Below are 144,179 nucleotides of genomic sequence, written 5' to 3'. Positions count from 1 at the left end.
GCGACTTAAATAAATCCATTTTTGTTGATTTTTAAGTCCGTGCTTTATTTTTCCTGACACGAATATCCTACAGATGATTCTAAATTCCACGTTTTGGATCTTTCATCTAAAAGAGTAAGACCAAAAATATACGGAAATATTAAATTACTTCCATTATATACCACCACTAGACCAGAAGAAGAAAACCATAAAGATATTATGTCCCTCCAGTTTTTCAGGAACATTTTAAGAATCTTAAAAACTCGAAATGATAAGAATGGATTACTTTTTAAAAATAATTAATAAATGTTCATGAATTATTTCATTAAAGTTATTGTTTCAAATAAAACTCATAGTTCTTTATTGCTTTAAGTCATTTATAAGACATTCAGTTAATTTTAAAAACAGTCTAAATCAGTTCAAATTTTAAAAACATTTTCGTATGAAATTCACACAAAATTTCATATTCATAATAAATTTCCATTAATTAAGGACTAATAAAATTATAAATTAAAATGTCGTATAATGTAAAAATATTTTTTAATTTATTCAAATGCAATTCATTAAATATCTCGAAACAAGAAATATATGACTTAGACCACTTTCATACTTATGGGCACAATTATGGTTAATCAGTAAGACAGTTGCTATAGCTCGTGCTGGTTACACGTGCATTCAATTACATAATCGCATTCAGTCAATGACTTTGTGTAGAATTAGCGAATTTCAGGAGAATCAGCAAAATGTGACGGCTCCGGTTCCCCGTTTTGCCTAATGAAAGGTCACTAATCGCTGAAATGACCGATGAATTCGGCGCACTTAGGCTTGGCTTGTCTTGCGATACAAATCACGACAGTACCAGAACTAAACAGTGCTTGAATACGAAGTAAGATAGTTCACGGTGAGTTCCAACTCTTTAACCTAGCCAGGAACCCTAACATCCTATCTCCCTCACACCTAACAGCGACTGGTGGTAGAACACGCTAGCTCTCGCAGACGAGAGAGTGGTAACACGGTGCTTCTGCCCATTTGTTCAACATGTGAGACGATTTTTGACGGAAATATATAAAAATCAGTGAATAATACGAGGATGTCCAATACCTTGGTCACCTCGATCTCTGGATCTTACGCCACTAAATTCTTTCTTATAGGGCTACGTTAAGCAGAAGGTACATGCTATCCAAATTGATAACGAATAAATGCTACGGCAGCGTATCGAATGCGTTCGATCAAATAAAAACTGAAGATGTACGCGATCGTGTGCGTAATTTCTTGTTAACGAGATTACAAAATCATGTAGAAGTGCAAGGAGAAGTGTTTGAACACTTTTTATATATGTAGTATATATGTAGTGGATTTAGGAACTATGAATGTGCGCAGGCAACCATGAACTGCATATGAGGGTACATTTACGCGGATCTTTTGTGTGACAATACGAACTATGAACGCATGTCGCTGCGCGAACAACCGTCTACCGTTTAAGCAGTACCCCCAGGAAGTCAAACTTCCAATTTTCAACTGTCAATATCTTAGAAACGAAGCCTCAAATTATAAAATGGTAAGGGACTTTCCAATTACTTTTTACATGAACAATCAGCATGTCTCGGATTGTCCCATTATTTTGGGACACCTTGTATATCTATATAGCAGAAATATTTGGTGAAGTATGAAGAAAGCTTCTCTTAACACGTTACCATCAGGCAGCACATTAATGTGTTCGTTCTGTACGTTCTCTATCGTTTGAGATCGTCGAGAACAGACGTGTTTACTTTCTTGTTCCTCAACGTATAGTAGTTCGGCTATTTTCAAATTTTTCATATTTCTTTACGTCCGCAAATGTGGATAACATCTGTGATGGCTGTAGTTTTCGTGTGGTTAAACTGATCATCTGCGCATCCTACAACATTGCTGCAGACAAATTATAGTAGGCGATTAACTGTACTCTTGGAATCGGTGGTTACTCTGATTGCCTGAGTTTGCTATTCGTCAGCGGAGCAACTATATAGACCACTGCTTGGTTGAGCCCTGAATAATCGGCAGTAACATAGAGAGGGCTGACATAAGTGAGGCACATCTGGGTTACCCGCGTCTGCCACCACGTCTAGCAGCAACCCATTTGTGACGAATAGATGCGCACGTGTGGTGAACGGCGCGTGGTAGAGCCTCTGGCTGTTATCAGCCACCAAGACTAGCCGTCGCTAGTTATAGTGCGTATCACACTCACGAATCTCAGTGAAAGCTGAGATTCGTACGAGGCAAACCTTATTGTAAGGTGTGTTAAAAAGAGAAAAAGAGAATCCCTCCTATCTGTACGTTCACCACACAGGTAATACAGTCCACTGCACTACCTTAGCGTTACGATAAAGTACTGCTCTCCCCTCCACATAGGCTCGTCGTCGAGGCCTGGAATCGGGAGCTCACGGTTCAACTCGAAATATTCGCTAGCCAGCTGGTGCGGTTTCGCCAATTTTTCCCTTTTCTAGACTCTAGCGTTGCTGACCGGCACAACCGAAAGAGGACGGCCAACTGCCCAGAGGAACAGGAACGGCCCAGAGTCACTACAGGACCGTGCCCCTTTCCCTCCTTTTGGGAACCCCCTCTTTTGGAGTTTCAATAAACCGTCTGTCCTTTTTAGGACAGACCGAAAGTTAAATTGAAAACGTAAATTTTCTTTAATACACCCGATTTTCGATAGTTCATCGGGACCTCGTTAGATTCCTGTATTCAGCGATTCTAACAAAATCTTTTTGGCATTTTATGAATTCTCCAAGGAAAACGAATTGTGGACTCCATGGTTTGCATTTTAACTACAAAATATTAAACGAATACGAATATGTAATCATAATATGAATCTGTCACAGCTGTCATAGTTTTGCGGAATTTTTTGAATGGGTTTATGTTAATGATGATAACTGTCCTCCTAACTTTAAGTACTCTCAAACATTGGATCTCTCTGACTTGTCCCTTATCATCGGGGAAGTTTTGGACATCATTAATAACCTTAAGATTAATTCTAGTTCTGGTTATGATGGTGTTCATCCAATGTTGTTTAAATCTTGTTCTTTTATTACGTCTAGGATACTTTGTATAATATTTAATAAATCATTGTCACCTGCACTTTTCCTGAATCATGGAAAATATGCACAGTTAAACTGATACCAAAGAGTGGAGATCTAACTTCAATTCTAAATTACGGATCAATTTGTATTCAAAATGCTATGCCAAAAACTCTGGAAGTCTTAATAATGCACAAATTATTTTTCTTTTTTAAAAACACTATTATAATTGTTTAAAAAGCGGTTATATAACGAGCACGTGGCTCGTTCGCGAGATTTGTGATTTGTTGGTATACGTGACCGACCGAAGGTCGCCTTCGGTGGATATTCCGTTGTCTTAGCAGAAAAACACGGTCTATTGTCGTATGACTCGTTTTTATCGTTAAAATTGAAGTTCAAACAAGGTGAGCATTGTCGAGCAACGGTTTTGAACTCCAGGCTCGATGTCGAGTGGGGACATCGGAGCCTGAAGGAGAGAGAGAGTACATCGTACTACATTAGCACGAAATAAAAGATAATTTGTGAGCGCCGCGTAGTGGTAAAATTTAGCACGTCTTCCGCTTCGCGGAGACACGCGCGGCTCTCGCCCCAGTCGTCTTACGACAACTAAGCTTGAAACAGTCAGTGCGACCGTTCGTCAAGCGTATCTCAGCTAGCCAGTCTTCAGATTTCAAGTAGTTTGGTTGCCAGACACTTGGAATCTCACTAGCTTTCAATAGCTGAAACACTGTCACCTACAACTAGGAATCTGCTCTGTTCGATTCATACGTATAATACGTACGACAGAGCAACTAGTTTGTTCCAGGGGGACAATTTAACGAGATTTGCGCTCTTGGAATCGGGGTCTGCCATGATTCTCTGAGTTTCGTCTTCGTCTCGGAGCAACAAAGGCCGCTGCCTGTTGGATCCCTGAGAGACTGGTTACAACAGAGAGAGATAACGTACGTGCCTATCACCTCTGCGTTACTCGCGCTCTGCCACCCCGTTTAGAAGCAACCCCCGTGTGACGAATAGAAGCACATGGTGACGTGACCGGAGTCGCGGAGCCTCTGGCCGTCCTCAGCCTCCAGGACTAGCAATTCGCTGGTTATAGCGTGTCCCTCTGCTCACGAATCCCCAAGTTATCGGGATTCGTACGAAACGAGCCTTTCTATAAGGTGCAAGGCGAAGAGAAGAGGTTCCCCCCTTCTCTCAAGCCACTCGCTCATCGACTTCTTCTTCGCACCAGAAGAAGAGTCGATAATACAGTCCACTGCATTACCTTCACGTTACAGGCGAGGTATTGCTATCCTCTCCACATAGGCTCGTGAGCGAAGCCTGGAGTCGGGAATCTTCGGTATAGCTGGATTTACACTCTCGCTTACCGCCGCGGTTCCGCCGCTATTTCTATTTTTCAGACGCCAACGTCGCTAAAGGAAGAAGTACCGGCGTCGCCCAATTCATCGGGCCCTCCGATCCACCGTCGAACCCAGGAGCCGCCGAGGACCGGAACAGCCCCCAGCCCCCGACACGAGATTTAAATAAACGTCGTTTAAAAGCCCTTTTAAGGGCCGACAAAGATTAAACTTGTGTATCCGCTTCTTTCATATACCCTCAATCTCACCTTATCCGGACCTCCGTTGGATCTCTTATTTTAAGCAATTCCAACAAAAAGGTCCTTCGAGCCGGATTGAAAGGTTGAGAAAGGGTGAAAGAAACGTTCACTTCAGGTTGACATTCGAGCAGAGTTTACCTCTCGAAGTATATCACCATGTCGAACCCCACAAAGGAGCAGTTGACTCTTCCTGCCCTGGAGGTTGAGATGGAGGATATTCAATCACGAGTTCGGGGAATGACCCGACTCGTGACCAATCTAAAGAAAAAGGGGCGAAATAATTTCACCATCTCTCTCCTGAAGCAGAAGTTGGAGTATGTGTCTGACGTTTGGAGGGATATCCAAGAGCGGGTTAAACAGCTCAAAAAGGAAGTTCCCGACAGCAAACGGAAGGCCATACCCTTCTTCAGCGAGAGTACGGTGGAAGATGCAGAAGATGCGTTCCATGAGGCTCAGAATTTCGTGATGACGGAACTGGACAGCCTCATACAGGAAAAGGAATCAGCTGGATTCGGTCACCCCGGAAATACCGCGGGTGCCGGAGCCAACAACCAGCCTGGTACGCTTGAGCTTCCCAAGCAGAACTTGCCGAAATTTAGCGGAGATCCTAGAAAGTGGTGTCACTTTGCCGATCTTTTTAACGCCGGCATAATAAAAGATCAACGGTTGTCAGATGCACAACGGTTGCAATATCTGAACGGCTGCTTGGAAGGACAGGCACTCGCATCGATTGCCACGCTTGAAATTGCGGATCGTAATTTCAATAAACTTGAACAATTCGGGAACCCACGACGTATGGTGCTTCAGCTGCTCGTAACCTTCACGAAGCTGAAGCCGATCAGGAAGGGCGATTTAGAAAGCCTGCAACAGGTCACCGTCGGCTGGAAACAAACGCTCGCCGCGCTCCAGAAACTGGGACGCAAGGTAGAGCACTACAGCGACGTGTTGGTCATCCTGATTGTTTAAAATACAGTTAAATTTCGAAGCTTTGTTTCGTCCACGAGAATCACAGTACGTTAACGTACTGTGACCGACCGAAGGTCGCCTTCGGTAGGGAATTCAGTTGCGTTGACAATAAACTCGGTACATTCGAATTGCGACTCGTTTTTCATCCGATGCGGTTGAAGTTCGAACAGGTGAGCGATTACGATCAGCTGTTTGAATCTCAGGCCCGATACCGAGTGGGGGTATCGGAGCCTGACAAAGAGAGAGAGCAAGATCGGTACATTAGACAAAGAGAGACAATGATAAGCGAGCGCCGCGTAGCGGATTTTCGGGGACTCCGCGATTTTCGCGGAGCGTCTCGCGCTCGCATGTCGAAGTCAGTCTTGCACCGATCGCTCGCACGGTAGCAAGCAACAGCATTTACAGAAGAGTCTGCTGAGTTGGGAAATTTGGGCACCAAGTTCCTTAGCTCGTGACGCCTTCTACGCTGTAATATCGCACTACAGCTCGCCATAGCTCCCTTCGAGAACCACGTATTACACGTGCGAAGGAAAAGCGATTGTTTAGTCGCGATAATTTAAAAGACGAGTAACTGCGCTCTTGGAATCGGTGGTTACCTCGATTCCCTGAGCTTGCTATTCGTCGGAGGAGCAATCAAGACCTCTTCTTGGTTGAGCCCCGATATTGGCTCCAACAGAGAGGGTAAACGTAAGTGTATCACCTCTGCGTTGCCCGTGTTGTATCACCCGTTTAGCAGCAGCCCGCGTACGACGAATAGATGCGTACGTTGCGGTGAACGGTGAGTGCTACAACCTCTGGCCTTTATCAGCCGCCAAGGCTAGCTAGAGCTAGTACCGAGGGTCGAACGCTCGCGAATCTCGGCTTACAACCGTGATTCGCACGAGGCAAGCCTTCTTGGAAGGCAGGTTGAGCAGAGAAAAGGAGGATCCCTCCTCTCTGCACACTCGTCTGCCGACGCTTTCTTCAGAGCGAAGAAACGTCGGTATTACAGTCCACTGCACTACCTTAACGATACGTCAAGGTACTGCTCCCCCCTCCACGTAGGCTCGTTTCGAAGCCTGGAGTCGGGAAGACACGGTTTAGCTTGAAAGCAATACGCTCGCTGACCAGTGCGGTTTTGCCGCTCTTTTCTTTTCCAGACGCCAGCGTCGCTAAGGGACACAGGCCGGCGTCACAACCAGGGACCCATCCCCAGAGTTCTTGTTAAAAACCACAAATTAAGTAAAAAATAAACGTCGTATATAAGCCCTTTTCAGGGCCGACTCAAATTTGATTACTAGTACAATTTTTTTTCTTGACACCCTCCTCTCAACCATCCAATCCGGACCCCGTTAGATCCCTGAATTTTCAGCGATTCTAACATAAGGTCCTTCGAGCCGGATTTGGTTGAGAAAGGGCAAGGAAAAGTTGTATTAGCTTCTCTTCAGGTCGAATTTCGAGTAGCGTTTACCTCTCGAACCATACCACCATGTCCACTCCCCAAAGAGAACAGGCGCTTTCGCCCAACCTCGAGAGTGACATGGAGGATATTGTCTCGCGAGTCAGAGGCTTGACCCGACTCGTGACGAATCTGAAGAAGAAAGAACGAAGTAGTTTTACTATTTTCCTCCTGAAAGAAAAACTAAACCATGCCACGGAAGTGTGGAGGGACGTGCTCGAGCGAGTTAGTCGTCTCAAACAGGGCATTCCCCTCCATCACCGTAAAGGTATACCCTTCTTCGATCAGGAGGTGCTTCAGGACGCCGAGGACACGTTCCACGAGGTCCAGGATTTCCTAATGACGGAAATCGCACAACTGGTCGAAGCGAAGGAGCGAGTTGAGTTGGGTATTAACCAAGGTAAAGCCGAGGGTGCCGGCTTTGACAACACGTAGATTCCGGTCGAGTTGCCTAAGCAAAGCCTTCCGCAGTTCAGCGGTGATTCCAGAAAGTGGAGACACTTTGAGGATCTATTCACCGCTGGCGTGAAGAATAACCAACGGTTGTCGGACGCACAACGGTTGCAATATTTGAACGCGTGCTTGGAAGGTGAGGCTCTCGTGACGATCGCCGAGTTTGAAATTGCGGATCGCAATTTCAGCGAGGCGTGGGACGCCCTGAAGAAACGATTCGGGAACCCACGCACAATTATCACTCAGCTTCTTGAGACCTTACGAAAGCTGAGAATGATAAAAAAAGGCGATCTACCCAGCTTCCAGCAAGTCACAGTGAGCTGGAGACAGACGCTCGCTGCGCTCAAGAGATTGGGGCGCCCTACTGAAGAGTGGAGTGACGTGCTGGTCATTCTCATAAAAGAGAAGCTGGAAGCAGCCCTGCAATGGGAGTGGGAAATGTCTATTCAATCGGACACGGACTTCCCGTCGTTTAACGACATGATGAAGTTCCTTGAAGGACAGGAGCGCGCGTTGGTGGCATTGGAACACTAACGATGTAACGCAAAGGCGGAAGTCACGCCGAAATCTCGCATACGGCAGCATAACGCCGTGGTCGAGAACACTCCCACTACTCCCGAAAATGCGTGTTTTGTGAACAGTCGCACGTAGTTGCTACGTGCAAAAAGTTCAAGACACTTTCGCCGGAACAGCGGTTTCAATACATGAAGAATAATCAGTATTGTATAAACTGCTTGGCGTCAACGCACACGGTGACACACTGTCGAACCAGCGTGTCATGTAAACAGTGTAACGGACGGCATCATACCATCTGGAGATTTTTTCTATTTCAATCTGCAACGGTTTCAACCGTCTGCAACACCGATAACAAAGCGCACTTTGTTTTCGGAGATTGCGAAACTGTACGATCCCCTCGGCTGGCTTTCGCCAGTCATGATCCGTGCGAAAATTTTGTTGCAAGCCCAGTGGCTGGAGAAAATCCAGTGGGACGAGCACGTTTCCGCGGAGACGCTCAAAATGTGGAACACATTTTGTGTCGATTGGAGCAGATTGAACGATTGGAAATTACCCAGATGGATCCGATATGGAGCCGATGCAATCTCTGTGGAGCTCCATGGATTTTGTGACGCATCACTCGCTGCCTATTCCGCCGTCACCTACTTGAAAGTGACCACGGTGAACAATGAAGTGTTTACATCACTTCTAATGGCAAAAATGCGAGTGGCTCCGATCAAAACGCAGTTGATCCCAGTTCTTGAATTGAACGGGGCCGTACTGCTCGCTGAGCTTATCGTGCATGTAAGAAAATCGCTCTCACTGCCGATCGATCGTGTTGTCTGTTGGACAGATTCTACGATCGCCCTCGCTTGGCTTAAAAAACATCCATCGACATGGACGGTTGTGGTAGCCAACCGCGTGTCAAAAATCCAAACGTCTCTTCCGAGCGCTGAATGGTGTTACGTTCCAACACGCTCAAATCCCGCGGATTTAAATTCGCGTGGGATAGAGGCTGCAGATTTTCTGCAGTCGAGACTGTGGATGTTTGGACCAGGGTGGCTGAGCGGACCGGAAGTGGAGTGGCCAGCGATGCCAGCTTCCGTGGAGACCACTGAAAGCAAGCGCATAGCGCATGCACATGTAACGACTCCGAAACCGGAATGGGAATTTCTGTTCCGATTTCAAACGTGGAGAAAACTGTTGCGTGTAACGGCGTATTGTCTTCGCTGGCCAAAACAAACGCGCGCCGATCAAGGGTCACCCGACAGTCGAGTAATCGAGGCGTCAGAATTGCGAATCGCAACTGAACGTATCGTGCGTCACATACAAGGCACGCATTTCTCAGAAGAGTACCGGTGCTTGAAAAAACGCCGAGGAGTACCTGAGAAATCTCCGCTAAAAAGCCTAAACCCTTTTCTCGATGAAAATGACGTCTTGAGGGTTGGCGGACGACTGGAGAATGCGACGCTTGCATGGGAAACCAAGCACCCGATAATACTGCCGAAACATTATGTGTCAACACTCATAATCCGGCAGTGCCACGTGGATACGTTGCACGGGGGCTTGCAGCTGACCTTGCATACTGTGAGGCAAAGCTACTGGATTCTCGGCTGCCGAAACGCAGCGAAGACCGTTATAAACAAATGCATGCGATGCGTGAGATGGCGAAGCAGCGCCTCCACGCAAATAATGCAGTATTTGATACCGGAACGCTGCAGGCCTGCAAAGGCCTTCGACAACTGCGGAGTGGACTACGCGGGGCCTTACCGTGTCCGCGACTCCGCTGGTCGAGGAAAGACGGCTCACAAAGCGTACATCGCGGTGTTCGTTTGTTACGCCACGCGCGCCGTCTACATCGAGCTCGTCCATGATTACACGACGAGCGCGTTTCTAGCTGCACTCGATCGGTTTGTAGCAAGACGTGGTATACTGTCTTGCATTTTCAGCGACAATGGCACCAATTTCGTTGGGGCCGATCGAGAGTTACGTAAGCAGTTCTGTGAGGCGTTTTCCTCCACAGCAATGCAAAACAAATGCGGCTCTATGGGGATAAGGTGGAGGTTTAACCCCCCCAGCATTCCTCATTTCGGTGGAATGCAGGAAGCCGGCGTAAAATCGGTGAAACACCATTTAAAGCGCACGCTGGGTAAATTCACGCCGACGGGAGAGGAAATGCAGACGCTTCTCTGCAAGATCGAAGCGAGTCTCAACTCGCGACCGATCGCCCCCCTGAGTGACCACCCAGACGATTATGCGCCTCTGACAGGAGGTCCACTAAATGCGATTCCGCTGCAGTCGGTGGAAACTGAAAAACTCTCGCGATTGTCGTGTTGGAGAGCGATTCAGAAATTTCACGTGCAACTGTGGAGGCACTGGGCACGCGATTATTTCACGCACCTCCAAAATCGCTACAAGTGGCGCGCCACCCAACTGCAACTGCAACCAGGGGATCTGGTGTTAGTGCAGAATGCTCTTCTTCCCCCCAATCAGTGGGAGATTGAGATACCCGGGGAAAGACGGAAATGTACGTGTGGTAAAAGTACGTACAGCGAAGTCAACATACACACGCCCAATTACAAGCATGTGTAGGTTACCCGTGGATGAGCCCGCTATGACGACCGACGCCGAGGTCGAGCGGCCAAAATAAATGCCAAAACAATTTTGGAAAAAACAGGGGAGACACCAAGGTGAGACCAATTGTTCTAGAAGAAAATCGAACGATGGGGACCCCCTCTTCCTTGACCCCCAAGCCCCCTGGGAGGGGAGACGAAGTATTTCCGTCTCTATCTCTCCAAAGGAAAAAGCGCACCCGCGATATCGCGGGCGCCACCGAAATCGGCTGGGAGCGTCGCGAAGGCCTAATCAGTTGTACGCCAATATGGAAAGCAACACCGTCGCGACGCAAAAGGAGATATCGGATACCTTCGACCGGTGCCTCAAGATCGGGGAGAAGGCACTACAGCCGGACCTCCACCCAGCCGACACTATGGAGCAGACGATTGAGACCCCGCGGGTGGCGACGCCGGAGTCGCCGTCCCAAGTGCCTAAGGAGGAGTGGGCGTTTAAAATGGGCCCTCTCCAGCTCCGTGTCCCGGAGCACATCCCAGAGACAACCAGGAGATATCGCTCCACAGTCCCTGGAGGGCGGTATGTATTCCGTTGGGACAAAGAGCAGCGATTAACATCGCTGCTCTGGAGACCAACACCGGAGGCCTCGACGCCGGAGCCCCGACCGGAGCATCCTTCGAGCACCCCCGCGAAGAAGGAAGCAAATCCAAGAGGCAGCAGGCCCCGCAACGGGCCAAGATCAAGGCCACGAGAGGAAAGGAGGCATCCCGCCTCCGCACCATCGACCTCGAGGGCCGTGGAACCCACCCGGTCCACGCATGCCACCGGACGCTCCTGGCGACCTCCCCAGCCACGCGGACCGACGCTACAGGAGTTGACGCGGACCGCAGTAGGAATCGCGGTGGAGACTTCCATGCGGCTGCTGCAACAGCAGCAGCTACAACAGCGAAGAAGCGTGACTCCACCAGCGCATAAGGAAGTTCAGTTGAATTTATATTTTGATTGAATTTACGACAACGCTGCGAGTGAGTTCACTTCAATTGAACTTCACTTGCAGCACCTCTCTCTCTCTCATTCGCGGAGAAAGTATTAGTCTTTCGAGTTTCGCGTTGCGAAGTGCATACGACAGAGCATTACCGATTCTCCGTTGCACTGACCGTGCAAGGGGGGCGGTATGTTTAAAAAGCGGTTATATAACGGGCATTTGGCTCGTCCGGGAGATTCGTGATTTGTTGGTATACGTGACCGACCGAAGGTTGCCTTCGGTTGGAGAATCCGTTGTCCTAGCAGCAAACACGGTCAGCTGTCGTATGACTTGTTTTTATCGTTAAAATTGAAGTTCAAACAAAGTAAGCGTTGTCGAGCAACGGTTTTGAACTCCAGGCTCGATGTCGAGTGGGGACATCGGAGCCTGAAGGAAAGAGAGAGTACATCGTACTACATTAGCACGAAATAAAAGATAATTTGTGAGCGCCGCGTAGTGGTAAAATTTAGCACGTCTTCCGCTTCGCGGAGACACGCGCGGCTCTCGCCCCAGTCGTCTTACGACAACTAAGCTTGAAACAGTCAGTGCGACCGTTCGTCAAGCGTACCTCAGCTAGCCAGTCTTCAGATTTGAAGTAGTTTGGTTACCAGACACTTGAAATCTCACTAGCTCTCAAAAGCTGAACTACTGTCGCCGACCAACTAGAATTCTGCTCTGCTCAATTCGTACGTATACTACGTACGAAAGAGCACCTGGTTTGTCTTAGGGGACAATTGATCGACATTTGCACTCTTGGAATCGAGGCCTGCCCTGATTCTCTGAGTCTCGTTTTCGTCTCGGAGCAACAAAGGCCGCTGCCTGTTGGATCCCTGAGAGACGGGTTACAACAGAGAGAGATAACGTACGTGCCTATCAATTCTGCGTTACTCGTGCTCTGCCACCCCGTTTAGAAGCAACCCCCGTGTGACGAATAGAAGCACACGGTGAGGTGAACGGAGTCGCGGAGCCTCTGGCCGTCCTCAGCCTCCAGGACCAGCAATTCGCTGGTTATAGCGTGTCCCTCCGCTCACGAATCCCCAAGTTATCGGGATTCGTACGAAACGAGCCTTTCTATAAGATGCAAGGCGAAGAGAAGAGGTCCCTCCTCCTCTCAAGCCACTCGCTCATCGACTTCTTCTTCGCACCAGAAGAAGAGTCGATAATACAGTCCACTGCATTACCTTCGCGTTACAGGTGAGGTATTGCTATCCCCTCCACATAGGCTCGTGACCGAAGCCTGGAGTTGGGAATCTTCGGTATAGCTGGATTTACACTCTCGCTTACCGCCGCGGTTCCGCCGCGTACGTACTTGTACGGATGCAACATGTGTTCCTTCAGAATTCGGTGCATCGTCCGTTACGATACGCTCCGACCGTTTCTGCCGGCGCTTGCACAGGGTTTTAGCCACTATGCTCGGACAAGATCAACCATCGTGAATGGGGTGAAAATTATTTTTCTGTTCCTCTTCTCTGCGGGCTCTTTCGACCCGATACACGTGCAGTCTCTGTTTTCTATCTCGAAGCAATGAATGGGTACGTTCGCAGTGAAATGACGGAGCACACGCTTTCGTGAAACGTCTGGATAGTCCGTTCTTGGCCCGTCTGCAACGCACATGTTTCCAAAAAATGCTGATTCCTTCCTACGTGAATCCTGTTGTCCTGGTGGGGATACCTCACAATGAAATCACGAGACACTATTTGGAGGGAGAGGAAACTCCTTCGAAAAAATCTTGTTAGTCAGTCAGAAAGCCTCTGTGAAGACATGTTCACTCCTCAAGAGTATTGCGGGATGTTTTGGGCGTATGTGGAAAACAATGGAGACGCCAATGCTTCCGTTGAATCGTATCGACGACGGTATCCGGAGCGGCGGGCACCTAGCGCAAATTCATTCCGCCGAATGGCATCGCGCTTTTATTCCACCGGGTCCGCGATGCCGCGCGGCAGCGAAGTGGGTCGCCCCAGATCGGCGAGGAGAATCGCGTCCACCGATGACGTCCTTCAAGCAATAGAGGAGGATGGCACAGTCAGTGTGCGCGATTTAAGCCTCCGCCTAAAGTAAGCTACAATACAAGATAACTGCAGCAATGATTAATTAAGAAAAGGGGTGTTATCTAATAGTAGATGTTTCTTTATTTTGTTCTAGTGTCAGCAGAACGTCGGTGCACCGAATTCTAAAGGAACACATGTTGCATCCGTACAAGTATGTACGGGTGCTACATTTACTCCCAGCAGATTACGATCGGCGGATTGAATATTCAAAGTGGTTGATGGGAGAAGTGGGAAGGAATCCGTCGTTCTGTAAGTACATATTGTGGACGGATGAAGCTCTTTTTACCAGAGAAGGTTGCTTTAACGCCCACAATATGCATGTGTGGAACGACGAAAATCCTTCCGCACTTCAGTCACGGGCAGCACAAGTTCGGTGGTCAGTTAATATATGGGCGGGCATTTGCTGCAAGTTTATCGTTGGACCATACATTTCACCGAATAGGTTAGACAGTCCAGCGTACAGAGTTTTTTTAGAACATGTTCTGCCGGAACTCCTGGACGACATTCCATACGAGATCCGGCAGAACATGTTCTACCAACACGACGGAGCTCCAGCTCATCACGCCGCGGATGTCCGCGCCTATTTAAATGACACTTTCCCGGGCAGGTGGATTGGCCACGGCGGTCCTGTTCCGTGGCCCCCGCGATCACCGGATATGAACCCGCTCGATTTTAGCTTCTGGGGGTTCCTGAAGGTAATTAGATTATTGCTGTTATTGCTTACTTATTTTTGTCATAGGTATTGTGTCTTTACTTACGTTTCAACAACAATCATTTTAGACTGAGGTGTACCGTCAACCGCTGGAGTCGCCAGAAGAGGCAGTAGCACGAATGCACGGTGCGCTGACAAAACTGACACCTGCTATGTTGGAGGGCATTCAGCGGAGCATTGTCAGGCGAGCAGAAACGTGCATACAAACTGGCGGCGGTTACGTCGAACATTTACTGAATTAGCAACAATCGGCCCCTTTCGGGGCCACCAATTCTTTTTACAACGTAGGAACAACAAGTTCCATTAAAAATAAATTCAGTGATTGTATCCCTTGATCAGTGTTGGTGGTCGTGCAGTGAAGTGAAAACATCTTCGATACAGCAATAACTCGGATACACTTGACGTCGCGACCCTTTATTTCGGATGGTGGCGTATACCTGCGATCAGCTGTGCATAGGGCGCTGACCTACCATACAAACATTTCGGCCGCATAGTTCCGGCTCGGACCAGTGACCTAGCGGCACAGGTTTCTAAAAAGGAAGGAAAGGAATTACCAAAAGGGTGAGGTTTATTCAATTTGTCGGTAATCAGTATTTTTCAAATTTAACGCAGGCTATGACTTCTTGTCGACGATATCTCTCCAACGGAGCGAGATATCGAAAAGTGCCACTCTTCCTTTTCGACTCCTTTACCCATAACAAGTAAAAAAGCAAGAGTAACGTTTTTCGATATCTCGCACCGTTTTCGAGATAATCGACTCCGAAGTTCGCGATTTCCTACCACTGATGCTGACTCGCTTGTTCGCGTACGAGCGCGGCCGCATAGCGCATAGCCTACTTTACCGCGGGTGCTCCACCGGCATACTCGCGCTCTGATTGGTCGGGGTTTTCTGTTAATGTGTTGTTAACGAAGCCTCGAAGAACATTTTCGCTAAGGAAAAAGTTGTTTCAAATCATCCCCCGAATCACCCCTTTTAAGGAACTCCAACATTTTTGGGACACCCTGTATATATACCCATAATTATGAAAGTGGTCTAAATCGTATACTTCTTATTTTGGAATATTGAAAAGATTACATTTGAATAAATTAGAAAATATTTCTGTATTACGTAACATTATAATTAGTCTTGATTAATGAACATTTATTATAAATGTGAAAATTTGTGTGAATCTCATACGAAAATGTTGTTTCTTAGACCACTTTCATAATTTAGGGCACATATGTATTGTTTCATTCGTGATACTCTTTCTTTCTCGCTCGCACCGCCTTTTTCTATATTCCGTATGAAGTAAAATATCGGGTCAAGGCGTTTTCAGTAGAGATTTACTGATGCATAAAATTGTAATTGATGTGGCAACAGCGTGACAAAACTTTCCTACGATGTGATTTGGCAGTTATACCTTCGCACTGCTCGTTTGTAATTCAACAGGATAACGCTAGATGCCACATTATCAAATATCTCATGTATAAATTATATGTTTTCACTAATTCCCGTTTCTTCGCAACAGCGCTTCGATCGATTCGGAGTAGGCCTCGAAGGAGTCTGCCCCCTTAAGGGGGTACGATCAGATATGTCAGAGCGGCGACATTACCGACCAAATTAGGCAAAAACAGGGGTTTACGGCCTGACACTTTTCGTCCTTATATGAGATGATTTTAAGCTGGGAATGGGTTCATTCGAAAGAAAAAAGTTCAATGCAGCGCAGTCAACTCGCGACTTAACGACATTCTGCTGATATTTAGTAATACGAATGTTATAAAGTAGAGCAAAAATCTACCATTGACAGCTATGGAAATTTAAGCATTTTTATGTAATTTAGAGAGTGTTTTGAACGAAATCGCGAGTTGACTGCACTGCGTTGTACTTTTTTCTATCGAATGAACCCTTTCCCAGTTCAAAATGTTCTCATATAAGGACGAAAAGTGTCAGGCCGTAAAACCATACAACAGTATTGCTTTTGGCTGGGTTATCGATAAAACAGAGCAAAAAATGTGACAAATTTAGTTGAGCATTTGCAAACCAGGCGACGCCTAATTTGAAAAGCTGCCAATGTGGAATCGGAATCTGTGATACCCAAATTAACGATGCGAGTTACTGAAAATTTCCCCCTCCACTACACACACCACCTTAGGAGTCGCGTGTACGTGAGCTCGGCGCTTCGGGCCACACCGGCCATATTCGAAAAGTCAAAAGAGAACGCAAGTGTAAAGTGAACCTTACTCACTCGCTCTTTAAATACTGTCCAAGTTGCCGACAAGCGACACAAACCGCGCGCGATATTTTCATTTGCCCAGACATATTTACGAAAGCCCGAGAAGACAAGAATACGAAGCCCGTCTTTTGCTATCATGCAGGTTCAAATCTGTGACTTTTTTATTTCATACATAATTTTTAGTAGCTTTGTAACTTTAGAATTCCTCGCTTCATATATTACTTCATTTATAAAATACTGTAGAAAATATAATTCATATTTTAGCCACCCAGATAGCCATAAAACACAGTTGCATCGTTCTCATTTTTTTACAACCAGTCTTTTATGGAATGAAATAATAATTTGAGTCATAATAATATAAAATCAAATTTATATAAAGATTGGAATTGTATATTAAAATTACTTGTAGAATAAAAAAAAAGTTGCAGGTTTGAACGGGATCCGAACTCGATCAATGGTAAAGACATAGATGACAGGTATAGGATCCGTGCATCTTGATGTTCATCATTTCATTACGGTTACGAGGTGAGATTGTGAGATCCTATACACGTCTGATGTCACAGTTACATTGTGTATAATGAAGAAATAAACGCAGTAGATTACATGTATGTATATTCAAAACAGTCGTGTGCGTTTGGATACATCACCAGACATGCATAGGGAATTGAAATATCTCAATACCGTCGATTAGCTGTTGCGATTTCGAGTAACACTCGGTCATGTTCTACTCGTGTCGCATATCGCATCGCTCGCTCCTAACCTAGCGCGTTACCACTTATGTATACATACAGGGTGTCCCGCGTAACACAAAAAAAAAACACAAAATTAAAAAAGTGTTTACATGTCATTTGCATGGTATAAGGGGGAAAATTTATTGGCTATAACAAATTATCTTTTAGATTATTATTTTCAAAGATATGATAATCAAGTTTAGTTTTTTAAATAGAACTATATACTTTTTTTCAAATCATTTTGTAGTGCGTTTCAAGATAAATTTAACAACATAGAAATTATGTATCTGTTTTCAAATGGTTTTCGAGATATTGGATACGAAAATTTAGTGTTTTTCAGCACAGGAAAATCTGCTCGAGTAGACAGCACCGCAGGAAATCTCGCCTACGCGTCAAGTGCCACATGCCATACATTGTTCCTTCAAACCAATACGGGAGGGTCTGCTGTATGAACAGTAGGCCCAAATTCTGGAAATGGTTTTCCTGTGAACCTGACTATCATATCTTTGAAAATAATAATTTGAAAGATAATTTCATCTAGCCAATAGATTTTTTCCTGTATATGTGTAGATACGGTAATGTTGCCGACGAGAGCTGTTTCGTCTACACGGACGAGAGCCGCGGTCTATCCCCACTACCTCGTATGATGTGTGCCTCCGTGTAACCAATTCTTGGAACCATCGCGTACGAGCTCGATACCCCAGAACAAGGCGGCCATAAAAAACAAAGATAGCATTATGGATTTAAATAGGAAAAATTGAAATTTCTTATTCGCAAACAGATTTTCACGCACGTAACACCAATAAATTCCTTGTGCTCTCCCGATGAAAATGATATTAAACACGACAGGATTCCCATTATTTATAACATACATAAAACTTGATTTATAGAAAGAAAGGTCACGCTCATTTACGTATACAGTAATGTTACAGACGAGAGCCGTGCTCGGGTCTCGTAACGGCTCTTGTTCGTGTGAACGAAACGGCCCTCGATCGTATTATTACTGTATTTAGAATCCAACGATCCTAATCCAGACTTAACTCAAAATATACATACACACATACATATATATATTAATATTTCTATTTAAAATTGGTTTGAGTTTCATTAGGATCTACTTATATATGTAAAATAATATATTCTTCTATATTCTATATTCTATGTATATATAAAAAGGATGAATAATATCTAGCGAAATAATAAATCGGAAAACGGACAAGTAAGCTCTTTCTACAAATTAAGTTATTAGGTATCTTTATTATAAATAATCGGAATCATGTCGTATGTGATATCATTTTCTTCGGAAGAGCACAAGGAATCGATTGGTGTTACTTACGTGAAAATCCGTTTGCAAATAAGAAACTTCAATTTTTCCTATTCTTAATCCCTAATGCTATACTTGTCTTTTGTAACATCATTGATTTCGGGCATCGAGCTTGAGCATAGACGGTCGAGCGAAACCCTTTTTTTTGCTTCTTCGGTCGTGCATCAATTATCTTGGCGACCGAGAGTGAAGGAAGCCAAATCGACTACCAGTCACGGACGAGAGCCGCGACCAGACCCAAGCGCGGTTCTCGTCCGTAACATTACTGTATATGTATACGTATACTTATGTACACGCACACATATGCGTGATCTTCATATTAATATAAAAACGATATTTGGAAAAAGTGTCTATCTCGAGAAAGGCATCGACGTGGGCAAACACTGAATAATATGAATGTAGTGGTATTTAGAATGTGACACTTGTAAAAGTTATACACATACAAATAACATGTGTCGTTTGATAAATACCACTACATTCACACGATTCAGTGCTATATTGAATCACAGGAAATATCTTAGCAATCGGAAACATCGCGCGTGGCTCGTGCCGCTTGCAGGGATTTGAACAGTTGAATATGGCGTTTCAAGAATGAGAGAGTAAGACTCATATTCGCACTCTCCCTACTTTCCGCAAATGTCCGAAGTCGGTCGCGAAGCGTCGAGTTCACGTACACATAGCTCGTATAGTAGTGTGTGCAGTAGAGGGGGAAAGCTTTCTAAGCTACCTCCCGAATTCGAAATCATAGAAAGGCTCCATCTTGCGTTCATCAAGCAGCCACGTGTCTGTGGATAATACTATTTTTGTAACGAAAACTGTAATAGCAGATACCGACCTGGCAATTTCGAAATGTCACGTGACTACCGTACCCCCTTAAGAGCAAAGGGGGACAACAGACCCCAATCCATGGAAATAAATGACACACATTTATCTCTTATGTCCTCTGAGACTTTCTATTCTCGTTCTGTTAAGAAACAGAACTGTAAATTACGATTATATGCTGCACATGACGGCCTCGCGGATACTCCCTTTTCGTCCTTTGACGCGACTTAGCGATGTCCAGAATATCATCACTTTTATTTTTATATTTATTTTCATTTATATTCATGTAATTTAATTTATTTTTTGGACATCGCTAACATGTAAATAGCTTTCTGACTTGCTTCACATAATTCTTCTTCTTTCCCTGCTTTAGATATATGCATGCATGCTGTAAATATAATACGCTTGTTCGCTGTAAATATGTTTTCTTGTTGTAAATACTATAGACAGAACTTCCAGATAATTGTACATATAAATTTATATATATTAGTTATATAATAAATTTACATGTAACAATTATCTCGAAATTCCGTCATATGTAATATAGTAAACTCTTCTGCTTGTGCTTTCTATCCTTTGGAAATGTAAAGAATTGTTTAACTTTTCCGTCTCACTTTCTCTTTCATTTTGATGTGCATTATATTACATGTTTTCGATCACATAAACAATTTTTTACATTTCCCTCCCGATGAAAGAAACCACCACCTTCACGCGGTTTTCATCGAGCGGTAGAGTGTACGTTATTTTATAATTGTTACGAGATCAACTTATACATAAAGTTGATTCCAATCATAAATTGATACTGTTATCAAAACATGTATTAAAAAATCTCATTAAAAAATATTTTATATTAAAGGCTGTGATAGCGTGCACGTTACTGGCTAATAGTGGATTCTTATTCTAATACATTTGGCGAATTTTCAGTATCAGAGTATTTATTTTGTAATTATCTTGAATTCTGAATCAGAAAGGGTTAATTTGATAAGAGCAGTGTTTTCCAGACTAAATTGCATTACGTTAACTTTACAAATCAAAATCTTAATCTTCCCACCTAATAGTAAAAAATATATGTGTAATATAAATATAAATATAAGAGGTAAGTATCATAATCCATGCATCGATTCTGCTCTAAATCTAATAAGATTTTGAGATATGAATATAAAATTTAGATATAAAGTTTGATTGAAATTCATTCAGTCGTTTGAATGCAATTGGGTTAATGAACATATGCGGTTTTTTTTAAAAAAACCTCTTTTCTTAATAGTTTCAACGTAATCAGGGGGTCTTAAAAGGAGTTTTTCTGCACACAAAAATTTTCGAAATTTTTTTTCATTAGAATACTTTTCTAAGGTGGAAACATAATATCTGGGCAATCGGAAAGCTCGCGCAAGATGCGTGCCGCTTGCTAGCGATTGGGATTTAAATATTTCATAGAATGAGACAGTGCACATCACGATCCACCTTCTCTCTCGACCTCTCGAAGATGCCCGAAGCGCCGAGCTCACGGATACGCGGCCCGTGCGTAGTATGCATGGTGGAGGGGGTAATTCTCAAGATTTGCGTCCTCAGCCTAGCAGTACAGGTTTCGAGCTTAACCAGCGGATGACTCGATCCTGAGTACGAGCGACGCGATAAATCTAGTCCGAAAGGCGAACCAGACATCAAAGTAAATGTGTTTATCACACAGAACAGGACAAATTGGATGAGATCCACAATTAACACTGTAAAATAGAAAACTTTGGCAAGCACACTAACGACGCGATACGAAACCGATTCTCCGATTCTCTAATTCCCTCCTTGTTTGACGTTTGTGTGGAGGCTTATATTGACGCGGTGTCGCGAATCTCCTTCGAGTTTCGCAGTGCCGCCTTGCGGCCGCGACGGGGACTAGCCGCTTCCCGTGCGTGGAGAGTTCGTGAGTGGGAAGTTCACGAGTGGGGAATTCGCGTCATCCTCACACGTTACACATTTACTTCGTTCTCTTTCGATTAATATTGTACAATCATTTATTCCTTCAGGTTCTATTAATTGTAATATTTAATAGGATGTGCAATGCAAGGTGAGCTACTTTTGAAATCAGTTTATTCATATAAGACGAATCACAGTGGCTTGGTTCTTGGTTATTTAGAATTAAGCACCTGCAAGTTCAATGACTCTTTCCCACCGCTCCGGAAAATGCTGTATAGCGGTGATAAAGCCCTTCTCAACGGCATCGTGAAGATGCGTTTCAAATTCTGCACAATTGCTGTGTTTGACTCCTCTCAACTTGCGCTTTAAAACGCCAAAACATCCATAGTCAAGTGGACTGATATTAGGTGTGTGGCGTACTCGACCAGGTAGTTGGGTCGAGCGAACGCGCACGGCTGTTAGCCATTTAGGGCCTACGAATTTGCTAAAGGAAAGGCCTTGGGTCTTGAAGTGCTTGCAGCCATGTGCAAGGATGGGTCAAGATGTTTGGGTGAAAATTGTTTCTCGGGTCTGGAAAGTCTCACTCTGGTTTACGACATGGTTTTTCCTTACGGAGACAAGGATTGCGGACCAGAGTGGGCATTCCGTGGTTGCCTTTCGAGAGTCAAACACCAAACGATTCGACTGCGCTGCCCTTAACGCAAGGGTCGGTTCATGAAAGTAAAACATTACTTTTCATAGATTCTATTTGAATCATCTTGTAAATAGTATAAATAAATATTAGTGATAGGTACATAGTGTTTAATTATTAATCTCCACGTCATTCACTTCAGGTGAATATGGAGGCTGATTCTATAACTTAATTTTCTTTTCAGTGATAAACTCTTTAACTACCGCTGCAGTGTGGCTGACTCCAGGCGTCTACCTTTGTTTCGCTTGCTTCCGGTACTACGCTAGTCAACTATACTAAAAATCATCAAAACTATTTCAAAATGAACTAGAAATTGCGTTCTTCTTTGTCTGATATTCTTAGAAAAAAGTAGTGCTTTTTCAAAAGGACCACATCTTGAAGTGTACAACCTATTAATTAAAATTTTTGTACTCTGCAATACCTCGTGCATTATAAGTTTTCATTGTATTTCAACATAGGCATAGCGTATTTCGTGCGTTTTTGATCTAAACCATTCACCATTGGTATAAGTGCACCATTAGTAATAAATCACTGACGCGCGAATTCCAACTAACGGGTATATTAGGAGCTGCGAAAGCAATAGGAGACACACTTATCTCTGGCATCGGGTTGCAAGAGCATGAAGATTTGAGAAGCAGCTGAGGTACTCATCCAATAAGATCAGGACCGTACCCCTAGGGGTAGCGTTCTAGAGTGAACTAGTAACTAATGCTTCTTTTATGATTATAGTTAATTCTCACCATAGACAGACAAACCGCCTATCAACAAGCGCTAGAATCTGTTCCAAGGCTGACAGATATTGAGACCGCTCCTGACAAGTATTTTTTCAAGGACAGCGACTGCTATAAACGAGGCAACGAAAGGCTTACGGATGCTTAGACAATTAAACAAGGATTATTTTTTCTAGAAGATTTGAGACCGTTTCGAAGTTATAGCCTACAGGTTTTGCAATGATTGAGGCATACGAGATAAGATCCATATACACTCACACTTCATCTCGTATCAACAATATAGAGAATCCTCTAAGACGAATTGTATAAATTAACATATTTATAATTAGAATTAGTATAGTCATGTAGCCACAATCTAACTCTCGTTCAATAAATATAAAGCGGAAACGTATAACGTCTATTATGCGTAATCTTGCCTTTCCAATCTTAGTTATTATTATAATCGATGGACATATATATGTATCACTCTTATACAACTATAATATAATCACGTATATTTTAACCTCATGACCTCAATAATATTCAGCTATATTAGAATAGGTAATAATATTGCTTTAATGGTAGGATTAGAATAACTTCTTTTATTGAATAAATTATTGTTACGAAAGATCTAAGCTTTGTATTTTATCTCCTTAACATGTTCGTCACTACGTCACCCATATCTGGGTGACGGGTATGCTTCCGTGGGGGCTCCGTCACCCAAATATGGGTGATGCTGTTCTTGTTGAAGTTAATAGTATTTTCAGTTGGGCCTAGCGAGAAACTCAACCGAATTGCGCTGGGCGACGAATGTATTAACAGCATGTTACACGAATCCACACCTTTTATCCATTGGAAAGATGTTCTTCCGCAGACAACGTAGCATCGTTTTAGAGACGTTACAGTAGTGTGGTTAGACAACTATAGGAGCAGATATTGAAGGTGCTATGCAACAGGAAAACCCCAAGGACAGAAAACTAACTTCCTGCCACCAGATTACACAGTACAGAAGGCTAACTTTACATCGCTGTTGTGTTAGAGAGGAGAGCGGGCCTAGAAGGCCAGCTTTGCGTCACTGTAGGAGAGGAGAGGCTACCGAGATGGCCAGCTTCGCGTCCAATATTCAATCTCGTACGATAATTCCGTGCTTACCTGAGATTCTGCTGGTATACCTTATAGCCGTAGTGGACAAATCACAAGAGAGAGCTCTTTGAACAGCGGTCTCGTATTTATAAGGGTTTGTCGTATGCGTGGTATACATGGTATGCAAGGAACGCGTGAAGGGCACAGTATGCATGGTATACGAGGGACATGTTGAATGTGCGCTATACCTGGTGTACGAGGAACGCGTGAAATGTGCGGTATGCGTGGTACGCGCTGGAGAGCCAGGAGCGTACGTACTAAGTATGCTCCCGATCCTGGGGGTATCAGGATATGAACATTTAGTGGGATGTCAGAGTATTTTTTTTTTGAATTTGAGGTCGGATTAAGTACAATAATAGCTCAAAATCGGTTGCCGATATGCAACAGAAATTATTGAACTGCAGTCCAGTTTGCAGGTCGTATAACATACTTGTGGCACTATACTGTTAGCTACTCTCGTAAATCTCTATCACCCAACATTTTTATGCACTTCTCTCAATCGTTCTTCTCAATCGTTGCTACTAATAACTTTTCTCCCATTTTCCACAGTACTTGCGCAACTGTACTGTACTAGACAACTAAAACTGACGATATATACCGAAATTCCTAAGTATATAAACTTCCTAGTAAGCACAAATATTTGCGGAAGTACATTTCTATTAGTTAAGGAAAAATCATTCACTGAGTTATTTTTCGAATTGTAACCTTGCAAGAATGACTCAGCGTATCCACGTTAACTGTGATTATATTAGTAATAAGTACATACTCCAGTCGTGACTCACAATGTAGTCATTGTACGGGAAATTCTGAAGACGTTCTCAGACATTGTTATGAAGCAGTTGAGGGAAGAAGGGAGGGAGAAGTATACGTATAAATAGTGTACGTTGTGACGTTGCGCATAGCGCCGTCCCCGTTTTGGTGAATTTCGTGATATCTGTAATAAAAAGGACCGTACGATTCCCTTGCGGAATACATGCCGAGAGACGGCTCCTGGAGGAAAATATCATGAATTCGAATCGCTGCTAATTTCGAGTGCCTCCGTACCGAGCTCGCACAACATTTCAGGGCCGTAGAAGAACCAGAGGGATCCCGAGGCCGTCCCCGTCCCTGACCCCGTCCTCCGGTCGTGCAATTTCCCGATTCAGGCGCCGTATCAACACTGGATGATACAGGGGCCCTCCACCCCCAGAGTTGAGGGACTTGCCGCCTCCGCGGATGACCAGAGGAGCTGAATGAAAATCTGCCAACTACGAGCTAAGGGATGGTCCCGCGGTGCTGTTCCTCTATAGTAGCTCAGGCGGCAGGAGTCACAGGAAGTCCTGGGGAAGTCTCCGCGATGCTGAGGAAATGCGGATCGCTGCCGGAGAGGAGCGGGGCCCTGAAGAATTCATTGCCAACGGATAAGCCACAAATATTAAGGTTCTGCCGATAGCTATTAAATAAATACATTCAAGATGAAGACATTCTAAAACATATCTTATGGACGGATGAAAGCATATTTACAAGAACCGGTATTTCCAATAAACGAAATGATCATACTTGGAACCACAAAAAGCCACACGAAACGAGAAGCCTGTCTTTTCAGCATCGCTGGACAATTAACGTGTGGGCCGGAATCGGGAATCATATTTTAGGGCTATTTTTTTTACCTACCCGATTAACGGCTGCAACTTATTTTGAACATGCTGGAGGATATGCCACTAGAATGGCATGAAATGATCCTTGAGCAGGATGGTGCTCCAGCCCATTTTGGACAAAATGATACGTATGAAGATCGATGGATAGGTCGATCAGGACCAATTTCGTAGCCACCTCGATCTCCCAACCTCACGCCACTTGATTTCTTCCTGTCGAGATTTATTAAACAGAAAGTTTATTAGACGCCAGCATTGGACCGCCGCGTCCAATCCAACGATTTCGAAATTTTTCATCGAGTTCCCTTCGCGGAATCAATGAATAGAGTGCTGGACATCGATCACGTTAATACCACATGGTTTGTAGTGCAAGTAAATGTAACGGTCTAATATCGTGGCCAGCTTGTTCGCCAGACTCAACATCTCTAAATTTCTTTTTATAGGGAACTCTGAAAGAGAAAGTCCACAAAGAAATACCAACTACATCTTATGATATGCAACAGCGAATTATTGCAGCCTGTATGTCTATAAGTTCTAACACTGTAAAACTTGCAATGGTACATTGACAGTGATGGTAATCATTTCGAACACCTACTATAAACGTCTGTTTCATTTACTATCAAAGCCGTAAGTATTATCGCCTTTCTCTACTTTCTATGGCCTTCAATGACCTTATGTAATAGGTCGCTGAACTCGTTTTAAGATCCTCTATCATGACACGGAAGCAAAAACATACCGATCCATTTAAAAAAATAGAGGTGATCTTCAAATGTCCGAAATACCTCCATCTGCAAAACAACTATTGTCGCCACCGGAGGGTCCTCTTCGTACTGTTCAATTTTATTTCAGTTTTCGAGATATCTGAAGTGCTAATATTGCCCCACCCTGTATATATGTATATCATTTTCTATATATCACGTATTTTCTTATTAATACTACCAGAATGCAGTATCATAAAGAAGAAATGTTGATACATACAAAAATGGCGGTGACTTTCAAAACTAAGAACAAATAACCTTGAGAGAAAAATATACGTAAATCATATTATTCCTACATTTGAACCAAACACATTTGTTCTGATACATTTTTTCGTATCAGCAAAAATAACGAAGATATCTGAATGTACAGGATAAAAGAGACACCTTGTATAATTTAGCTGCAAATCCACAAAATAATGGGATTTCAGAAACACTACACGTGTTGAATCAAAATCATCGACTTCATCATTTGAATATACAAGAATGACATGCAATAACTCAGATTTGTATGGGATTTAATGACATATGGGCACGCCAAATCGAACACTTTTTGACCTTAAAATCAGGAATTTTGTTCAAAATTGAATATAAGGTAATGAAATTTTTTTATGAAAATCAAGTTCATACACATTTGTGTCTTCGCTTATTGAATGTTTATTTAAAAAGGTGCCATTGCTCGGTAGAAACCAAGTGAAGGTGGTGAGGTACTTCCATCAGGAAAGGATAAGGATTAGGATATTCATATATAAGGATATGAATATGTATGGATTAAGGTAAATAGCATGAATAGAGTGATTGTGCGTGCATAGTGGACTTCGATTGCAGGATAAAATAGATAGCAGAAAAGAGTGCAGTTAAAGCTATTGCATTATGCTGAATACCGAGCAATCTTTATCGGAAAAACATATTTTACATAATATATTTTTATTTGATAATTGTATAATACTACAGAACTTTCTAGTACCCGTAATTGATGATGCTACTGAAAAGCGAGCTTGTAAGCTAGCAGCATGTTCCTGATGCTCATTCTCACTTACGTAATCAAATGTAATATTTTTAGAAGTTGTGTTCGCCTATTCAAATAAATATCTGAGTGTGATACTTTTTTCTCTCTCGTGCTCACGCAACATCGCACGTCTATCTTTCGACCGTTACGCGAGTTAAGCTATTTTCTTCTATCGGTATCCCAATTTGCGAAGGGGTCCTCGTTTGGGTAATAAAGGGAGGACGCTAGCTCAACAAACAGAGCGAGAACGAGGCCATTTGGGCGAAATAAAGCGACTTTAACTGAAAGTTGTTCCTTTCCCCGATCCGTACGAAAGAGTAAGAATACTAATTGTTTTCGCTATTATCGGAGTCTACATTGAATTTATCTTTTAACTGTTTAATTATTTCATTATCTACCGCGACATTACTCCATTACTCAACATTACCCCGTTTCCTAAACTTGTTCCTAAAATATTATGACTGCGATCTATTTTATGTAAAGTTCGTTTACCGGATTTTAAAGTTTTGTGAGTTATTGGTGATTCCCCTGTGGATGATGTTAAAGTATTTGCGAAACTCACCACAAGTGATGGATCTACTGATACTGAAACGTTGCTGAAACTACTACTGCCAGTAGTTATTATTTCTATATTTGATAGTCCTGATGGCTCTGGTCCAGCTAATACAGCTTCAATCCGTTCCCTGTTCTTTTCCTTGTACAATCTCATGCGACAGGCATTGCAAATAAAAGATTTTTCGGGCAGATTTGGAAATGATCAACGCATTCCCAACGATACCTCTCGAAGTCCTTTTATGGAACGGTTATGTCCCGTTCGATTAGAAAGATTACAACACCACTGACGCATTACCTCCGAAAATTCACTCATTATCTTACAATAAGAAGTGCACAACTCGGAAATTTTTCGCAGACTAAAAGTTTAAAGGAACGATGCCCAAACATATAATTCCCCACTATCAAATCGGTTATACCTGGAAAATACGTGCAATCGTACTAACGCCTATATTACTTATACTTTGAAAACATTTACCTAGCTGGCAATAAATTGAACCGAGGGTGTTGAAGGAAAACATTATGTGCCACAAGACTTTTTCAATATAGCCCTTGTTTAAATACACATAAAAAAAAAAAATAAAACCACCCTTCAGGTATAAATGGCATTATTAAGACTGATACGCGACCTGTCGATATTGTTTTTACACCTCAGTCAAATAATATGGGATGCGAGAGGTTCGATCGGGCGACTGTAATCTTCGGGCGTACAGGTCGCTTACTTGAAGCGGCGCGCACCACTACCTGTAACTGCTCACTGCGGAGTTAGTTTTACGAATTCCATTTCCGGTAATAGCTTGTTTTATAGACCAAAGTTCAAGGAATATGGTCATATTTTTTCTTTTAAACTTTTGATCCCCGACCCTCTAACGGAAATTTGCAAACCAAAAGTTTGTTTATAATTTCCTATATTACAAAAAAGAGTTTTCAATTAAGAAATGTCTTATTAAAATTGGCTATATCCTTCCGATTAAGATGAAGAAAGAATCAACTCAATACGACAAATAGTTCTCGAGATAAAAATTCCTAAGTGCATCCCGGTTTCACGAAAATAGGCAAAAGTTGAAAACTTTGACCGCCAGTATTTTTTAAACAAATTCGAGAACAGCAAAATGATGACTTAACCCCCCTCCCCCCTCCAGAATTTCATGTAGATTACATCATATTCAATTTTGAACAAAATTCTTGATAACAAGGACAAAAAGTTATCGATTTGGCGTGAAATGACCCATTCTTCATTCACCTACCGATTTACTAACTCTTACAACTGCAAGTACTCATGATATTCTAACTATGCACGAAATTCCAATTCATGTTAAGACCTATCGATATCCACAGCTATATAAAGTTAAAGTTGATAATCAAATTGAGAAAATATTAAATCAAGTTATTATAAAACGTTCCACTCGCCTTTGGTCTAGCCCATTTTGGGCTGTTCTAAAGGAATTAGATGCCTCTAGAGAATGTAAATGGCGAATATTAATAGACAATAGAAAACTCAACGAAAAAACAATAGGAAATGCGTATCCATTACCAAATACCAATTATATTTTAGATGAATTTATTACATCCGGTCTGTATCTGGTTGTAAATTTATGAGGCTATTAAATTAATTCTAGAAAAAATTCAATATGAGAAATACTTATGGTACCTATGTGGAGATTTATGAGTCATTGTCCTTTTACTTCGACTACAGCTTGGATACGCAAAGTTCTGCTGCTTTTTGTGTAAGTGAGATAGCAGGAATAGAAAATGCTATTATGTTAGAATATAATGGCCGTCACGTCGCTCATTTACACCTGGGAATAAAAATGTTACGATTCTACTCGTAAGACCGAAAAACATCTACTTACCATCTCTGCAAAGTGGGTCTTATGACATATTTTGTTAAAACAATGGACTGTAACAGTGATGGCTTTTATATTTAAAAAAAAGTTTCCTAGAATTAGTGATGCAAAAATAAAAGAACGAATTTTTGTTGGCTTACAAATAAGGGAATTAATGTCAGATAAAAACTTTGAAATTGAATTAAACCCACTAGAAAAAAAAGCCGAAGCAGAGTTCAGCGGATCAGGGAAGTGATGGGGAGTGTCTATTTAGTCAGCTGCCAAGGTTCAAAGAATAAGTGAAGGCCTGTTGCTGTTTGGACAACTACGGTTTTATTTGTGTCTATTTACGGTACGCGTGAAAATACGCGACTTATACTAACGCTGCTTAGGGGCTACGGCGGCTGATCGGCAATAGACGACCTTTTCGCTACCATGGCTTATAGGTCACGACAACTTGTACTATGGGGCTTACTGGCTACACTAGCCGGTAAACTTTTTCGACCATTTTTTTACCCCCGCACGCAACGTGTTAACGCGGCTTTACTGGGCGCGGTCGCTAGTGTGAGTGCAACTTAACAGGCGCGACGGTCAAGCGAGTCATAACGGACGGTTTCAGCGGCACTGGTGGTCGTGGTTAGGACTCGGGAGACGAGAAGTCTTCAGCTGGGAGAGTGGAGTCGCGTCCCAGAGCAGGCTACATAGAAGGCTTGAGTGCGATGGACATGCTATCACTGACCGTGTGTGGCCACCTCGGCCAAAGGGCCAAGAGCGGCCCAGGACCAAATTCCGGACCGTCCCCTCTTCCCTCCCTTTGGAAATTATTCCAAAATAAAAGGTCTGTCCTTTTACGGACAGACGAAAATAAAATTGACCGCGTACACTTTCTTTGAGATACCCGATCTATACAACCTCATCTGGACCCTGTTAGATCCCTGTATCTGTCAGAGATTTTAACATAAATAAAGACATTATTTTTTAAAAATGCTACTTAAGGTCGCTAATGTGCGAACAAAAAGTACCTATATTCATTTTTAAATTTATTTTTTACTGATTGGTGAATCGTACAATATTTACAAACATATTTATGATGATCCATGTTCAAACTTTCTAATATCTTCATGTGTATCGTTTAACAGTTACAATATATTGAGCATTGTAAAATGCGTAATTACAGTACAAATATAACTATGGAATTAGGTTAACCTACGTTCTAGTTTAGTATAAAGTTTTGCTGTAAAAGGATTTTTCTCGTATAGATTTTAGTTCTAAATTTTTGAATGAACACACTGCTAGTATAAAACTCGTTGTTAATTGTAAAAGTATCATCCTCATATGAATGAGTAAGGTATCTATAAACATATGAAGCAACATCTTCCAGAACAAACATTTAATTTTCTTCCTTTTTCTTATAGAGGATAGTTTTTTGGCATTATATAAAACTGCATTGAACACACTGCAGTTTATTACCATTGAAGGAATACGAATTATAATAACTTAGAATTACTAATAGAGTGGAATCTCGACGTTCGCACACAATCCTTTCCAAGATGGAGTTCGACTTTCGAATGACATTTTTCGATTTGAAATAACGTAAATTGGACGGGTACCTCAAAATTGACACAATACGAAACATTCGGAGGGGGCTGTGAAAATGAACTATCTGTAATTTTTACTAGGACATAATCTATGTATTTTTCTACATTTTCTACATTGAATTCAAATATGTTGAAATTAATATTGTAAACAAATTTTTTAAATAAAACATTTTTTTCGAGAAAGTCATCGAATCGTAAAATCCATACCCTTACTTGATCAGTATTCTGATTCGAGACTGTAAAAAACGTTTCAACTAGAAAACTTTTTTTATATAGCTATGTTACCTCAATTACCTCTGTCGCGTACGTTGGACCCTCTACTTCCTCTAAAGTTTGTTTTCTTGATACTTGTGCTGTTTGAATAATTTTCAGGACAACTCCACGTAGATTTTTTATACTTTCAAAATTACCTTCTTTGCGGTACTTATATTTCAAAGGAATCTTATGAGCTAATCCATGAACTTTCTTATCTAATTGTATTTCTAATAAAACATTATCATATTCAACATATTTCATTGCTGAACAGGAAAGGTTCTTGATACAGAAAATAGCAATAGCTACGCATCGAATCTGTTTCGAGGAATAAAAATTAACAGTCGCTGCATTTTTTAATAATATTTGTAATTTTGTACTTTTCTTTGAATAGCCATTATCGAAAGTAGCACTATCAAGACAAAAATTTTTACACTTCACTGCACGTTGAAAGAATAGAGTTATTTTTACTGTCCTGTGCAATATTTTATTTGGCACGAAAATTTTGCGATCGTCCGTTTTATTTATTACGACAGGTCTGATTAGTTTTCTCTAGTCTGACCATTTTCAAGATAGACAAACTTTCGGATTGAAGAAAAGCAGGTGAGGAAATATGTTGACCACTGAGAAACCATAACTGAAACTGTAAGTATTAATATAATAACGATGTATAGGTCAAACCTAGATTATGGAAACTATAAAGTTAGTATACATTCCATCAATCATACAGTGTTAACGTACGAGTTATATTGAAAACAATATTGTTACGATTTTGGCTCACCGTGGACTCGCAACCGTGGCACAGTGTGATGAGTATATGGCCGTTTGGAACAAAATTGATAACTTCTAAACTAATACATTTTCGACTTAAGACCCTTAATACTTTTGTAAAGAGAATACAAAAATGCATTGACTGACGAAGAAAAAATAATTTTACTGAAAAGAATTAAGGTGACCTTAATTTCTTATTAATTAAAACATTGTTTATCGGCTTTCTTAATTGAAATTTATTGTAACTTGATTACTGACAAAATTTTATTTGAAAAAGTATTTTATAAGTTTATCGAGAATGCATAAAACTTCAAACTAGTTGTTGAGAGCATATGGATTTTAGGGATAAAAAGTAAAAAAGCAGTTAAAACTTTTTTGACATTTTCCAAAAATATATTTACTAAATCAAACGGGTGGCGCTACTCGGCAGCAGACAAAGCTTTTTCGACAATTTCACTATGCCAAAACTTGAACACGGAACGTAGTAATGATTTCGACTGTTTTTTGCATTTTGAGCAACTTTAAGCAGCTTTTGATACAAATATACTATTTAACATGTCTCCAATTAATATCCTTTTATTAATGCATTTTTTTAAATGCTCAAGTAAAAGTTGATAAACATTTAACGTAAAAATTGGGACAAATTGTTAATATTGTAAAAAAATTATTCTGCAACTTGAAAAGTCTTACAATACTAAACATAACTTATAAAAATCAAATTAATCAGATAAACATTTAAACATCGAAAACTGGAATAAATATCAAGCATCATTTTTGTCAATAAATTGGAGAAATCAGTACAAACTGTGGGTAATATTAAAATCTACATTCCTTTATTAGTATTTTAAGATACAATAAGCTATGAATTTCAGACTTCAGTTTTTCGACTTTTGTCCATTGTTCGTCACACTGCGTTGCACCGACACAGCAAACACTATACACACGATTCAGAACCTTTATTTACAGTTTTTATTATTTAACAGAATGCAATATCTGAGACTAGATACGATCGTTTGCGGTGACATCTGCTTCGATCATCTTGTTATTCTTCGTTGCGAGCACAGCAGGCAATGGCCATGTAGCCGGTGTTCGCAATAATATTATATTTATTCAAAGATAATAGAACTGAAATAAGCAAACAGCAGTTGACAGTGATTTAAAATTATGATACAGATGATTTTATAGGAAGAAGAAGGTCTAACGTACGCAACAGAAGCATTTTAGACGACATACCAATATAAAAAATGTTATAACATTCATAAAACTAAAGATTTCGAGCTGAAATTTTCATACGGGATATGTTTACAATATTAAAGAGATAAGGGCATGGATGCCATGCTCCCATGATTTTTTTGAACAAAATTTTTTGTTTTTACTTGAAAAATTTGTTTATAAAATGAATTTCAACGTATTTGAATTTAGTGTAAAAAATGTTATCAAAATACATAATTTCAAAATTGTATTTTAAAAATTACCAGTAGTTGATTTTGATAGGATTGCCCTCCTCCCTCAAGTATTCACTACAAAAGATAATATTTGTAGACACTTAATGTTTCCCTTTATAATAATATATACATAAAAAATACTGTATAGTAATTAATCAATTAATAGTTTTAGTTTGAAATTTACTAGTGGTTGGTTGTGGTTCATTAACGTTATATTATTAATAATGTTCTAATCGTTTAAAGAGACGTGTGACTTTGCTCGACTTTTGAGTATTTCTTCAAGTTTCGAGTAGAATTTACCTCGAATTTTTGGTTCATCACAGCAATCGAACTTCAGAATTCCACTGTAATTAAAAATTTTGAAATACCTTAATTTTAACAAATTTTGAGTTAATTAAATATGTTTTCATAGCGAGAAATGAAAAACATACAATAACCAAGTAGTTTACAACTACAATTTTTTACGCCGTATTGAATCCAATACCATAAAACCAGAAACGTTATGCATTTTATGTGTAATATACATATAACAATTATTAAAACCTATCTACAATGAATAGTTATAAAACAAAACTCTTAAGTTAATAATAAATTTGCATGTTAATAATAAAATTACATTACTATTTTAATGATTTTGCCGAAATGTTGTTATATTCTTTGAACTTACTGAATCATGCCTGAATGACTACAGAAAGTGATGTTAAAAGTCCTCAATTCAATTTATCATTATTGTAAGGAAAATAATGTCAACTATAGTCAACCATGTGGTAACGAGTTTTTCATAATTCCCGGAGCTAAGTGCAGAAGCTTGACAAGCAGTGTGAGGAGTTCCTAGAGTTAGCAGAACTTTATCGGATGAATAAGATGGCGTAGTTTCAGTGCAGACAGCTCTACCAGCAATCGTTCTCAATTGCCTGGCATCTGACTGAGAAGCTGTGTGAATTTGTCGAGATTCTCGGAGCCACCTTCGTAACCACAAGCTAAGCCAAGCAATCTCGCAATCGCATTCAAGAGGATTCCCGGACACTTGTAAGCCTCCTAGAAAATAAAAATACTTACTTATATTACCTTTTTATTGTCGAAAGTTCAGTCGACTTCACATGGCTTGATAATCGACAAAAAGTTTTGTTTTACCTTTAAGTGCAAATCAAAAATGCAAGACCAAATTACTCTGAGTTGTAGAAAAAGATATGAAAGAAAACCTGAACACAGCTCATGAAGTAAATGTAGCCATCTGAATCACTGGTCCTAAAGACCATACGAAACGCAACAAATATTTCTCAAAGCATTCATAGAAAAATATTATTCATAGAAAAGTATTAAAAGTAATACTTTTGAAAACTCAAGGAATAACTTTCTGTTCTGTTTTGTTTGGAGATATCATTTTGAGTTTAACTTTGTGGGCAAAGTTTATTTTTACTGATATTTTTTATTATATTTACAAAGGATGGAGTAAGGTCTACTTTTTCGAACGTAGATATAATCTTCAAAATACATTATTGATGATGCCTATTTCAAATGCAAGTTAAATTACTATGATAACTCACATAGGACTACCCAAGTTAAGCTAAGCTCAATAATTAACTACATAGCTATATGTATTAACATATTTCTATCTAATATTCATCAGGTTAACAGTATTGTAAGTGTTAATGGATTGTGTGGAAATATTAAAACATGTGTATTAATAAATATATTACGAAAAAAACATCTAACTTAGTAACATTATACAATTATTGCATTTTTAACTATTAATTAATGGGATTATTTATGAAAACATTCTTCTTACCAGCAACCATATTGGTTCCAACACTTTCCCAGGAAAGATTTCCATAGATAACAGAAGGACTGAGTTCATTTATATGATTGTTCCTTAAATCCAAAGTAAGTTGGGAGAGTCTCTTCGTTAAAGAGAGAAAAATATCTGACTGCAGTCTGCGGACTCGAGTGTTTTTAATCCGCAATATCAATTCACCGCCTTCAATAGTAGAAAACGCTTCTGAAGAAATCATCTCAAGGTCACTTCCAGAAATTGTTAACTCTCTAAGTTGTTTAGTAAAGACGTTCTGTATTTGATGTTTTAATAAATGCTCCGTAACTTGGATCTCTACAGTTCTTAATGGTAAGCCCGTTAACAAGTGTCGAAGATGAAAACCGTCCGCTTCTGGCCAAGTTTGAATTCGAAGGTGTTTCAAGTATTTCAAGACACGGAGGCAGTCTTTGTCAACTGATTTTGTTTTATTCAGATTTCTTAAATTCAGTTTTTCTAATCTTGGATACCCCATAAAGTTCTCTTTTGTTAGTTCCTAAATAAATTTTCTCATTTTAGTCAAAGTAAACTTTACAGTTTTAGCCAATGAAAATGTATAAAACGAATACGTCTTGTTTCACACAAAATTACATCCATACAGTTTTTAAAACAGTATAAATTACTTGCTATATGTAATAAGAAAGATGTAACAATGAAAAAGTAATTACATTAAATGTAGGTAAAGACTAAAAGGATTAGTTCATATTAGATAATAGAATAGAAAGTAACACGAAGTCACAAGGGATAAAAAAAACGAAAGTTATTTACTAGAACTTACCTCTATAGGGTTTCCAGAAACGTCAAGTTCCCTTAGGAGATTCAATTTCACATTTGGCATAGAATGTAATGAGTTATTCACAAGAAGAAGGATTTTTAAATCTTTCAGGTATTGAAACTGTTTTTCTGACGTCGCCTCTATATAATTGAAAGACAGATCTAAGATGTTTAGAGTTGTCAAAGGTAAAAAAGGAATATCTTTCAGGCCACAATTAGCCAAATATAGTTGTCTCAGGCCAGGTAAATAATGGAACAGCTCTTTGAAGTTTGCTTGAAGAATATTTTGAGATACATTCAAACTCAATAATTTTCCAAGGGAGACAAACGAATTGTCTGGCAAAATTGTTAATCTGTTGTGTGCTAGATTCAAAGAAACTAGTTGAGAAATTGGATAAGCAGTAGAATCAAGGTGGTCCACAAAATTATCTGCTAAGTTAAGATTTCTTAACGTATAACCAACTTTAAGGAAAGATGGTGATGGTACAACAGTAAATTTATTGTGACTTAAGTCTAGAATTTCCAGTGTTGTCCCTTCGAAAACATCTCTTGGTAAAGATCTTATCTTGTTATTTGACAGATTTAAAATTCGTAGGTTTCTTAGATTTCGAAACTGTTCAGTAGATAATAAGCTAATTTGATTTTTACTTAGATCTAACTGTTGCAATGATTCTAATCCGTGGAAGGATTGTTTCCTTAATGTTTCTATTTTATTATCTTGTAAATTCAACGTTTCTAAGTGTCTTAGTCCAAAGGTGCCTGCAACATTTTTATTAACATTTTTCAAACATTTAATTCGAATGTCAAAACGATCTTAAATAATATTGTGTTTTACCTGGGTCAAGAACAACAATGAAGTTACTTCGTAGATCCAAATGTCTAAGATCTGGTATTTTATAAAATGTGTCAGCAGACAAGTGGCTGATATTGTTAAAACTTATATCCAACCTTGTTAAATTATTCATCGGATGTTCAGAATTTATCAAGGAAATTGCATTGTAAGATACATTAAGAGCGAAATCTGGCCCACCGATTTCAGAAATCGCATCCAAATCTAAGGTGGTTAATCGATTAAACTCTAAATGAAGAAAACGTAAGCTGGGTAAATCGTAAAATGCATTCTTTTCCATTTTGGAAATTCTATTGTACGCTAATGATATTGTCACTAAATTTGGACAATCGACAATGGATTCAGGACTGAGGACTTTTATCCGATTACCGGTTAAATCTAATGATCTCAGTTCAGTTAAATTATGGAAAGTGAATTCCGGGATAGCCACAAGAAAATTGTACCCAAGCTTAACATCTCTCAATTCAGGATGGACACTTGATAGAAATATTCGTTCTGGAAGGTAGTGGAGTCGATTTGACTCTAAATTGATGTACCGCAATTGATAGAAAGAATAAAATGCGGTTGGTTCTATAGTCTGAAAATTATTATTATCCAAAACCAACCACAACAGGTTCGAAAGTGGTCTCAGTGCTCTTTGAGGAAAAACGTCAGTTGCAAAAGCAAAACTCAACTCAAGAATATCAAGACTGTCTTCAATGCCAATAAAACAGTCATCGTCAAGCTCGATTAAATGATTGAAAGACAAACTGAGTTCCTTTAATTTGCCTGAAATCATTGTTATAGATACAATCAGTATTGTGATACGCTGGGACAAAATGTCTTCCAGTGACGTCGTAGAGTAGAAGAGGAGGAGTACCACGGACAATGCAATCTAATACAGTGCGGTAGCCTCGCTCTTCTATTTCATGACGTTATTGGAAGACATTTTGTCCTGGCATATCGCAATATTGGACAGAATTACTATATTTTAGATTTATGTTAAATGATATCGCTATTGCAAAGGAAGTAAAACGTTAGGGATAATGATCGAATTATGGTAAGTATTTTAGGAATATTAATCCTTATAGTTCATAAAAGTTGGAGAAAATTATTATGCAATGTAACGATGTGAGTTAAAATAAATAGAATATTTAAAAAATTTCATGTTCAATATTCTAGAAATTGTTCTTAAAAATTTTAATGTAACTGTAATGGTAAATAAAAGAAATGCCATTAGAGAATGGAAAAATTACAATTATGACAATTGAACTTGTTAAAACTTACTTGCTCCTTTGAAACTCTCTTTCTTTAATTTTGTCAGAATATTGTTCCTGAGTAATAGAATTTCAAGATCTTCAGCCCATTCAAAATCACCCGGTTGAATATGGGAAATTTTATTGTAACCAAGGTTCAAGTGTAATAACTTTTGACATCTATTCAAAAAATACAATTACAAATATATGTAATTACAAATATATACAAAACGATAGTTCTTTCACACAGTGTATCTCGATATTGTATAACTACATTGAGTATAGAATTATTTGTACACTGATTGTTTACAACTAACACACTGTATAATTACCTATATCTACCTATATTTTCTGCAGTTTTTGGAAGAAATATCAAATATATAATCAGTACTGTCTATGCATTTACAAGTAGAAATGTACAAAATAGTAATAAACGCGTGATACATATTCATACCTACAGTTCTTAAATTGGAATAAAATGCATAAATAGTTTAAACTATTTATCATAAAAGCAATGAATAATTGTACTTCTAGGTATTGAATGTATTAAATTGCATATACGATTATTGGTATGTCTATATGGTAGTATTATTTTAGTCAGTTTAATATGAAATATAACGCTTGCAAATTTTACATTGTATACGAACTCATCAATGTTAAATAGTATCACAATGGCGTCTTTAAGTAAGCTAGTAAATTGTACATACGTATGTTCATATGTAGGTATGATTCGCATGTTCGTATTATGAGTCATATGCTTAGGATAATTATTTTTTACATGAACACAAGCTTGTCTCTTTGTTATCTAGTTTTTCTGCACTACAATAAAAGTAGTTTCTCAAAAAATTAATATAGATATGATAACTTACTATGCCATCTATGAAATGTACTTTATCTAGACCCGTAATACTTATACAACCACCATCATACTTTACCCTACACCGTAAGTTTTACGGTATACCTATTACTATATTATTAATTTCTTGCCGTACTTAATATTGGTGCCGCGTCAATTATAAAAATGTGAAAAATCTAGCTATTCTACTACAATCGTTATATTTTTTCGTCGACTATACATACGCTTGAGTGATTCATTTAAAATTTTCCCAATTTCCTTCCATGCAGCTACCGTTTTATTGTCGTCACTATAACTGTTGGCTCATTGGTCATTATAAAGATTTGTAATTTCTCACTAATTTATTAATTTGTCGATAAGTATTCTGAAGTACATTTTCACACTTTAATCCACTACTTCAACTTAGGAAACCAAAGGTACATCTTAGGAAACCCGTTGCTTTGCGTGGACTGATTTTACAATTATAAAAGACTACCGGTTTAACTTCTTGTACTATATCTTGTAAAAAATTAATTCTATTATTTTGAAGGCATAAGTAGTAACATTTTTTTCTGCTTTCTCCCAAATGTTAGAAATGTTAGAAATTTTATAGTCACACTAGACTAAAAAATATCTTAATGGTCTAAATACGGTAACCTTCTCCTATAAATCAACCTTAATTCGAAACTAATTGCATCATATTGAAAACCTTATTTGTATGTACATAAGCAGAGTAAATATTATTATTGTGTTGTGATTTGACAAAATATGCACAAATTATTTTTTTACAAGTATTTAATGAATCAAATTATACAGCGTTTTAGTTGTGAGTAATCATAGGACAAATATTTCACTTAACTCTGTTACCTTAAATTTGGCGGTCAACACGGAATTGAGTAGTGTTGTATGTATGTATGTATGTATATGTGTGTATGCTCATTTGATTACCGAATCTATCAACTGCTGTAGATTTTTCTTGAATGCTGACGAGTAAAGTTGAGAGTACGCGATATATTCGATTGTTAATTCTTTCTGTGTAATAATAATTTATTCTGTGTAAGAAAATGAGTTACTAATTCTCTGGTAATACATATATTTAGAATCATGAATACCTGGATAGAGCTGCAACGGGAACTGCATCTAAGCTATTCGTAGCGAGTGAAAGAGCTCGCAAATTCTCAGCAAATTCATGAAATGTGTCCTCTGAAATATTCCTTATATCGTTATTCGCAAGATACAGGTAGGATAGCTTCCTCAATTGACTAACAGCACCGGGAACATTTGGCAATTCATTGTTTTCTAAATTGAGGTATTCCAAAGTATCTTCAAGACCTCGGAAGGCATCAGTATCGATATGTTTGATCGAGTTTGAAGATAAGTGAATTCTTCTAATCTCCAAATGGTCAAAAGTTCCAGCTGTTAAGGATGTCAACTTATTGCTGTCCAAGTTGAAGTCTTTAATCTTCAAGATTCCATTTGTTAAATTTGGTGTATGAATCCACTCAATACAATTTTCACTAACGTCCACCAATTCTAAATCTGAACTTTGAAAGTCAGGTATCTCAAGATTTTTTAAGTTATTTCCCCTTAAATACAGCCATGTGAGAGATTTTAGATATTTCAATGAAGACGGGAAAAGCTTCAGAAGATTGTTATTTAAGCTGAACGTGTGTATGTTGGGTGGTAAAGTGTCTTCTGAAAATTCTTCAATATTGTTGTTGTCAAGATTCAACCAGACTAATGACTCAAATTCAGAAAAAACTTTTGGAATATCGACAATTGAATTGTCTCCAAAAAAGGCATTTGTTAATGTTTCTTGCATATGTCCCCAATCACCGTCCAATGAGGTTAAATGATTGCTGAAAATGAATACTGACTGTAATGACTTGATCTGTAAGTCCTTTCTTCTTGTATTTTTGCAAACGAATATAAGTAGATGCTTGTTCTATATATTATGTAATATTTATATAATACTATAAATATAATATAATACTTGCATATAATGGGTGTCCCAGAATAAGTGTAAGTCTTGAGAAGGGGTGATTCCTGGGGTAATTCTAAGCAACTTTTTCCTTAGCGAAAATTTCCTCCGAGCTTCGTTAACGAGTTATTAACGGAAAATATTGACCAATCAGAGAGCGCCTATAGCGGAAGGACAGCCGTCCGGTGATAAGGTAAAAGCTACGCATAGCGTTCACTACTTACTGTGCTTGAGTCTTGTACAAGAAACTCAAGAACTCTACTTTATTACTCAATTTTTCTTAAACTATTGGATCGAAAATTATTACAAATACCAGGAACACGTTAGCTATCGCGACAAATATTATAGAATTTTTTCAGACTTTAAATTAATTATCCATGCTGTGCAGAATAAAAAACAAGGAAAAAGAATTTAAAAAAGCCAATTTAGTGAAGTAATGCCATAGTAAAAAAAAATAAAAAGCAATGTTTTCGAGGAATAAGTCGTCAGTATCCATCGTAATTTCGCCGCCGAACTGTGTAACATCTTGTTTTTTTTTTTTTTTACAGAATGCCGCAGAACATTTCAAAATAATCGGTTGTCGGTCATTAAAAGGTCAAGTGCTCGTTTGGTGAAGTGATCAGTGTTAGTGAAGGCGAAGTGTTGTAAATGCAAGGCGGTTTCTTGTGATATTGTATACCTGTTACAAGCGCTAGTGTTCATGCAGCAGGTGAATTCCTCTCCCAATGTGTGAGTTTTACCGATAGTAATTACTCGTATTACTAGAGTCATATTATTAATCTCAATTTATTTAAACATTTTTTGCCTTGGTCGGTTATAATTAAAAAAATAAAAATCAATGTTTCCGTACTTTGTACCGATTACAGTAACTAATACGTCCAATTTTCGTTCGTTCATTATGAAATAAGTATTCTTGTACGGTTTTCAATGTTTTAATACACAGTAAAATAACGTACAAGCCGTAGGAACTACGAAAACATCGCATTTTAGTTTTTTTACTATGGCATTACTTTACTAAATTGGCATTTTTAAATTCTTTTTCCTCGTTTTTTATTTTTCACAACTTGGATAATTAATTTAAAAATTTGAAAAAATTCTTTAATATGTGTCGCGATAGTTAACGTGTTACTGATTTTTTTCATAATTTTCCATGTAATAGTTTAAGAGAAATTGGGCAATAACGTAATGACCTTGAGTTTCTTGTACAAGACTCGAGCACAGCAAGTAGTGAACGCTATGCGCAGCTTGTGCACCGTCACTGGTCGGCTGAGCGCTCGCTATGCGCGCTCTCTGATTGGTCGGTGTTTTTCGTTAATAACTCGTTAACGAAGACACGGAGGAAATTTTTGCGAAGGAAAAAGTTGCTTAGATTTACCCCAGAAATCATCCCTTCTCGGAACTTACACTTATTCTGGGACACCCTGTATAATTAAATTGAAAAAAGTTATGAAATATTTACCTATGCATATTCAACCAATTTAGTTTTCTTAGATCACGAAAGGTTTTAAAAGGTACATCTTCCAGGGAATTATAACTGAGATCCAATGAACGCAAGCTATCCGCAATACCTCTAATAACAAAGCAGGTGCAGCTGTGAGTTTCTTATCCTTAAAAAGAATCAAATGTGTATCTTTCTATAAATGTAATTTAGAAGTCTATTATTACTGAAAATTAAAACAACATTTCTGACTAATGAATCACTATTCTTTTATGTTTCTTAACTATTTATATAAGAATCATATATTTTAGTGATAATGCATTTTCAGAGAGAGTTTCAAGCAAAGATGGGCACTTTTTATTTCAAGTTAAGATAACAAACAGAAAAGACAAATACTTACTTCGAATAAGACATCAAATAAGTTTACTTAAAAATAAATATGCGACCAAACGAATTCTGAAATATTATTTAATAAAGACTATTCCCAAATAATTCCGTTATTCCAAGTACCTAATAATTCAAAATAACACATAACCGTTTTTTTTTTTTTTTTTTTTTTTTTTTTTTTTTTTTTTTTTTTTTTTTTTTTTTTTAATAACAAGCACATTCGTTATTGTAAATTATTGGCCTTTAATATAACACGACTTATTGTCAGTATAATATCCCATGTGGAATAAGTTTTGTCAATGCAATTTTTATTATTTCACTCTTATCCTCTATTGCAACTTCATTTCTATTTTTAAGAACTTTTTTCTGAAAATCATCAGTGTTCGTCAGGGTTTTGTAAAGTATCATCTTTAATATTTAAAATGTTATGCACTGCCCTGCTCATACACTATCATGCCGACTGTCTAATAGAAACTGACTGTAAATAAAGTCAAGAAAAAGTCAAGTACGACACAAAGTCCTACAACTACACTAATTGTAAGATGTTCGAATATAAACTTTACAGTAACAGTAAACAGTATTCAAAATACATTTTATAGAAATCTATAGTTTTAGAATAAATTCATAATCTTATTTACAATAACGAAATTATTTGGAAATAATTTTCTTATCAAATATATTTTTGACCAAGTAACATTATTTCAACTAACGTAGTAGACTATTTTCATAATATTTTATTGGCAATGCTTTTCATGAGACTTCTTATGGAACACGAATACTACTGTTCGCATTTCGAAACAAGCCTCGTAGTATGGGTAAAGAGCAATGTCTTCCACATCACTCCTCGTGTACAGTAATTAATTGAATTTCAAATTCGATTTTTTCAAAAATTATACTATGGATAAGAAAATCTCATATTAAATTCTTTTCTTATTCTTTCACGTAGATTCACATCCTGCTCGGATTACTATTATTTTCGTCGCACCTTGTATACTTCATATACAGCGAAGTGTATAACAAAGCGCGAAAAGTATCCAATGAAAAGTGGATAAATATTATATTGTAGAATATTTAGTGTAAAACATTTACCGCAATCAACAGACATTTCTCAGAATATGTTAACTTTTGTTTTTGTATTTTGTGCCTAATCTTAAACTGTTGCTGACGGAATACGTCTCCTTCCGTTAAGATCACTCTCTTTCAGTGAAAGACGCGTTATGGACAATAGGTGCGTGTAACTTGACGGCGTAATTCATTAATTCTATGTAAATATATTGAATCTTATATAAATCTAAAAGTATTAACACTCGACGTGACAGGTCTGACCTTAGAACATATACAGTGTGTTTCTGAACAGCAGAAGATAAATTTAAGGGGTATTTCTAGAGACCAAAATAAGACGAAAATTAAGGATAACCATTTTGCGTTTGAAGCTTCGTTTGTTAGTTATAAACGTCTAAAAGTCTGGTGGAAAGCACTAGAAATGAGCCCACGCAAAGGCCCCGAGCAGTGGTTGCCCGAATAGTAGTATCGCACTGATATAAAGGAAGGGAGAGGTCACTCATCATCGAACAGCTAATCGGAAATTTTATAACACTCAACAAGGCTACAGGATCCAAAATTCAGTTAAAATTAATAAATATCATTAAATAACAATAATCTTGTCTATTCGTTGCAATTCATAGGCTAACTCAAAACATTAACTATAAGATAGAAAAAAGTAATATGCTTACCTTCGTGTAAATTGTCTGTTTACTTCACATATCCACACATCACGATTTTCTTATCCGCGAATATCGAAACACCATGCGAGGGTATCGTTGAATAATACTAAATCTACTTACTCTTTACAATCCAGAGAGCAAGTCAAAACGTCATATTCAATTTCGATGTAGAGAAGGTTAATGTGCCTACCTTCCGATTAATCTTTTGGTCTAAATCCACACACGAAAAGACTGCACATACTACTAGAAGTCTTGGCGTAGAATTTGGAGAAAAACCACACACGCAACGGGAACATCGCAAGAAAAGGATTAGATTTGTAGGAAAACTCGGAAAGTATCACGAATATTCGCACACGTTCGATGAGAAGGTACGTTGAAAAACTAACTACGGCTTCTTGAAAAACTCTTTGAGGACCCCCCACAACACATGGTGTTGTTGGATACCTGGATCTTCCTCCAAAGCCTCTTACCTTTACGGAAAGCTTAGGTTATAAGAAAACCTAGTCAATGCATGAAAATGTTCTTGAATGTTTGACATTCAAATTCCTGGTTTTAATGATTTCTGTAAAGAAAATTAAACCAACTACATGAGTTAAATCCTGCTCGGCGTTTACGCCTATTACACTGATCGCCAAAAGTCTTTGTATTCCTGAGCGAGTATTACCAAAAACTGATAGCGGTAAAGGTATTTTCTTTATGTTTAAATAAACGACGTTTCAAGTCAATCAACACGTGGATATATTTTAAAATAAAAATATTATATTTTAAAATAAAAATATTACATTTTAAAATAAAAATAAAAATATTATATTTTTAGTTTAAAAGTAAATATCATATCTTATTTCGTGACGACGTGTTACTCGTATTTTTAAATAACCAACTGCAAATAGTTGCTTTCTGTTCGCATAAAACAATGTTCATAATCCGTTTATGATATTAAATTGAATTTGACATTTATTTTCAATCGAGTTGATTCTGAAATTCTTCTTGAACCTTAATAAGCAATTTCCTTACTATTACCTACTGAACGTGCTGCGGTTCTACGGTAACATTATAATTAACTTTTGGATGAATTTGAATTTCTTACATATTTTTCGAATACAGTATCAAAATTAAAGATTTTATGTTGTCGATCAAGAGTACTCTTAGAGAAATGCCGCTAAAAGTCTAGGCCACGAAATTCACAAAGTCAGGTAGTCGCCATTATATAAAACGAGTTCGCTGGTCGTCTCAACTGCATCATAAACTTAGTCGTCACCAGATGTCTAGATCACGAATTACCTGTATACTGCTCTGTACATAATATCGCGTAGAATCCGCTGTGCAAGGGATATATTGTCACCTGTACGGTCACTGTAAATTCACAAAATGCTTAGAAGAGTGTAATGTCTACGACATTTCACTTATGGAAATCGAAAAAGAATGTCAGAGTTCGCGGTCGATCACACGTCAACGCGTGAAAGGGCATTTTGGATAATAACCAGTCATGCACGGGATGTTACGGATCCCGTAACCGATCCGGTGTTAGTTTATGGAAGCCTTACGGTTGGCAGTTTGGAATACGCTATCGTTTTAGATCGGTAGCGAAAGTTGTAACATTACCAAAAACAATTGAAGGTAAAGGTTAGTGTCATGTACCAATTGTAAACATTGTTTTACGTGAACAGAAAGTAAATGTTCACAGTTGGTTATTTAAAAATACTAGTGTAACGTCCCTAAACCGATGCTACGTTGTCCATGGAAGAGCGGCTTTCCAATGGACGAAAAGGTGGGGGTTCGTGTGGCGAGCGGTTAAGGAGTTAAAATCCAAGGCTTATATCTTTCTTAACAATAATTTATTCAATAATACTTATTCTAATCCTAACGTTAATACAACGTTGATAACTATTCTAATCTGGTTAAATAAAATCATAAGATGATATGAGGTTATATTATATGTGATTATCTATATGTGAGGTTATATTATAATTATCTATCAATTATCTCGATAACGCAAGAGTTATGCAAATACGATATATATGTCGTTGAACGAGAGTTAGGTTATGTGATTATTTATATTATTCGCGGTAGGGGATCCTCTATACAAGGTGAAGTGTATTGTGTGTGTATGTCTGCAGTAGATCTTGTCTCGTATGCCCTGGTCGCTGCCAAAGTTATAGGTGGCTATAACCTCAGAGCGGTCTCGAGGTTCCATGAAACATATAATATTTGCCTTAATTGCCTAAGCATCCGTAAGCCTTCCGTTGTCTTTTCTACATCAGTCGCTACCTTGAAGAAAAGACTCTTCAGGAGCGGTCTTAGAAATGTGTCCGACTAGGAATGGCTTCTAGCGCTTGTTGCCTGCTTCCAGCGAGTACGAACTCTATATTAACGGAGCATCAACTACTATTTGCTAGAACGGTCGCTACCTCTAAAGGAGCGGTTTCGATCTATTAGTATATCGGCTTCCTCCAAGATGTCGCCCGTACTGCAATTCACAGGAATCGTCGTAGTGCACCTGTCATAAGGTTACTTCAGACTGAACCTGTAAAGGAACATCAAATACTCTTGATCGCTAGAAAACGGTCGCTCCCTCTAGATGAGCGGTCTCGATCTCATTGGACGAATATATCAGCTGCCTTCAAGATCTTCGTCTGTTCGGAACCTGATGCCAGACAGTGATGCCAAAATCGTGGGCGCTAGGCACTCGACGGTTCCCTTACTATGACCTACCGGTGTCCCCCACTTTGCTTCCATCGATGCGCACACAAGCTACGCGTCCCCTGTACGTGTGCGGTCCGCGTTATTCGTTGCTTTCAGGCAATGTTCCATGTTTCACGTTGCCAGAGGCGAAAGCTCGAGCTGAGGCACAGAGGAAGGCAAAATGAATCGCCGATCGCCGTCGCCGTCGTCGGTCGCTAACGTGAACGGCGACTCGCGACTAGGCGACACTCTTCAAATCCCAATACTGCACATTTTAATGAACTCATAATTTTATGTTATGACTTCACGATAAAAATAAACTGAAATCAGAATTAGTCATAACATAGAACAAAGTATTAATGCTACTATAAACTTATCTTTTTTTTTTAATGTTCCGGAGTCCTAATTTGAGAATGAATATTGGTGTCTCCGAAAACTATACCTTGTTTAATCGCCTATAAGAAGAGAGAAATAAATAATTGAAATCATAATCAAAATTTTAATAACATAATAACAAATATTAACGTTACAATAAACTTTTTTTAAATATTCTGTAATTTACCTAAAACTCCTTTAACTGATTCGTGCACGTTGTTCAGTCCTTTCTCCGTTGTAGCACTAGAAATAAACCACTCATTTGTCAAATCGAAAAATACAGTTTATCGATGTGACAAATGGGCGGTTCATGCATAAAAAAAACAAACACAATTAAAATTGTAATTCTGATACATTAAAACAAATTATAAATATAATTGTAATAAGTTACCTTTTTGAAATTTTTCTGATGAAAGGATAGGTGACAGATCTGTGATACGGAGGACCATGTTTCTGGGAATTACAACTGTTTAAAAACTTCGAATTCCGTCCATCAATGGTACACACAGAAAGATGAATTATCTATTTTCGACAGCGTTTAGAGTCAACTGTTTAAAGGTCTCTAAACGCGTCAAATTTTTGTACAAATGCTGCCCTGACATGAGCTCTAGATGTCGGTCATCGACAGACATGGTGCGACTAGTCTCATGTCTAGCTTTTAAGGATGTGCGTACCACACAGATTGAATCTAGGAGATCGGCTCCTATTTTATTTCTTTTTTTTTATTTAATATCGGGCAGCATAGAAAATATTCGTTCCGCAGTTGCATTAGAGTGGGGCAGACATCTGACTGTGTTTACTAGAGATTTGAGGTACGGAAAGAGAGATATGTTTTCGGGAGTTTCTAATTTGCAAATGTCTGCCCACATGTCGTCGAAGATCATTTTTGCCCAGTCATCTTTTTGGGCTTGCGTTGTACCGTTATACAAAAGGTTCAATTCTTTTTGTAGTTCATCGATACTAGAAACTCCGAATTGTCGAGCAACAGCAGCAACATCAGCAAAAGTGGAAACTCTGTCGCTGCTGAACAAAGCATTGACTGATTTAAAAACAGTCAACTGTTTAAGAAAAATATCGTCATGAGGAAAACGATTCCGAATTTCATTACTTACGATAACGTAAAACCGTAAGCAATTTTCGCGGAAGGAGCGTACCTCAACTTCCGACATTCCATTTTGAGTTGCCTCTTCCAAAAAATCTGTGCACTCGGGACCAAGGTTCACCTTGGTTGCAAGGTAAAGAAAAATCGACCTGTCTAATTAAATCAATGTGCCTTAGAAGAGCCGGCTTTAAAAATTTATTTAAAAAAAATAGGAGTAGCCTGACTGAAAAGGGCTGTAACTCCTGAACCATTGTTTCGCTTTTTTGGAACGAGGCATTAAAAGAATTCAGAATATTGAGGGTAAATTCCATAAAATAGAAATACCCTTTAATGTCATATCAGCTAAGAGAAGACAGAAATTCTGTAGCAGCTTTCGACTTTTCAGAAAATTTTTGCTTCGAGAAAAATCGGACTAAATCGTCCCAGATAAATAAAAATCTCTGAACACATTGGTGCCTTGCGATCCAACGTGTATCAGAGAATTTGAGAACTTTTACAGGAGACTTCTCGAAGCTCTCCTGGAATTGACGTAAAATAGCAGCTCGTTTAAGGCTGCTGTTTATATAAGAAGCGACGCCTCGGAGCAATTTGTCACATTCGTCGGGAATAGTAGCATAAGCAGTACTTGCTGCCAATACTACAGAATGGAATACACATGGCAATGTTACGGCATTTGGATGTTTTTCAAGTAACTTGGACTTGAATGAAGAATATCTACCCGCCATTACCGAAGCATTGTCACAACTAAGGGCTGCTAAGATTTGAAAATCTTTTCTGCTGAACAATCGCTGGCATCCAGATGAATTAATTGTAACAATTCGGTTCTAATTGACAAACGACATGGTTCAACATACTTAACTGCTAGGGTGAGCCATTTATCGTTTGTCGAATCCGAGGTTTCATCCTCGTAAACTGAAAATTTAGTATGCCGTACATTGTCAATAATGCGTTCCCTTTTGCGAACGCCTAAAACATTGGCAATAACTTTGCTACATTTACTGCGACTGATTTTCATGCCTTGTAACACTTTAGGCTCCTTGCCTATGTCTTGCATGAGATGAAGAAAATCAGACGCGACCGAAAGGGGAACATTATGTTCAGCGAAAAAAGCGGCATATTTTATCTCCGCTATTTTTATTTTTTCATCGAGTGTCGATGAAGAAGAGGACGCGACGAACTCCTCGGTTTGGTTTTCTGTTGGTAACGGTTCTTCTCCGGTTGTGGTAGAACCGATACTTCCAGTATTATTACTACACATTTGCTGCATATTTTTAATATGCACCTGTGTAAACGAGTGCCTGCGTATTTCTGAAAGTCCGCAATCGAAGACTTCGTTGCAGGCTTTGCAGAAGCATTTTGACTCGTCCGTGGAAATAGTTTGCAACCAAAATTTTAACGAGTCGTCAGCATCAAACCAATGTTGCTGGAATCTTTTTTTGTACCTTGTAGCTGGTCCAGAATCCATCGTTAAAGCAGTTGCAATTCCTCTTTAGTTGAATGTTTAGTCCTCCGGAACCACATACACGCACTCGCACTATTCTATTATAGATAAAAACTACACACGCTGTTTACGTCAGGGTGCACGTGTCGCGGACGCGGGCTTTAAATGACCAATGTCAATACTGACGCGCGTAGCATCTATTCCCGCTCAAATCAACGTTCTTTTGTTTTAGGCAGTTGCGTGGAAACGTAACGCTGTTGACACCGCGCGCTTTAAATGCGTTTTTACAATTTATCATTATCGATATTTTTCTTTCTATTTCAAAGTTGAAATTTCAAACAAAAAATTGATTCTTTCCTACAAAATAGCATAATTTTCATAATTTCTGCAAGATTCCAAATCTTGGCTCAATGGACCATTGTTAAAATACCATTTTATAACATCGTCGTCCATATTTTATTAGTGTGTGCCTATTTAGTAGGCAAATATTGTATTGATTAGGAGTCGTCGTTTTTGGTACAGAGATTACTGCAGCCACAGAAAATAGAGGTAAAATAGGGAAAATGTCTGCGAAAAAACTTTTTTTATTTAAATAAAGGTTCCGAAAATAAGACACAATAATAACATTTTCGATTTATTTCACTCCCCCCTTAAAAAATTCCCAAAAATCATCAATTTTTTGACGCCAAGAACATAGTAACCCCTTAGCAATGAAAGTGTCAGACTATGTATAATGTGTAGTACTTCACTTTATCGTGAAGTCATAACGTAAAATTATGGGTTAATTAAAATCTGCAGTATTGGGATTTGAAGAGTGTCTCCTAGTCGCGAGTCGCCGTTCACGATAGCGACCGACGACGGCGACGGCGATCGGCGATTCATTTTGCCTTCCTCTGTGCCTCTGCTCGAGCTTTCGCCTCTGGCAACGTGAAACATGGAACACTACCTGAAAGCAACGAGTAACGCGGACCGCACACGTACAGGGGACGCGTAGCTTGTGTGCGCATCGATGGAAGCAAAGTGGGGGACGCCGGTAGGTCATAGTGAGGGAACCGTCGCGCGCCCAGCGCCCACGATTCTGGCATCACTGATGCCAGAGAGAAGTGTGTTTCCTGAGTTCGCGCATGCGTAATGTCTTACTTTCTAATGGCGGTCTTATTCTAATCGTAAATGAAATCGAACGATATACGTTGTTTTTATGTTAACACATAATTGAAACTTATATGGTATAAAAGTAAGGTACAAAACTATTAATTAGTGTTAGGATAATAGAATACGCAGTAATATAATAATAAAGTATTAGAAAGATACAAATATAGAGAAAGATGGTGATAGATAGAGAGAGAAAGCAATAGATAGAGAGAGATAGAAATGAATAGAGTGAGAGGGAAGACCGTGGGTCGTTACACTAGTATCACGTCGTTATTGATATTTGGCTTTTCGGTATCGTCATCAATAGTTTACTTTTTAAATGTATAAAATGTATCCACGTGCTGATTGATTTCAAATTTTGATGTTTATTTAAACATCAAGAATACCCTTAAACACCGAGCGCATTTTAACTCATGCAGTTAGTTTAATTTTCTTTACATAAATCATTAAAGCCAGGAATTTGAATGTCAAACATTGAAGAACTTTTTCGCGCATCGACTGGTTTTGTCGGATAGCCTAAGCCTTCAGAAAACCTAAACGCCTTTGGGGGAAGACCCAAGAGCTTTTTATCAGATCATTAGACATTTATAACTAACAAACGAAGTCTCAACCGCAAAATCGTTATTCTTGATTTTCGTTTGATTTTGTTCTGTAATTAAATTTATCCTATGCTGTTCAGAGATACTCTGCATACCTGGAGGCGGCACGGATTACTGTTGAAAGAAAAACGAGTTCGTAGAAAGAGATAGACTCTAAATAAGTATATCTTCTCTGTTTCTATCATCAGGGCTGACAAAAGTTCCTAAGAGCCCTGTGCATACAATCGTTTCAATAATCAAAATTTTTGTATTATTTAGATTATCGCGTTACTTCATTAAACATAATATGTCTAAGAACAACATGATTATAACAATCGTTTCTGTAATACATACAAGAATGGAAGTTTGATGGTACTGAAGTGAAGTTAAAATAAATTCCTGCTTACAATTTTGTATGTTAATTATACAGGTGTGGTAAAAAAAAATTGGTTATACAATGCTTTTATAGTATCGACATCGATATTTGTAATCAGAGAAATAACTCTCATAACTAGAAAATAATTAATATACTGACAACATTTTTCGTATACATACACATGAAAAGATAATTTTGTTAGAAGTTTATACGAAAAAATACAGGGTGTTCCAAACTAAATGCGGGAGTCGGAAATGGGAGAATGTTGTAGAATTTTCTCAGATTTTTAAAGTAATTAACAAAATTGTAAAACATAAAAAACGAGAGACAAGAAGGTTATTGACCAATCTTGTTAAAACTATCGGTGGAAAAATTATGACAAAAATGCAGCACATGTTAGGTATCGCGACAAACATTTTGTAATTTTTTCAGATTTTTAAAATAATTAACAAAGTTGTAGAACATAAAAAACGAGGAAAAAGAGTTTTAAAATGCCGATTTATTAAAGTAATGCCATAGTAAAAAAAATAAAAAGCAATGTTTTCATAGTTCTTATGGATTGTACTTTATTTTACTGTGTATAAAAACATTGTAAACTATACAAGAATACTTTGTTATATCTGGCCTTCACCTGGTCCCCTTTGCATTTCATAACACTGTTATGCGAGCGATTATAACCGACACCGCCGAGCTGATTCAACAAAACAACGCGTAAGCGTTTTCCTTTTGGGTATTACGGATAATGACCCAAAAGGAATATTATAAAGAGGAGGCGAGTCAATCAGTCAGTTATTCTTTCAGTCAATTAGTCAGTCAGTCCGGGATCAGAGCGAATTTCTGAGCATCACCCCGACACGAAAGCTGTAATATTGTAACAGCAAGGGCGTATCGCATACAGAGTCAACGGGAACAGCTAGTAATTTCGCGAAATCCGAAACCGAGGCCTTATACCGCGTAGAGAAACTCCGCGAAGTACCAATTAGAAAAGTGCGTTAAATAAAGGAACCCGCGATGCGAAGCGACTCCGAATGACCAACGACCGGCTACACAAGCGAGGTGACATCCCTGTCATTGTACCCAAAATTAAGAAGAAGGAGCTGGTATGTAAATTGGTATGATTTGTTAAATATATATATAATTGTTAAACCTAAATAAGAACTACTAGTTCACTTTCCTCTCTTAACTTCCACTACATGCAACAGAAAGTTTAATCAAGGTGTGCTTTAACACTTTAAAAGAGCAAGAACCCCAAAAGTCGATCTCCGCCGTTCGAGACGATCACCGTCTAGTTAGGACGTAACAACTTATTTCATAATGAATGAATGAAAATTGGACGGATTAGTTGCTGTAATCAGTAAAAAGTACGGAAACATTGATTTTTATTTTTTTTTATTATGACGGACCAAAGTAAAAAATGTTTAACTATATTGAGATTAATAGTGTGACTCTAATACTATGAGTAATTACTATCGGTAAAACTCACCCATACGGAGAGAAATTCACCTGCTGCTTGAACACTTGTTCCATTGGGTCACTGTGCCGATCCCGATCATTGGGGAATGATGCCCAGGTTGCGTTGATCTCAGGTACAACACCACAAGAAGCCATCTTGCATTTACAACACTTCGCGGCCACTATGGTGGAATTAATTTCAATAGGCAGGTCAGGGTCACTCAGCCCTTCACGTGCCTTTCTGGCGGGTTACCCTATCGCGGCAGTTCTCCGTACGCGCGAACGCACTTGCCGCGCGTGGAATATCCGTGAGTTCACTCCTGCATCCCCCAGAAAGGCGCTTGAGGGGCTGAGTACCCTGAGCCGCCTGTTGAAATTAATTTTACCACAGCACTGATCACTTCACCAAACGAGCACTTGACCTTTTAATGACCGACAACCGATTATTTTGAAACGTTCTGCGGCATTTCGTAAATAAAAACAAGATGTTACATAGTTCGACGGCAAAATTACAATGAATACTTACGATTTTCTCCGAAGTCTGTTTCCTCGTGCCCTCACGTCCCTCCAGCGCGACTTCTCGGAATGTAGCTTCGTCGAAATACTCGTATTTGATTTGTTAGTTCACACTAACGAGGTTAGATCTTTCTCGGTTACTTCGTTAGTGGAGGTGGTAGTCTCTGCTCCGAGTCGAAAAAGTCACAAACAAATTCATGGGGGAAAGCAAAGGCATATCGGATTAGTGTAGGAGACTGTAACGAGTGTTTCGCAGATGTCGCCGTTTATGATCGCAGGTATTGCAATGTAAATTCGAAGGAACCATCCGTACCCGAGACTGAAGGCCGCAACGGTCGCGTCGCGCTTACCATGGAAGTTCTTTCGATGCATTCGGACGGATGAAATATGGAATTGCCCGTTGTTAAAATGCCAATTGGGGAAAGCTTCTGAACGTTAAATTTGGTCAACGGATGTCTCGCTCAGACAGACAAACTCATCGATGAGGGGACAATACGGCAATTGTTTTCTCATTCTTTAGTTACTTGAATATCAGAGTCCTGCGACCGGCATGCATTTCATTATGGCACACACGCAGTGATCATCCGATGTTTGTTTCTCTCTTCCCCAATCTTCGTAAACCTTTTCGACCTATAGGGGAGGCTTACCTGTGTATTACAAATTTGACGGACTTTTTACATGCACGTAAATGCATTTAGGTACATGTAAAATCAGAATCTCCTTTATAAACCACTTGGAAATGAAATTCAATACAATGGCAAACCGTTTATCTGGTTTTGCCGTTTAAATACAAAATATAAGATAAGTTACATTTCCGTATCAGTTTCTTATCTTTCCCATAAGAAAATTTGATGCATACTTTTTTGCCTTCGGAATACTTAAACGAATATCTGTTCACTTTTTTTATTTCGTTTCATAAAAATATTTTGAAAGGTAGCAGGCCAAACAATAAGAATAAATGTACGATCACTACATGTACACCGTGATAAAAATCAAGGCTCGATCGCAGGATGCAGACATCGAAACAGTTCAAGGGATTCGAATACGATGTATTTAACCACCGATGCGGTGACGAGTTAGTCTCTGCCGCACATTCGTTGACCAAATGTTTAAAGGTAAAAGAGTTTCTCCAACTCGCTTCTTAACAATGGACAATTCCATATTTCATCCGTTCGAATGTATCGAAAGAACTGCCATGGTAAGCGCGACGCGACCCTCGCGGCCTTCGGTCTCGGATACAGATGGCTCCTTCGAACTTGCAGGGCAATACCTGCGATTATAAACGGCCACATCTGCGAAACACTCGGTACGGGCTCCTACACTAATCCAATATACCCTTCCTTTCCCCCATGAATTTGCTTGCGACTATTTCGATACGAAGAAGAGACTATCACCTCACCTAAAAGAAGTAACCGAGGAAGATCCAACCTCGTTGGTGTAAACTAGCGAATCAAATTCGAGTATTTCGACGAAGCTACAACCCGAAAAGGTGCACTGGAGGGATGCGAGGTCGCGAGAAAAGAAACTTCGGACAAAATCGTCAGTATCGATCGTAATTTCGTCGTCGACCTGTGTAACATCTTGTTTTTATTTACGGAATGCCGCAGAACGTTTCAAAATAATCGGTTGTCGGTCATTAAAAGGTCAAGTGCTCGTTTGGTGATGTGATCAGTGTTAGTGACCGCGAAGTATTGTAAATGCAAGGCGGTTTCTTGTGGTATTGTATACCTGTTACAAGCGCTAGTGTTCAAGCAGCAGGTGAATTCCTCTCCGAATGTGTGAGTTTTACCGATAGTAATTACTCATATTACTAGAGTCATATTATTAATCTCAATCTGTTTAAACATTTTTTGCCTTGGTCCGTCATAATTAAAGAAATAAGAATCAATGTTCCCGTACTTTTTACTGATTATAGCAACTAATACGTCCAATTTTCGTTCATTCATTATGAAATAAGTATTCTTGTACAGTTCTCAATGTTTTAATACACAGTGAAGTAACGTACAATCCGTAGGAACTACAAAAACATTACTTTTTATTTTTTTTACTATGGCATTACTTTACTAAATTGGCCTTTTAAAATTCTTTTTCCTCGTTTTTCATTTTTTACAACTTGGATAATTAATTTAAAAATCTGAAAAAATTCTGTAATATGTGTCCCAATAGTTAACGTGGTTCTGATTTTTTTCATAATTTCTCATCCAATAGTTTAGGGGAAATTGAGCATTGACGTAAACATTTTGAGTTTCTTGTACAAGCCTCGAGCACGGTGAACAGCAGACGCTCCGCGTAGCTTGTCCGTTGTCGCTAGTCGACCAAGCGGTCGCTATACGCGCTCTCTGATTGGTCCCGGTTTTTCGTTAATAACTCGTTAACAAAGCTTCGGAGGATATTTTGGCAAAGTAAAATGTTGTTTAGAATAACTCCAGGAATCTCCCATTTCCGGCTCCCGCACTTAGTTTGGGACACCCTGTATTTGTAAAATAGGTCGGAAAAATAATAGACACTGTTACGAGCTAAACGCGAGTGGAGTTCGGCCGCGTTTCCAAGGATTGATTTTTTCTAGTAGAAGCTGTTAACAGATAGTCTGTTAACCCTATTTGTTAGACAGACCCTGCTTTAGACACGGAGGTACTGCAAAGGATCGGATGGTATGAACAATCCGTATATGGCTAACACAGGGAGTCACAGGATTGGATACACTCACATATATGTCTGTATATTATAATACGGGAGTACTGTATATGGCAGAGTATAGGCCCGGGCATTTAACGCAGGGGTACCTCTGAAATTGTTAATAAAGGCATGCAACTTCTGTTTTAGACGACACACTCTGAGCAACTAGTATATTGCTTTGGGTTCAATATAATGGGATTCGAACGTTGACTCTTGATTCTTTAATAAACTAATCGCGATTCAAATTTACAACTTAATAACTGCATTGTTACACAAATAATAGGACTATTACAATTGGTAGTGTATGAAATTGTCGCGGAGCCGAGACACTCTCATTTCAACAGTTATTGCCGTCAAGACACACTTCAAGCCTCCTGGAAATTCAATAGGATCGTTGGACACCCGTCCATCGCATTTTCTCATGACGATGATGCATCCCCACCTAGAACACGTGCTAAGGACACAGAGGACAAGGCTACCGATGCAGTAGAAAACCTCTGGGGTCCTTTTGACAGAGAAAGACAATCAGGAGGCTTTGACCATTTCTTGAGGTCTTTGTGGACTTTAAGAAATGGTTCTTAAAAGTCGGCACCAAGTGCAAATACCGTCAAGCCTGATCGTACATAATTAAAGGTTTTAACAACATTAGTTGACAAAAATATGAACACTGCTTTATTTTAATAATAAATACATTTACTCATTATAATTCAATAATATGCAAGTAAATTCGTGTAAAGCTATTGCCAAGTATGTATTGCGATCGCGTTGTGTGATATGAAGAAAGGTGTTAGCTATACGTGCTATGTTCCTGAAGTAATTGAGGATAAAAATGCATCAACCAATCCCATACGGAAGGAAAGAAAGGAACTTCCAACAATAATACGTGCTACCTCCGGGTATATATGCTCTAAGCTTTTGACTCACACTGGCGAGTCACCAGTAACTTTGGCTTAGTATTCAGAGAATTGAAAGGCATTTACGATAACAACGAGCAAATCATTATTACCGAAACAGAAATTACAGGTCTTGGAAGAATTAAGAAATGTTATACCTGTAAACACTATGCCCACTGAATTGAAAATACGTCTCACCACCAGTCGCCAGATACATCATGTAGAATAAAACATTCGGGAATTTATGAATCCAGGAAGCCAATTTAAAAAACGACATAGAATGTTGAAAGCAGGGAATGAAGAGCTGGAAAGGCGCTTATAAGTGTTATTTCTGGTAAAGATAACACTTGGCGACCCAGGAACGGCTATGATATTAATGCAGAAGGCAGCAAAATTAAATACAGAATTAGCAGCGACTTCAACATTTAAAATAAGTACAGTAATGTTGCGGATGACAGCCGTTTCGTCTACACGGACGAGAGCCGCGGTTTATCCCCTCTATCTCGTTTGATACGCGCCGCCGAGAAACCAATTCTTGTAACCATCGCGTTCGAGTTCGACGCCCGAGAACAAGGACGTCATAAAAAACAACGATAGCATTACGGATTTAAATAGGAAAAATTGAAGTTTGTTATTCGCAAATGGATTTTCACGCAAGTAACACCAGTCGATTCCTTGTGCTCTCCCGATTAAAATGATGTCAAACACGACATGATTCCGATTATTTTCAACAAAGATACATAAAACTTGGTTCGTAGAAAGAAAGGTCATGCCCATCGCGTTATGTAAACAGACCCGAGCGCGGCTCTCGTTCGTGAGTGGTAGTCGATTCTAAGCCACGACTAGACCCGAGCGCGGCTCTCGTCCGTGACTGATAGTCGATTCGACGAACGCGGGTCTCGTCCGTAGCATGTTAGAATGCTACTAAAAGTTCTCCAATTCACTAACTCCCTATTATTCCCTCATATTTTTGTGTTTAAGTTCCGTTTTAAATGTTTAGAAATTTTTATTTTTTTATTTTCAATGTCTTCTTTCCGACATCGATTAAATATAATATACATAAATTCTGTTAGCCAAATCTTCATTTACTGTCATTTTTAACTCGTAAAGAACTGATGGAAAAGTAACTTTGACGATTCTCCGTAACCGTCGCAGGGTTCCAACCTTTATTATTTAAATATCTTTATTATAAAAAATTGGAATCATATCGTATTTGATATCATTTTTATCGGGAGAGCACAAGGAATCGATTTGTGTTACTTGCGTGAAAATCTGTTTGCAAATAAGGAACTTCAATTTTTCCTATTTAAATCCCTAATGCTATGCTTGTCTTTTATAACGTCATTGATTTCGGGCATCGAGCTTGAGGATCGACGGTCGAGCGAGACCCTTTTTTTTGCTTCTCCGGTCGTGTACCAATTATCTCGGCGACCAAAAGCAAAAGAAGTCGAATCGACTACCAGTCACAGACGAGAGCCGCGACCAGAACCGAGAGCGGCTCTCGTCCGTAACATTACTGTAAAGACTGGTTATGGAGTTTCAGAAAAAGATACTCAATACGCTTATTGACAACGTACAGTGAAAGGGAAGGTGCTAACGAAGATGTAATAAAGAAATTTATTAAAGTATTCTCCGATAGAATAGGAGAAGAAATAATTCGAATGAATGTTGAAAAAGAAAATGTCTATAATATGGACAAACATGACATCGTATGGAAAATCTTTTCCACAAGAATTTCAGTGTGTGAACGAAGAGAAAGGATCGACGGAACTAAACTCCTGGAAGATAGAATGTTTGTGGGTTATTGTGCAAATGCAATTGATAATCACAAATTAATATTCCTATTCGTACACAAATTTAGAAATCTGTGGGCATTGAAACGCTACAATCAAAAAGGTCGACAATATTCACCGACTGATATGAAAATTGTTTTAAACCCTATCCGAGATTTGAGACTTTCACGGCACGGCGTCATACAGTTCTTACTGCTGAGGTTTCAGGTTATAAGCTGTGTTCTTTCGCTAACATTGCAGCTGACTTCATCAGGGATCAAGAAACAGTATCAGTGTATCTGAGGCTTCACATGCACATGTGTATGTAAATACGTATTCAGTCTTATTGAGAACTTCGTCGATGTAATATTACGATTCATGATCGAAATAAGTATTTCATAATCCAGATATAGTTTTGAGTTTGGTTGCTTTCAGGAAACTGTTGCTTCAACTGCAATATGAGAAAGAAAAGGAAGAGTAAGTGAGGAGAGATGAAGGTGAGTGAAAATACGTTGCACTATCCGTAACTTACCCTCTATCTTTTCCAAGAAACTATTTTGTAATGTTCGATTGTTCAAGCAACACATATATAAGAACACATACATAACGTATAAATATATGTACAAGTGTTTGATGTATTGCTGTAACATTCTACTATCCTAGCTATAATACACTATTGTTTATATGTGTAATGTGTAATAAATAGTAGAATAAACAAAAGAAAAGGATAATTATAAACAGACTAGTTTCCAAATACTTTGCTTGGTCTTATTTGTATTGAAAAAATTTCATTAGCATGCTACAATCACTTTAATGATGGTAAATCAAAAAAAGTAAGTTTCATCTCTTAAGCAGTATGTAGTAGACAGTCGCGCGGATCTCGTACATTTGCTGCTTTTGGTTACTGACCAATCAATTCAGCAAAAGGTTGAGCGAAAGACAGAGCATGTCTCAAAATAATTTCATTAAGAAAGTAGAGTATAAACGCACAAATGATAGAGTGAAACAAATTATTAGCCTTTCAATTATCTTTAGCAACGAGACTCTTCCCTTATATTGTAATCAATCGTTCTTGCTTGCTCTCATTACCTCTCGTTCACTCTTTATCTTCCGTCTCACATTGAACACGATACTGTATCAAAAAATCATTATAGTGTACGTATGTAGGTCTGTACTGGAGTTGATGATTTCTTGAAACACCCGGGTACCTATGAGAGATGTAAATAGACAAAACTTACCCGGTCACTCGATAATCATTAATACTCGGGTAAATTAAATAAAACGAATGACTGTCGGTGCCGGATAAAGGGAAACGACGTGAGGCAATATGACCGTCAATCAATAGGAAGTTTCTTTAATCTCAGACGGCGTCTCATTCCAGACATTAGCTATATCTGTAAGAAACGAAAAGTAACAAAGCGGACGAACTACAAACGTAAAGAAAGAATTCCCCTCTATTGCTTTTGCAGTTTGGTTCCTCAGTCGCGTATTATATTTAAATATACGGTATTATGTGCCGTCCAGCGATAGAGGAATTTCTCCTATATGCCCGAAAATCCTGTTTTTTGTCTTTGTTTTAACGTGGAAGGAGTTTTCTTTCACTGTAAAGGTTAAGTGAAGAAAAGCTCCCCCTTGTAAGAAAAAAGGACCAATCAGGTTTCACAAAATTCCCGAGAAATTGTAGCCAATGTCCGTTTTGGGCGTTGTGAAATGTAAGAGAACGTAAGGCTGTCAGTCAACCGTGTAACCTACGCGAGTACTCTACCTTCGAGGAGATATAGTAGTGCATCTTCGTGACATTACTTACTATTTCTTACCTCTTGTTTCTTTTTTATTTCTGAAGCATGTGTGTTTTTTACGTCAATTTAATTACTAAGCATTATTTAAATAACTGTTACATACAGCAACACAATAACTGTTGCAGTAAATGTATATCCATTTCATAGAATAGTATAATAAACATTTTCTGCATTGTCCACCATTTCTTCCATGGGATACGGCTCTTCCTAAATTACAATTAGAATTCGGCACTTTTCTTAGCCATTATGGAAAGGATGTTGACATCACGGAACAGTAAGAGTGATACACGTCAGATAAAGATAGGAAATAGGTCAGGTTCCATATCTAAGTAGTTATATTTGTATAGTTAATTAAGACTCATTGAGTAGGATGTGCGTCTCGTTAGAGGAACCGTATTTACAAGCCACAAAAGTGGCACCATTGCAAGTTCGAACACCCCAACTATCAGGAACCTCCTTCCGAAATACAAACAGTAATTGAATTAAAAAGAAAATAAATTATTTTAACTTACGAAAATGACTTATCACCAATACTGCTCAACTGATTGCTCATTAGTCCCAATGCTTCAACTCCTGCAGTACTTGCAAGTGCATCATTATCCAGTGCCTGCATACCAGCCCCGACTATATCTAGCTGTGCCACGTAAGTCACGGAGACGTCTGTAATTGAGACGGACGGCGTTCACTTTCATTGTCTTACCTTGTTATTGTATTTATACAGTAATTGCTATATTATAAATATATTTTGGATACTTCTAAGAATAGAAAGGCAGTAAATTTTCATATTATGGAGCAGGTTGGCACCACCTTGGAACGTGAAACGTTTCGGGAACAAGGAATAATATTGTCATTTTATAATATTTTTCACTTTTAGAAAAATTAAAGGATGAAACTGAGATTTACATTTACACTATCGTCTTATTATATGCCAGTTAATTATGACATTATATTTTCACATAACATTTCGACACAAGTGCTACTCCAAATCCGAATGTTCCGGTAACCTGTAATTTTGTCAGAATCAATAGTGTATTTACCGTACAGATGTCAAATGTGTGTTGATGACTGACCTAGGATACAGGGTATCCCTATAAAAATTACCACCTTGATTATCTTTTAAACTGTAAGAGTAATAGAACAATTTTTTAAATAAAAATTGTTTGACACTAAAGGGATCATCATATGGCCATGCCCACTTCTTTGCAGCTGGAGTCGTTGAAGACATGTAAAGGTCACTTCCGTTTTTCTAAATGGCATCCTGCATTCTTTTGTTTCGCATCTGATGATAGGTCTCAAAACGAATACAAACACCTATAACTCAAGGTCATGCAAGAGAGATTATGAATGATAAATAATATACGTTCTTTAGATGTAATGTTCGAAATGTTGTCCATTGGCATTCATACTCCACTGTGCCTGTGTTGCTAGTGATGCAAGTGCTGTATGACACTTTTGGAAATACATTTACACTTACTTCTTATGGAAAATATTGATGGACATGTTGTGCAAGCACAACCACAATTTATTATACCATGTGTTACTTCGAACATTACATCTAAAGAAAGTGAGTTCATTTACTATTCGTAATCTGTTTTGCACGGCCTTAAATGATCTTGTGCTGTAGGTATTTGTATTCGTCTTGAGAGCTATTATCAGATGCTAAACAGAAAAATGTAGGATGCCGTTTAGAGAAACAGAAGTAACATTCACAAGTTTTTAGTGACTTCGTATGATGACCCCTTTAATATCAAACAATCTTTATTTAACAAATTTTTTTATTACTCTTGTAGTTTAAAAGACGGGATATGACTAGCGTGACAGGCCAATGAAGACAGATAAATTTCCAAAAAATATAGTGGTTGAAGTGTTAATTGGTTCAACGGACAAAACTGATACGAGATTAGTGAGCCGTTAGGATTATTGCAGACGAAGACAAACCTGATGTAAAATCAGGAAACCTCCGAGGATAGATGTACTTACGGACAAAACTGATCTGTGATCAATGAGCTCCAGGAGTGTGAGTTTCGTGAACGCACCTAATGCGAAATCAAGGAGCCACTAGAATCAGTTTCACAGACGAACTCAAAATAAATTGAGGTGCTGTTGAGGAGGATGGGAAGGACAGCGTGCTGTAAGGAGGTTAGATAATGTACAGACGAACCTGATGTTATAGGTAGTTGTAGGATGCAGACAAATCTAATGTAAAATCAGATAGCTGCTGGCTGGATCCACTTTCGTGGACGAACTCGAATAAATCGAGGAGCCACTAGATTGCCTCCAATACAGCTTTCTTTGGAAGTAAAGGTTTGGGGACGAATGTGATGTAGAACCAGAGAGCCTCGTAAATTGTTAAGTATTAATTGATACAACTCGAGCAGCTAAGCTGAAACGTGGGAGATTTATCAACTTTGAATGGGATCACCTAAGGTAATTATAGGTTTGAAAACAATATAGTCAAATTGCAATGAATACTTTAGTATATTCTAAAATCAGTCTTTACGTACAAGTGTATAGTGTAGTGTTGTTGCGTAAAGTGTATGATTTTAATGCTCGGTGTTAACGCACTAGCGATGCGAAGATTTACAGAGTGGTCGTAGAAATTGTAAGATAGGATTTATGCCGACTCGCGAATTTTATGAGGTTAAACTGTAAACTCGAAACGGAACTTTAACCCCATCTAATTGAATAGCAACCAACTGATGAACTTGACTGTCAACGTGACGATACTGTTCTGAACCCGTTAGGACTAAAATTTCAGGATTTATATAGGTCGAAAAATGAGTGGGAATTTATTAGAAATTTCCTTACATGGAAAATATTCTCCGTATACAACAAGATAATCAAAGTACTAATTTTTACTGGGATACCCCATATATTTCCTGTATATTTCGTGTGTTACAGAGTAGATAGTCTACGAGCAAGTAGAAAAAACTAGATCATGCTCTGGATGGTACTTTACTTGAAGACACCAAAATGGGGCAGAGGTAAGCATTGATTGCGACAGGTTATTTGTAATCAAATCTTTTATAAACTGTCGTAATTTTTGCCTTTGGCTGTCTTTTGAACTCAAGTATCTAGTTAAACCTCTCGGTGCACGAATTAGTACTCCACGCGACGTGAAAACTGTGGAACGAAAAGAAGAGACATCTTTGCGAGTGTCCTAACGCCGAGGCATGAAGATCCTTCTCTCTCGTAAGCTAGTTTGAAAATAACCAAACATTGTCAATTATTGTAAACTATATTTCGTATCTCGGAAAAGAGGTATAATTGTAATAATGTATCTACATTATCTCCGAAAAGAAATACAATTAAATAAACTACCTGTACCCTTATACGCATGTACTTATACGTACTTAAGTGACAACCAGTCCAACTAACTCCTAATCACGAATACTCCAACAATTCCGAGAAAGGCAATAGCTGTCCAAACTTAATATTATTATACTGTTATTTACCTCTGGCAGTGTGGTCGAGACGTAGGAGTTTCAAGAATCCTAAGTTTTAGATTTTGTAATCACATATGAACAAAAATTTTGAAATTGTTAATTATTATTTCACACGTCAAGGTAGTGTGAAATATCGTTTTAACCAGGATACCATCACACGTAGATGTCTCTGGCAACGAAACAGCAAACAGAGGAGCAAAAGAAGCGACTACACAACTATTATCAAATGATTCATATAGAATCCCTCTTATAGATACCCAAAAATTATTTAAGAAACAACTATAATATCACTGGGACAACGAATGGAAGAACCCTGTAGTTTCATATGCTCTCAAAATTGAAGAAAATTTCTTGACTATTAGACCAACCCTTCCATGGCTTGATCGGAAACAAGTAGTTATAAACAGACTTAGAAGCGGCCACCTAAAGCACACGCACTCCCACCTGATCTCCAAAGCCGAACTACCGACATGTACCACCTATAACTGCGTAATCAGAGTGAAATATATTCTCCTATACTGTATAAAGTATTCAGAAGCCCGAAATTAATTTAAATTGAAAACTACTTTACAAAATAACGTTAACGAAAACAAGGAAATCTCTCAAGTTATCTCGTCCTTAAAACACATCTCATTGTATAATAAAATTTAAAGAACAATAATACTCATCACTAATAACCAGTGTAATTGACGCGACGCTAAATAAATAAATAAAAAAAATCTCCTTTCGGAGATACAAAATATAGTTTAAAATAGTATATAATATTGATTACCTTAAATCTAATTTGTGAAAGAGAAGGGCCTCAATGGTTCAGCGTTAGGTGGCTTACAAATATGTCTTTCCTTGTTCCACAAGTTTCATGTCTTGTGGGGTATTAACTAACAACTATGCACTCGACGGGCTTAGTACTCGGTGGTTGAGTTCAAAAGACACCCAAAGGCAAAAATTACAACAGTTTATAAAGGATTTGATTGGAATTTGACCTATCAAAATTGATACTTACCTCTGCAATATTTACAGCGCGTGTTCTGTAATCGCGAAGCTATATCATCTATAATTTTGGTTAATTTGGTAAGACAATAGTTTTGGTGTTCTTAAGTAAAAGTACCATCGAGAGCATAAGTCTAGTTTTTCTTACTTGCTCATAATCTATCTATTGTATAAAATACAAAGTATGCACTTGTGTTATAGCTCGTGCTAGTTACACGAGCATTCAAATGCACAACCGCGTTCAGGTCAATGAGTTTGCGCCGAGTTAGCGAATTCCAGGAGAATCGGCAAAACATGACGGCCCCGGCCCGCTGTTTTGACTCCTGAAAGGTCGCTGATCACCGAAAAGACCGATGAGTGCAGCGCACTTAGGCGTAGCCCGTCTTGCGATATAGATCGCGACAATACCAGAGCTAAACTGTGCTTGAATAAAAAATAGGAAAGTTCCCGTTGAGTTCGAACTCTTTCACCCAGCCAAGGACCCAAAATCCTATCTCCTTTACATCCAACGGCATTCTGAGATAAAACACGCTAGCTCTTGCAAGCAAACGAGAGAGTGGCAATAATAGATCAATTCTCAACAAATATTTAACATTAACTGATGACCTGCAGATCCTGGAAAAATACCAAGTTATGAGGTGCCTCAGATGCAGTGCAACGTTCAGAATGAAATGTTGTATATCTTATCGAAATAAATCGAAACGTAACATCAAATTACAAATTAATATATCTCCCAAAGTAACAGTTTGTAGTTTGTTTCTGTTTTTCTAAAAGAAAAATAGTTGAATACCTTTTTATGAGGAATAACGGGATGCATTGGACACTGTATTAAAATATATATGGTTCCATGTAAAAAAATTAAGATTTCCTATTTTTTTTAATAAAAAAGAAATATTTCGGAAGTTTGAATTACTGTAGCTGTTTGGCGATAGAATAGCAATCAATTTCATGTATCAACTTTTTCTGTCAAGTTATTTGAAGCGGTCCAAAAATCGCCGTTACTGTTAGACTGTACAGGGTGTCATCAAATTATATGTCACGACCACCATAGCGTCATTCTACACCTACGATTTGGTGGAAATTTACGTAAAAAACGCCCCGCAAAATTGACCTTGATCTTGAAAAATCAAGATCAAACAAACAAAATTTTTTTTGTTTAATCGTGTTCTACTGGACATAAGGACCAACTTTGTGAAAGAAACCTTGTGAAAATGGGTCGCATCTCAACCGATCTCTTAAAAAATGATGTTGCATTTCTTATAATTTTTGCAGCTTCCTTATTTGTAAAATTTTTACATCCAGCACCCATATATAAGTAAATAGCGGACTATTGATAAAACAGCGGTGAATTATGCGTTAGCTCGGGATATATAACGAAATGCTTCCCCGTGTTCAAACACTCACTTGGTCGTAGTCAATCAAAATATTTCGCATGACAACATTCGGCGGGTATCATTAGTAAGCTATCTCGTTGGATATGAAATTATCAGAATCATGATACTCCTATTTCCCTAACTACAGAATGAAAAAACATTATGAACAAAGAAGCTGCAAACATTATAAGAAATGCAACAGCATTTTTTAAGAGAACGGTTGAGATGCGACCCATGGTTTCTTTCACAAAGTTGGTCCTTATGTCCAGTAGAACACGATTAAACAAAAAAAATTTTGTTTCTTTGATCTTGATTTTTCAAGGTCAAGGTCAATTTTGCGGGGAGTTTTTTATGTCAATTTCCACCAAATCGTAAGTGTAGAATCACGCTATGGTGGTCGTGACATATAATTTTGTAACACCCTGTACACTCTATACCTTTTACCAATTCTACAGCCCATGAGATCCTATATGAATAAATAATCACAACCTTGTAAAAAAATTGTTGTTTTAGTTTTGAAACAATAATTGGTAATTGTTAATTTGTAATTAAAATGCACTTTTCATTCGTCTATTTTCGACTTTATCTTCAGAGAATGAATCAAGAAGTTGTTCATTATTCAAGTATGTACATATGCTACTGCAAGACTACATGTGGAATATTAAAATTAGAGGTAACAAGGAGTCCAGCCAAGGTCATTTTCTGTAATATTTTTCCTCCTACTATGCTAACGAAGCCTGTGCTCTACAACACATGCGCGTAATATATACACAAGGAATCCTACCCCCTTCTCTCTCTCTCGCTCTCTCTCTCTCTCTAAAAAGAGTAGACAATTCGTTTCCGGGAATCTACGAGTTTGGCGAAGGAATTGTAAGAAATACTGTAGAACACGAGCTTCAGGTATTTGGCGTATCAGGAAGACCTGAGAGAAAATGACCTTGACCGGACTCCGTGGTTGCCTTCGAGCTGAATTCTATATTTATTTTTATGTCCTTGTTTTTAGCCTACACTGAACTCTTTGAAGAGACTAAGAGATTGCATGTAAATATAGACATCATCTTGGATAATTGCAAATCGCCAAAAACTTTTTGTTCACAATTGTCCAAGAAATTGTCTTGAGGAGTGTATATGAGTACATTAAAAGGTCATTAAAATATGTATTATATTTCAGCACTTTCTTTTGTAATTACTTTTTATAATTTCTTTGTACAGTTAAAACACATTGGTGATAATAATATCCAGTAATATTTCAAAATACATACCCGGAAATCTTGCAAAAGGTATTCCCATGCAACTGATATCCATTTTTGTAAAATCTTGGTCATCCTGAATCCAACACATACACATCGTATTGAATGTACATGGTAAACTGTAGCATTTTGTTACATTTAAAACAAGAACCATAAAAATGATCTTGAAGTATATGCATTCCAGTTTCCTAGGTAACATCTGTTTGAAACAAATAAATGGTTTGAAACAAAACAATTTAAATTTCAAACTTGTTTTTTAATGCCATTATAAAAGCTATCAGAACTTTGAACTTAAATTATTTTTAATATAGTTTATGTTTGTTTATATTTCTTATATTATTATACAAAATATAAATCGTACAAATCATAAAACGCGTTGAATAATATTACATATTTCAAATTTTGCGAATTGTTTCCATATTTCGATTATTGTCTAACTTTTTAAAAACCGAGACGGTAGCATGTTTACTGGATGGTGATGGGCAGTATTTGGATAAATTTCAATATAATTACAATTTCTTAGTCATACAAATTGCAATCGTCTACAGAACAATATGGTCATGAAACGAGTCGTGGCGCTGGTAATTTTGACTGCGCTAATCCTTAACTATTTAACTAACCTTTACCTATTAACACGAATTCAGGTAGATTCCGCATGATACATTTTTATTATTGATATCATTTAAATATCGAAGCCGTTACAATGAAAGTTGAGAATACATGTCACATATTGTTTCCACATTCCAATTAACATCACATCAATTTAAAAAAATTTAATATCATAACATTTTACTCAAAATCAAAATTGAGTGTCCGTTGTTAAGAGTTAAAGAAGGTTCTTCCAATTTCGCGGATATCACTCAGTAGAACTTAACAAAACCCCTCTATTTTCATATTTGGAACTTGTGACGATTATTATGAAAAGCTAACATTAACTTGTCATTAGTTGATTACGAACAGAGATGTGATATGTAAGAACAATAGCGACTCATAAGGGGCTACGAGACTTGTGTCAGTAAGTAAAATTTAAAGAGTTCCCATACTTTTTCAAAACTAGTGAAAACTGAGAATTAATTCTGGAAAAACTACTGATACGATTCCATTCATTTTTGGTAATTTATTAATATTCATATCGTTAAATACAGAGTGATAATTTTATAAAAAATATCAATATTTGTTGAAGTTATTATTATATATATCTTTACGTTCAACATTGTTTTTCATGCACGGCCCAATTTTTTTTGGTCATAACTTGAAAAAACAAATTTTGTTTATAAATTAGATTGTATTTGTCATTGCGTGACAAAGCCTTTTTTTGCTATCTTGTTTAACCGATAAGAGAAAAATATCAAAATTTTTTCGCGGTTATAACACACCTTGTACTACCATTGCGTATATTACTTGCCAGTGAATAACTATTAATTATTATTTTTCTGACCTTGGTGTTATTAGCACGATAATGTGCTGCGTAAGATAACTCGAAGGAGCAGGTATACAAGTGTGTAACAGACCATGTCTCGTGATACATAAAACGTTCACAGATAGAGCGGCTTACCTGTGAACAGGGAATAGGATTCGTGTGGCGTGCGGTTAAGAAATAAATTTCACAGACTGCAAATTAGAAATACTCAATGCTATTCTTAAAGCCATACAAGTCTATTAGTCTTTTGATTGAAAAGTTTCTTGTCGCTATATAAATTTCTACCATCGGTAACTTCTATGTCAATTAAGTATTAAAGCGTTGTAATCTAAGCAGATGATGAATAATGACGAAGAGGATTAAGGAAAAGGCCGAGGAGCTGGTTAAAGCTGTCTCAGAGTGATAATCAAGGAGCTGGTCAAAGCTGCCTAGAAAGAAGGAACCAAGGAGCTGATTAAAGCTGCCTCGGTATGATTTGGGATCGTGTTGAGCGTTTGGATTCAGAGTGAGAACTGCGCTGCGTACTACTACTGCTCTCTGCCTACACCTCGCTGATGCCGCCGTATTTATACAGGAAAATTGTCTCCTTCTTTTGTGTCTGGTGACTCTCCTTAATGTAGGGGAAGCGCTGCGCTGCACTTGCGCGTTCGGGGGTCATCGCAAGATATGTGTTCCTAATTGGTTCCGAAGTTTTCGTGCATGCGTCTGATGATACCCGCGCAGGCGTATTGAAAGTATCGCTCACCGATTGGTTTGTGATGTCGCTGCTTGATCGTCACCGTGTCGTCAATGCGTGCTCTATTGCACGCCATAGGATATCGCTTCAGTGACGTACTGATTTTGCACGCATGCGTAATGGGAAGCGTCCTGCTGTGTGTGTGCGCACGCGTGTTGCATATCGCTGGCGCGAGGATTCAATCTAAGGATTTGAGGTTAGGGTTATGAGTTAGGGGTTTAGATCACTGCCACTGTACAGATTTGAACTATCACTTGTTATTTAATAAGAAAAAGATTGTCTTTAGAACTCAATTTCTTCGTGTATATATGCGAGACTGTTGCCGGTTGTTACAAATGGAAACTAAGTAGACACTTCCTGTGTTGCTATGCATCTAAACAGTTTATTTTGAACTTCTTTCTTAAATAGACAATACCCTTAGAGGGTGAAAGTAAACTTTCGCCAATTGCAGTTCTCGATACTCCTTCGGCAGTGGCCCTTCTCAGGTTGTTTATATATATCCATTCCCACCAAAAGGCAGATGAGGATGATGCCTCTATGGAAAGCGCGTGGGGTGAAGCCACTACGGAGAACTCCAGAGAGCGAAGAAGTATGAGGGTTACATAGTAACGAACCGTACTCGCTTTTCGGGTTTACGATATGTCAATCGTTATTGAGCATAAGGGTCAAGGCACTACAAGTAGACATGTTCTACATCACTGTAAAACAACACATTTCTAGGGTCCTTAATTCTCGAGGTAATTTAACGTCCCGTTAAGCCATGCGTCTTCATATGTTTTTAAAGGATGCATCTACGATAGCTGGTCTTTTTAGTCGTCGATGGAATCGTTAGTACCCTGCTGTCGCCATATGAGCTGCGTTTATAATACAGTGCGTGCGTAGTGAGGAGTTAATACGGCGAACGCGTTGCTCTAACCATGTTACAGTTGTAGACTCTGCTGTCCTATGATGATCACCGCGAAACGTTGATGTGCGTTGTGTAGTGGCAGGAGACATTCCAATGATCAACGTTTATACCGGCTGTGATAGGCCGATTGTATCGTTGCAATCGGTCAGGGTCGGCGACATTAAGGGAAGAGTTATGAAACCGGCGAGGCGGGCAATGCTCCAGATTCATCTAGATTGCTGCTGCTGTCTCTCTGTATCCTATGAATTTCATGTTGGCGTTGACTTGAGGATCGTGGCTGCTGTATATTCCGATCACGTCAGAGTCACCAATTGCAGTGTAGTTGTGAGGTTGAAATAATTGTGTGTTATTGAACTCAACAAAATAGATTTATTTGCCAGAGTGAATACACGCGTGTTGTCAATGAAAATGTTCAGGACGGACTGCCTTTAGACACGGTTTACTTCTTTTCGAAAACTTTTGGCCACTTAGGATATATCATAAAAACAGCACTGGTGGGAGTGATGGTACCCTGAAAGACACCGATAGAAACCCAAATTGTACGGAAAACACACATTTTGCAAGCCTTCGAAGTTTCTCGTTCGAGGCATGGTCGCAAAGGTCATAAAACATTCGTTTACCAAGTGTGATCATTGCCTGCGACGACGGTCAACTTTCTGTTGCCAGTTCCAAAGATGCCCACGCAAAAGGAAATATGCTATTCGCCTAATTAATCAGATACGATTCCCCTATAGCGAATTTCACCATTTTTATCTTCAATTGCGAAAATTTCCAGACAGGTTTTTCCAATATGCGTGAAAGTTGGTAAAAATGTTCGATACTCTATTTGAAAAAATAAGAAACATGATTCAAAAGTAAGCAAAAAGTTGGAAGGAGGGAAGGAAGAAGCGAAGATTATGAAAATGTATTCGACTCATGTCGTGTTTTTCATTTATAAAAATTAATCAAATACTACAAAATGATTATACAACAGGAAATAAGAAAGGTATTCTTCTCGTCGATGAAGAAAGTAATGAACCAACAGAAATTAGTTAAATAATAATTTATTAATAATTAGTTAAATAATAGTTTATATTTAGTTAATTGTATAATTTCTTAGTTTACGGTCTATAATTATTTTTGGTAAATACGATAAATTGGTAATCCGCAGTCCGAGCGACTCGCTCTATGAGTCACGCGTTACGTCTTTGGCCTTTCCGTGGAGACATCACCCAGCGGATCTTAGTAGTCACTCTCGCTGACATATGTACATTTTTACATCACCCTAGAAATAGAGTAACGAAAAATCGGCGCAAAAGGACCTCCCACAAAGGAAACCACTAGATCATTTTAGTATAAAAGTGAGAGGTCAATATGGTCAAAAGTTAGAATAAATCAAACACTAGTAACGAACACAACCAACTACAACATATTTGTACTTATCAGTCACAGAATAAATTTGTATCTGACATAACTGTGTCCGTTTATTGAAGGGTGGTCCTTCGAGAAAATATAGTCAGCGCACACGTGTAATTATACAAACTCGGCAGATCTTTGATCTACCACGAGTTAAACAGAGAAACTTATCGGAAGTCTTATTATAAAAAAAATATCTCAATGAATAATTATTTGTGCAAAAATAGTACACTTCCTATGCTTCGGGGATGTACTCTAAGACAAAATTAGCATTTCGAGCAAAATATTTTGTAATAAAAACGACTTTTAAAAACAATATTATTAATTGTATACAATTATGCATTCTACCCTTAAATATAAAAAGTATTACTTCCTCTAGATGTCGCCATAATACAATTTTTGTATAATAATTTTTACGCTGTGCCTGAAAATCTTTATACTGCTGGCACAGTCATTCTTATTGTACCGTAGGACATTACTTTCTACTTTATGATTTCATTGAAGTATATGGAGATTATATTTCATTTTTACACATTGCCCGTAATGCATCAGGCTTTACGTGTAGCACGGTTTTTTTATAACATTCAAGTTAATTTTTAAGGGGAATTTTTCTCCGTGTAATTTTGTTTAAAATTTGAACGAAGCCTTAAATTTTTACATTTAACTAATTATAAAAAGTACGTTAAATAGCCCCAAAAAGAGGTATTCGTTTCGAGACACTCTGCCAGAATGCGAACAAAATATCATACCATTCCATTTAAAAAAATAGATTTGACCTTTATATCTCCTCTATGCCTCTACCAACAAAAAAATTGTTGACACTGTATGATAATTCCGAAAGTTCATGGAATTGGATATTTAGCAAATTAACTTCAATTTGCAAACACAATAACAAAATAGTTTATTTTTAAATAAAGTTCAAATTCAAACAATACGTTTACAAAAAAAGAAAAAAAAAAAAGAAACAATCCGAAAGATCCGAGAATCCGACAAGTTCAACAGTTCTAAATATTCAGAAATCCGTTAAATTTAGCAATTCGAACTATTCGACCGTTTGCAAGATTCTATTTCATTGTCGACCAAAAATCGTCGACATCACCTCCTATTCACCCTCCAAATCGCATGTAGGAGGAAACCGAGAAGTGAGACTTAGAGTTGTCCAATTACAGCGCGAGACACTTTTCTAATGAACCATGCCTACAAGTCTCACGGTCTTCGTCCTGTCAACAGGACCTCCAAATCTTGCGTGGAGTTCTCAAGTCCCGGAAATCGGCCATAAATTCTAAGTCCCTCTTTTCTCGACATGTGAGCCTACGATGCGTCAATTGCCGTTGAGGGGATATGGCTGTGGAATGTCAAAAAAAGAAAATTCGTACCATTCTATAGCCAGATCCAAGTGCTAAAGAAAACGTATAATGCGTAACAAGTCGATTTCCTCAAAAACGACACTGTTCTATGTCGACCACATCACAACCCACTTGAGTACTTAACACTGTGTTATATACACCTCAAAATCAAACAATTCTTATCTGATACTTTTTTTTCTGTTGCTTAAAGCAAACGAGTTACTTAGTGGCCTACTTCGGGTGCCTCACCCTGTATCTTTGATATGACGAAGAGTTGCACAATCTTGCATACCATCATGTATTCAAGTGTGTACATAAAATATATAAACAGAGAGTAATTGGTTTAGGTTATCCTTAAATTTGCAAACAAAGGATTAGAATAACCACCATATTTATCTTACTCAAATCCTTGTGTTGTTTTTTCTTTGAAACTAATCCAAAAGGCAAAGTTCATAAAAACAGTGCAGAAACAAAGAAAAAGGTGCAAGAAGCGGTACGTACCAGCTTAAAAGAAATAAAGCAACCTTTTATCAAAAGCATTTCTGAGTCATGTACACAAAGGGTGGAATTTTGTTCGATAAACGAAGGCAGTCATTTTGAAAATACACATATATTACTAAATGTAACAAGTATATAACATTTAATAAATAATAAGGAGTTGTGTTATTGTCTTGGGTTTTATTCGAATTTTTACTTCTTCCATGTATCAACTAACACTCTGGAACACAGTTCTTATTCGCAGAAACTATATATCAATAAAAGTTACTACGCTCACAAACTTAATACAGTACTGTCCCGCAAAACGGCCGAGATTCAAGCTCCGCAGAAATGCTCGCGACTATCCCCACCATTCAGACAGGATCCTCTCGTTGAGCGACTAAGAGGGTCCTTACAGCGACGAGCTATAAATTTTTCTGTTTGCTATCGAAGTATTGTATGTCAAGAGAAAGACAGAATTAGGATATTTTTTCTTGCTTTGACCTTTAACCCTTTCGGTCCTACCGCCGCCCATTGGCGGCATCCACTAAACGATCTGTGGGTACTGCCGCCGCCCAGTGGCGGCATCCACTAAACATTCTCTGGGTCCTACCGGCACCCGCGGAAAGTTATGTGTAAATATGTATGTTTAATTCTATATGTTTTAGCTACATTAGCTACTTTATAGATAAGCTACGAAAAACCAATTGGTATGTCTGTTTATATTGTTAATTTTTTGAATGTATAACTTACAATTTGAATTTAGTTCCCTTTAGGATGAGTGTAAAACGTTTGAAAGGAGAACAATGGATGAAGGAAATCATTGCCTCAAAAAGTGATTCTGACGAAGAAAATGAATATTATTTAGCGTTTCGCAAAAGGAGGAGAAACAATCCGGCACGTGTACTTAGCACCTCGGGGTCCGAAGAAGCAGAAGTGCCTGAAGTACGAATTGATACTCCTTCTAGCATCAAATGGACATCTAAGAAGCATAGTCCAAAAATTCATAATTTTACGCCACATCATTCGGGAGTAGTAGGGAACAATTTAAGTCGTTCGTCAAGTATTTTAGATTACTTCCGAATGCTTTTTTTTAGATTTAGTTAAATTTATTGTGGAAAAAACCAACAAATACTGGTGTCGACAACTCAAAAGGGATTACTTGGACGTTTCAGGAGGGATGGATGTGGATGAATTATATTGTTTTATTGCTGCGTCGTTATTAATGACGCGAAACAAAAAGCTGTCCTTAAAGGAATATTGGTCTAAAGATAAGCTTCTCCGAAGCGATATTTTTAGTGTAATTATGAGTAGGGATCGCTACTTTTCATTATTGCAAATGTTGCATTTTACGGATATAGTCGGCCACACTACTGATCGTTTACACAAAATAAATGAAGTAGTGGAAATGTTACGAACATCATTTAACAATGCATTTCAGCCATACCAACGATTATGTATAGACGAAAGTCTACTCCTCTACAAAGGCCGTCTGTCGTTTAAACAGTATATCCCTTCGAAACGCAGTAGATTTGGAATAAAATCATTCCTTCTTTGCGACTGCAAAACAGGTTATATCCAAGATATAATCATTTATTGTGGGGCTAGTACTGCTGTAACTACCGAATTGGAAAGCCAGGGAACATTGTAATGTCGCTTTTGCAATCTTTTCTAAACAAAGGCCATACTGTTTATCTAGACAACTGATTTTCCAGTCCCACATTGTTTAATCTACTCCACGAAAACGGTACGAACGCTTGTGGCACAGTGCAAAAAAGACGGAAAGATATGCCGAAGATAACTGATAAATTGAAGAAAGGAGAGGCAGTGTTCCGCTCATCTGAAAATCTATTGGCAATGAAATGGTCTGACAGAAAGGAATTTTATATGCTTTCTACTATCCATAACGAAGAATTTGCAGAAGTACCAAAAAAGTCAAGAAAAAATGAATTCATTCTAAAGCCAAAATGCGTAATAGATTATAATTCTTCAATGGGCATAATCGACAAATCAGATATGGTTATAAGTACTATCGATACAACTCGTAAAAGCTTAAAGTGGTATCGGAAATACTTTTTCCACTTGATTGATATTTGCGTCTGGAACGCATTCTGTCTATATAAGGACACCACAAAAAAACAAATGTCAATGGCGAAATTTCAGCTTCAGCTGATCAAGGAAGTATTACAGGAATACCACAAAGATCATGAACATCATCGGTGCAGCAGGTCAGGAACTAATTATCCCACAAGGCTCACAGGGAGACATTTTCCTTCAGTATACCAGTCGGGGAAGAAAAATCGAAAACGAAGATGTGTTGTATGTGCAGCTAGTGGTGTGAGACGTGAATCGATGCATCAGTGTCAACAATGCAATGTGTGCTTGTGCGTTTCCCCTTGTTTCGAAATCTATCACACCAAGTTGCACTATTAGCTTTGTCATTTATTATATTATACTATTAGTTTTGTTATTTATTATGTTACTCTCTTAGTTTTGTTATTTATTGTCGTATCCATATGGGACATCATCCATATAGTGCACCAAAAAAATACCGATATACTACCAGGAAGAAAATCGAAAAAGACAGGGATGAATACAACATTGGATTAGATAATTGGGGGTGTGTGAATAGATTTTTTGGCAGCAACCCTGATCATATTCTACTTATTCGCATACCCTTGGGGGTTAGATTGTTTATATAGAATTTGGCGGGAAAATAAATTAAAATTCAAAAATTTGGAGGGAAACGCGATATCATAAAAAAGTTTTGTTTTTAAAATGTCATTTAAGTTTATATAAAATAAAAAAAATTGACCAGTTCGGTTGTTGTTTTTTGATTTTGAAGTTTCTTTTTCAAAAATTCATAAAAATCGCAAAGTTTTTTAGATAAACTTTAAAAATATAACATATCATTTCTGAATTTAACAATAAAAGACTTGTAAAAAGTGTAAAGTTTGAAAGAAAATCTCAAACACTCTGAACGAACGTATATTATAATTTTTTTCAATGCTACATTCAGTTATTTTATTGTAAAAATATTCTTATTACTTCACTTTTAATAGACATTAAATTTTTATAAGTAAAAAATATTGTCTTTTATATAAGATTTCAAACTGTATTTTCATTATTTCGTGCAATTTTTTTCCAAATTTCTTTTAGAGTAAAAATTTATAAAAAACCACAATGACATTTATAGCAACAGTAAATAAAACAAAGAGAATATTAACTTGAAGAAAACAATCTCGTTACATCAGAAAAGATAGAGTCAATTCCAAATGTTGTTAATGAAATATACAGAAAAAGATATATTCAAAAAATGGTAGCTGACGCCAATATTCATTATAACAAAATTAATTTTGAGTTTGGAGATACTGTTATTTTAAGCAAATCTTTTGATACAAATGTTAAGACGAAAAAAGATAAAATGTCAGATTTCTATGAAACAGGTGCATGGAAGATTATTAAAAGAATTGGCTCTGATTTATTTAAAATAAAAAACATAGAATGTGAAGATAATGTGTGCGTTGTTCAAAAAAATATGCTTAAAAAGGTTAGAATTAATCAATAAAACGTTTTTGTATTATGTTATTATTTTTGTTTAAAATTTACTTATGATAACATCTCGCACATAGTTTTATTACTCACAAATTATATTTTATTTTAGGTATAAAAGATTTTTCGCATATCATTATCAAATACTTCTCAAATAAAAGACCCAAATTTAACAAAAAACTTTTTGTGTGTGAATAGAGTGGACGAATTGTTTTACAGAAATAAACTTTATTTATGTGAACAATATTTTATAAAATGTATATAGATGTAGAAAGGTTAGACCCATAAAGGAATATTTTGTACTTATGTACTAAACAAATAACGTATTGTTTTAAAATTTTAAATTTTATATTTTTTTTTGGTGCGCTATGTGGATGGGTTGATTTTTTTGGTGCGCTATATGGATGGGTTGATTTTTTAACTGGATTTTATCGTTGCATTATATGGATGGGTGAATTTAAGGTGTATTTTTATGGTGCGCTATATGGATGGGTGCGTTATATGAATACGACATTTATTAATGTACTATGAAGAAATAGATGATTTTAAAACGTTAAGCGTTACGCCTGTTTTGTCTGTCTTTCCGTCTGATCCGCGAGATAAGACTCCGTCGAAATCTGATTTCGGCCAAGGATCTGTGTAGGTTACGACAAAGCAGTATAAATATTTTAGAAATGTTTTTTAAACACATTAAATGCCGCATCAGCCACCGATGCCTGTCGCGGTCCGAATAAAAAGTTTAGTGTCAATCACGTTCGAAATTTCTATGAGTTCCGCAAAACATGGTTTCGCGGCTTACGCCGCCGTACAGTGCAACCACTCTCGTGGAAAACTACCTCGTCCCACGAATGTATAACTACGGCCAGCTCCTCCGTACCGAAAGGGTTAAATACTTGTGCATATACGCAGCCCACGTAGGGAAGTACATTTACAAATCACGCTCAGATTTAAATCGTTGCCATGCACCTTTTACTCATTCTAAAACATTAATTTTAGTTACAAATAATAATTATTTTAACATCAAGAATAATACACACATGCATATGTACGAAGTTTATATAGTGTTAGCAAAAGAAAAGAACAGAGAGAAGAGCACCTAGAACACCTCCGATATGAACAGTGCCGCACCTCAAGAGCCTAACGCATCGACGGAAGGAGAGAAGTAGAGGGGCAAGGTAGTGATAAAAGTGCCTACGGCAGCGGAGTGGAAACTTTTTGGGTCTTGAGCACCAGAAGCAACGGACCGTGAGAGTGGCGCGACAAGTAGTGTCTTTGGGATACAATTAAGAGCGTTTTGTTTGAGTAATAATTAAAAATAGTTACTACACATAACTTATACAAGGTGTAACAGATAATATAGCCTTCCAAATTTTATGGTGTGATAGGAGATCCAAATTGAAGCGTAAAATATACTATAACATAGTGTTCAATTTGCCTTAATTTTGCAATAGTAATACCTTAAAATAACATACCATTATGCCAAACTAACAATCAGAGAATTCTGCAATTTTACAAATGCATTTAGAGGTAGAGGTAGAGTAAAATGTTTTTATGCACTTTGTTGTATCTGTTACGGTTTACTTTCAAAAAGCTTTAAAAATCTGAAATGTCTGTCGAAAATAAATCGTGAATTTAAAAAATAGAAAAAGATCTTGCTAAGACGAAACAATTTCTACCGTTTTAACTCGAAAATCAGATCGCGAGATTACAAAATCACAGCAAGAAAATGATCTTAAAGTATGCGATCTTGTGGTTTTGAACAAAAGAAACCTGTAGTAAAATCTCATCTGGTTCTGGTGAGACTTCGCGCCCGAAAAAATTCGAGGATGTAAGCGATACTCTAACTAACAGGTTGGATCGCCAACCTTCGTGAAAAGCACATTTGCCGATCCAACAATTAAAAGACTAGTGTAGGTCGAATGTGATCCAATCTGCTAGAGTATCCTAATTCTGTATTTTCCTGTCGCACGTGTGCTCTGGCAGTGCCGAACAAAATATATGGCTCGTCCCTATATTTCGCTGTACCGTGCCGAGGATGAAAGGCAAAAAAATAGTATGTATACCAGCCCCGTAAAAGAGCTGCGGATAGTCCCGATGTGCAGCTGTTTTACGAGATAATACTGTACGTACAAAATGGTCAATGGATCTATTTCACTTCGGTATATAGCTATAACATTTTCACGTACGTCATATTTTAATAAATACCTTGTAATTGCAAAGAAAAATGTTTTGTAATTTGTTTTAAGATTTGAATTTTGTAATCTTAAGCTATGCATTTGAAAAGATATCCGTTAATTTTTGCAGAATTTTTTGCATATTAATAATATGTGAGAACCACACTAAACTTGAAAAACCCAGTGTGTCGTGTGACAGTTCGAGAAAACAGTATCATTTCAGGGTTAGTAGTCACTCTGGTCGCAAAATTTTTATCGATTTCATGGTATTACAGGTATCTATACTTCGTTCACTGGGAGAACGCAGTTGTCGGTTGACGAGTTTTCATACCCTTTACGCAGTTCACGCCTACGCTCATTAGTTATTGGCTCTGTCACTCCCGAGCACATCCCTACCCATGAACCCCTTGTTGGGCCCTTGAAGGTCCTACCATTTCTAAAGAAAGTCACTTCCTCAAGTGTTAGCGCATAAACGGTGTGAAAGAAATTTTGAGCAAGCAAACGATATTCTTTTAGATTTTAGTTTTCTCCGAAAGTATTAATGCGGCTCTGTTAGCAAATAAAAATCTTCTTGAATATCGTCTCTGTCGACCGAAAACATACTGGTACTAGTCAGAATTCTTACTGCGTTGCAATACCATAAACGACCCTAGATTTCCCGTGTCATAAACTACCTGGTCGCATCGAACATTTTGTAGGAAATCTAGGAAACAGTTCTACCGTTGCTGTTTCTTTATAATCAAATAAGCTGTGGATTCTTATACATTCATATCTCAATAAATATTGTTTCTTAATAGATAGAAACATTTGTTTCATTTGGACACTAGGTATACAGAGTAGAAAGAAGCAAGGCGTGTCCTTTTAGGCTCTTGAATCCTTCACCAATCTCAATGGAAAAGTCAGTCGGGGCAATGGAAGCCATCTGCGTGAAACGACTGCATTCTCTCAGTGAACGCAGTATAGTCACAAGATAAGTCCTTCATTTCTTAGCATTTACTTTTCAAATAGGTAGATCAACTGTGGGAATGATTGTATTTGAAACACGCAACGTCATGTTACAATGAAACATTTAAGAAATAGTATTAATGACTTTTACAATCAGTGAAAATTTCCCAGCTATTTTAGGTGTATTGACGGAAAATATTGTCAAACTAGACGTCCGTCAAACTCCGTTCTTCACTATTTCAATTATCTGTAATATCGTTCTATCGTACTGCAAGAAGTTGCAGACGTTCAAGAAAAATGTATAACAATTGAAGTTAGTGCTAGGGTAGAGGTAAACAAAATGATGAAAATACTTTTATCGAATCAACTCTTTTCATCTGTGGAAATTGGAAAAATGTAAAGTACTATCCTGTCAAGCTACTACCCTCTGCCTGATTGTAACATTGTCCTTCTAAATGTTGCAATTTAAAATGAAGTATACTCCTTAAAAAAATATCTTTGGTGGCCACATCCACGAAGAACACTAATTTTGCAAAGAGGAAACTTTAATAAACGGCTCTCCAGAACAAGAAAATGTATTGAATGTGCATTTGGTGCTTCTTATGGTAAAATGACGTTTTCCGACAAAAAGTGTAGTAATCTTGCCACATAAAACAGTCATTTTTATTAAATGTCCTCTTATCCTACACAATTTTTTCCGAGAAAGAGGTGCAGATGATGAGTTAGACTACCTTCAAATGACAAAGCAGTTAAGTGAAAGAAAGAGTAAGAATGATACTTCTATGGAAGATGAAAGCAAACGCATTATTTGATTCAGTAGGCCAGCATCCAAGATCAGAAACGATTTTACCAATTATTTCTATGATTTTAAATATTAAGTTTTCCATAGAAGCATTAAAAGCAATATGAGCAAGAGCGTGCGTAGGATAAAGAGTGTGAAAGTCGTTACATATAAAAACAGAGTGCACAGATATGCACAGTATTCACTTACATTTATATTCTCACGGTCCAAACAGTGTAAAAAAGCGTAAACAAGTAAGCCAAACGAAAAGTCGACGTTCAGGCCCAACGAAAGGCTAACGTTTAAGCGAGACCGGCCGCGGTCCGAATAGCGCAAACAAGATAAGCCAAACGAAAAGTCAACGTTAAGCAAGCAATAAGAAAAGATATAAAAAAGAAGCGGGCAGTAGTAAGAAGTCAGCGACCAGTGAGTCAACCTTTGTAGTATTCGTGGCGAGATCAAAGACCAGGACAAAATAAATAAAGGTTCGATACTCCTTTTGAGTCTTCGTGTGTAACAATATAAATATACTAGTTATACTGTGTTTCTATCGGAAACCCGAAAGTTGTTATTTAAACCACCAACACTAAAAATACAAGAGTAAAACATATATTATTTTACTTATAGAATTACGTCTTCCTACTTCTTCCCATATTTTATCTGTGACAGTCTTATTTTCGTAATCTCAAGTGAATTGTACAGGGTGTAAAAAAAGTAATGGTCACGGCTTCTAGGTGTGAAAGTAGACCTCTGGATCGGTGGACATTTGAAAAAAAAGTTGCCGCAAAATTGTTTATAACAATGAAAAAAATTGTTAAAGTTTTTTATTGAATAAATGTGTTCTATGTGTCGAGTAGAAAAAAAGTCTAAAAGGAACTGTGGTCCGGAAATGCACCGTTTAGGCGCTATAAAATTGTTAACACATACGCAGGAATGAGCGTGCGAGGCACCACTCACGCAGAACCTAGCGCGCGGCTGACGCACACGGACACGTATGGACCGGCCGCGCAGTCCACTGGTGTGCGCCACACATCGTTCTACACCAGCACGTTATGCGTAAGAGAAAAACAGACGTTTTCGCTAATTTCTTGCTACGCATTCCCGTGACCCCGGCACACGCATATTCACTATATATTCGTTTCTTTAATCCTTTAAAATGTTTAAAACAACAAAGACGAAATGGTCATAAATTTATTGATACACGGAACAGCTGAAATACGTCAATCTTTGGCCAGTGAATGTGTGCTTCCAAATACTCCTTATCGTTTCGTGTAAGAAACAAACGCTAATAATTCTTCAACACGTAATACCACTAATTGAGAATACTTATATTTATTACTTATATATAGTTTTACTTACACTTATTATTATGTAGTAATGTTAGTATCTTTTAATAGAAATGCATTAATTAGTATATATTATATGAATCTATAACAGTATGTAACGACATATAACAATATTGCGTGTATTCATAGAGTCTGTATTTTCATTAATAATTGAACCGTGTTTTGCATTGATGCGTTAACCTACAAATAACTCGTTCTGGCAAATTGAGCATTTTTTACTAAAATAATCTACTCTAGCAATTTTTTAGTATAATTACTAATATAATTAATTTAAATAATTGTTTACATGTAAGGATATAGTAGTTTACAAACAAAATATAACATAGTTCATTTAAAACATGAGACTTAATTATCTAAGTATCATTAAAAAAATTTGAGAAGAATAATATATATTACATATATCATATACTATACGTATATTATTGATATTTGCCTATTTGAAATTGCTAATAATTTAAAGCACAATATAAAACAATTACAGATTGTAATTGTACTGAAAATTACATATAGAACATAAGTGCAAAACGGTTGTTTAATAACCATTATTCAATAAGACAACTCGTAAAAGTAATTTTAAGCTTCAGAAATTCACAAAATTCTTAAGTAAGTATTTATTAGTAAATATATCATTAATTACGTTCTTTTCAATAATACTGTTATATATCATTAATTACGTCCTCCACAATTTCTTAAATATTCTCTATATATTTCACGAGCTTCTACATAATTACGATTCGCTTCGTCAATAGCACGTATTAATGCAAATACAGACTCTATGAATACACGCAATATTGTTATATATCGTTACATACCGTTATAGATTCATATAATATGTACTAATTAATACATTTCTAACTATTAAAAGATACTAACATTACTACATAGTAATAAATATAAGTGTTCTCAATTAGTGGTATTACATGTTGAAGGATCATTAGCGTTTGTTGCTTACACGAAACGATAAGGAGCAATTGAAAGATTGACGTATTTCAGCTGCTCCGTGTATCGATATATTCATGCCCATTTCGTCTTTGTTGTCTTAAAGGATTAAAGAAACGAATATGCGTGAATGTGCGTGTGTCGGGGTCACGGGAATGCGTAGCAAGAAATTAGCGAAAACGTCTGTTTTTCTCTTACGCATAACGTGCTGGTGTAGAACAATGCAGGCGCACACCAGTGGACTGCTCGGCTGGTCCACACGTCTTTGTGTGCGTTAGCCGCGCGCTAGACTCTGTGTGAGTGGCGCCTGCCACGCTCATTCCTGCGTATATGTTAACAATTTTATAGCGCCTAAACAGTGCATTTCCGGACCACGGTTCCTTTTAGACCTTTTTTCTACTCGACACATAGAACACATTTATTCAATAAAAAACTTTAACAATTTTTTTCATTGTTATAAACAATTTTGCGACAACTTTTTTTTTCAAATGTCCACCGATCCAGAGGTCTACTTTCACCCCTAGAAGCCGTGACCATTACTTTTCTAACACCCTGTACAATGTAACAATAACACTCCTTGGTTAGAGGGCCAAATTTTTTAACAAGAAATTGATCAAATCTTATTTATTTGTTATTCAACATAGTTCTTATACTATATAAACATGAAATGTTTAAAACAAAAATTTAAATATTTTTATAAAAAAATGAAAATTCTGAACATGTCTTATGATTGTTTTAATTTTGCATTATATAATGTTTTGTACATATATAACACAATTGTTGTACATAAGATTTATAGTTGCAAAAATCTGAATAATACGTAACATCATGCAAAACAATACATGATATAATACAAAATGATACTTACATAATGGTATATGAAATAATACAGAATAATATGTCAAATGCTAGAAAGTAAGGTACAAAGCATATTGAACTTTGTATTATACAAAGAAAGTGCAATAATAATACAGAAAAATACTAATAATAATAAATTTCCACAATAAAGTAGTTAAAGTTCGCCTAAGAATCAGTATCGTCACTATGTTTGTGAACAGGCACGTCTAGAGCGGCCCACGAACGGTCCGTTAGTTTCAACTTTATTAATAAAGTAGCAAAAAGTAGCAACTAATTTTCGCATAAATCGAAACGGCGAACATTAAATTATAAGTTAACGGTAAAATTTTAACGGTCACTTTTAACACATTTAATAAAGACTAAAATATCTACACAAAACAAGGGGTATTTTTTAGTCCGTATACTTGGAAAGAAAATTAATTTTTGAACATTTTTATTCTGTAAAAAAAGGTTGTACCCTCCGCTATAGAACCTACAAAGTTTAAAGTAATCCAATATCATTATCATAGTTTATTAGGAAAAGTACATTGCTACACGGCACTTTTGAAGTCGATACTAGTTTCAGTAACTAAATGACACCAAAAATTTAACAGTCGCATTTTCGATCTTTTTGCAATCAGATAGCCACTTTTGTACACTGAGGGGCGTGGTTCGTAAAGGCGAAAACTGGAGCACAAAGATGCGACTCGCGAGGGCAATTACATATCTGATTGCTACGACAGATAATCATGTTCTACTACTTGATCGGCATGACCGATGGATGGGCGCGCGGTCTAGGGGGTCGTGCAACGCTCGAAACGGTTCATTCAAACGTCGAAAAATTTAAACAAATCAAGCGCTACGACGACCTCCGCCGCATGCACACAATACAAATACGGTAACACCAGTTGGAGTTTTTTGCATCATAGAATATCATCTGCCATTACAGAAATTCATATATAATTGATATATCGTTTCGAAGTCATATCAAGTGACTATAAAAACAACACAAAAATTTGCATTATATGCTATAGCTATAACAGAAATGTACATTAAACTTTATCCGCGGATGACAACTGCATTACAGAACAACTACAATGAATAAAACTTTTATTCACGAACCAATTATAATCGAAAGTGTTATTTTGCGTATTGGGCAATTTTCAAAAGTGGCAACGGAAGCCAGAAACAAACACTTTCATTTGTACAGAAAGAACTATGCACGAAGGTCATTTAAAATTCATGTCCTTAACTGATTTCTACTGACGTCAGATCTTTTACTGTTAAGCATTACATAAACTGCCAGGAAAAAACATTACTATTTTTAAAATAAAATATAGAATTGACTGTGGCTGAATAGAAATATCCTAGAGCAAGAACAAGAACAAATATTCTCGGAAGAAAAGTGTTAAGAAATACCTTTTGAAGAAAATTTGGGTTATCGAAGGTATTATCCTATTAAACACTATTCTCCTCTATGTTTATTATATGTTCTTCGTCAAAATAAAATAATACCTAGAATCAATATGATTTAGCAAATGAGTAGAGAAACCACGAGAAGTACTACCGACATCAAACAAAACAAATAAAAAGAAGAAAGATTTGGCATGACCGATGCCATAAATCGGTACGTAAAGAAATGAAATCTTCAGAAAACAGTCTTTTTCTTGTTACAGTACCTCGAGTTATGAATCAAAAATTGTTGATACAGTCATGTTCCTTGCTCAAATTCTAGCCTTGTATCGTTATAAAAGAATTACGAATTCGTCTGATGAAAGTCAAGCCAAATGTTGTAAGTCACATTATCTACTTTCAATAAAGTCGATTGTAAATTTTTCAAATACATTTTTTATATAATTTTATTAATTATAATCTGAATTACATCGTATTTAATATCTGATATCATTTCTACCAGGAAAATAGAACGAATTATGGTACTACTATTTTTTAAATGATTAATATGTTAGCAGTAATGTATTTTTATAAAAAGTTTAAAAAGTACAACCGGACAATATTCGGTTTTTAACATATGCATAATAGGGCCTTGGAGTACATGTAGCCCAAAGAGTGAATGAGTCTAATCATTTAGGCAACAACTGATGATCATTTTCGATTTTCCACAATTTTCAGTTATTGAGTGTCAATGTCGAATTGATAAAGAACAGCAACTTTGTTTCTAAAAAGTCTAACCTCTGATGAGGGAAGGCGAGGATGCTTTTTTTTAACAGGCCTGGGTTAAACCATATAATATTTACCCCAGAGGAGCCGATCGCTAATGCATTATAGAAATTTAGTAAAATTTTCTAGCAAGTGTTGTATTATTTACAAGCATTGAACATTTATTTGTAAAGGATTCCATATTCGAAGTAAATCAAATTTAAACAGAAAAATGGTTTTCCTTTTTTAAGTTTGATTTTACATATATAGGATGTATAAGTTAGAAATTACTTTAAACATTGATTATCACCTATTTTTGTCACCTATTGAGAAATTACACAGCAGAGTGAAATAAAAATCTCCTACGTCATTATATTTTGATCTACGAACTTATGAAACTCTCTATAAATGTTTTAACATATATCCTCAATAGCATACATAATTTAAAGTACAATTAAAAATCATTTGAGTAGCGCATTATTGAGCTCTACACGTTTTTATCCAAAGTTGTAGCAATTTATTAAAATTATCCGTATGAATATCTAGCGTATGGTGTAACATGTACATTTCTGCACTTATGAATAGATTAATGATTGAAATCATTTGAGTGTATATGAAAGAAATGCGTAAGATATTCGACTACAGGTGAGAAAAGAGATTGAGAGTTATTTTAGATGTCAAAATAAGACAAGCATCAAGAATAACGAATTGTCGGCAGAACTTTTTTTTTGTTAACAATAAGCATTTAAATATTGATTAAATCTATCAGAAATTCGAAAAATCGTATCAGTGCAAAGCTCGTGACGAGGGTCAGAATATATATATGTAGATAGCAGTGATTATAAGAGTCATTGCACTGGGCGAGAACTACAGAGTTTTACCATACTTGTGTGAAGCGAGAGCCCTTATACATTAGTGGTTTCAGTAGTCACTATTTTCTTGATACGCTTTGAATTAAGAAACTAAAACTCAAACGTAATTTAATTGTTTTTGCCGCCATACTTTCACTTTTTGACGCCTTACTTTCTGGAATCACCCTCTAAAATTTCCTCTACATGTGTTCTAACACACCGTATAAATCTGTACTAAAATTCTAAAAATGAAAACGATGTAAATTGTACATTATTAAATAATTTCCATATTTTTATTTACTTTTATAATGGCAATTATTTACATGCACAATGTATTTGTATAATAAATATTCCAAACAGAGATATCTTACCAAAATTGAAAAATGATTTAATACTTATAGTTACACTCTTGTAAAAGACTTAGAATAGATATAAAACTGTTATTGAAAAATTATTTTGCAATTAACACGTAAAGCCATTTTAGATAGCATTGAAGTTCTTTTTAAATTCTTGTACAAAAGTTTAAATTACTATTGACAAAAACTTACTACAATCACAATTTTAGAACACACATAATTTTTATGAATCACTTAGTGTAATTAGTATGATTTCAAGCTTTTATATCCGGTATATAATTTTACTGTTAGTGTGCATTGAAAAGCTTCGTACATAATCACCTGATTGATGCGATTTCACTTAATTTTTTCAATTATACATATCTTATTACGATAAATATTTTACAAACTACACCAGTGTTGTATAAATGAAGAGGACACATAAAAATATATAGTAGAATTATAAACAAATAATTTGTCTTTTTAACTAATCTTCCAACGTAACTTAAATAGCTATAACGTCATAATACATGCATACACAAGAAGGAAGGAAGAAATTCTGAATATATTCCGTAAATAATTTATCTTATTAAAAAACTAGACAAACCTTTGTGAACTTTAATCTCTGTAATACAATCAGCCAATCATTCGCACTACTTATCCAATCGACTTCAATATATGAATGACCGTTGACAGAAAGTCATTATTTTTACTAAACTTTCACATTTTAGTAGATGCAAGTACATAAATTGCCGGTATGAAAGTCGGAGAGGCAAAAGAACGTGTACTCAAGAGAACAGATACTGAAACAGCGCAAGTGCGAAGTTGGAAGCAGCGATAGCGCATGTTCCGCTCTATGGATCGAATCAGACAGAAAATAAACGTAAAATGTGGTTTAGAATACTACTTTAATATTATTAAAACTGTTTTCATACTTGATTAATGGAACTATCGGATCGTATGGTGATTACTGATGAAATAATTAATTTTACAATATACTTTCATTAAAAAAGGATGATTATTTGATTATTGCAGAAAACAACGAAACGTCAAATATACATTATGATATAATAATATACTATATGAATTATATAAGTTAAGATGAAAATATTTTTACATTAGTTTAATTTCTCCAATAAATATCAATCTAATCAACTCCATTAACACATTTCTTACCGTCTGTATCATTTTCGGTACGTGCTGTACCTTATTTTCAAGCCGATTGATATTATAAAATACAAGAAAATAATTATTGGCAGCACTATTATAGGCTTTAGAATCATATTTGCAGCATTTTTTAAGTAGTGGAAGTATCGATAAACGGTGGTGTACCAATGAGTTTTTTGTTTAGAGGCTGACCTGGAAGGCCTAACAGATGTACTTTTTCAGTTAGATATTGCAATTTGTTATTGCATTACTTATTATAAATAAAAGATTAAAAAGTTAGTTACTGAAATTGTAAGAATTACAAGAAAATGAGTAACTAGATTTTCTGACATGTGACCTGATAAACTATATTTATCTGTCCATATTTTTCATAAAGTATACTGCTGTATTAGATTCTGAAAGATAAATTTTAAATGACAATACATATCATCTGTCTCTGTTACGTCCCAGCCACGCTGCCGGGGTTAAATGACAGTATAATATCTAAGGTTTAGATTACTATTGCCTTCCTCGGGATCGTCGGAGTATTCGTGATTAGAAATTAGTTGGACTGGTCGTCACTTAAATACATGCGTATAAGGGTACAGGTAGTTTATTTAATTATATCTCTTTTCGGAAATAATGCAGATACATTATTAAATTATACCTCTTTTCGGAGATACAAAATCTAGTTTAGTTAGATGATATCTCTTTCCTGAGATACAAAATATAGTTTACAATAGTTGACAATGTTTGGTTATCTTAAAACCAGCTTACGAGAGAGAAGGACCCTAATGACTCGGCGTTAGGAGACTCACAAAGATGTCTCTTCTTCCCGTTCCACAGTTTTCATGACGCGTGGAGCATTAACTAATATGCGTGCACTGACAGGCTTAGTACTCGATACTTGAGTTCAAAAGACAACCAAAGACAAAAATTACAACAATTTATAAAGGATTTGATTGGACTTTGTCTGAATGGTGCGGTCGAATGTCCTGTCGCAATTAATGCTTACCTTTGCGGGATTTATGGTGCGTGTTCTGTAATCCCGAAGCTATCATTTATTATTTTGGTTAATTTGGAAAACGATAGTTTCGGTGTCCTCAAGTAACATACTAGTGAAGGTATAGTCTAGTGTTCTCGTAAACACTAGAGTAAGTACTTTCTCGTAAACTACCTATTCTATAAAACGCGAAATAGATACTAGGTCAGTCATCAACACACATTTGACACCTGCACAGTAAGTGAATTGCTGATTCTGCCAAAATACCAGGTTACAGGGACACTCGAATTGGAAACATCACTCGTTTAAGACGTCGTAATTAACCGGTATATAACAATCCCAAGCTAACGATATTGTATACTTTCTCCTATGAATTTTGTTCTGCGTTATTTTAATCTTTGTTATCGCCCGCATATCCATATGCAAAAGCGGCTTCTGTTAAATTGATTAAATTGTTAACATGTTCAAAAGTTTGATCAAAAGACTTCACAGATAAGACCTCACAAAATCTTAACATTTTTAGTTACAAAGTCCTGAAGTGGTCAACACTGTGTGCCATTTTCGCTGCTGATCACACGTTGACGCGTAATGAGGGACTATCTGCATGTGCCTTTCATGCGTGACGCATCTGTGTTCAATTAACAGCGAATGGGATAGCTGGCACTTTTGAGATGTGTATCGTTTGAGATCGACAGCGAACTTGATTATATAATTTGTGTTTTCAAGATAAATAAATGAGGTCCCATGAAAATCACCGACAGGAACTTCCCCGACACGGTTTTCACCGACAAGATTTCACCAACTCCAGATTTGACCGACAATAACTTTCGCCAACAACGCCTTTAACCGAAAACGATTTTGATCGACAACGATTTTGACTGACAGTGACTTTAACTGACGACAGTATTATCCGATAATAACATTGTCTGACAACAACATTAGCTGGCTGCGTATTTCTCCTATGTACATTGTCTGAGTTAGCGTATTGTTGACATCTAAATCGCATCCTACATGTTCGTTAGAATATGTATCTGCAGAGGAACGTATTCAATAAATACTCAGAAATCCAGGGAGAGTAAACTCTTATGTACGACTTTGGACACTCGTTCTTACACATTCTAAGGAGTTATCTCAGATGACACCATGATCGCAGCACATCACGTGACTGGACGTCACTGATGTTCAACTTTTGGCGCTACTATTACCGCCAAAACTGCGTACCACATATCAATAGCGTGTGCCTTGATTGCGGATTGCGAAGAGGATTATAAAAAACTTGTACATTGTTTTATTAATAACAGAATTGTGTTGAAAATTTGATTAATAAATTGAGCGACACACAGTGAACTTATTTTTGAGCTTATGTTTCAAATTTTTGTGCATAAATTATAAAATTTTGTAAAGTTTGTTTTAGGATAGTAGGATAGTGAGCTGCAGAGGAGTGCAGCATCAAGTAGAAGAAGTGTAAACCAGTGAATAAAGACATATATGTGCATAAAACACATAAGTGCAGACAGTTTATACAAACAATTAGTGTGAACGTGTGAAAAAACATTAGCGTGAATTTGGACATCAGAACAAAATGGTGAGAGCGTCTGCAGTTCCACAGTGTTCATCGGGGGTGACTATCCTAGCGTACCACTCTCCCAAAGACGTCGTACTATCAGAGTCTTGGGTTAATCAAATTCAGTGTCCTGTACTACTTAAACTGACAAGCACTGAAAGGCGCAGATACAGGGTGTGTTACAGACACTTTGAAGAAACCTTATTTCTGCGTTCCACCCAACGAAGAAGATTAAGACATGATGCTATTCCAACTTTGCATTTGCCAGTGCAGAGTCAGAACAAAGAATATGCATCTGAAAATATAGAAACAGAAGTATATTCAGCTTCTGCTACAACAGTAGTAGAAAATCAAAACAACAATGAACAGAAGAGTGTCATACACAATTGCAGTGAAGAAATAATTCAAACAATTTGTGAAGAAACATTGTGAGATATTAATGAACACAATGAAGCTGATCCAAGTAGTTTAATAATATCAGGACAGTTAGAATAGTGTTCAACATCACAGAAGAGCCACAGAAATACACTACTGCAGAACAACATAGAACAGTGTCAATTGACCCCAAAAGCAGCTAGATTGTACAAAGTTGCTAAAACATTGATGAAACGCAACCGTTATGCACACAAGAAGAGAGAAGATTTAAAGGCACGACTGAAACGAGCAATGGTGTTATCAGAATCTAATCTGGTACATAGATTCCAAAATCTATCCACCACGCAGAGGATGTTTATCGAAATGCAGTTATGTACATCCAGATCCATGCCACAAGCAAGTAAAATTGTAGATGTAGCTACATACCAGTAGCTATCCAGCATTTTCAGACAGTCACAACAAATTGTACCACTGTTACTACTACCACTGTCCACGTGGGAGGCAACACGATGCAGCCGGTAAGAAAAGTAATGTTCACAATTTTAATATTTTTTCGCACGCTGCTCCACATGCATGAAGTGCCTGAAGATGTGCTCCAGTAATGATGAACCTAGTCACCCTACTTGCCTGAAAGAACGATGCTGTCTTGTGGTTTCTACTTATAATTATCCTACTTATTTTTTCTATTTACTTTTTATAGTTTCATAGTTATGTTTTTATTTAATTGCAACCATATGCCTCTAACTGGTTTTGTGTTTGGGTATGGCTATATAACTATATTTGACTTATAACTATTTATTACTGCTGTGTAATATATGCTGTATTTTCATTGTATTATTTTATTGTAATTTGTTTATAACTTTATGAAATATGTTTTCAGGGAAGACGCTACACAATAAACGAGAAAATATTGACCTTAGCATTTCTGAAGTAGTCTTCTAAATCGTACAGGCTCCTGAGGATGCTATGCAATCTACCAAGTGCAACCACGTTAAAGAAGATGCTAAGAAAAATTCCAATCATGACTAGAATACCACAAGCTGTGATGAAACATCTACGTGGTCAAGCGGATACCATGGGTGCTCAAGAAAAGTTGTGTGTATTGATGTGGGACGAGATGTCATTGATGTCCCATGTTGACTACGACGTTAACGAAGACAAAATAATAGACTTCGAATACTGGGGCACAAGAAGAATTTCAAGATTTCCCGATCATGCCCTTGTCTTCATGTTAAGAGAACTACACAGTGGTTGGAAAATGCCCATTTCCTACAATTATTGCGACAGCCAAGCAAAAACACCACAATTAATATAGTGCATCAAGAATATAGTAAAAGCACTGAAAAAAACTGGGTTAGAAGTTGTTGCTACTGTATGTGATCAAGGATCGTCGAATGTTGCTGCCATCAACACATTACAGACAGACACACTGAGGAAAAAATGGAAACAAGGAGAAGAGCACCGTACGTATACATTATTAGGTTTTCCGTATAATTTAAAAAATGTAATATTGTGAATCAATGCAATCATTTTATGCTTATAGGTGATATAATTGAAGTAGATGGTATTCAATTGATACCATTTATAACGATAACATTGTTATGTTATAACATATACCATATATACCATAATAACTTATTAAATAAGGATCTGGAAATAAATGTGACACCAGGAAGAAAAGAATGTGAAAGGCAATTCGCATCATGGAGAATAATTGAACAGGCATATAATATGGATATCTCTGGCTACGTAGTACGCCCCATGATGAAGAGACTCACACACGAACATGTGGTACCTGAAAAAATTCCAAAAATGAAAGTGAAGTACGCATCTCAAGTGTTCAGCGAAACAGTGACGTCACATATAGGATTCCTTAGTCGCCACCAATGTAAATAAAAGTTATATTTTACTATATAAATAGTATGGACATTCTGTTATGCTTGAATACTGATAAAATATTTATTACTACAGGCGTTGTGGAAACAGACCATGGCTCATTAAAAATACCGAAGGAGGAAGGCCTCACGACAGCGGAAGTCCTTAAACTTTCTCAACAAATTATTTGACTCCGTTAATGGGCATAGTGCAGCCTCAGAAGCTCAACTGAGGATAGTCATTTCAGAAGCCAGTGCACACGAAGAATTTTGTCCACCCACTAACAAAAATGCCAGTGTCTGGATTACTATGTTTGAAGAATTGGATGAAGACTATCTCCGCATTTCAAATTCTATGGAGATTATTGAAGACACAGGGATTTGAAAATTTCAAGACAAGATTGATTAATCAAGATTCCTCGGAAAATTTTTTTGAATGCATACGATCTATTGGGCATTAGGACGAACATCCCACTCCGTACGACTTTCAGGTGACATATAAAATTATGCTCATTAATAATATTAACCCTCAGCCAAAGTGTTGGCTTCAATTGTGAAGATGTCTGCAGTGGACATTTTCTGTTTACATTGAAGAAGCTTTTAACAGGAGAAGAGGAAGAAGAAGAAGACATCCAATATGCAGTGTCCGAGGTAGTAATGAAAGAAATGAGTGCTGCGTCTCAAAGTACTGAAAATATAGCACAGGAAGAATATCAGGAAATTAATAACTGTGCAATTGTGAAGAAAATAATTTGTACTAGCCCACACAAAGAATGTCAGTTGTGCAAAGCATGTTTTTGCAGATTTAACGAAGATGCATCAATGCAAAATATTTTGAAAAAAAAATTGATATTATGCTGCACAAAATCATGCCTCATGTTTATTTCAGAAGCAAACTCCAAGAGTACATGGAGAACATGTTGCATGACAAAATAAAGTTTTCATTTATTAAGTATAAGTAGCATGCACAATAGTTAAGAAAGAGAATATTGACTGTGAAAGTTTCATATTTTATTAACAAGTGGTGCACCACAGTCAATAATGTAGGTAATTGAATAAGTAGCGATTTTTACTAAACCCACGTACTAATTTATTGTTCGAGTGTGACACGTACAAAGTTCCTCGCGAAGCGCACGGTTGCGGAGCGAGTCGGTCAATGGCCCACTCGCCATTTTTCACAGGCTATTTATTTGCCCTTAGTCTACGCGTAGGAAACTCTTTTCAAGTGACCAGCGGAAAAACCCTCGCTGACTTCGTCCAAGTCTGGCTACCAGATGTGGGCTCGAAATATTGGGGAAAACCCGCTTTACCTGCCTAATCGCTCCGCAAAATACTGCAGGGAGTAGCAACGGCAAAGCCGCTACATCACCCCCCTACCAGTACAATAGTCTATAGCGGAGCCGTAGATATCTTAACACACCGTGAAACAAAAAAAAAAAAAAATAAATGTACATAAAAACTTACAGATAACGCTATTCTAGCACAAAATATAACATAATATTACTATGAAAAACCTGCTTGAAATCGATCTGGGAATCTAATGCGTCTACCAGATCGTGTAGTAAATGGTTCCACTGTGCGTGAGTGCTGCTCCGGTACAAGTGGTACATTATTACCAGGTAATACGCTTCTCAGATTAGTTGAAAAATCAGCATTTCGTGTTGTCGCGGTATCAAATGGTACAGAATCATACTGCGGTACTATTTGTGAACGGTCAGGTTGTAATGGAATATTATCCGACATTAAATACGCGGGTTTGATTCTATTAATTGAAATTATTACATGCTTACCATTTATATTTAGCGTAAATGTCTTTTGGTTCCGGCTTACAACCTGATACGGTCCATCATATGGCTGTTGTAAAATTGATTTTGATGCATCATGCCGCACAAAAACATGATCGCACGTTTCTAGATCTTTGAAAATAAATATACGCGGACTGCCATGACGCGACGCTTCGGTCGGACCGATATTGCGGAAATTATTACGCAATTCTTTCATAAAATCGCTTGCATCTAATGTTGAAGATGGTGTCAAGAATTCACCCGGCAAACGTAAGGGTTCGCCTAATACCATTTCCGCAGATGTAGCTTTTAGGTCCTCCTTCCAGGCTGAACGAATTCCAAGCAAAATGGTCGGAAGAACCTCTGTCCAACGAACATGCTGGTAACAACGGATGGCTGCTTTAAATTGCCGGTGAAAACGCTCAACCATACCGTTTGCCGCTGGATGATAGGCCGTAGTATGTAGATGAGTCGAACCTAACAAAGAATTTAATTCTTTGAAAAGATAGGACTCGAATTGCCTACCCTGATCCGTTGTTATACGTAGTGGAGTTCCAAAACGGCAAATCCATCCCTCATAAAATGCTCGCGCTACGGTAATCGCTTCTTGGTCGCGCAAGGGAATTGCCTCTGGCCATCTCGTGAACCGATCAACGCAGGTAAGACAATATCGATATCCTTCGGAGACAGGTAAAACTACAATATCTATATGCACGTGCTCGAATCTTGCCGATTGCGCGAAAGACCCTACAGGTGCAGCAACATGTTTAGTAATTTTAGAGCGCTGACATGGAATACAATTCCGGGCCCATTCTCGACAGTCAGATTTTATCGACGGCCAGACATAGCGTTGAGCTATGAGCTTGACTGTCGAATTAATCCCTGGATGAGACAATCCGTGTAACGCATTAAAAACTATTCGACGGAAAGGCATCGTCAAAAAAGGTCGCACGCTGTTCGTTGAAACGTCGCAATAAACTTTTTTGGTAGAACCGGGAATTGCAAGTAGTTTAAGCGATAAACCGGAAGACTCTTGTAAAAATTTCTGTATTTCTGGATCGGTAGCCTGAGATGACGCTAACTCTTCAAAATCTATGGTTTCAATCGCTTCCACTCGTGATAAAGTATCCGCACTGATATTATCCCGGCCAGCAATATGCCGGATATCTGTTGAAAACTGACTTATATAATTTAAATATCGGATCTGCATGGGAGTATGTTTATCTAATTTTCCTTTGAATACAAATATTAAAGGCTTGTGGTCAGTAAATATGCTGAAATTTCGACCTTCCAATAAATGCTGAAAGTGCTTAATGGCAGAATATATGGCAAGTAACTCTCTATCGAAAGCAGAATATTTCTGTTGAGTGGAAGAAAGTTTTGCAGAATAAAAAGCTAGCGGTTCCCAATTACCATTGACCTGTTGGTGCAGCGCGGCACCGACCATAGAGTTTGACGCATCGCAAGTAAGGGCTACAGGTGCATTAGACTTTGGATGAGCTAACAACGTTGCCTGCGCTAGGTCCTGCTTACATTTGGCAAACGCGTCGCGAGCTTCGTCTGTCCAGGTAACGGGTTTATTACCCTTAATATTATTTACGAGCATATCATTTAAAGGTGCTTGGTGATGAGCCGCCTTGGGTATGAACCGACGATAGAAGTTAAGCATACCCAAAAAACGTCGCAATTGCTTCGCTGACATAGGTTCCGGAAAATTTAATATTGCTTCTACTTTATCGCCTGAGGGACTTGATCCGTTCTCCGAAACGACATATCCAAGAAATTTTACCTCTGTTTTTCCAAATATACACTTGTTGGGGTTAATGACTACATTAAATTGTTTCAGACGATCAAATACTGTTTCCAAATGCTTTAAATGTTCGGCTTCTGAGGAAGATGCAATTAAAATATCATCTATGTATGCAAAGCAAAAATCTAGTCCACGTAAAACTTCGTCTATGAATCTCTGAAATGTTTGGGCGGCGTTACGAAGACCGAATGTCATATAGGGAAATTCAAATAACCCGAAAGGAGTAATGATTGCTGTTTTATGAATGTCTTCTGTTGCTACCGGAATCTGATTGTATGCCCGAACTAAATCTATGGTCGAAAATATCTTTTTTCCCCTTAAAGTCTGAGCGAAATCTTCGATATGACGAATCGGATAACGATCTGGAATAGTCCGCGCGTTAAGACCTCGATAGTCGCCGCACGGTCGCCATGAATCGCTACCCTTCTTGGGCACTAGATGTAAAGGAGAGGACCAATCACTCTTCGAGCTTCGCGCAATGCCTAGACGTAACATTATCTCGAATTCTTTTTTTGCGATACAAAGTCTATCCAGCGCAAGACGGCGTGGCTTACATGCAACAGAAGGTCCTGGAGTCGTCCGTATGTAATGGCAGATGCCGTGGTTGATCTCGGCTGGCATTCCGCTGGGTTTAGTAATTTCCGGAAATTGCTGGAGTAGAGCATGGTAAGAAGACTGTCCTTGAATGATTTTTACCGTTGGAGTCTCCTCTCGAACTGGCGCTCCCTTCGATATGAGTTTTGTGGTCTCATCGATTAGACGCTGGTTCCTCACGTCCACCAATAGACCAAAATGTGCCAGGAAATCGGCTCCAATGATAGCTCTGGATACATCTGCTATCACGAACCTCCACGTGAAGTCCCGACGGAGACCAAGATTTAAAGTAATTGTCTTCGTGCCGTACGTCGCGATCGGTGTGCCATTAGCCGCGGAGAGCTCGTAGTCTTCTTTAAAACATGTGCCGCGTATGGCCTTGCGAGGAAATACGCAAATATCAGCTCCCGTGTCGACCAGGAATTTCGTATTCGTCGTCCGATCATGAATAAAGAGACGGCGAAACGTCGGGCTTGCGTCGCTAGCCGCCATCAACGACTGCCCCTCGCGTTTCCCTGATATGTGCAGGGCTGAATACAACGGTGAGCATTCGCACCGTGCCGATCATGATACCAGCACATCCCACTAGCTGCATGGGGTCTCGCCGGAGACTTTCTTCTCGAATTGCTACGCGAACGAGGGCGACGTCGATCGTAACGCTTATGGAAAGGTATATTCCTTCGCGAGGCGCGCAATTCCGCGATCTGTTCTTTCATTACCTCCGTCTGCTCCTGTAGTGAAATGAGCAATGCCATCATGCGTTCAGATAGAACATCACTCGATGTTGACTGCGTCGACGGCCCTGGGTATGATGCTTCCGCTATAACTTTGCGTCCCGGCAGAGTATCGGTGATAGCATCCGCTAATTCTGCAACTTTGTCCAACGCCGTATCCTTCTGCGTTGCTAAAATTGCCTGAACATTCGCCGGTAATCGCCCAAGCCACAGTGTCCGTAATAAAGGTTCTGACACATATGTGCCAGCCAGACCTCGTAGATGTCGCAGAAATTGAGATGGTTTTCTATCACCTATCTCCTCGTGTTCTAACAGCCTCCGTGCCTTTTGCTCTTGCGACACACATAGTCGACGGATCAATTCACGTTTTAACACTTCATATAGACCCGTTGCTGGTGGATCTAACAAAATATCACGAACCTCGGCGATGAAACGTGGTCCTAGTGCTCCGGTAACGTAGCTGGCCTTGGTGCTATCCGCGGTGATACCCGCCGTTGTAAGGTGACGCTCTAGGATGCAGAACCATAATTCTGGATCGTCCGGCGTAAACTCCGGGATACGCACTCCCAAACGCTCACCCGCGGGCACTGCACCATCACGAAGTCCGTCATTCGCCATTTCTAAATTTTCGTGTTTATATATTTAATGTAATCACTAAAGTCACTTCACTAACACTATATTGCGATCAATCACACCCGATGTTGCACGATCACGTCGGTGTCACCACTTTGTAGGTAATTGAATAAGTAGCGATTTTTACTAAACCCACGTACTAATTTATTGTTCGAGTGTGACACGTACAAAGTTCCTCGCGAAGCGCACGGTTGCGGAGCGAGTCGGTCAATGGCCCACTCGCCATTTTTCACAGGCTATTTATTTGCCCTTAGTCTACGCGTAGGAAACTCTTTTCAAGTGACCAGCGGAAAAACCCTCGCTGACTTCGTCCAAGTCTGGCTACCAGATGTGGGCTCGAAATATTGGGGAAAACCCGCTTTACCTGCCTAATCGCTCCGCAAAATACTGCAGGGAGTAGCAACGGCAAAGCCGCTACAATAACATTCTATGTGGGACAGACGTCAGAAGACGATAAGACGCAGTACATCAACAAGCATTGTTGAACAGATGATGTTTAGAAGATCCGTACGAAGAAGATTGATTTATATATTTATTTTGTATTATAATTTATATACTTATAATTATATTATACATGTTTATATTTGTTTATATTATATATTATGATAGAGATTTGTCTCAAACTTGAAATGCGCGCGGTACTAGAGACGTACAAGGCGTGTGCGAGTGTAGAGCGTGTGAGAGGCAGTGTGTATTGAAAATACGATGTTAAGTCGATGAAGAAATATACAACTTGTTTATTGATCCACAAAATATAATCATATTATATTTATGTATTATATATTTATATTTATATACACTTATATTATATGTATTTATGTTGAAATTAAAATTTTGTTAAAATAAACTATTGTTATAGAACATATTATGTCCTTTAAGCATAACTTTACTTCTAAGTTTAAAGTGGTTTTAAGTAAGCGTACTGTAAGAGAGAAGTATATGTGTGTGTATGTGTATAGAATTATGTAGCTATACACATATATATATATATATATATATATATATAGGTTTAGTTGAGGAATATAAATTAGATGGCACTACTAAGGTCTATAAATTGTACATGGGAGATTACCTTCCCTGCAGAAATCGTACACAATACTGCAACCATAAGGTTCTTGCAGGCATAAGCACGCAATATTAGGTTATAATAATGTTACATCCGTCCTTCACCTGGTCCCCTTTTTCGTTGTCAATGAGCGAGAAATGCTGATGCATTTCATAATATTGTTATGCGAGCGATTACAACCGACTCCGTCGAGCCGATTCGGCAAAACAACGTGTAAGCATTTTTCTTTTGGGTATTACGAATAATGACCCAAAAAGGAATAATATAGAAAGAAGTCGAGTCGGAAAATATAGCTAGATAGTCAGTCCAGGATCACAGCGAATCTTTGACCATCACCCCGACGCGAGAGCTGTAATATTGTAACAACGAGGGCGTATCAAGTAGTAACAGAAAACCGCGTAAAGAGTCGAAGCGAACAGCAAGTAATTCCGCGAAATCTGAATCCGCCTCCTTATACCGCGTAGAGAAAACTCCGCAAAGTACGAAGTAGGAAAGTGCGTGAAATAAAGGAAAACCGAGACGCGAAACGATCCCGAGCGACCAGCGATCGGCTACACAAGCGAGGTGACATTACTGACATTGTACACAATCGAGAAGTAGGAGTTAGTATGTAAATTGCAACTTGTTATACATGGGTCATTCCACGCGAAATCGGGCACGTTTCGGAGCAAGTTCTTGTAATTTGCTCAAATTTGAATATGTTGTAGTCTTTAACGATATTTAAACGTACCCCAAAGGATTTTTCAAAATTTCGAAAATTGTCGATTTTACAGCTGTTTGAAGTTAAGTGCTACCTTTTTTTTAAAAAATTATAGCTATTGAACTAGTAAGCGGATGGAGATGAGCTTTACGATGCTTATAGAGAAAATATTGAAGTTTGTAAAACAAATTATTTCATTTAAAAAAAATTGTTTTTTAATCATCTTTTTTGCAATTATTTTAAACAAATGCAGGTTTTTAAGATGATGCGCGATTTTAAAAATCTGAAAAAAAAGGAAAATATAGTTTGATCCTTCCCCTTGATGGACAAACTTTCAAAAAGATGGACATTTTAACATTGGCCCTGTGAAAATTGCTGAAAGTTGACGCTGCGTCGAGTCGTACTGCTGTGGCGGGCGCGTCGTCGCTGGCAGCCTACTCGTGTCCAGCGGACGAACGTGCGTTATTATTTGCGATCAAGGCAGCAAATATTGGTAACTCACTCTTTGTCAATGATCCTTATTGACAAGTTCACATTCATTTTTGCCATGTGAAGTTGCAAAAAAGTGTCATTCTGCATTAATACCAAAATCTTCGAAATGAAAGCTAGGATTTAAGAGATTATATTTATGTTTTCAAGAATAACACGAAGATTGAATTACCAATATTTATTGATTGCGTTAAACCTTACAAATGCTCGAAGATAATGTAGAATAATGTTGGGTGAAGTCGCCTTGATTCCAAATAACGCACGTTCGTCCGCTGGAGTCGAGTAGGCTGCCAGCGACGACGCGCCCGCCACAGTAGTGCGACTCGACAACAGCATCAACTTTCGTCAATTTTCACAGAGCCAATTTTAAAATGTCCATCTTTTTGAAAGTTTGTCCATCAAGGGGAAGGATCGAACTATATTCTCCTTTTTTTCAGATTTTTAAAATCGCGCATCATCTTAAAGACCTGCATTTGTTTAAAATAATTGCAAAAAAGATAATTAAAAAACAATTTTGTTTAAATGAAATAATTTGTTTTACAAACTTCAATATTTTCTCTATAAGCACCGTAAAGCTCATCTCCATCCGCTTACTAGTTCAATAGCTATAATTTTTAAAAAAAAAGGTAGCACTTAACTTCAAACAGCTGTAAAATCGACAATTTTCGAAATTTTGAAAAATCCTTTGGGGTACGTTTAAATATCGTTAAAGACTACAACATATTCAAATTTGAGCAAATTACAAGAACTTGCTCCGAAACGTGCCCAATTTCGCGTGGAATAACCCATATATATAATTGTTAAACCTAACATAGTCTGCCAGCTCACTTCCCTCCCCTCCTTCCATTAAAGAAAACCCTATAAGACAAGCATAGTGAAGGTGTGCTTCAGCACTTTAAAAGTACAAGAAGAACTGCCGCTCGAGACCATCACTCGTCTAGTTAGGACATAACAATAAATTTAATGCAATTAATGTTTTTGTTACACAATTCACCGGATGTACTTAAAATTTTTGTTATATTGATGTATGCAAGTTATTAACAACGAGAATATTATTCTCTTTGAGTTTATTGTTTTTGTTGCACAATTAATTGAAGAAAGCTTAAACTTTTGTTACGTTGACTTATTATGTTAATATTTTCGTTGCAATTAATGCTTTTGTTATGCAGCCCACTGAATGTATTTGAAATTTTTGTTATATTCATTATTAGGTAAATGCATTTCCTTTTCACTATTTTGAAAATAATATATTGTATCTAATATTTGTACATATCAATTATATACAAATGTATGTTGTTCAATTTGGTTTAATTGCGTTTCTTCGTAAATCTATCCTTCCATTCACTATAACCTATATCAAGAAAAAAGTATAATCATAATCAATGAGATAGTACATCGTTGTTAGTAAACATCATATGAATATTGTTGTAGATAATGTTACTATTGGTTATTATTGTCGTCGACTAAAGTCATTGTCGATCAAATTCGTTGTTGGTGAAAATCGTTGTCGATCAAAATCGTTTTCGATTAAAGTTGTTGTCGGCCAAAATTATTGTTAGTCAAATCTGGAGTCGATAAAATGTTGTCGGTAAAAACCATGTCGGGAAAATTTGTATCGGTGATTTTCATGGGACCCAAATAGCTGATACTTTCTTGTTTACTACTTATATTAGCGTTAAAGATTAGAACGCAATTTATTTCCTACATCCACCGCTCTCAATTTTTGAAGAAAATGCATATTTATTCACAGATCAAAAAGAAAAAAAATTACAGATTTTTATAAACAGACATCGGCATTGGCATTATTATCGGTTCTTGCACGCATATCGGCCAGCGCGATTACTCAAAACTTTAGAAACTGTAATTTATTATTTTTATTATACCTTAAGCAAAAATATAGAAAACCTGAAAGCCAGTATTCGGTAGACCCTTTTTTAGCGGTGAGATACGTTTGATTTGCATTAATATGTACGATAATGTTATGCATAAAAGAATATAGCATTCCATTTGAAAAAACTAACTCGATCTTGAAATGTCCCCAATTTTTCAATCTACAAAAAAAATATTTATATTATATTGTGCCTGCCTTAAATTTATATTAAAATCGTTAAAATATTTGTCGTCCCGACATCCGGTTTGTCGTATTCTATGCCGACAAGGATGATAACCGGTCCGAATTTTTGCTGGACCGGACTATATGTGAAAAGTTCCACTTAATTACATCCCATCCGGTAACGGAGCCGTAGCCGGCTCCGATTTTGCTGGCGTGTGTGCAAACACCCTATGATCGGCCGCACATTGACACACAAACGGCACAGGCGACGCAGCATAGGAAACAAAGGCTGTTGTAAGAAAAAAGAGGGCGAATAAATAGATAAATAGTAAAAACATATAATTTACGCTTTTGGCCGGACGCATATTGAGACGCAGACTCAGCGTGGGGCAGTAGAGATTATATTATATGCTAACTTTTGATTATGTGCTAGATTCTCATCTATTCATTCGCGCTCTCTTCCTTTACAGAAATTTACGTCAGCGCTGTCCAAGGGAGGGATCGTGAGCCCTGGATAGCTCTCCCATTCCAGCTTTCATCATCAAAGAAACCATGCAATGTTATGAAGACCGACATGATATGTTAGTGCCCCTGTTTGTAAGAAAGCTCAAATACTAGGACCGACATATATATTGGTGGAGCAACAAAACGATTAGAAGTGGAAGCAGGTGAGTGAGGAACTCCTACGCTGGACAGTGTTGACCTACTTACGTTTCCTACGCTGTGTTGCCTGCGCCATCTGCGTGTCAATCTGCGGTCGGCCTAACAGCTAGATCAGATGATGCGGCTTTTTGACCGATTCGGTCCTTCTGCCACATCGGTAATAACGGAGGTAGCGTTTACATATTTTTGTATTTTCGACATCTTATTCAGCTCTAAAATATTCGAATTAATCAATTTAGTTTAGTGTGAATGAGCTTTCATTGTTACATACGTATACTTACAAGGAAACATCCTGTTGAATTACACTTAATTGTGCGTGTGCAAATAAAGAACGAGGACAATTTAATACAATTGAGACTTTTAGGCGTAAGACCACGTGGCTACTTTTATAATTATTGTACCTCAGGTGTGGTAACATTACCAAAACAAAAAACTCCATACGGAAATCATAATACTAGAAAAGTGTGTTAACCTGACAAAAACAAAGAAACCCGCGCAAGAATGAACTCAGGAAACGACAGTTCTAACACATCCCGAACCCGGAAATTCAAAAAATTATGTAACTTCGGGTATATGTAAAGCATATGTAGGTATGTATTACGCAATTTTTTTTGCTGCCCAAATTCACTTTAAGGGGTTGAAACTACTCTTCGAAAATTTGGCTATTTTTCGATTTTATTTTATAACTCGTGAACTATGCGTGATAGGAAAAAGCTTCTCCTTTTCCCTCTCCTCATAAGTCTTTCCCGCCACAGGTTGTTCCTCTATTCTCTCCTTCCTCAGTTTCCTCCTCTGCCCTATCTCTCCTTCTTCCTCCACTTGCTCCCCCTGTTTCCTCTTCTCTCCCGTTCCTTCCTCCATTGTAGTTTGCATACCCTTGTTCACTCCCCCTTTGTTTCCTCCACTTTCTTGTCCCATTCCTCTTTTCCGTGCTTCTTCCCTAAATGCTTCATTTTTCCATATTAGGTTGTATGTCTCCTCTTTATCCAGTATCATTAAACTCGTTAACAATTTTGCGAACCTTTGCCGCGTCTTTCTATTAACCGCCCTCTGTCTTTCTACCTCCTCTCCCTCTACTTTACATTCTCTCTTGCTTTCACTCATTGTCCTACCTCTAGTTTCTTTACTACTCGTGACCCTTCCAATATTCTTGTGTTCACCACCGCGTTCCTGACGCTCCACTTTCTTCGTCCTTTGTCTTACGTAGTCCTGTTGTCACTGGGTGACTGAAGCAAGCGGCCTTCAACGCGTCCCTTCGCTCCTCCTTGACCCCGCGGCTTCACTGGGTGACTGAAGCAAGCGGCCTTCAATGCGTTCCTTCGCTCCTCCTTGACCTCGCGGCTTCACTACACACATAAAACGAAAGAGTCCAAGCTCGAGTAAACTGTTACCAAATGTTCAGAATAGTACATGTGTATATATATAAAGAAGAAGAAGAAGACATGATAACGATGATAATAATAATAGAAGAACTGTGTTCTCACAACACTAAAACCGAGAGATGCTCGAGAGAAGAATGCTTTCGCGTCCACAGACTAGTCAGCACTATAACCCAGACTTAACCCAGACTTAAGAACATATAAATATTATAAACAATTTATATTCTTTATTTTTAGTTTATTATTGCATGTAGAATCGCTCTTTCTCGATTGTATCAGCTTGTACATAAACTTGTTTTAATTTAATTTTTCATACAAAATACACAGAGAATGTCATCGTTTGATTTTTAAACTCATCCCTTACATATTGATAAAAATTTTCGAAACGTGAAAATATCTATAATATCAAAAAGGCTGCGTGTGCCTTGTTGCACTTGCCGGTGACTTGGACCTACGCGTTTCAAGCTTCTTTCCGAATCTTTCCGAAGCCGTCCGAAGCAGTCCGAACCGCCGAGCTCACTTTCTGTTCGAACCTTACAATGTCACTCGGAATGACTTTTCATGGGACTTCTTGTGAGACATGAACGAAACACGCAGCTCGTATAGTTGCATGTGTAGTAGTGCGTCAAATTCTCGAAACTTGCGTGCCAACTCAGGGCAGCACGGGCCTCCTGATTAAGCGCTGCCTGGTGTGTTCAAGCGGAACTAAACTTGTCAATTTTTTACTCTGTTTTATCTCTAACTTGGCAAAAAGCACTGCCAAATCGCGCCGACGCTTTACGTCCTTATATTGAAAGGTTTTGAGCTGGAAAAGGGCTCATTCGATAGAGGAAGGATCAATCTAGCCCGCGCTGGTCATGATTTCGCTCAGAACAATCTCGAAATTAGCTAAAAATGCTTAGATTTCATGGCTGTGAATTTGTCGATTTTTGCTTTACTTTGAACACTCATATTACTGAACATCAGCAGAATCTGATTAAATAATGACCAGCGCGGGCTAGATTGAACCTTCCTCTATCGAATGAGTCCTTTTCCATCTCAAAATCTTTCAATATAAGGACGTAAAGCGTCAGCGCGTAAACCTCTGTTTTTGCCTAATTTTGTTGGTAATGTCACCGCCCTGACATATCTGATCCTAGACCTTTAACCCGTAGCATTTTAAGCGTGGTCGAGAGTCGAGACCTCCTACTGTGCGTCCTGGTCTCACAGATTTTCTTGTACCGAAAATCAGTACACTTTTACGTGTAATATATTAAAAACTATTTGAAAAAATGTGTATGCTGTTGGCAGGTGCTGGTATAAATCACAAAACACCGGTATTCTTTGTTAGGATTTATTAAGCGTTGCGTATCACGTAGCCTCTGGACTGGCACTCTGCTCGAGAGGTTACAAAAGAAAAGAAACAAATGATCGCCAGCGATACGGTCGGTAAAGAGGGGGTTTCCCCATAACATATCACGATATCCTCACATATACATTAATGTTTGCTGAATTCGTCTTGAAACGTACTATCTATTGATCAAACAAAAAATATAATATAGAATATAATATATAATATAGAAAACCATTTTATATAATATAAAAAACCAAACTTAACTTTCATATCTCTGTAAACAATAATGACAAAAAAAAATTGTTACGGCCAATCAATCAGCCACCTCTTGCCATTCAATTTCATATAAAAACTTTTTTCGTATCTTTAATAGGTTACCAAATAATCGACTGTCCAGGATTTCGTGGGACATACTGTATATGTTTTCTTACCAAATATTTTTAAACGGAATAAATTAGGCCGCTTTTTATTCCATAATTCAAAAGGGGTTTTCACTCCTAAAGTTTTCGTCGAACACCAATTCCTTAAGTAGTTAGTAGTACAAGTTGCTTCAGCCCAAAACCCATTGTTTAAATTGGCATTCAACAACATACACCTGGCCGTTTGAATTAACGTCCTATTTTTTCTTTCGGCTACACCATTCTGCTCTGGTGTATGAGGTACTGTCAGCCGTCTTTGTATCCCTTCACCTTTTAAAAACTCATTAAATTGTTTATTGCAATATTCACGGCCATTGTCAGTTTGAAGGTATTGAATTTTTCTTTCTGTTCTTCCCTTCCTGAATTTCTGTTCACTGAACACTTCATCCTTCTTCAAAAAATAAATTTCAGTCCATCTTGAATAGTCATCAGTAAATAATAACATATATCTATATCCTCTAAAGGATTCAATGCTCATTGGTCCACAGACATTCGAATGTACAATTTGTAATAATCTTGTACTTCGTTGAGTCTTCTTTGGGAAAGATGTGCTAGTTAATTTACCTTGTATACAAGTTTCACACACTGGCATCTGTGTTTTTCCTTGATTCCAGATACCTATGGCACGTTCCTTCTTAACTAAGTCTAATAAATCCCTGGTATTCAAACGACCTAACCTTTGATGCCATAATTTAATCCAAGAGTTTGTTGTGCTTTTAACATTTATATTTTGAGCTATATCTTTTAATTCTTCCTTAACGTAATACAAGTTACCAATACGTTTTGCTTTTAATTTTATTTTCCTATTTGGATCAATGACTAGTGCCTCGTTACTTTTAAAAATTACAGTATTCCCTTTATCAGTCATTCTCAAAACAGACAGTAAATTCAATCTTAATTCAGGCACATATAGCACATTTTCGAACTCAATTTCTTTTATTCCCTTCTCTTTATATGTTTTAATATACACATTACCTTTCGCTTTTACTTGGCTGTTATTGCATCATGTTCTTCGATACTTTTCTGATTTCTTGTCTCGTATTCTTCTAAAATTTTTATCTTCAACAATTCTGATTCAGGAAGTATGTTCCTTGCTCTCATTGCACACTTAAAATTGTCATTACTATCTGGCAAACTGTTAAGTAGCAATGTACTCTGCAATCCTTATGAACGTCAATATCCATCGCAGCGAACTTATCTATTACGTCTATAAACTTATTTATGTGATCTCTCATATCATCTTCACTAGACATACAATGTGTCATAAGTTTCTGTAATAATACCGCCCTTTTTCAGGTCCTCTGGAAGCATATATAGAATGTAATTTCTCCCAAATCTCATTGGACGTTTCACACCCCTTAACTTGTTTCTGTTCGGATGAACTTATAGATAATATAAGATTAGACTTAGCTTACTCGTCATTGGTATTCCATTCCTTCGCTGCGGCAACCGTAGCTGGCTCTGCTATTCTGACTTCGGGCCGTTCTCGAATTTCACTTACATAACCGCATAAATCACTTTTGGTTAACAATGCCTCAGCCTGCATACACCACGTATCGTAATTTATTTTTATTTAAAGTCTCAATTCTAGTTGTATTTTCAATACTGCAAGCCATATTTATTTTTACGGCACACTATTCAACACGTGGTTAACCTCACTTTTGACCACGTGGGATCGTTTTCTTTTCTGAACCTTATTTTTTTTTTTTTTTTTGTTTAAATTTATCACTTTATTATTCTTTGAACCTTCCGGTTTCCTGGCTCACAACCTGTTAGAGTTAGGGTATACTAAAAGGGTTCTTGTGTATTGTAATGAACACTTTAATAAGTAATAGTCTCGCGTGGTTAGACATGATACAGAAAACAAAAAGAAACACAAGAAAAAAGAAACAAAATCGTCCTCTGGCGACGACTCACAAGGGAAGTTTGGGAAGTGTTAATCGCCGATTTTAATGAAACTTTGTACACTTATTCTATGTTCCTACCTAAGAATTTTGCCGTACAAAATAACTGCCCACACGCACTTTTAAGCGAGAAACTACCCCTTTAATCGAAATCGCCCTTTTCCTTTCGGTGCTTATAACTCGCAAAGTATAAGCGCCATAAAAAAATGTTTCATACAAAAGTTTTACTGTTTTTCAAGACCTATAAAATGGCTTTAAGAAAATTTTGAAAAAACGAATTGTTTATAAAAATTCAATCCCCCCCCCGGGCCCTTTTTTATAACAAAAAATGTTTTTATTTCAGATAAATAAAGAGCTTTTTGTTGTGAATTCAGCATTGTATAGCAATATACAATTATTCCATTTCTTGTATACAAAAACGCTGCATCATTTCTGCGTAGTGTAATATTCGCCGTTATTGGTACGGTGAATTGAAGTAAATATTCAATTATTACATTTTTTATTCTGATTTTCGGGTGTTGTCGTTATCGTTGTTCGTTACAATGCTCCGACAATAATAACAAACGTTATTTTCTGACCTTTGAATGCTACCGGTAATGCAATATATTTTTTGTATACATATGACTTGTGTATGGAATGGCACCACTTGTATTGTAGTTGGCAGCTCTGGATGAACGAGAAAGAATTAAAAGGGGAGAAAAAATAGCAATATCAGTTAAAACTTAATTTTCTATTTACCCTCATAACTACCCCCCCCCCCCCCCCCCCCCCCACCCCATCCCACCCCACCCCACCCCACCCCCCAAAAGTTGAGTTACAGAATTGAAAATTGCCACAAACTAGTTTTTTGTAATAAGCTATCGAATGATTCATTGGTAGTCGGATTTGGTTTGGGGGCACTTTTGACCCCCTTATTCGGCTAGGCCCTTTTTCCGCCAACCTACCAGCGAGCAAGGCTCTTATTGTTAGTACGTCTGCGCGTTAACCAGCTCCTTAGCCTTTCCTTGATTCATATCCATCTTGTTTTCATGAAAACTTGAGACCGCTCCAAGGTTATAGCCATCTATAACTTTGGCAGCGACCAGAGCATACGAGACAGGATCTATTGCACACACACGCGCACACACACACGCACGCACGCACGCACGCACGCACGCACGCACGCACGCACGCACGCACGCACGCACGCACATACACGCACACTGCATTTCGATCCTATAGAGGATCCTCTTAGATAGCGAATTATATGAATTAAAAACTTGATTACATAACCTGATTCTTGTTTAACGAATATAGAACATAGACGTTTTGTTCACGGATAGACTTAGCCTTACTTTTGCATTATCGAGATAAATGATAGGAATATATTATAAAATGATTATGATTAACATAACTTTACTACAGTTTTACATAGTAACTTTATACTTTTATACGAATTAGAATAGACGTTAATATTATATTAATGTTAGGATTAGAATAGGTTTTCATTGAATAAATTATTGTAACAGAAAAATTTGAGCTTTGGATTGTAACTCCTCAATCACACACCACACGAACCCACTTTTCGTCCATTGGAAAGCCGCTCCTCTATGGACAACGTAGCATCGCTTAAAGGACGTTACACCGGAAAAACACTTGATAAGGAAAATACAACACCTTCAAACATTGAAATGTCTTTATTTGACACTTTATTTCATAAAGGTCACACATTGTGTATCGATAACTGGTACACCAATGTCGATTTGGCGAATAAGCTAATAAACAAAAATACCCATCTAATTGGCACACTCAAAAGAAATCGGAAAGGAAACCCAAAGGAAGTACTAACCACTAACTGGAAAAGTGGAAAAATGATCGCCAAAGAGAATAATAGTGGCATTACTCTATTGAAATGGGAAGATAAGAGGGACGTTTTGGTCTTATCCATAAAATATTCAAATGAAATGATAGATATAAACACAAAAACAGGATTTTGCCCCAAACCAAAAATCATCGTTGATACATTAAAGCAAAAACATCGACTAACTTATCAGATTAGATGGGTGCCTATAGCAGTCCTTTGAGAAGGACTATAAAATGGTACAAACAATTAGCTTTCGAGCTTTTTTTAAATACTGCTACAATAAATACTCTGTTCATGTTTGAAGAAGTAACGGGGAAAAAAATATCAGTCACGTCATTTCGAAGACAATTGGTGAATGCACTTACACGGCAATCAGTTGAGGAAATTCTTATGCATATTGAAAAAAGAATTGTTCATCAATTACGAAAAAAAGAAGGAGACGTTCACAAAATCCGACGATATTGTTTGGGATGTTACGACAAAAATTCAACGCTATTCGGACGCAAGCAACCAAAAATTTGACTAAAACGGTCGTCACATTTTGTAATACATGCGAAAGCAAACCATACGTTTGTTTAGTGTTTCAATAAATTTCATTGAAATTACCACATTCATTTTTTAACTTTGATACTGATGGTCCCAGGGACCAACGCTGTCTAAACATGGGGCTGCCACATAGGGGGGAATACCTGTAAATATTACGGTTCCTAAAGCGACTGTAACAACTGGTACGATATTGACGATATTAAATTGTTACATCCGGCTTTAACATTGTCCCTTTTTTCGATGTCAATAGGCGAGAAATGCTGACTCGGTAAAACAATATATAAGCGCTCTCCCTTTTGAAATTAAGAATTAAGACCCAAAAAGGAATACTATATGTATAAGAACCGGTGGCGCGCGAAAAGAAGTTGAATCCGGAATTATATCGTGTTAGTCAGAGATCAGAGCGAATCTCTGATAATAGCGAGGGCGTATTGTAACGTTTAGCAGAAAACCGCGTAAGAGTCGTAGAGTATCGCGAGTGTACTCCGCGAAATCTGAATCTGCCTCCATAGACCGCGTCAAAAAATTCCGCAAAGTCCAAAATAGGAAAGTGCGTGCAACAAGGAAAACGCGTCGAGAAGCGACCAGAAACGATCAGCGATTAAAGACTGATACGCGACAGGCGATATTGTTTTTACACTTCAGTCAAATAATATGGGGTGCGAGAGGCCCGATCGGGCAACCGTAATCTCCGGGCGTGCGAGTCGCTTACTTGCTTGTTTTATAGGCTAAAGTTCAAGGAATCTGGTCATATTTCTTTTTTAATTTTTGACCCCAGACCCTCTAAGGGAAGTTTGAAAAAGAAAAGTTTGTTTATAATTTTCCATATTACAGAAAAGAATTTCCAATTATGAAATATATTATTAACATAAGCCAAACCTTCCTTATTAAAATAGAAACAGGAATCAACTCAATACGACAAATAGTTCTCGAGATAAAAATTCCATAAAAATGACTTAACACCCCCCCCCCCCCCCCCCCCCATATTTTCATGTGGACTACATCATATTCAATTTTGTACAAAATCCCTGATATCAAGATCAAAAAGTGATCGATTTGGCGTGGAATGTCTCTAGATAATTGAACTATTCTCATTTCGTTGCAATTGATAGGATTAATTGAACGATCATAAAATTTAGGTTTTAAATTTCCAGAAATGAATATGTTAAATAAATCATTTATTAAAGTAGTTGATTTTCACTTTCACTTTTTTCTTTGCGTTTTCTATGTGCATTAAGGGGGTACGATCAGATATGTCAGAGCGGCGATATTACCGACAAAATTAGGCAAAAACAGGGGTTTACGGCCTGACACTTTTCGTCCTTATATGAGATGATTTTAAACTGGGAATGGGTTCATTCGAAAGAAAACAGTTCAATGCAGCGCAGTCAACTCGCGATTTAACGAAATTCTACTGATATTTAGTAATACGAGTGTTGTAAAGTAGAGCAAAAATCTACCATTCACAGGTATGGAAATTTAAGCATTTTTATGTAATTTAGAGAGTGTTTTGATCGAAATCGCGAGTTGACTGCGCTGCGTTGTACTTTTTTCTATCGAATGAACCCTTTCCCAGTTCAAAATGTTCTCATATAAGGACGAAAAATGTCAGGCCGTAAAACCATACAACAGTATTACTTTTGGCTGGGTTATCGATAAAACAGAGCAAAAAATGTGACAAATTTAGTTGAGCATTTGCAAACCAGGCGACGCCTAATTTGAAAGACTGCCGATGTGGAATCGGAATCTGTGATACCCAAATTAACGATGCGAGTTACTGAAAATTTCCCCCTCCACTACACACACCACCTTAGGAGTCGCGTGTACGTGAGCTCGGCGCTTCGGGCCACTTCGGCCATATTCGAAAAGTCAAAAGAGAACGCAAGCATAAAGTGAACCTTACTCTCTCGCTCTTTAAATACTGTCCAAGTTGCCGACAAACGACACAAACCGCGCGCGATATTTTCATTTGTCCAGACATATTTACGAAAGCCCGAGAAGACAAGAATACAGAGCCCGTCTTTTGCTATCATGCAGGTTCAAATCTGTGACTTTTTTATTTCATACATAATTTTTAGTAGCTTTTTAACTTTAGAATTCCTCGCTTCATATATTACTTCATTTATAAAATACTGTAGAAAATATAATTCATATTTTAGCCACACAGATAGCCATAAAACACAGTTGCATCGTTCTCCTTTTTTTACAACCAGTCTTTTATGGAATGAAATAATAATTTGAGTCATAATAATATAAAATCAAATTTATATAAAGATTGTAATTGTATATTAAAATTACTTGTAGAATAAAAAAAAAGTTGCAGGTTTGAACGGGATCCGAACTCGATCAATGGTAAAGACATAGATGACAGGTATAGGATCCGTGCATCTTGATGTTCATCATTTCATTACGGTTACGAGATGAGATTGTGAGATCCTATACACGTCTGATGTCACAGTTACATTGTGTATAATGAAGAAATAAATGCAGTAGATCACATGTATGTATATTCAAAACAGTCGTGTGCGTTTGGATACACCACCAGACATGCATAGGGAATTGAAATATCTCAATACCGTCGATTAGCTGTTGCGATTTCGAGTAACACTCGGTCATGTTCGGCTCGTGTCGTATATCGCATCGCTCGCTCCTAACCTAGCGCGTTACCACTTATGTATACATACAGGGTGTCCCGCGTAACACACAAAAAAAAAACACACAAAATTAAAAAAGTGTTTACATGTCATTTGCATGGTGTAAGGGGGAAAATTTATTGGCTATAACAAATTATCTTTTAGATTATTATTTTCAAAGATACGATAATCAAGTTTAGTTTTTTAAATAGAACTATATACTTTTTTTCAAATCATTTTGTAGTGCGTTTCAAGATAAATTTAACGACATAGAAATTATGTATCTGTTTTCAAATGGTTTTCGAGATATTGGATACGAAAATTTAGTGTTTTTCAGCACAGGAAAATCTGCTCGAGTAGAGAGCACCGCAGGAAATCTCGCCTACGCGTCAAGTGCCACATGCCATACATTGTTCCTTCAAACCAATACGGGAGGGTCTGCTGCAGGAACAGTAGACCCAAATTCTGGAAATGGTTTTCCTGTGAACCTGACTATCATATCTTTGAAAATAATAATTTGAAAGATAATTTCATCTAGCCAATAGATTTTTTCCTATATATGTGTAGATACAGTAATGTTGCCGACGAGAGCTGTTTCGTCTACACGGACGAGAGCCGCGGTCTATCCCCACTACCTCGTATGATGAGTGCCTCCGTGTAACCAATTCTTGGAACCATCGCGTACAAGCTCGATACCCCAGAACAAGGCGGCCATAAAAAACAAAGATAGCATTAAGGATTTAAATAGGAAAAATTGAAGTTTCTTATTCGCAAACAGATTTTCACGCACGTAACACCAGTAAATTCCTTGTGCTCTCCCGATGAAAATGATATTAAACACGACAGGATTCCGATTATTTATAACATACATAAAACTTGATTTATAGAAAGAAAGGTCACGTTCATTTACGTATACAGTAATGTTACAGACGAGAGCCGTGCTCGGGTCTCGTAACGGCTCTTGTCGTGTGAACGAAACGGCCCTCGATCGTATTATTACTGTATTTAGAATCCAACGATCCTAATCCAGACCTAACTCAAAATATACATACACACATACATATATATATTAATATTTCTATTTAAAATTGGTTTGAGTTTCATTAGTATCTACTTATATATGTAAAATAATATATACTTCTATATTCTATATTCTATGTATATATAAAAAGGATGAATAATATCTAGCGAAATAATAAATCGGAAAACGGACAAGTAAGCTCTTTCTACAAATTAAGTTATTAAGTATCTTTATTATAAATAATCGGAATCATGTCGTATGTGATATCATTTTCTTCGGAAGAGCACAAGGAATCGATTGGTGTTACTTACGTGAAAATCCGTTTGCAAATAAGAAACTTCAATTTTTCCTATTCTTAATCCCTAATGCTATACTTGTCTTTTGTAACGTCATTGATTTCGGGCATCGAGCTTGAGCATAGACGGTCGAGCGGAACCCTTTTTTTTTGCTTCTTCGGTCGTGCATCAATTATCTTGGCGACCGAGAGTAAAGGAAGCCAAATCGACTACCAGTGACGATCGAGGGCCGCGACCAGACCCAAGCGCGGTTCTCGTCCGTAACATTACTGTATATGTATACGTATACTTATGTACACGCACACATATGCGTGATCTTCATATTAATATAAAAACGATATTTGGAAAAAGTGTCTATCTCGAGAAAGGCATCGACGTGGGCAAACAATGAATAATATGAATGTAGTGGTATTTAGAATGTGACACTTGTAAAAGTTATACACATACAAATAACATGTGTCGTTTGATAAATACCACTACATTCACACGATTCAGTGCTATATTGAATCACAGAAAATATCTTAGCAATCGGAAACATCGCGCGTGGCTCGTGCCGCTTGCAGGGATTTGAACAGTTGAATGTGGCGTTTCAAGAGTGAGAGAGTAAGACTCATATTCGCACTTTCTCTACTTTCCGCAAATGTCCGAAGTCGGTCGCGAAGCGTCGAGTTCACGTACACATAGCTCGTATAGTAGTGTGTGCAGTAGAGGGGGAAATATTCTAAGCTACCTCCCGAATTCGAAATCATAGAAAGGCTCCATCTTGCGTTCATCAAGCAGCCACGTGTCTGTGGATAATACTATTTCTGTAACGAAAACTGTAATAGCAGATACCGACCTGGCAATTTCGAAATGTCACGTGACTACCGTACCCCCTTAAGCCTTATTCAGATTAGTAATGTTACTTGAATTCAAGCGACTTAGATGTAGGTGATTTAAGGCAATTTAACCAGTGTGAACGTATTATTTTATTGGATTTGAAACATCCGTTCAAGTTTTTATTCCGTCTAGGCACGTTCACATTAGGCAAGTTCCTTGAATTCAAGTGACTTGAATGTAAGTGATCTGGAGCAATTTGAACAACGCGAACGTGTTATATTACTTGACTTGAATATCCTTTGAAGCTTCAAATGAAGTTGATGTCCTTTCAACTTTTTCTTGCCTTGAAATACATATTGATTGACGTGTACTGCACTATATAGCACAAATTTGAAGCTAATCGACAAATATGTGAACGTCAAGGAAACTGTCAAAAGTGTATGTCTTGTTTGAAAAATACATAACCAAATAACCAACACCATCTCTTCTGACGTCATTTTAATTGTTTTTGTATGACAATGTTACGTTTCATAACGATTAAAATTTTCTTCCAAATTGAATATTTTTCCCACGAAGAATCATCGTCATTATAACACTTCATCGCCACATTGTCTTCCTTTTTTATAAAAATTGAGTTTCCGAGCCAAATGTTCCATTAGTAAGGACTCATTAGTTCCATGTAGAATTTCTCTTTGTTAAATAGTTTCAACTTTTAGATCATCACCTTATTTTTTTTATTCCTATCCTTTTGCCTTAAGACATAGGATTAGTGCAAAATATATTGTTAGCCTTGTGTGTTATGATTGTGCGTGTTTAGGTTTTCAGATTAATTCACTCTTCTGTTTTACACAATTCATTTTTAATTTTCAGTTAGAGAATTGTCTAGTTTTATTGACTAAAGGCCAAGTTTAATATTTTATAAAAAAATTAAATCAATAGATTTGTTAAGTCTCTCATTGTTATATTTTCTTTTTATAATTGTAATTTTCCTAACAAGGAACAGGGGTCGATCAGAGTCGTCTCTAATCTTGGATCATTCTCAACTCCGTCTTATTTGTATTTTTTTAATTATTTTTCCTTGAATTATAGCCTTTATATATTTATATTAGAGTATATTTTCATATACATTGCAACCGCAATTCAGTGTTATAAATTGTAACTTCATACAAATCTCCACCTTCCTCTGAATATCTACAAGAATGATGAAAGGATGAAATGTTCTAGTTCATTTTGAATTGTACTGTTGACGCACGTAACGTTTTGAGCAGAAATTACTGCCAATCAACGCGATCGCGACAGAAATTAATACATTTGGGACCATGATGCCTCTAAGTGCTACAAAATAGTATATATTTGTCATGCTATGTTTATTTTATTATTTATTGTATACAGTGTGTTCATCTACAAGTGGGAGACATTTTAAGGAGCGGTTCTGAAAGTCAAAGTAAACTCAAAATAAAAAGTGACGAAATCACAGTCGAGCTTTCGTGTATTAGTTATAAATGTTTAAATATTCGGTAAAAATCAAACTTTGTTAGCCAGTTTGTGGTAATGACCAACACTGCGTTCCAGTTGCTTAATATTTACCACGCACTTCATGTTATTGATGGTGTAAGACAGTTTGCTAGATTTCCAACAGATTTTATCGAATTTTTAAACGCTCATTCAATATAACTCATAAACGAAAGTGCGCAATTTCGTCATTTTCAATTATCATCTTACTGAGGTCTCCAGAATCATCCCTTAACATTTTTCCCATTTATGTCCAAACACGTTGTCTTCCCCGATTTCATATGACTAAATCTAACACCACTTATAATCTTAAAAAAACACTAGATATCTCATTTGATCTACCTACATATCTAGTTCAATCTAACTTATTTACGAAATGTAAGGAAAACAAATGTTACAACATCAAATTTTTCAATAATTGTATATGAAGAACTTTTTTATATAAATTTCTACTCGTATAATACTAACAATTTATAAGATTAAATTGTATATTAAAAAAAAAATGATTTATTTACGAGAGATGGAATCAAAATTATAATATATTAAAGTAGCTTGAATAAGGTGAATGCTGAATTTCTTGACTGGCTGGTCTCAGAAGAAGAAGGAGAAGGAAGGAGTAAATTACTATTAGAGGAAAGGAGTAAATGGAAAAGAAAGAAGGAAGGCGTAGAAAAAGCGGTACATCCCGAAAAAGTGAAAGGTTGTCTGTTTGTGTCTACAGATAGTTATATACCTTCTAAATTAGCACATGATTTTCGTTAAAATTGAGAAGTATTTGTATTGCTTCAGAATTCAAGGACAGTGCACATCTTTTATATATTATCGAAAGACATCAACAGAAGATTTACAAGAAGGTCTTGTAAGTTGTTGATACGAATCGACAGTTTACGAGTTTCATCGTTAGTAAATAGATGGTGATCTACGATTGCGTTAGTAAGCGCGGCATATGGTGTGGTGAATTAATGAATGTTTTCTCATATATCTAAATCAAGATACTCAACACTCGAAGTAAAACATTTTGCTTAAAATTTATACAAAAGTTTAAAACTGCTGGCTTATATGCTCTTTACAAAACTAACTTCTCTTAAAATAAAAAACAGAAAAAATACGGTATCTTTTTAAAACTATTAAGTGAGTGTTTAGACTAAAAGTGGAAGTGATAAAGCAATGATAGCCTTAAATTATTTATGTACTTTCGTTAATTATTTTCCCTATTAAGTACATCATAAGTTTTTAGTGATACGTCAACAATTTTATTTATTATAATTCAATTTGTCACAATTACTTCGTCATTAAGGAGAACAGTAACTCTGGAAGTGCACGATTTTATTACAAATAAAATAAGTGATTTACTATTTACTCCAATCAATTGTGAAGCAAAATGAAAGACTACGTTAGTAATGTGGTTGAAACATCTTTAACCGAAAGGAGGTTAATATTACTAAAAGACTGTTCCCAAATAATTGAAGGAAAGGGTATTACTCAATATAATAAACACGCATTTAAGCAACTTTTCTTAAATCGGGTGAGTTCCTTTTTTCTTTCACAATAATAAATATATCTATGTTGTGCTTGATGATAAGTATATACTTATTAATTATACATCTTCGTAGATGTATGTTATTCAGATTTTCATTACGGTGGTATAGACGTTAGTTCCTTTTTCCTGCTCCTTTTCTTTCCTAACATTACCATTATTATCATTACAACTAAATCTGTTTCAACACTTGTTACAGAAGAGATTTATTATAATTACTTTGTAGTTACATTGACTTTTACAGTTTAATTTTATAAATTTTTAATAATCGCTGATGTTAGCAGGAAATGAGCTTCGGATATTTAAAGCTTCATAAAAATTGAACCGTAAGAAATACAATAACATGTAGACGTTAAGACCTTTTTGCTCTGTTTCTCTGCTCTTCAATGCATCTGTAAAATTACAAAATTATTGCAAAATCAAGGCAAAATGAAAACTATGTCAGTTTGTGCTCCAATTTAGATTCCGTCACCTCTTAAAATATTAAAGGCTATATTTATTACACCCTATATATTAATTGCAAATAGTAAATACGAAATTGTCACATACGTTGCTACGGATGCATATACGTAAAGACAGAATTTAATTTGATAGAAGCCACAGTTTTTGTAAATACATCGGAAATTAAGATCGGCCGCCTATTATATGTTTAGGAAAAAGTTGTTAGCAATGATATCTCCTATAATCTTTTTAGTCCCGGATGATTGTGAGCTATGAGAGAAAGTCTTTTTTTATCATTTATTAATAATAGTAGAAAAATAAGCTGCATAGAAAATTTGATGAGTTTAAGAATTTCAGTTGAGTACTATTTGTGGACTAATGTTGTATATACGTAATCACACAAGTTAATTAAGAAGTTAAGAAAACGATGTTGCATTTGTATACGCATCCGTGGTCATGATCGGCCATTATGAATACTGACTGAAACAGTGCAACCTAATAAATATTTATTAAATTGATCAAGCATCATAAACAAAACTATATACACTTTCTTTGGGCAGTTTGATTTTTAAAAAAATTCCCTTTCTTTCATTAAAAATCGTTTACATGTGCGAATTATTTGTAAGTATTTTAAGAGCAACACATTCATATAATATGGATCACATTGATAAACTAATCTTTCTAAAATGTCAGAAATGTTTAATCATGATACAGTAAAGCGTTGATTACACTGTTCGACAAATTTTGACTTTTTTTCGATTTTGTAAGCGTGAATAAACATTTCTTATAGATTTCGACGTGCTGATTACGAATCTGCAAACCGTTTTTCCCCAGAACGTACAGTTTTTGAAAAAATGAATTTTGAAAAAAATGACAAATTTTCAACTTTGGGATTTTTTTCTGATTTTACCGTAGGAGTTATTTAGTTGCTCTTTGCACGAAATGATTCTGTGGACTTTCCCGAATAAAATAATATAAATAGTTATTAGGTTATAAACATCGAAATAGGTTTAAATAACAATTAAAGTGAAAAGGACACCCAAAACGCACCTATTTTTGCTGATATTTTTCACTTTATTTCAAAAAGTAAGGGTCTAGGAGAAAATTTGACTATACCACGCGAGCAAGCCTTTCTACTAAGGAAAGCATCAAGCGAATGTTTAAAATTATTTTTGTTTTCAATACAGAAATAAAATAGTTTGGCGAAACGCGCGGCGGCGACAGTAGTACTCAATGACGTCAATGCGTATAAGGACCGCTGAACGGCAGGCGATAGGCGAGGCGTCCTCCGCGCGCGCCGCTATCATTGAGTACCACTGTCGCTGCCGTGCGTTTCGCCAAACTATTTTATTTCTATATTGAAAATAAAAATAATTTTGGACATTCGCCTGATGCTTTCCTTAGTAGAAAGGTTTGCTCTATCGCGTGGTAGAGTCAAATTTTCTCCTAGACCCTTACTTTTTGAAATAAAGTGAAAAATATCAGCAAAAATAGGTGCGTTTTGGGTGTCCTTTTCACTTTAATTGTTATTTAAACCTATTTCGATGTTTATAACCTAATAACTATTTATATTATTTTATTCGGGAAAGTCCACAGAATCATTTCGTGCAAAGAGCAACTAAATAACTCCTACGGTAAAATCAGAAAAAAATCCCAAAGTTGAAAATTTGTCATTTTTTTCAAAATTCATTTTTTCAAAAACTGTACGTTCTGGGGAAAAACGGTTTGCAGATTCGTAATCAGCACGTCGAAATCTATAAGAAATGTTTATTCACGCTTACAAAATCAGACCCATGTTGAACAGTGTTATGTATAAAACTTTGGTAACAATTAGTCCGGACAATCGACGCATTACTATATTTATGTACTCATTAATCGTCAAGAAAATAATAGTTGGAATAAATATTAAATTAAGCTTACATTGGTAATCACTTTGCACATAATTTTAAAAACTGAATTTGTGAATATATCACTTTCACACAGAAGCTAGAATACTTAAAACATTGTTAACAAAAAGTATTATTAACAAAATTATATAATTCTATCCACATTACAACAAAATTATAGGAATCAATTTGAAAAAAGCTTTCGGAATGTCATTTTGCTACAATATTATATATTGTGATAAATTATAAGAAATAACGTGAAATTTATTACAATGCTTGATTTTATTTGTCAGTATTCACAATAACAAGAAATTGTTAATGATTATATGAAACACGTATGAATCACTTGCTAAGTAATGGGTACCCACATTTATTACGCAACATATAATTATTCTAGAACTATTACTATCATTTCAAAAATGTTTCGTATTATAATCATTAGTTATGTATAACGTATTCCAGGCGTTTTTGCAAAATCTATTTTCGCTATTTGATGAAGATGAAGACAATCTACTGAAACAGGATGAATGGCTTGAATTAATAAAAGGAAGATTGCTGTAAGAATAATTATATATTATTTTACTAGATATTGTATATATGTATAATTCTAATAATTCTTTCGTTAATTTTATAGGAATGTGATGCAAAATGATTTTATTAGTCATTTTGAAAGCGTTATATATGCTATATGTGGTGATAATTCCATAAACTTCATAAAATTTCAAGAAATATTTTCTACTAAAGAGGTAGATTATTATTCATTAGTAAGATTCTTATGTATACTGTGAGTAAAGAAGTAAGTAAAGAAGTAAGTTTAAACATTGAAAATGCAACGTTTCCGCCAAGTACTTAAGATGTCTTTAAACCTTTTAAAGATTGCTATAAAAAGGAACGAACTTCCCAAAACCTTTGCGCCATTTAAATGTATGAAATCATAAATAATAATTTTCGAATTTAATATCTTTGGGAAACTTTTCGTCATCTAAAGTTGTGAAATCATAAATGGGATACTCAAGTACCCACGACTTTAGCTTACAATATACTCTGCTGTACCTATTCACAAGCTGGTTATACTAGTAGTTAATAAATATTTTAGAAAAAGTTCTTGTCATTTAAAATTATGAAATCATAGATAAGGCGCTCAAGTATTGTTTCAATTTGCAACACAATATATTATAATTTGCTGCTATCTAACAAAATCTAGCGTTGTTACCTGAAGGTCAGTATATCATAGATCGTTAGATTCGTTTTAATCTTAGCTATTACGATGTAATGATAAAAATATATAATCCCATTTAAAAAAGCATCGACGATCTCGAAATCTCGACAAATATAACGTTGAGAAAAAATAACTCTCACCATAGCATGTGCTCCTTCGAGCCAAGTAAACTATTTCTTATACATTACCGCTTATCACTAACGGTAAAGGGTATATCGCCTTGTAACAGAATTACTGAGATATCCTGTATGTAAACTGTATGTAAATTGGTAATTAGGTGCACTAATTTTAAAATTAGTAATTTTAAATTTAAACGTGTCCGTTTGCGCTTTCTTGTTTGTTTGTAATAATGATTTGTACAATGAAAAATTAATTCTCTTGTATGTAGGTGTTGAATATTTTCACATCGCGAACACTTTATTGTTTTACCAATAACATTTTTCTCGCACAAATATTGTATTAGGTCATCGTACCGCATCGTTAATGCTGGAAATTCGAAAAATTTCATTTTGTACTAATTAATGCACGATGTTACGTTGCAACGATTTGTTCGTCTTTCCTCGAGTTCTTCGGACATCATAAGAAATATCAACAATATAGGTTTCAGCGAGGAAGGTAAACAGAAGCTCTCGTTAATGAACCTAACCCAGACCAACTCCAATCACACTTTTTAATATTGAAAACACTTTTGCGAATATCTCGAAAACTAAAAGAGACCGCCGGGTATATGTATAGGGAAAAGTTGTTCAGAATAATGACCTCGACAACATATTCCAAGGTCATTGAAATTGGAGGTGGCTCCCCTAATCTGTATATTTACCACAAAATTACTCAAACATGTTTTCCTTTCATATAGGCGATAAAATATTTTAATGTAATTAAAACTTATATGTTTCAGATTGTACATAAGTTGTTTCAACTAATTGATGAGGAAGGTATAGGATATGTAACATCCTTACAAGTTATACAGTTCATTACCGGTATCAGTGATACAAAGTAATTTTAACTATTTACCGTTATTATACACATATATATCAATAATAATATATTTGTAATAATTTAGCAGACCAAGAGCCGGATTTGACAAGAAAAGTTTAGATTGGTTGGAAACGATTTTCAAACAAACAGTGGGTAATGAGAAGGAAATAAGTCGTAAAGAATTTAACAAGATTCTTATTTCAAAGAATGTAGGCAAAGTGCATATGTTCTAATATTTATTTTAACATTATAATTCAAATATTTGTATTTATGATAATGTGATCTTCTTTCTAGCCCTTCTTTACCAATAGAGTCTTTCAAATATTCGACAAGGACAATTCTGGAACAATATCCTTTCAAGAATTCCTGAATGCGGTGGAACAATTTGCTGGGCAAAGTCCTGATGATAAACTGAAATTTCTTTTCAAGGTTTATGATATAGACGGTAAAATAGAAATACATTTTTCTAATTATTTACTATTATTATTATTTATTTCTTGATTCTTGCTTTTTCGCTCCGGATGACTTTTAGTTTTAGCTTTTATAGTAGCTTTTTACATCCAGTGGCGGCCAGCTACTTAACACGTTCATAGCCGATCACACACACGATTAGCACAATTTTATTTTCAACTTAAAAATAACAAATATTTGTACCATTTTCTTACATCTAAACGTCCTATAAGCGGGCACTTATTTAAGACTAACAAGGGAACTACCCGAAGTATAATCTCTGATTTTGATGCAACTTTGTAGGTTGGTAGAGAAGCCAAAAATATTCGGCACGTATTTTTTTATTTCGGCTATATTCAATGTTAAAGGGGTGAAAACAGCCCCTAAAGTCGGGGGTGGAAAACATATTTGGTCTTCTATCTCGAAAACTATTAGCTATAGAAAAAAAGTGTAAATTGGGCGATTACGTATTTTTTAGCAACGAATCCATTTGCATAAATAGTTTTTAAAAATACCTATTTATTTAAACAATATATTGAAAAATGTCATATTTTTGTTAATTTTTCAGGTAAAATGTTAATCGATTTTCTCGCAAATTTATGTGCAGATACTATATGTCAAAATACAAGAAACGGATATTTTGGAATTATGAATTTTTGCCTTATAAACAAAATAATTACATTCACAGTTTATCCTATCCGTGTTTTCTGTGGAAACGAGCCCTGAAACGAATTATTCCGGGAAAATTATATATTTGTATGATGTTTTCACCATTATGTAATAATATATGTTGTAAATAGTTCATTAAAAGAAGTCCAACAAGGAAATGTGAAAAAGGGATTCATAATGCATACTTTTATACGTCAAAAATGGTTGAAGTAGGGAGGGCGTAGTGAGTAATTTGGGCCTACCACCTTCATAAATGAGAAATAAACAAGCTAGGAAATAACATCGCTCATACTGAAAAATCCCAAAATGAAATCAGTCCTCTTCAGAGATTTTTACAAACGTAAACGATATTAGGCCCAAATAAATTTAGCCTTTGATTATGGTCCAATTGCCCTCATACTTGTAGGCTTAAGGTCTTGAGCGTGTTACAGATAACTGGCGCTTTAAGCCTTCTATCCTTTTTATGACAGTTACCTGCTCTGAGCCCCTGATTAATTCAGCGGCGATAGAAATCTAAACAATTCAAGAAATAATAGGAACTTTTCAAGCTAACGTAAACAGCAGTGCAAATAAGTTTATAAATTTTGCTTTAGCCAACAGTTTTTTGCCGCGCTTGCGCTGATCATCATCAGCTATGCATTGGTTTCTAACGTTTTAATGAAATATTTACAACATATATTACAACATAATGGTGAAAACATAATACAAATATATGATTTTCCCGGAATAATTCGTTTCAGGGCTCGTTTCCACAGAAAACACGGATAGGATAAACTGTGAATGTAATTATTTTGTTTATAAGGCAAAAATTCATAATTCCAAAACATCCGTTTCTTGTATTTTGATATATAGTATCTGCACATAAATTTGCGTGAAAATCGATTAACATTTTACCTGAAAAATTAACAAAAATATGACATTTTTTAATATATTGTTTAAATAAATAGGTATTTTTAAAAACTATTTATGCAAGTGGATTTGTTGCTAAAAAATACGTAATCGCCCAATTTACACTTTTTTTCTATAGCTAATAGTTTTCGAGATAGAAGACCAAATATGTTTTCCACCCAAGACTTTGGGGGCTGTTTTCACCCCTTTAACATCAAATATAGCCGAAATAAAAAAATACGTGCCGAATATTTTTGGCTTCTCTACCAACCTACAAAGTTGCATCAAAATCGGAGATTATCACTTCGGGTAGTGCCCTTGTAAGTTGAGGTTAGTAATATAAGACAGATGAAATTAAGTGTAAATATAACAAGAACATTGACATCAAAATGGTTTTCTGCATATCTATCCACAACTTCTTAAGGGGTTTTTTGTACCGTGACTCCTTCAAGACTATTGTCTGGATTTTGAAAGAAGATCCCTGAGACGTGTCAAGCGACCGACGTTCAATTCGGAAAGAACCCAACACTAGATGTGCATTTCCCGCAATGTTGTCAGATTGTATAAATGATCGGATCTCTCTTTCTGCTTTTAAGAGCAAATTCGTCTCTCTCATCGACCAGATAAAGCAGATTTCTCTACCTGCAATGTAATAGCGCCCGTGTAAAATCGATTATTTCATTTTTATGAAATTTGAACTATAAGTATTAGTCACTTTTTCGAGAAATGCAAGGAATTATTATCACGATACAATATTATATGCACTCAGAAGAATTCTAGTGCATATGATATTATTGTATGTAACACAATTGTATTTATTGTATATAACAGTTATTTAAATTTACATAGTTTACAGTTTCTCTATATCTCGAGGATTCCTCTATTTCCATATTATCTTCTTATTTACTATTTATTATCTGTAATTTCTTTTTTATTTCTGAAACATGATACCAAACCACTAACGGTGTGTTATTTATGTTAATTTAGTTCTTAAGCATTATTTAAGTAACTGTTATATACAAATATTTGCAGTATATCTATTCTTATAGCACAGAATAACATAACTCGAACTTCCTCATGAGAAAACATTCTTCGAGTTGTCCACCATTTCTTCCATGCGACAGGGGCCTTCCTAGATTACTTACAGAATTCGACACTTTTCTCAGCGGCAAGAAAGGACGTTGGGGGTGCCTGTAGAAAAGAGAAAATAATAGACGCCAGACAAAGGCACAAAATGAGTCCCACAACTAGGTAGTCGTAGGTTAGGACTCGTTGAGAAGTGTTGAGGTTGTGGGAGGTTTAGGCGGTAATGAGTGAACTCATTTGGAATATAACTGGAATGTATTGCAGTTAAAAGAATATAGAAATAAAACACACTTTATGAGAGTCATGCGACTCGGACGAGAAACCACACCGGAAGGGCTCAGGAAAACAAAAGACCGGCCGCAAGGCCCCTGTACGCAATGTTTGACCGCGCACTTTGAATCGTATTCTCCGACAAGAAGGGTGCCGCATGGGAAAAATACCACATACAAGTCAGGAAAGCGGCAATACCGTAAGTTAGAGGCCCCGACCACCAAGGGTCTTCTTTCGAAATATAGACAACAGATGACTACCTCAAGACTTTATTCATTTTTGGTAACTTATTAACATCCGTTTCAATAAATATTGCTTGAAAATTTTATAAAAAAATGTTAATATTTTTTAAAGTTATGTAACTTTATGTCCAACGTCGTTCTTTATTCGTGCTCGAATGGTTGTATATTATTTTGGCCACCTATTTGATTTGATATAAAAAAGTAAACTTTTTTTAGAAATGAAATTGTATTTTCTATGGTGTTACCGATTTTTTTTTCATTATCTTGTTTAATTGTTGAGAGAAAGACGTTTTAATTCTTTTCGCGATTTTGTTACAATAACTTGCGCAATTATTACATATATTTCGTAAACAAAAATTTTATCAAAAAATCGTCAGTGACTCCATAGCCATAGCAAATACAGTTTGATTTATAAAAAAGTTTGTTTCTCTATATCAAATCAATCAGGTGGCCAAAATCATATAGGGGAAGTTCCACTAGCGCCAATACCGGACATTACTGATAGAAGGGAATTCCTTCTTTACTTTTGCATTTTGGCTGCTTTGTCGCCTTTTTTTAAAGGTATAGCTAATGTCTGGTATTACGTGCCATCCATCACCTGAATTTCTTCTATAGGTAATTTCTCCTACACTATGATGCTAAAGAATAACATTCGGCGTGGAGTTATATAACATCAACAAATATTAATATTTTTAAATAAAATTTTCAATATATATTTATTGAGATGAACATTAATAAATTTCCAAAAATAAATAAAATCGTGTGTGTAGTTTTTCCGTAATTATTTTTGAAAATTCTCAGTAATTTTGAGGAAATCATAGTAAGGAAACCCTTAATAGGATTGGGATCTGAAGACTGAGAGGGCCACTGCAGTACGTTTACATTTTATTCATTTATAAATTGTCTTATTCTCGAATTATTGCCGACTTATAAGACCCAGGCTTCTGGCAGTCTATTATTTGGAAAACAGTCAGGGTTAATTAATGAAGCGATCTTATTAAAACGAATGGATATAAGGTTATTCATTGTTAGACGATACGTAAGGTACTTACTTACGATTGAATTTGTGGGTAGTATCTGACATATACACATAGTTCCATTGATTCTGACAGAATTAAATCTAGGGGATGCAGGAAATTTCGAATAAGCTTATGTCGACTTGTTAGCAACACAGTTCTGGAAATCTCGCTCAAGCGCCGTCAGTGTCTAAATCCACGGCTGGCGCGGTCACTTATTTGACATATGTACAAACTGACACACCCACATTCTATTTCAACTGAGGTTCTACTTTTATTCTGTAGTTCAACTATTGTAAAATCAGTAGATTTATGATGTTTTTAACTAATTCTTTATGAATAAATATAATTTTAAAGTAGAGCCTCAGTTAAAATAGAATGTCAGTGTGTCAGTTTGTATGTCAAATAAGCGACGCAGCCAGTCGTGAATTTAGACACTGACGGCGCTTGAGTGAGATTTCCAGAACTGTGTTTCTAGCAAATCGGTATAAGCTTATTTGAAGTTCCCTGTATCCCCTAGATCTAGTTCTGACAGAATCAATGGAACTATGCATACATAGTGAACCCTTGACCTGCAAAGGATCATCGTGTTTGCGCATGTATACTTGTGTGGAGTTCCCTTTTATAATGGCGATCCTTTTTCAATTGCGATTTCTTTAGATTGAATTTTTGTAAAATACATAATGTTTTTTTAAAATATACAATTAGGAAATATGATATATGTAGTTAGAAAATTGTTAAATTTATAGGTTCAATGAGTGGTGGAAAAGAATAGTGGGACGTTGGAAGTTGGGTATTGTTGATGTTGAAAAGTGGGAGGAGGGTTAGCTCAAGCTGGGTAACTACACGTGAATTGATTTTTGCGAAGTCAAAACAAATGAATAAAATGTTATAAAAAATTCATAATATTTTATCAGAAGTAAATTGATCAAATTCAGGTTAAAAATTATTGACGAATCAATAATTTTGTATTTGTATTTTTAAATACTGTTGGGAGCAGCAGATACATGGTTGTGGATTTAAAAGTCGCCGTTAAAAAGACTTATTTGGGATTTATTTATAATCAAGGATAAACATGTATACAACCATACGTAGGACAATAAATTCCAGGAACGGTTGTCCATGATCGACGCGAGATAAGACGCTGCCCACGTGCTCCCTGTCTCCTCTTCGCCCGCGAGGACCAACAGGTGGAACAAGTAGCTCGGGTCTCGCGGGAGAATCAGAGATACTCTCGAATTTCGATCGATTGCGGTTTCCTGTCTCTTATTCTTCACATGTCGAGAAAAGGAAACATCTCAGGTTCGAGTACTCCTATTACGGTGAATAAGTGAAGATTTATTATTAGCTCGATCCTTCAATCAAGCCGACGCGACCTAACTCACCATTGCCTGCTGTGCTCGCAACGAAGAATGAGAAGACGGTCGAAGAAGACGTCTTCTGGATTTATCAAGTAGAAGTCCTTTGACAAATGTCAAAGAGTACGCATATGCTGATACGGATCTCTAAAAGCGTTATCATTGTAAATAAATTTGTTCAGTTCGTAGCTTAGTGTTCGTAAATATCGACGCAACGGTGGCAAGCTTGCGATGCGCGCGGGCAGTCGCCAGTGACTCGCTAAATCTATAACAATACCTTTAGAAAAAGATATTGTTCAAAATGGTGTTTCAGACAACAGGTGTTCATATCTTTACGTAGAACGAGATATCAAAATAAAGGATACAGTCTTCATTTAGACGCATTAAAAAAGTAATAATGCCATTTATCTGCTGGCCTGAAATTATGTAACACGTGCTTAGGTTTCTTTTTCTGTAATTAGTTGTCCACGAGATATTTTGTTCCATTAACTTAAATAGAACACACTATATATCTTGTGCATCGTGTTCAGTAGTATTACACCTATATAGTTTTGTACCTGTTCTTTATTCCTCTTTTTAAATCATAGAAATATGATGCCTTCTTTTCTTTTTCTGAAGAAAAACTTCGTTCCATACCACAATTACTATTTCGATAATTTCATCTGGTTCTAAGTTTTCGTTTACAATATCTCATTCATTGTCTCCTGCGGTTTCTATCAAAATCTTTCCAATCGTTGATTCTAGATCTAGATTAAAATCTTTCCTGTCGTTGATTCTAGATGCTGTGTCACGATTTGATCTCCTTCATCTTGTAATGTCAGATGTTTGTGTACCGATTTTTGCGTTAAATGGCTATCTTCTCTTTTCTAAATTCTTCTTTGTTCCTTTCATATTTTTACTTCATACTGTTGTTATTCTCCATTTTTCATTCTTAGCTATTATTTTTCCCTTTTATACGTTGCTTATTTCCAATCCTGCTTCTTATTCATAGTGTCTTATTCACAATGTGGAGAGTAAATTAGTAGAAGAATGAAGCACTGCACAATAATCTTCGTTGAATAACAATAAACCTCCCGAATCAACATAATGCATACCGTTACTCAAAGCATTCCTTATAAGATTTTTAAGGAGAGCGGCTTAATATGTCTACCTTCACATTAACCTTCTGGATCTAAGACTAACTAAACTCATCACTAAAATTACAATTTGGAAAATTGGATTTGTAAAAAAGCTCGGTATGCACAACAAATGTCGGTATATAGTTCACAGAGAACACTGCCAAAAGAATAAAAAGTGAAAAAAAAAGAATAAAATATCACCTAATAAGTGATTTATGTGTAGTAAGTATTCTTACATGTCCGCCTTTCTTGAGGATGCATTAGTCAACTCCTTCGGAAACTGTTCCGTATATCCTTATGCTTTGGATCATATCGTAAGTGATTTCTATTCTCTGCAGTGTTCTTTCAGCAGACATACTGGCGAACAATAGGTTAACAGTTTAAAATGTTCTCCAAAAAAATCAAGGGACTTTAAATAAGAGCTCCATGTATATATTCCCCTTTAGTGTTTGGGTGGCCATATTGTCTCTTTCTACTTGAGAATCTTATAGTGTATGTTTTGAGTTTATATAAATTTTTTTATTACCTTTATTCACTAGTTGTTTACATGTAGGTGACGGATTAATACAACTTTGCGAACTAGAACATGTAATTAGAGCTTGTATGGAGGAAAACGGCATGCAGTTCGATGAAGAAGAAATTAAAGAACTAACAATCGCACTGTTTGAGGATGCTGATCAAGCTAATCAGGGCACTATTAGCTTTGAAAATTTGAAAAGCCAATTAGAAAAACACGAAGGGTTATTAGAAAATCTTTCAATTAGGTAAATATTTCATTGTTTCAAATTATTAAAAAAATACTATCTAAATTAACTATCATCTTAAATTAAATAGAAGGCAGAGCGATAAAAAATAGAATTTAACTTACAGTATCGATCGATGGCTGGTACCACCAAGACCAAAATTGAGAAAGAAATCACTTCAGGAACTCCTTGCGTCGCTATGGCCGTATCAATTAACAAGACCATACATAAGGAATAATTACGTTTACATCATATTCCTCGCTATTTATGTTTTTATTAATATAACTATATTTGTATCCAGACTTGACGAATATAGAAACTACAATGGTTACGTCATGCTTGCTCGAGCTTGTGGTAAGAAACTTTATACAAATTTACAGAAGTTCGTTTTCACAAAACACAGTTTGTCTCGAAATATGTTCAGACATAATAACTGAGGGTGGGTGGTATCTTGACTTTTCGGAATCGAGACTAAATGGAGAATTTCAAGTGAGATGGTAGGAGATAACGAAGCAGTACGAACACTCAGGATCTCGAGCCATTTTTAGAGGTCGTCTCTTCACTTAATCTCGAAAATTACGATTACCTTACGTACTCACGGTCAAACTAAGAGTTGATATGGGGTCGCGTTTCACGTTCGTTACAAAAAAGATTTTGTTGCTTTTAACTTGCTTTTGTGTCTTAGATAACTAAGCCTGCATACGATATTTGACCTCGGCGATTCGATGTTTTACTTTCAGACATTAATGGACATATAAAATAATTTCTATTATTTTATCTATATAACTTATTAAAGTCAGACAACTTATATCTATAATTATTATATCTACTGAACTTTTTCGGACTTGTAATATTTATTAATAATAGAAAAAAACTATTTTGTTTAACCTTATAGACTCCTACTTTGTCTAATTTGCAAGAAATTAAAATTGTTTTATCATTATGTATTTATATGTGTGATGTACCCATTAGTATACATATACATAAGTTTGATATAGTAGGGGTATAATTTGATATACTTAAAAAATTGAAACGAAATTCCGAGCGCACGTGCAGCTTCGGTTTCCCGCCCGATATCGCTTGAAACTCTCTGTCTCGTCCCGAACGCCAGATCTCGAAACATTGGTCTGCTCGCTTATCCCTAAGGTGCGGATATATGAAATCATAGGTACCCGAATGTTCGACACGGGTTCAAGAAACATCGGGCAAACTCGAGCATGTACTCATGACATATAAATTTTTCAATAGTCTGACTCTTCTGGATTGCTTAATATATTCGGACAAATCGACATTTTTGAATAACCCAATACATTCAAACTCAATTGCGAGAGCTTCAGGCGGGATCGGTTCACCGTCCTAATGTTATTACACTGCGACTTCAGTACCGGTTATTCATACAAGAATAGGTTCAAATCAGGATGAGCCACATTCGTAGTACGGACCTAGACATATTTGGACCCCAAAGCTGGAGCATAATAATTTGACTTGTTTTCCGTGTGATTTAATACACTTCGGCTCTAAGATCTAGATATGTATATGTGAATATACACTTACTACGAGTACGACTTATTCTGATTTGGGCCTGTAATTTTATGATGACTTTATGAAGTCGCAATAAAATAATCCCTGAAGTAAGTAAAAAATGCAAAATAAACTTTTTCTACATATATAGTGTTTCGTTTTAGAGAAAATTGAGTTTGTATTATGGTTGAGTACAAGTATATGGAAATATAGTTTTAAGTTCTCAAAGAACATTCGGGTTAAAAGTAATACTCACGGTTTGACCATTGACGACCTTGGAACATTCCTAGCAAAGTGATTTGCTAGAAAGTGATTTCGAAACAAGTGATTTTGAAACAAGAAATTCAACTTATTGTTGCGAGCACCAGGTATATGGACATTAAGAACAAGAAGACGGCCGAAGAAGACGTCTTCGAAGATCAATTTAACGGAGTCGCCTGACAATAGTAAAAAATAGTCTAGTGAAGTAGCGTAACAGTAATAATGTCACCGCGACGGACACGACCTCGCGCCGCATGCGAAATCTGTAACCTTCGTAACATTGGTGTCAGAAGTGGGATTCGCATCCCTTCTGTTTACCCGCGCGAGCGGACGGTTGACGTGGCATCCCCCAACGTGGGATAGGGAACGGTCGACGTGACATTCCCCAACGTGGGACAGGGGACAGCCGATGCAGCATCCCTCTACGAGGTAGAAGGACTGGTATTTCGAAGAATGCTGGGCAGCTTCCAGCGAGCGGCCTCGGAATAACTACAAGAACAATGGGAGCGCTCAGAAAATCGACGGACGGAAGAACAGGCTCAATGGTAAGAGAACCTGGCCGCGGACCGGGTAGCGCGAGAAGCCACCGAAGCGGCGACCCGTACGCAAATGGACGACTTGCAACGGTAAATCTACATGCTATCGCAAAGTTTTATTACTTTAACGAGTACCTAGTCCCGCGACGGGGCGGGGGAGGGACACAGGGCGACAGCGCAGGGGGAGACAGTTGTAACTATTCCTTTTGTAAATAGTAGTTCTAGTGTGCCTCCTCTGGTTACCCCGGAACCTTCGTCTGCCGCGGCCTTCGAACACTGCGTGTCCCTGAACTTCGGATACGCTATGAAACCGAAAACGTTCGATAGAAAAGAATCCTGGCAGGAGTGCAGGGTGCAGTTTGAAGCTGTATTGCAGGCAAATAGCTGGGATGGGGCGAGGAAGGCAATGGCCTTAGTCGTTTCATTGGTCAGATTGGTGCGAAGCATCGTAACTTCTCTGTCCACTGCCGAACTGTCCAATTATGAAATATTGGTTTCGGCCTTTGAGCTCCGTTGCGGAGCTAAAAAATCAGCAAATTTGAAGTTTGTTCTTTTCCAAACTTGCCGATAGCGGAGAGGGGAGTCGCTGTTTTTGTTAGTTAGGGAAGTGGAGTTAAAGAACCTTGGATTTTATACTAATAACAGCGCGTGCTGCGTTTTCGGATTGCCCTGCGGAAACGCAGGACAAACTAGCAGTCTCTCAATTTACCATGACTGTGGAAAACGATGAGATTAGGAGGTCGTTGCGCTTTGGCGGCTTCACGACGTGGGTAGCTGCTGTTGTTCGAGCCGTCGAAGTGGAAGCCGTGGAGGCGCTGACGTGGGACAAAGTGCGACGCGAACACAGGGTGGAGCCTAGAGGGAGGGCGAGAGTTTAAATCCTCCGAGCGTTTTAAGCTTCAGCGAAGAGGTGATCCCAAGAAAGAAGAGGTACGGAACCGGAAAACACAGCGACCGACAAAGAAAATAGAAGACGACCAGGGTGTTTGTTGAGCCTATGGCCAACATGCACATCTAAGAAGAAATTGCCCCGAAGCCAAAAAGAGGAAACTTCAGAAAAACTTCAAGAGGATAGTGTAGCGGGGGAGTATTAGATCTCATCATTACATCCACCGCCGACGAAGAATTACAAAGTTCTGATCCGTCGCGCGAGGAGGATCGGAAAACGCGGCGGTTTGCGGATAAATCACGAACGACGAGAAGATGATAGAAGCGGTCTCTGATTCGAAATACGGACGAGCGAGGATGGAAGAAACGTCGCTGCAGATCCCGTAGGTCTGAACGCCCGTCTCAGTAAGACGTCTTAATCCAGGTTTTGCGCTCCTGGCAGGACACAGACAAGAAAGGGCGTCACCCGCGGGATGCTGGACATCTTTCTCCCGCCACGCACATGTCAAATGTCACCGCCGAAATTTGCTAGAAAACCAGAGTAGCTATCCAACGTCACCTACAATGTCGGGGATAGCGATCTGGAGAGCGATCGTAAAAGAACGGAAGTTCAACAACATTGCCGGATCATCCGCAACCCAAGAAGAAGATACACCATCGAAGAAGACTAGGGTGAATCCACCTTTTCTACCCTTCGTTCTATTTCGCTGTCCAGGAACGTAACGGCTACCTTCGTGTGCCGCCCGCAGTGCGGGCCGGCTGACAACGTGTGGGGGACTCAATCGTGTGCGGGTGTGCTTCCCCACACCGGAAAAGTCTCGCTTTCTCGGGAAGGCGGGCCGCCGGGGCCGGTTCCTGGATATGTGGCGCACCTTTGGATCTACAAAGAGGTCCCCTTGCCATGCGGGGAATAGTAATTCCCCGATGGGAAACAAGGAGGTGCGGCTGACGGGGTTGCTTCGTTGGGAGAAACCGTAGGGGAGAGGGCCCGAGAAGACGTCAAGAGAGAAGGACGCAAATCGCAAGAAGTAAGAGGAGGGATGAGGAGCCGAAGAAGAAAACTTCCGTGGAAGCAGGACCAGGTCCCAGAGAATCACTACCTTGCCCAAGGTTTTCGCGTGGTTTTCCTTGGGACAAGGGCGAATGCCAAAGTGGCATCTGTCTGGAAAGACCACGCAGGTATTAGTTTTCTATACCTCCTTTTCCAAGCAGAAGTTCACGAGTGCTAGCATTTCAGAGGATGGAACCTGAAGCGGTCGGGTCGCCCGCTCTCGAAGGAGAAGAGTAGTGTTGCGAGCACCGGGTACGTGAACAGTGCCTACTGCGCTCACAACAGGAATAAGAAGAAGATGGCACAAGAATCGATCGAGACAGAATTCTGACAGCTGTCAGGGAGTACAGAGCCAAAGCCAAATTTGACATAAGAGCCTTGTATATAAGATTAGTCATAAGATTGATTGTAAATAAACGAAAAGTGTTAACATAATTGCGTAATGCCGCGACGATTTCGGGATAGTAGTGCGCGCGGGGAGCCGCCAGCGGTACAGACATAACAATATCATTGAACAACAATAAACCCACCTATTCGTTACAATCTAGAAGGCAAGTCAAAATACTCCCTCGAGATTTAAGAGTAGAAAGCGTTAATCAGTTACATAATGGGTTAAACACACTCCGATTAATCTTCTGGTTCAAATCCTCCCACAAATAAACTGCACACACTACTAGGATCTTTGGTGTAAAATTTGAAGAAAAACTGCACACATAACGAGAACATCGCGAAAAAAGAATTAGATTTGTAGAAACACTCGGTACGCATCATGAACATTTGCACGAATGTTCGATGTTAAGGTCCATCGAAAAACTAACTGCGGCTTCCTGAAAAAGTCGTTATATATCTGGTGTTGTTAGACATCTGGGTTTTTCCCCAAAGACACTTACTTTCACTATAGGCTTTCCGAAAATTGAGTCAATATACGAAGGAGATTCTTTAATGTTTAATATTCAAATTCCTTGCTTTAATGATTTTTATGAACGAAATTGTACTAACTACATAAGTTGGAGGTACTTTCTTGATATCCAAATATATCATATTTCATGACGATATAATAATCGTATTTTCAGATTACGAAGTGCGAATTTTTACCCTCTGTTTGCATAAAACAATATATACAGTTTGTTTAGCCTCTACTTACAATTTTCTTTCGTAATATTATTATCTTTGCTGCCGATCTAAAATGTCAGACTATCCCAGACCGGCAACCACAAAGCTCCCGTTAATTGAATATAAACGCGGTTCGATTTTGCAATTTCTCGTAGCACTAATAAATGCAGTAATAGACTGATACAACTAGTTTCTAATATCCAAATACAAAATGTAACTAATAAAGGAGATATTATAGAAAAAGTTATTAATGTAGCAATCGCTTATAAAGGTCGACTCGTTTTTGATCTTTTGGAAAAAGAATTTCGAAGCTGACTCATTTCAAGATGAATGTCAAATTCAATTTAATATCTGAATAGATTGTCTGCATTGCTTGATGCAAATAGAAACTAAAGATACACAGAGGGTAATTAAGAAATACGAGTCTCATATCATGAAGGAATACGATATGATATTTTACTTATTAATGTGTGCCCATATATCATTTGATGTTCAAATCCGTTGGTTCAAACGTCAAGACAACACCTCCAGTTCATGCAGTTAACACAATTTTGTCTATAGAAATCATCAAAGCAAGAAATTTGAAGAAGCTTCCTTGCATATCGATTCGGTTCTCGAATAACTTGCACTGAATGTAGGCTAAATTCTACGCTAAGAATTTTAGTGGTGTGTGCAGTTTTTTCGTGTGTAGATTTGAACCAGAAGATTAATCGGAGAGTGTACACATCAACACTCTCTACTCCGAAATTTCATGAGTTTCTACTCCGAAACATGTTTTGACTTGCCCTTCAGAGTGTAATGAATAAGCAGATTAAGTGATATTCAAAGATACCTTTGCATGGTGTTTTAATATTCGCGGATGGGAGAACCGTGACGTGTAGATGTGTAAAATGAACAGACAATTTACGTCAAGGGGGACATATTAACCCTTTCTATCCCATTGTGAGTGTTTTGAACTGGCCTATGGATTGCAACGAATAAATAAGATTATTGTTATTCAATTATATTCATCAATTTTTAACTAAATTTTGGATCCTGTAGCCTTGTCGGGTGTCGTAAAATTTCTGATCAGCTGTTTAACGGTAAGTGACCTCTCCCTTCCCTTGCGTCAGTACTATATTGCTACTTGGACAACTACTGGTCAAGACATTCGCGCGGGCACGATTCTGGTGCTTTCCACCAAATTTTGCAGCACGTAACTAGTAAACAAAGCCTCAAATGCAAAATCGTTACTCTCGATTTTCGTCTTAATTAATGTCTACAATAATTCCTTAAAGTTATGCCGTGCTGTTCAGAAACTCCCTGTATTATAGTTTGTAAAGTAATCTGATAAGGTATCACTTTCAATCATGCATATATTTTATTATGTTATTATTATGAATAATAAATGTTATTGCTGCATGTTAACGAGTTTTACCTTTCAAAGCCTAAAATTTTTATGAACAATAAGTGAAATATAATATTATGAAACAATTTTATTACTGAATAATAATATAAGAGGAACTTCAAATTCAATAAAAATGAGTTTGATAATTATTTAACGACTTTTTCTTCTCACCGATTTGGAAGATTTTGAAATACGTTCTTTAGAACAAGATTTTGAACAACTTTTTCCTATATATATATAACTGTGTGCTCGGCTTTTGTTTCTAAGATACTTGTAAAAAACTGTTGCTACTGTTGCACTGAATTCAGCATATAACAGGCAAACTCGATGAAATATAGGTTCTAACCACTTAAAATTTGACCCTTCTAAGTAATAGCCGGTGGTATCCACGACTTTAGAACAGGTCTGGGTTAGATATGGGCTAGCCTCTCTTAGAAAGTGGGAGTACAGCAATTCAATTTTGAATTTTTCCAAAAGCTGTGTTCGATTAAGGAGGAAACTCATTGTGATGGATTGAAAAAAATCAATAACTTTTTTATCTCTAACTGTTCGAGGTTCCAAACATGATCCTTTAAAATGCTAAAGCGAAATTCGCAAGAATGATAAAGTTACAAAGGTTTCAGTAGATATAGCGCAAAGTTCGAAACTGGCGGCTATAAACATTAAACATTTAAGCAATAATTCGGTAATGTTCGCCTGATTTATTTGAAATCTTTTTCTTTTTCAATTGAAAGCTTCACGACGCATCGATAGCAAGGTCATTAGCGACGTGACTTGTTAGTTATTGGTATTAAATGCATTCACAGAGTATTGTGTTGCTTTGAATGAACTTGAGGGTGTTCTTAGCATTTTTCATATTGCTGAAAATTTTTTTCTGTGAATTGGGAATTTTTGCCTGAGTTCATGAAGTTTCGTATTTCTTATAGGAAAGCAAGATACGTTCGAGAGTTAATAGGTGTTGGCACTTGTCGCAGTAGGGATGTGTCTTTCTTCAGGAAATGTTCCTATATAATTCTTGTGTGGCTGATCTGGATTTGAAGGAGTCGTTAGAGCTATTGTTTAGATTCTTCAATTTCTTAGAGTTCCATTCCAGGTATAAAGACTGTTTGATAAGAGATGTTATTACTTTTTGATAGTGTTGGTAGGGTACACGTATTCGATCGGGGTACAGGTATGGTATTTGATGGAGCGATGCTGAGTGCTTCTTTGGAGGCTTTTCCTGCAGCTTCGTTGCCCAGATTTCTTGGTACGATGGGATCCACACAAGCGTGGTTTGAGCATTGTTGCTGGAGAGTGCTGAATGAAGTTCTAGTAAATTTCTTATTATGGAATTGTCGTCAGAGGGTTGTTGTGTGACTGATATTGCGATTTTTGAATCACTCTATATAACAACTTTTTTGTAATGCTCGTTTTGGACAATTTTGAGTGCTTCAAGGATGGCATAGCATTCTCTCGTAAGATTGTCTGATATATTTGTTCTATATTATATTCGAAGGTTCTATCAGGGGTGACCGCTGCAAACTTTGTATTTGTATTTGTTTTCGATGCATCAGCATATTATAGTTGGGTTGACATTGCGGATTCGTTATCGGGAAGATGGAAATCGGAATAGTGTTCAGGACGGCGGAGCGGTTAGTGCTTCAGTTTGGGCTTCTTACAAGGAAGGGTTTTTAGGTTCCGCCTCCGATTGTTTTGGTTTTCAGATATGTCATAGAGGACCAAAAGCATAACAGATACGTGTTTTTTTATATTGGCCCGTTTTTATATTTATGGGGTGAAACTACCACTCGAAGTTTATAAGATGAAATACGAGAAATAGCTTAAGTTAGTTACAAAATTATTATCAGACCTGATATATATTTAATTTGTGGCATATCCGGGTGGGTGAATAATGTCCCTGTTGTCAGTCACCCTTATGACGGGGTAAACTACCCCTAATCGTTTAAATACACAATTATGTCTTGAAACCTGCAAGAAGATTCATAAAATCTTTAAGAAACCTTGGATTTTATACTAATAAGTTATTGCATGATAGCAAATTACTGGTTTTATTACCTCCGACCCCTACTGAGAGGTGCACCACCCCTGATTGGTGAACTACATTTGTCTTACTAGGAGCCGATCAAATTCAAGTAAAGAGTATTTCTTGAAAACTGAATTCCAAATGATAACGATTGTTAGATACAGTCTTGCTTATTGAGAAAATAAAATAAAATTACAAAACTGTAAACAATAAACATCAATAAGTATTCTGTTATTTGTTTTATTCTGAATTATTTGCAAGATGTACATATACAGTTCATGAAATGATTCAGTTTAAGCGTATACTGGAAATTTTATGGTTCATATTTGTCACAGAAGTGGTATTCATGATAAAAATGTTTGAAACAAAATGCTTTTTGAAACCATGAGCATTGAACTATCGGTATATTATCACATAGTGCACACTTCATTTGCGTATTCTGTTCGGAAGTAAAATCTACAGGATGCACAGAGGTGGTGCACCCTTCAGTAGGGGTCGGAGGTAATAAAACCAGTAATTTACTATCATGCAATAACTTATTAGATTTTAAGAATCTTCTTGCAGGTTTCAAGTCTTAAATGTGTATTTAAACGATTAGAGGTAGTTTACCCCGTGGTAATGGTGACTGACAACAGGAACATTATTCACCCACCCGGATATGCCACAAATTAAATATATATCAGGTCAGATAATAATTTTGTAACTAACTTAAGCTATTTCTCGTATTTCATCCTATCAACTTTGAGGGGTAGTTTCACTCCCTAAATATGTAAGCGGGCCGATATAAAACAATACGTGTCTCTTATTGTATGGTCCTCTATAACATATCTGAAACTCAAAAGAATCGGAAGTGGACACCTAAAAACCCTTCCTTGTTAGTGTATTCATAAGATAACCGAGTGTTAAATGTATTGTTGTATACCGAATTATTGGGTGTAGATGCAATTCCTTAACGATATACACTATCCTGTAAATTGGACTAGAACGGAAGGCACAGGAACATAGTTTTAGATTTGTATTATGAATCGGATCAAGAATTTTTAAGGTGTCATACTTTGCTAAACTATACGCAATACAACCGTACTCTGCAATAGGTCTGACCAACGAGTTGTAGAACTTAACTAAGATACGCTGGTCTACCCCCCAACTTTTGTGGGGTAAGACTTTGACAATATTGCGTCTTCCTATGCATTTTATTCTAGTTTTTGTAGGTGCTCTTTCCAGGTACGTTTATAATCGAAATGTAATCCTAGAAGTTTTATGGACTTAACGCATCTGAGTTCACGATTATGTATATTTGATTTCTTTTCTTTGTGAATAAGATACATTCAGATTTTTGAGGTGAAATTATGAGACCGGATCTGTCGGACCAGCGTTCAATATTGCGAAAGGCGTCTTGAAAGAGTGATATGTTGTTTACAATATCATTTATTTCTAGTAAAAAGAGAGTAACACTAATAATTGAACCCTGTGCAATTCCATTTTCCATTATTGTGGGTATAGACAGAGTATTTCCTACTCTGACTTGTATCAATCTTCTTTTTAGAAAATTCTAGATGAAATGTAATAGGTTGCCGAATATTCCCTTATTAATTAGTGTTCTAATTACTCGGATACGCCAGATCATATGGTACGCTTTTTGAACATCTAAGCATATCGTAATAAGGTTTCCACTATTGAAAGTCTAAAGTAGAGTGGTGATTTCGGAATTCACTTGATACAGATGTTAAAATATTATTGTGTTTGAGAAACCAGCGTAGTCTAGAGTTGACAATTGTTTCCAGAACTTTACATATTGTACGTGTGAATGCAATAAGGCGGTAGCTAACAGATTTATTCTTGTCTTTACCTGCTTTAAGGATGGGGATTATGGTTGCTTTCCTCCATCTGTCAAGAAAAACATGGTTGTTCCATATAGTATTATACAGTTTTAACAGTGGGTTTGTACCTAGTTTGGGTTGCTATTTAAGGGAAACATTGAGAATTCTAACTGGACTAGGTACAGTGTTCTTAATGTCTTCTAGAGTGATGTGAAGTTCATCATAAGTTAGTTGCGAGTTAAGTACGGAGTCATGTTGCTGGTAACTTCAGATGATTCAACTTCCTTCTTAAATTTTAAGAATGAGGGCTTGTAATTGAAATTGCCTAAGTTGCTTGCGAAGGTTTTGGCTAATGTGTTGGTAATCTCCTCTGGTGTGTGGGAGATAGTATAATTACTGTCGGTAACCGTTGTAAAAGAAGTTGGTTTATATTTCCCAGAAATTCATTTTATTTTGTTCCATATATCAGTATCTATTCCTATTTCGGTCGCATCGATGATAATGTTTCCCATTTCGTCAATTGTTTCGTTGATATCGTTTATTTCATAAAGATTTGATTTATTGTTTTTTGTAATTTTGTCATGGATGATTTGTTGGTACTATATCCAATTGACATTGCTGATTTTCCATTTGGTAGTAACTTGGGCTGTCCTGTTACAA

General features: G+C 37.2%; 3 protein-coding genes across 6 annotated transcripts; 2 read left to right on the top strand and 1 right to left on the bottom strand.

The window, feature by feature from the left end:
* The first annotated feature begins 8,419 nt into the window (after positions 1-8,419).
* LOC143186473 (uncharacterized) lies at positions 8,420-10,573 on the top strand. Its single transcript, XM_076390150.1, has one exon. It carries the CDS (start codon positions 8,420-8,422, stop codon positions 10,571-10,573), a length of 2,154 nt encoding a protein of 717 aa, XP_076246265.1.
* Positions 10,574-30,673: 20,100 nt separating this feature from the next.
* On the bottom strand, positions 30,674-89,574 carry LOC143186418 (uncharacterized). Of its 4 annotated transcripts, XR_013003046.1 has the most exons (12): positions 89,433-89,574; positions 68,640-68,826; positions 62,081-62,228; positions 42,665-42,812; positions 40,337-41,083; positions 38,421-38,569; positions 37,140-37,922; positions 36,309-37,063; positions 35,510-36,026; positions 34,388-34,758; positions 34,021-34,064; positions 30,674-33,795 (listed from the first exon to the last, which is right to left on the bottom strand). XR_013003046.1 is itself a non-coding variant. In XM_076390093.1 (11 exons), exons 4-10 carry the CDS (start codon positions 42,670-42,672, stop codon positions 34,436-34,438), a joined length of 3,282 nt encoding a protein of 1,093 aa, XP_076246208.1. In that variant the 5' UTR covers positions 42,673-42,812; positions 62,081-62,228; positions 68,640-68,826; positions 89,433-89,574; the 3' UTR covers positions 30,674-34,064; positions 34,388-34,435. The 4 variants fall into 4 exon arrangements, 3 of the variants coding, with proteins under 3 accessions (XP_076246208.1, XP_076246206.1, XP_076246207.1); XM_076390093.1 differs by having other exon boundaries at positions 30,674-34,064; XM_076390091.1 differs by having other exon boundaries at positions 30,674-34,758.
* Positions 89,575-92,549: 2,975 nt separating this feature from the next.
* LOC143186512 (uncharacterized) lies at positions 92,550-92,987 on the top strand. Its single transcript, XM_076390194.1, has one exon. The coding sequence runs from the start codon at positions 92,557-92,559 to the stop codon at positions 92,968-92,970; it is 414 nt and encodes a 137-aa protein (XP_076246309.1). The 5' UTR covers positions 92,550-92,556; the 3' UTR covers positions 92,971-92,987.
* The last annotated feature ends 51,192 nt before the right edge of the window (positions 92,988-144,179 follow it).

The sequence above is a fragment of the Calliopsis andreniformis genome, unplaced genomic scaffold (genome assembly GCF_051401765.1).
Source record: "Calliopsis andreniformis isolate RMS-2024a unplaced genomic scaffold, iyCalAndr_principal scaffold0001, whole genome shotgun sequence".
In the NCBI taxonomy this organism is placed as follows: Eukaryota; Metazoa; Arthropoda; class Insecta; order Hymenoptera; family Andrenidae; genus Calliopsis; species Calliopsis andreniformis.
Note: the sequence above shows the minus strand (reverse complement) of the source record. Positions and strands in the feature narration are given on the sequence as shown.

Bases quoted from the DNA above. Each gene is read 5' to 3' on its own strand.
- LOC143186473 (XM_076390150.1), top strand. From the start codon at position 8,420: ATGATCCGTGCGAAAATTTTGTTGCAAGCCCAGTGGCTGGAGAAAATC.
- LOC143186418 (XM_076390091.1), bottom strand. The intron at 38,570-40,336 runs GTATTCATGATT...TTTTTTGAATAG, and splicing joins CCCGTTGCAGCTCTATCCAG to ATGTCAAAAGTTATTACACT. The intron at 36,027-36,308 runs GTAAGTTCTAGT...AAATTTATTTAG, and splicing joins TTTCTGGAAACCCTATAGAG to GAACTAACAAAAGAGAACTT.
- LOC143186512 (XM_076390194.1), top strand. From the start codon at position 92,557: ATGGTGAGAGCGTCTGCAGTTCCACAGTGTTCATCGGGGGTGACTATC.